The following is a 122,059-nucleotide window of genomic DNA, read 5'->3' on the forward strand; positions in this document are numbered from 1 at the left end:
CAGAATAATGTAGTTATACACAGATGTGTTTATTAATGCATTTTTCCTCAACTATACCTCCTCTGGTGGGCAGCCCTGAGAGGATGCTGTACATAACTTAACACTTTAAAGGTGCTATATGCAAGTTTTTGCAATTGCTACATAGCTAACATTAGCATTAGCAGCTGTTTACTTACCAAGAGCTTCTGCTGTTGTCGTGTTCACAAGATGAGAGGTTAGAATACGTCAATACAAAGTGGTATTACAAGACGGGATTAGCAGGATAGCGGGTTAGCATGCTAACTTCAGTAGCAGAAGAAAAAAGTTAAGAAGGAGTTAACATGATGTTTCTTTCCACCCCTGGAGACAGATTTTACTAAGTAAAGGAATAAAGTTTGATGCTGAGCTGCAATGTTTCTTCTCGAATGATAAGTAAACAGCTGTTTATGCTAACGTTGGCTATGCAGTGATAGCAAAAACACCTGTAAAAATACCTGTATATCTGCATACAACTACATTAAAGTGTGCTGTAAACCATCTATTAAATACAGAACAACTGATTTACTGTTTACAGTGCAACTAAAGAAACTTGAAACTTAAGTATGCATGGATGGGCAATAAAAATGCACAGTGGGAATGGCGGACTCTGCCACTAGCAATGATAATTACTGTGTTTAAGTGGTAATTGCAGAATGTAAATACCTTGAATGGTTGATGCAGAAAAATGTCAACCATAAACAACATCAAAAATGGTACTTTCCCAAAGAATGGGGAAATCTTGAGGATTATAACTTTAAGTATTTCATACTTTGCTTCATTTCACCACTGGTTTAGTCATGGTCTCGTTGCCATGAACTCCACATCTCATATTTCTTCTCCCCCCCACTAGTTTATTTTCGCAGAGTTCCCAGTTGTGTTGGAGTTGTTGCCATATCATGGGATTTAGAAATGTAGCTGCACGCCAGACGAGGGAAGTCAAGGAATTTTACAAATGGGTCACTTTCCAGGAATAAAGCGGAGTGTGGTTTCCAACTTGTTTCACAGATTTATCACATTAGATGTTATAGTTTTGCCAAAACCCGTAGTGCAGCGCAGACTGTTGGAGAACATGAACCAACCAGGAGGGAAAAAATTGTTGAGCTCATGGAGGAGCTATGATATAGCAGTGGAAACTCATGGAAAAGTTATTGGATACATTACATACCATTGTTTCTATGTTGCTTGATCGTCAGGGGCGCCGGCTTTTTGTTCTCCTGAGAGCAAAGACAAACAGTCACAGAGACGACAGACACTCAAGAGTATGACGTTAAATATTATTTATTGCAGATGATCCACACTCTTCACTCACACCATCAGCTCGGCAACGTTCAGAGCTGAATGTGTTTACAGTTTCATGTCAGGACGCGTCTGTCCTGTCAGTCTTGATTTCTCTCGCTCGCTCTCATTCACACACACACACACACACACACACACACACACACACAGGCTGAAACATGAGCTCATTCATTTATTAAATCACTCGTACAGTCAGTCAATCATCCAGCGGACTGAAAATGTGATAATCCCAGCCACAAGCAGTCAGTCAAACAAAGTGGCGGGCTTGTGGAGGAAATAAAAAAGATCCAGAAATGTACATTACAGCAAAGTACAGCTTCCTACGAGCACAAACTAAAACCTGAAAAGCTACAAAAGTGTTGAAAATATATTGTTGATAAAAAATACCTCACAGCTGTTGCATGAAAATAAAATCAATCTGACCTGACACGAGCTCAGTAAGTCACTTTGGGTCATGGTGGATTTGCATAAAGATATCAGTTTGGAGATTTTTAGGGTAGGGTAGGGTGCTGGGTTGTAGATCGACATCCACAGAGAACAATCAAACGCTTTTTACAGGAGGCCTGAAAGGCAGCAAAGTAGAGAAGTGAGAGATGTTAATTTTGTGCAGGGCATTGTTTAGAAAACAAAAATCACATTCAGTTATTTCTTTTGCATAGATTAAGTTAGGTGATGGGCAGATGAAGCGCTCTCAAGGCTTGAATGGAAGAAAAAATGCAGCTGGTTGGATTAAAAAACGCAATCTAAGACTTCAAGAAAGAGTCAAAGATGCAAGAGAAAAGAAAACTACAACTCGCATGGAGCACTGCGTCAAAGAAATGTCCAATCACAGAGATTACGGTTCTGTTTAATTCTGATTTCAGTTTAAGATTCTGGTCTGTTTTGGGTAAAAGCAACTAATTCTGATTAAAGACTTGAGCACTGAGACTTATTAGTCAGTTGTTGATTGGTTTTACTACAATTCTGACTTGATTTCATTTTATTTTAACCTTCAAATGAATTACACTGACATGCTTGAGTCACAATTATTACTAAAAGACAATTTGTGGAACAGGATCTTGTTCCCACGCGTTAAGAAAGTCATGGCCACGCTGTTTTTTTGCCCTTCAAATGTCACCAGAGAAACACTGCAGGTTTTTCCAAAATAATATTAAAATATTTACATTTGATTGTACTGACTTAACAGTGTAATATGATTAAATTAACCAGGAAACTCCCCGTGAGAACTTTCCGTTTCTGCTCAGTTTTTTTTCCTTTGTTTTTAAATGTCATGTTTTCACACCACAAACAAAATGCTTTTCATCTCCACTGTATCACAGCGGAGGCAGAAATATTAAGACACATACATCGTTAACCTCTGACGAATAAACCCCAAAATTATCTGGATGGTTTGGTACCACCAGAGCAGCTGTTCCTAATCTCACGCTTTAAAAATGAAGTGTTTGTGATTCTAAATCACAGCCTTCACTGGAACTGAGTATTGTGGCATCTCCTTGATCTGCTGTGGTTTGGATTGTGCCTCGTTGGCTTTTGTTTAAAACGCCATACAAAGAAATAAACTCATTAAAATGTAATTGATTGTATTGATTAGATTGTTTTTCTGTCTCTCTGTTTCTTTCCTTACTCTACTCATTAAGGCATTTTCCTTAAGGAATTGTTTTGGCATCAGAGTTAAGATTGTTTATTTCTGAGCTGCTCTCGTTGTTAGAAAATAATTTTATGTTTATAATGTTCACATACTTTCTTGAGATGCATGTTCTTCTGTCAAAGTGTAATAAATAATGACTTGTGAGCTTTCCAACTAAATATTACATTTAAAACATTTTTTTTAAATCCTGAAGATGTGAACTTATCCAATATTTTAGAAGAAAATGAAAAAAAAATCAACATAATTTCCTTTTTTTTTTCTTAATTACTTCAATTATCTCATGAGTTATTGTGCTGCACCAGAGGTAAAGTGTCATTTTGTGTGAACTGACCCTTTAAATTGAATTTATGAAGGCCATTTCTCCACTCACTTCCCTACTCTTCTTGCCACATTGACCCTGTTGAAGCGCACACACACACACACACACACACACACACACACACACAGAGTAATCAGATATCTCCTCTACTGTAGTCCCCTCTGCAGTACTGGGAATCCACAGAGGAGAGGCCTGGACAACCTGAGCTGCTATCATACCAGCACCCATGGCACTAATCTCATCCAGGTTTTCAGACACCTGGACCAGGACCAAGACTTCAACTCGCCACTCTGCATCACCTCGGCCAGATAAGGAGGGCGGAGGGTGGTGGGGGCCTGGCCGGACTCGATGCAGGAGGAAACGTCCCATTAAAGCTTATCGTCTCAGCAGGGCCTGACTAACACTCGCGTGCACAGAAACACTCAAAACCGATTGAATAAATGGCAAAAAAAAAATCTAAATCAAAGCAATAAATACTAAGCACACAGTGCCCGAAACTTTAAACTCACTCCTCGTCTTTTTTTTACTTTCTTTGTATTTTCCTCACATATGGTTACATCCTGAAACTTTCCTACTTCTCTTTTCTTTTTCTAAATCCTTCACAAATTTCCTAAACACAAAAACCTTCCCGTCTCTTCCTCGCGGCGTCTCTCACACTTACTCGACCCTCTGGCAAACTCTAAAAACAGCAGAGCGCGCACACACATGCTACAGTACAGATCAGTAGGTTTCAGATTCCTCGTTGATTAGCTACGCACGATCAAATCAAAAACGAAAGTAAAACCACAGTGACAAGACACACACACACACACACACACACACACACACATGTAGAATCACAGCTATACATCAGTAGGGACCCCCGTGAAGAAGGGTAAGGGGTGGGGGGTGGGGGTGGGGGGTCATTTGGTGTCCAGCATCGTGATTGGTTGATTGACGGTGGAGCTCTAATCCCCCATTGGCTAACGATGAATATAAGAAGATACACTTGAATCCCTGCGGGGTCGGTCTTCTTTGGCCGTGATGAAACCTCACTCTGCCTGAGGAGAGAGTCACAGATCAATAATCAGGTGATTAATCAATTAAAATGTTACATTTACTTTTATATTCTGTCACATGGGATTAAAGGAGTAGTTCAACATTTCAAGGAACATGTTTATTCACTTTCCTGTCGAGAGTTAGATGAGAAGACTGATATGAATATGTCTGTGCTCTAAATATGATGCTGGGATATGATGTTTTAATTAGTGAGAGTTAGAGGTGCTGATAGCTAGCTGTTTCCCCCTGTTTCCAGTCTTTATGCTAAGCTAAGCTAACTGGCTGTTGGTTATAGCTTGATATTAACTGCACAGACTCGAAGAGTGGCATCGATCTTCTTATCCAACTCTCAACAAGACAATGAAAAAGACTATGAAGTTTGTTGCAAAATAACTGATTATGACACAAAAATAAGATCAAGCTTTTATTTCAAATATTACTTTCATCAAGTAATTTCATGATTTCTGGAAACTCATCTAACTCCTGGCACAACTGTGTCTGATTTATGCTGCAACATTTAGTTTCTCCCTGAACATGAACTCAAATTAAACACCACAAAGTGTTTTTAACGTTGACCAGGAGGAACCAGAAACAGGCCGTTTGGAGGCCTGTGCAAACACGCTCGTACACATAAACAAGTCGCTGCTTTGAGTCATCAAATCGTTCACATAAAACATGATCACAGCCTTTTTCTTCTTGAGCACAAATGTCTCTAAGAGTCTGTATTTTCTAACATTTGTGTACATTTACTGAGACATTTATGATTAAATAATGAAAAGTTGAGCAGCAAAAAGTAACTAAAATAAACATCTTTTTAGTTCTACTGCACAATAAACTGTTTATTATCATTATAATGAAATTAAAAAAAGGGAAATAAATGAGATAACTTACTGCTCTTGTTTCTCCTCCAAACATTTTAACCTGCTAAAGAGAGAAATAAAGTTTTGTTAGCAGCTAGCAGAAGACAGTCTGAAGCTGAAACAAGTGCTGCAGGTCTCTGCCAGAAACTGTAATAAGAACCAGACCAGTTTCTTTGCATAGAAACATAAAACAAGACTGTACTTGGCAGGTGCTGCACAAATTGACTAACTCCAGAGAAACTCTATAGCAGACAGTGTAACACAGTATTATTTCTTCAGATTTTTAAGACTTAACTGCGTTGGACATGCAGGCTGAACCTTGGACTCCTGTCTGTCTGTCTGTCTGGCTGGCTGTTCGGTGGGTTAGTACTGCAGGTGAGTATTCTAATCAGTATTTAGTCTGAGCCCAGCAGGAGGGGCAGACCAGGAAGTAGTTTCACCACCTCGTCCCTGCAGGCGGTCCTCTCGTAAAAGAGGAGGGGCTCCATAAAACACGGCTAATGAGACGGCATGTTAACGAAGCTTGCTGCGGTAACGAACGACGGGAGCACCTGGAGAACGAGCGGAGTCGTACAAGGAGGGAGCACGAGGTCGAGGAGAGAGACACGCAGGACAAGGCAGAGCGTTTACAGTGTCAGGATGTTAGCCAGGAAGAAAAGAAAAAGAAGATCCACTTCTATTATCTCCAAAAACAAAAAAAAGAAGAAGAAGGGGTGATAAACTAAAGTATGTTAATATATAAAGATGAAATATGAGCTAGCTGATGTGGTATTAACTTTTTTATTAACAAAATCACAGTGCGAAAACAAGATGGCGGCAATCTTTGTCAACATGTTCTACAGCCGAGATCAAGATAAACGTATAAAACGAACAAAACCTGATCAGATTTTATGGCTGAAACGTGTTTTTTATGCTCAGTAACATTTGTTGCTTGATATGGAAACAGGACATCACCATTCAGATTTGATTTTTCAGCTTTCTGGAAGCCAATTCATCATTTCAGTGAGAGACAAAAAGAGTGAGAGCTGCTGTTTGGAGAAGTGTTGCATTGTTTGCAATGTTGTTTACAGTAAAATAAATATAGAAAATAAATATTTTCTCTTAAATCTTCAATGAAACCTGCTTCACTCTGCGTTAAGCAGGAATTTCACGTCTTTTAACACCAACATTCACTCAAGTGCTGTACTTTACAGTACTACTGTAGTACTTGTACTCTAACTTATGGTGCTTTATACCTCTTCTATATTCCAAAAGGAAATACTGTGACAACTACAGAAAACACACGATCATCTTATAAAACATGATACATCATTATAGATTAACCTCAGCCATGCAGCTGATTGGACCTGAAAGATTTAGATTTTTGTTTAAATCTAGTTGATAAGATGATAAGCTGTGTGCATAAAATATTATCTTATGTCCCCAAGATTTTAAAAATGCAAAAAAAAAAAAGAACCTTCAGGACCTAAGAAGCCCTGTAATTTAACATTCTGCAAAATTGAGCACTTTACTTGATACTTCAAGTGCATTTTACAAAACGTATATACTTTTAAACAGGTAGAATTTAAATGCAGGGCTTTTACTCATAACAGAGTATTTTTATGTTCTAAATATAAAAAAGAATCAGAGAGTGAGAGAAGTTCAATCATGTCCTCGAGAGCTGAGAGACAGGATCAACTCAGCTGATGCGAGCATGGCCGGGGTGAGCTTCTTTGGGAACCCTGGGGGCAAAAACGTACTCTTGGGCCCCGACTCACGAAAGTTGGCAGATTCAGTTTCAAACTAATTTGCGCTTAATTGAATTATGTAGATCCGAATGGTATGGAGTAAGAGCAGAGGCCTCTGGGCAGTTGGTGATCCAGCCTCAGATGAGCCGACGCTTGTTAAGTGAAAACATTTGGCAGACTCTTTGCTGTCATGAGATCCATGAGATGAGATGAGATGTCAGATTTTCCATGAATAACAGTTGCGCGTGAACCACGCAAAACGGATCAAAAATTTAACTTAGTCATGAAGTAGAATCACCGCCTCAGCCAACCAGTCAAGATGCAGGAAACAGTCACAATCTCCCCTTTTGTTCCTGAGTTACCATGTTTTCTGAGTACTGATCTTGACCTCTGACCTTTAACCTTTCACAAGAGTGGAAAAACAGATATGAAGAACAATCCTCTAAAAGGAAGCACTGAGCAAACAGTGAACTCTGAGGTTTTTTCTATTAATTTTTCACCTTTTCTTCGCATGTTTTTTTAATGCTATTCATTAAGTTTGGTGTTGGTTTCGCATGATGAAGGTCAAATTTGAAGAGACTAACTATTAGCATCTGGCTATAGACGTGTTAATTCAGCCGTTTGGAAATCAATCTCAGTTCAACAGTTAAACTTTATAATGTTCATTAGTGTCTCTGCTTTATTTTAGGGAGCGAGTTGGAGTTAGTAAAGAAAGGATATTAACTCAGTGAGAAAAGGTAATGAGACCCTGCTGGAGGAGATTAATGTACCTCTGTCCTTCCCGTTCAGCAATCTTTCCTCTTCCTCCCGACCATCATCTAGTCAGAAAGGAGGGTAAAGGTCAACCCAAATGTCATTATACACGGAAAAGTGTTATTTGGTTTTAAAAATAAAACCTGAAAAATAAACTTTTTTTTTTCCTTTTTGACCATTTTCACACCCAAAACTGAGCAACAGGAAGCAAGACACTTCTCTCATCATCTGTAAATATTAGATTGTTTGGAAGCTACAAAGATGCTCAAGGATCATCTGTAGGACGCTAAAGGAGTGTGTGTGAGTGTGTGTTTTCTGTACCAGAGTGGAGCTCTTTGACCAGCGAGGATACGGTGTTGGTGATGGAGTCAGCCGCCACCAGAAGGTCGTTCCTCAGGTTCCTTCTCGGGCCTGAAGTGAAGAGATGTGACAAAATGAAAACACTGATTATTATCCAGTACAAAGTTTACATTTACACTAATTAGACTTTGTCAAAGTGTTAAAGTGTGTCTTACTGTGTGGCATCAGTTACAACAGAATCATAACAAACCTCAATAACCAAAGAAATTCAAACGAACACACACGTTGTACAGCTTAAAACTGCGTCCATGCTTTTATTTTGAAATCTGATTTGACTTAATATTTCACACCAGTGCTGTGATAACAAGGAGAGTGTCTCATTAAAGAAAATATTTTATTGTGACGGAGTGTTTTCTTGACAAATGGTCCTCTCCTTGAACTGTTCTCTCTCGTCGAGTGGTTTGGATTAAAGTCTGAAGGTTAATAAGTGGAACTAATCTGAAACACTGCCCTGGCTGGAAACTACTGTGTGTTTGTGTTTGTAGCCGAGCAGAGATTCAATAAATATGTGTGGTAAACACAGCTGGGATTACGAAACAACGAGATGATCACACAGATGAGCATTAAAATTACCAATACTTGTTTAGTGCGAGTTACAGATACAGTCTAATACAACAGTCCTGCAATAAATCCAGCTTCACGTAGGTTATAATTAGGGATGTAACCCTGGTAGCAAACGATAGGTCTTCTGGGTAAAACTGTAGTTTTGTTGTCTGTTTGGTACAGAACTACAGAGACCATGATCCTTTGCACTCCACTCGCTCCCTCTTCAAATCTACAGCGATGCCGGTGTTGGAGGCGAAGGAGAGAGACACAGCCTTTGAAACTGTGGATGCTCCAGTGTCTTTTAGATCTGACGTGAGGAAACATTTCAGTTTACTGACTGTTTTTTGATCTTTAAAATTAATGGCTTGCTCGTTTTTCAATAAACAGAAATGTTTTCAGTCTTCAGTTGCTTTTTTTCCTAAAAATATTGCAATAAATATCGTATAATGGACTTGTTACTGAGGTATTATCGTATCATGAGGTTTTGAGATTTTACATCCCTAGTTATAATGTTAAGTTTTTGTTGAAATTGTTTTAAAGAGATGGAGATTTGACTCCATGCACTTTGGAGGATGTAGCTTGTGATGCATTTTTTTCTAATTCACATTACGTCCAAAACAACATCCCAAACTTGTGTGTAAACCCTCTTTGGTCAGGGCTAAACCCTCGCAGAAATACATCTCCTGTGTCGCAAAGTGGTGAGAAATTATAATTGTGCCTGAGAATCAGTTGCACAAAATGTTTTACTCATTGTATTTTGTCTCCTTGAGCTCTAACCAAACCACAGAGTCAACATGGCTGAACACCACCCAGTTTCCACTGAAGGACACGCACCACTACACATCCAGTTTTTCAGCTTGTAAAACTAAAATGAAGACTTTCCTGAAAACACAACATCAGCTTGTTTGAGGCGGTGAAAACAGGAATATATGTACACATACATACAACTGTGGAAGTTTGCTTTAAATCCCATCGTTACCTTGAGCGAAGGCCTCTTGTACGTCACCGCCCACCCCTGCCAGGGAGTCCTGAGGAGGGTACATGTGAGCCTGTGGAGACACGGCACCGACTGAGCGGGCGGTTGACGGACTCGGTCGAGAAGGAGAGGCGTGAGAAGAGCCAGCTGCCTGCGCCTAAAGAGACGGATTTAAGAGGGTGGTTACACATCGTCGGCGTTGTTTATGACCGACAGAAACGACGGCTGACATCTTCAAAATATCAGTTCGTATAAATCAGTGTTCTCGTTGCTTGAAAAGTTTAGGGAGTTCAAGGGTTAAATCCCATATTTCCACCACTGTGAGTCCAACATAAGGGGGGTAAACTTACTGCCTGTCGTTGCTCCTCATCCTACAGGGCCACAACATGGGCAGTTGGAAACAAACAGGGAGGAAAAGGATGAAGAAGAAAAGGTCAGACACAGTCAGAGCAAGAAGCAGAGGTCAAATTATTAAAGGAGGAAGTGGCAGAGAAGGGAAAGCGAGGTTTGTTTTGCTACAGCTAGAACAGGAAAAAAAAGAAAGAGAGGCAGGGGAAAAAAAGGGAAACTTTGCCCTCTAGTGTGTGAGGATACACCATGCTAGAAACAACAGTGTGTGTTTGTGTGTCACCTTGAGCAGCTTCATCAGTCCCTCCAGCTGCACCATCAGCTCCCTCCTGCTCTCCTGCAGGGACGACATCCTCTGCTCCAGCTCATCTTTCCTCTGTCTGCAACACAGACACACACAGACACCGGCTTCACCCTCCATTGCTGTCACATTTCAGAGCGTCAGGAGGCAGGAATAAAATAAACCCAAGTGCAAAGACTCGCTGAGGGTGGAAGCTGCAGTCAGACGAATATAACGCTCAGTCAAAATGTATAAAAAGACAAGAACTTCCACCTCTCACACCATGAATCTTCAGAGCCAGTTTGATACAGAATAATTAACACTTGGCCGCTTGTACAGTGCACATTTCCACCTTTATATTTCAGCTGCTACCATGTCTGACTGAAAACTGGGAACCCGCCAAAACTCCCTTCTCTCTCCTACACTTACACAGACACTTGTCGAGTCACCTGCTTTGTGAAATAAGAGACTGATGTTGAACTGAAGTAGGATCATCCTCGAACAAAGAAATTGAACAGGCAGACAGAAACCTCTAGAGCGAGAGGGGGGAAAAAATGAAATCGCAAAGCGCTGGAGATTAAACGACAAGTGAACGTTAGGTTAGAAATCCTTGATACTTTCTGGAGTGAGCGTTTGTTTCTGGGCCGGATGGTTGGAGAAAGGTGGAGATGAGAATTAAAACTCTGCAGCCACAGATTGCAAAACCTTGAAAACCTTGTGATCTTGAGAATGCAATCAGGACTTGTTGCTTTTAAAGTATTTAAAGAATAAAGACTAGATCCAAACAGCATCCAAATGATAAAGTCTTATTTACAACAAGCTGGCAGCAGAAACAAGATTTAAGAGTCAGAGTATGTGACTAACATCATACCAGAGTAACAAACATACAGAGGTGTTTACAATCTTTTTCCGCCTCAAACAGTATGTGGTCTGGATGGGACTTAAAAGCAGGAGCAACAACTCCTCTGTTTCCTGCCTGGCTCTCCTTCAGATGGGAGGATAAATTAGTGCATAAACAACTACAACAAGAGGCTGAGTCATACGGTAAATCCAGATTTGAGCCATTATGAGCCCAAAGTAAAGAAAAGCTTCGACAGAGAGTTCATTTTTATCTGCGTTATCTGCTTTTTACAGGTTTTCTTCAGTCAAGATGTGTTCTGCACCTGTACTGAAAAAAACCTCCATAAAGAAGATTTAACATGAGGATGGGATGGAAGGAAGTGATGAGCTTTACACCATCGGACCAACTCCAGAGATCCAGACGACTGATACCGACTTTATGGTCGTTTCACGGTAAAAAAAAATTAGCATGCACCTAAAAAATTACCATTAAAAGCCAAATCCAAATGTCCAGACTTCACTGTAGTTTACAGGCATTTTCTCAGGAAGTCCATGAGTGCTGAGGGCTGTTCAAATCCACAATTCATAAAGTCCACAACGGGGACTCAAGTAGACTTCAAAAGAGTCTGCTTGGTGTACAAATTTAACCATAATCCATACTGATAATGATGTTTATTTTTGCAGACGCTTGCTTTTTCATTTTTGTAAGTCTTAACATAATAAGGATTTATATGAAGTGGCTGAATAATTTCAATATTTTAAAAAAGGGCAACAGCTGTTTTTTGTCCATCCATGATAAGAGTTAAGGGTTTAATGTTGAAGGGAACATTTGACTTCTCATTCTCATTCAATAGCATCAAGAACCATTCAGAAAAATACTCTGAATCAAGCTACAGTTTCAGGAATTTCAATTTTATCTCAAAGCAAACACACAAGATCTTTGCGTCCTGTCTGCAGGATGAACATCTGGACTCAAACAGAGAGTAGTTATCTTGAATTACAGAAATTAGTTAATGTGTTTTGTGTGGATTTAATTTAGCCCCAAGTCAAATAATATCAGAGCTTCCAGAGAGACTGAAGACAGTGAGGCCAAAACTTTACATCACAGTGTAATTTAAACACAATAAAATAATTTTACTGAAGAAACTACAAAGTGCATGTTGTGATTTGCACAAATTAAAGCCACTGTGTGTAGAATTTAAAAGTTTGCAAGTCTGGCGCCCCCAAGTGGAAGTTTCCAAAAAGACACTGAGACACCAAATAACAGAGTCCCATAAAAAAAGATATAGTGGCTTTAAAAGTGTTCTGTGCAGACCTGTACAGAGGTTTTCACATCAGGAACCTGGGCCTGGATCTGAGTGCACGTCGTCTTCTTGTTTATCAGCGGACTGAATACCGCCACCTACTGTATCGGAGTGTCATGTGCAATATGAGGCATTTGTACTTAATAAAAAAATGCCCTAAAACACCAGTATCCCTACATCACTGTTATAATAATGGCTTAAACATGCTATAAACAAATGAGAGCACAGTGGATTAGCTGCTCTATATTAAGACCATATAAACATCGTCATGTCCAGCTCCTCCTCCCCCTTCATGGAGTTCTGATTTTACCACAAAGCATAAACATGTTGGAGGTGATTTTTACATTAGCTTTTCACAAAAATGCACCATCTGTCACTGCCATCTGCCATAAAGCACTCTCCCTCTGTGCTGCAAAGCAACGCAGCAGATTTCCCGCCAAACCCGACGCTGTGCTGCACGATGCAGTAAAAAAAAACAAAAAAAAACTACAGCGCATGGGGCTGAAAAAGCTCTGAGCCTTTTGAAGGTGGAGTTTGGGCGTTGTTTCTGTCGGCGTGACTCACGAGGTTCAAGTTAAAACAAATAATCGTTAAAAGTTAAAAGTCAGCGTGCGGCAAGTTTCGTCTGTGACTCCCGGTCCTCGGTGGAGTCTGTGTTTACCTGAGCAGGCGAAGCTCAGCCAGCAGAGTCGGGTTGGTGCTGGCTTTCTCCGGGCTGGGCTGGCAGGCTGCGTCATGCTCGGTGCGGAGACGTTTGATCTCTGCCAAGATCTCTCTGGGAAATGAAAAACATACCGGTCAGCTAAGGCTGGGAGAGCATTACACGACTGAACAGACTGTGGAGAGGACGGGGCAGAAACACAGACAGTTCTTCAGGCTTTGGCAAGTTGGATTTAGACAATATAAATCTGACAAACTGAAGACATTCAGCACATAGAAAAGCACAGAAATACACGAGGCTTTTATTGTGAAAGGACAGATTTAAGCACAGAGAAGGAAAACTTAATGTGCTTAAAAGTATGAATAATAATCTGTATGAACTGGGCTTTCACTTCACACTTTCAAAATGTTTTCTTCAAGAATAGTTTGGAAATGTTGAATAATTTCAACTTCTGTCTAAATAAAAAAAACCTGGAATAAATCACATGTTGGAACCGATGTCACGGCCCGACAGGGACACCGGTGCAGTTAACACCTCGGTCACAAACACGACAGCAAAGTGACGAGCCGAACTAAAAAAAAAAAGAGGGGGGAATCTAATTAAAACTAGCAAGTCATCGTCTGCTCACACATCCCTACCTGTTCTTGCACTCCAGCTGAGCAATGAGCTCCCTCTTCTGTTTGTTCACATCAAAGTTGATGCTCCGGTTTGGTATCACCTGAAACACAAACACAACACCAAGTTAGCTGACGCTCTGTGGTTCATCATTTATCATTTAATGAGCTGAAGAAGTTAAGAAAAGCTGATTTATGTGTCAGAGTTCTGTGCACATAAAACACACGAGGACCTGGAGCTGCACGATTCTGGAAAAACTGAGATTACGAGTCTCTCTCTCACAACTTTTTCAATATGTTCATTGCACTCATTTGTCAGATACACTGGAAAACAGAGAAGAAAATATAATAATGCCTGATAGAGGACAAATATCAGATGATATATCAACAACAAAAACACAACGCTCCTGTTTTTAACTTGACTGTAACGGCCTCATGAGCCTGGCACTGAACACGGAAACAATCAACTTCAGTCTCTTATCTTTGAACAAATATTTTTCTGTGTTTTTGTGCATAAGATGATGACGATGGTTGGTATACTCATTCAGTTGTTAACTAATTTTACTTCACGTCATCTTGTCTGAAACCAAAAAACTTCCACACCACAGACTGTGAATCTTTTTTCGGTACGAGCTCAGTAGAGGTCGTTAGATTCTGGATTTATCTTGCAGTTTTTATTTGTCCTAACACGTCTTTTCACTCAGTCTCTCTGGGCTTATTTCTGTTTCTGCTGCTGTATCACATGGTGTAACGACACACTGTCATTTGCTGAAGACGAAGGTGGGAACGTTTGTTTTGATGCAGCAGAATCGCACAGAGCTCCGAATCAAGATTTTATCATACTGCAAATTTTTATTAATTAATTAATTGTGTTGGGAAAAAAACAGATGTGTTATTGACTCACTCCTGCACCGTCAGTCTCTGCCAGTCGGGAGGTGTAGCGGGCGATCAGTTTATGCTCCTCGTCTTGTCTGCTGGGACTGTCCACGCTGCAGAGACACAAACAGAGAAAATGTTTATTTAAAAATATGCAAATTTATCATATTACTGAGTAAAACATTATTCTCCGAGGCTTCTCCCTGATCTACTGTGGCTTAGATTGTACCTCATTTTGGACAAAAACCAAATGTAAATGTAATCAAAAAGATTCTTTAAACAAGATTAAGTTAAGTTAGTTACGCTTTGTTTATTCAGAAAACCTCATTGAGATCAAGATGCTCTTTTGAGAAAAAGACAGTTAACTAACCAAAAACAACCATCACACACAGACACACTAATTAAAGCAGACAAATATCATTAGAAATATAAGCTGATAAAGCTTCAGAGGGATGAATGGCTCTAACTTCAAGCTGGTTCATTCCAGTAGTGAGAGTTACTGGAAACTGGTCTTTCTCTCGTCTGATCTGGTGTCATGGTTTTCAGCTTTGAACTCGGCTACAGATGTTAAATCTCTCAGCAGCTCAGACAGTGATGTCTCACAGATGAAGACAAAGACCTGCTGATGCCTTTTAGACACAAGCGACGACCTTCAAGTCTTTTCATATAACTCACAGTGTCACTGTGTTATGGTTTTCAAAAGGAGAAACAAGCTCTGTTTCGGTATAAGAATCCAATCCAGTGCATTCTTTTCAATCTGCTCTCAACTTGTCAAATGTCCCTTGTGAGCCACCGTAGCTGCCCAGTGGAAGCTGGATGCTGTTACTGGGGAAACTGTTTTCCAGCACCTTCTGGTTTCAGATCAAAAAAAACAATCATCACATCACATGTTCACAGCCTGCGGCAGCAAAACATGTCACGACTCAGAGAGGGCCGACCTCACACCAACACAGAGCAAAAAAAAGGTAAAATATATCTTCCACCTTCAAAAACTACCCTGAAATCAGATCACTCGGATTAAAACATCCCCTCTAGAAGGAGGTGAGATGTTATTTATTACAATGATTATAAAAGAATATATGTCAGTCATCAGTCACTACTGTAGCTCAGTGATTATCCACCACTTGTACAACATAGAAACCTCAACTAATTCACTAAACTCAACTAAAAACAGCAGCTGTGATTTGATTTAAAAGTAAACTCACATATTTTAATGAGAAAAATAAACAACCAAATAGTAAAACAGCTACAAGTACTGAATGTTAGCTTAAATTAATGGATAAATGCAGGAACAATACCCTGTTATACATTAATTAATAGTTAATATGTTAAATAACATTTAGTTTATAATGGAACATGATGGGTGCGGGTGCTTGAGTTCAAAGGAGCTAATTGTCAGTTTTTAGATGAATTAAACCTAGACCTAAGGGAACAGAAATGTTTCTTAGTTTAGGGATGAGTGAACTGACAAATAGAAACAGTGCTGGAAAACTTCTGTGAAGACAAGTGAAAGCTGGGAACAGCATCGATGTTAAAGTGGACTAACTGCATCTGTCACACATGACTGGTTATTGAGGGTAAACGTTGCCTAAAACAGCAGCTTTTTAAACCTCTGGATAAACTGGGATAAAGGAGACGACACAACCTCCAAACAAACATCTGTGAGAGCTCCGTTTATCACTTTTGCTTTTCTAGATTTCGGCGTTTATTCAATCACCACTCGTCGTTATAATTAAGATTTCTGTTGAGGTCTAACTGGGCACCTTGCTCTCCTCTTCACACCCTCTCTGATTCCCTTATGTAACCACCACCCCTCCACCTGTCCACCCCCCGCGGTGTCCCCGCTCCCCTCTCCTCACCGCGGGCTGCTCTGGAGGCGATTCACATACGCGGCGATCAGAGCGTGTTCCTCGTTCATGCGCTGAGCCGCTGCCAAACTGGATAACAGAAAAACAGACGGGAAACAAACCGTCAGGCACAAAACACAGCGATTATGATCCCATTTCACCAATTTGCAGGAATCACAACAGCTTCATTTCACACTGACGGCCATGCTTCCTTCATGGATATGTGTGATTGTCAAGACAACATCTGCTCTGAATAAATATACTGCAAATTCACATTTTTCTGACTTTAATATACCACATATCTACTACATCTTGACATATTTAATTTATTTTAATACAATAAAATGTCATTTCATACAAACAGTACATACTGTATTCCTGTTTTATGTCTCAGCACATTGTATTCCTGCTATTTTGCTCGTTCTGCATAAAAATAGAAGAATAAGTTTGGTGTTTTTTAGGTTTGGTTTGGTTTACTGACATGGATGGATGAATTAATTTAAGATCCGCATACAAATTTTGCATAAAGCCAGAGCTCTGAATCAATATTTCAAGCCCATTTTTTACTAAAGTCACCGGCAAAAACATTTTAAAATGAACCTTACCACCTAGAAAAACTATCTCTGGCTTTTATAAATGAAATTTGAGGCTTTTAAATACATTTAAAGGTTTTTTTTGACTGAAGTCAGTGCTTATTAAGACTTCGAAACACCTGCAGATACCGCGTACTTGGAGCTGCATGAGACACTCAAATTTTGTTTTCATCAAATCTAATCAAGAAGATGAAACTGACAGTTTGTGTAGAGTTATTGTAGAGGAAACAGTTAAGTTACAAGGAGCAAAGGAATGAAGGATGCTATTAAAAAACCCCATTTATGTTGACTCAAGCAAGACATTACCCACAGCCTTGAACAGAAAACAGCTCTTTATGTCGGTCTTTACCTCTTGGAGGACTCGGGTGCCGGCGAGGAAAGCAACATGGCCTCGCTGGTGTTCCCGAGAGGTCGAGAGGGGCTGCACAAACACAAACACAAAAACAAAAACAAACACAAACACAATGTATCAGACACCATATTATCAGCAGTGCAAACAGAGAGCGAGCACGACAGTGGTAAATCATTGAAACACAAAGGCCTTCCTATCAAAAAAAAAAAACCACACATTCTTAACACACACACTCAATAACTCACACACTCTCATGTGCTTCTGAGTGCATTCATGCAACAGTGAATTGTACTGGTCTGAGCAAACACAGACGGGCCAAAGATCAGCAGAGGGAGAGAAAGAGAGAAAGAGAAAGAGAGCAGAAAGAACAAACTCAGAGGAGTTAAAGTCCGACAGAGGAATAAATCAGACGCAGCGTTGTTGTTGTTAAACATACTCACATCTGTGGAAGTGCAGTCTCTGTGTTGCTGGCTTCAGTGTAAGTCTAGTCAGTGCTTGCAGGTCTGTAATGACCCAGCCTGCCAGTGTTTGGAAAATCAAACAGTGTGGATCCACCACAAGGGCGGAGCGATCCACAGTGGCTGGCTGAAGGGGTGGGACTTCTACTTTCATTCATGTTATCTGAACTTTCTGTGTACAGCCTGAAAACTTTCACTGTGTTTGGTTGTGACGTTAAAGCTGCAACCCCTGCGCCTGACTGAGCGCTAACCGTGCAGCGAGTGTGTTCGCGCTCTGAGGTCTTACACTATGTTGGCGAGGTTCAGCGTCCTCTCAGGCTCCTCCGGGTAGATTGGGTGCGGGGGCTCTCTGGACGACACGCAGCCCAGAGTCCTGCTCAGGGCTCGGCCGAGCTTCGTCGCCGGCGACTTCTACACAAACAGACACACACAGACAGAAATGTCAGGTCGACGTTCACAGGCTGCGTGACATTTACTGCAGCAGTGTTTAAAACAGCTGATAAAAATCTGTAAACTCTGATTCAAGTGAGCCGTTTATCTCAGCTGCTCCGGACAAATCGCAGCATCTGTTTAACGGTGGTGGAGAATTCTTCTTTAACTCGGCCAACTCCTGGATTCTCCCTGTTTTTAAACTAAAAATGGAGCTTATTCTGCAGCTGCATTTCTATATATTTTCTGAGTGATTATAGATGAGTAGGTGCAGCTTCTTTTCTTCATTGTTTCTTTAAAGACATGCTTGTGGTGACTTGCTGTCACTTTTTTAGAGACTTCTGTGAAATCTAATCCAACAACTCAGCCTTAAATTTTACCTTTACAACGACAATAATGCTCAGTTTTGAGCTGTTTCTAATGTTTCGTCCACCACATTTACAAACATGAAGGGGGGAAGAATATTAGAACACACTTTCAATATAATGCAGCTCATTAAAACACCACCTCTAATAAGGATTTAGCTTAAAGCTTAACACCAAAAATAAAGTTTAATTTCTGAAGCGACAACAACAGAACAAAACTAGTTGGCGACATCGCTGTGTTGAGTTTCTTTGTGCACGTCAAACAATCACAACTGAAACTGATCGTGTTGGAGCTGCAGCTGCTTTTACTGAAATTACTGCGACTCAGAAAAGAGAGAAGACGTCAGAGGAGATGTTGTGTACGACGACTGAAGTGACTGAGGCAGGAGGAAAAGACGATGCTACCAAGCGGACCAATTGAAAAACAATCAAATTTAACTTAGAACTGAATCCCTGCTGTGCGCTTTGTAGTGTGTTATATACGTTAAGTTACAAAGTCAAAAACTACTTAAAGCCAAGAGCTTAAAGATCAGAATGATATTTCGAGTTCTGGCCTCAGTTTCACCTTGTCTGAACAGACAAGTTTAAATTAAAGATGTAAATTACTGAAGGGAGGCAGGTAAACTGAGAATAAACAGTTGGAAATGAGATGCAAAGTCTGCAGAGGATTACTGGGATGAGTTGCCTGCGATGAAGAGATTCTGTCACACAGGCAGCAGCTGCACTAAGTGAAGAGATTTATTCCTGAAACTGAAACATTAATAGGACAAATTAAAGACTGAGTGATGAATAATTCAACAACTATTTTCAGTTTCCATCCATTAATATCTAATTTTTCTACACTGAAAACATTTTCCCCTTCAGGCTACAGCAGCTTTTTATGATACATCATGGTGATTTTATGAGACTGTGACGTTTCCATTCAGATTTTTGGATTTAATACGTCACAGATATCAGTGGTGGAATTTAATTTACTCAAGTACAAAACTGAGGTATCTGTACTTTGAGTATTTTCCTTTATACTTTTACTCCACTTCAGTTCAGAGGGAGTTTCTGTACCTCTTACTGCGCTGCATTTATCGGACAGTTTTAGTTACTCGTTGCTTTCCAGATTCAGACCTGAAGATCTTAAATAATAAAATCTTGTTCTTTATTGTAAATTAAACTACCCAACAGTTTATACAAGTTATTGTTATTTATAAAACTGACAGGAATTATTCTGATATTAATGTAAATCATATTTCATGATAAATGCCGTATTCTAATTTCAATTTTAATTTATTTTTAATCATTTTCAGGACTTAAAATAAACAAACTGGTACAAAAAATGTAAACATTAGCTCCACCTCAGCCAAATATAATAAACTGTATAATTGTCTATCAGCCATTTTTCTGTATCAAGTAATTTATACTTAAAGCACATTTTCCTGAAAAGATTTACACACTTTAATTAAATACACATTTAAATTGCAGAACCTTTACTTATAATGGAGTACTGTTACCCTGTGACATTAGTACTTTTACTTAAGTAAAGGCTCTGAATAGTTTTTCTACCACTGATAATAGTGATAATTAACAAAAAGTAAATATTTGGATGGAATATTAACTGTATTTAGGTACCGACTCCCTGTCCAGATTTACTGAGGAATATTTCCACTCTCTGTATAAACTGTGATGATCTGTCGCTGTTTTCATTGTAAAACCTGATTGTTATGATTTTAATCAGTTTAAAATAATCTGTCTTTAGCCCTAAACCAAGTCTTAAGACAGTTAACCTACAAACATCTGAAATAACAACAAAAACTGTCTCTAGTTTTAATCTTTGATTCTATTAAGTGTAGAGTTAATTGTTTGTTTTCTATGTTTTCTATAACATATCTACTTAAAGGCAGGCAGTTTTGTTTTTTTATATCATATATATTATTTCAAACACACACACACACCTGTACACACAGGTGGTGCCCCCTGGTGTGATAAATGAGTAATCACACACACACACACACACTCTGACTCACCCAGGACGAGTGCTCCTTCATCTGATGCTGGCTGCTGTGTGAGCCGCTGACGTTGCCGCGCCAGAAGCAGTTCTGGCAGAGCTGGTAACCACGGCAACGGAGGCAGCGGTAGCGGAAGCCCGTCATGCCGTTGCCGCGACAGTAGGAGCACGACACGGGATGATAGACTGGAGGAAAAAGAGAGAGAGAGACAGAACCTGTCAGCCATCGGCCTTAAAAGACAGAGACGAGTCTCACAGGTCAATAAAGAGACGACACGTCAGGACGTCAAGTCTCTGCAGGAAGACGGAGACAGGAAGGAGGCGGTTTGAAGTTCTGGATCCCTGATGGAGACGTCACTCAAGCCTAAAACTTTCTGAAACTTTGAGTGAAAATAATGAAAATTTGATCACATACCACCTTTTATTTCAGCTCTTCAGTGTCTCAAACTTGTTTTAGGATTGTGATAGAAATAAGTTGAACAGTAAACTTTATTAACACAGCTGACAGTAACAGTAACTGTAAAGATAAGGATACATTTTGAATATTAAACCTGCAATAACAGATTTTTTTCTGGCTTCTTGAAGTAGCAGGAATAAGCTGACATTTCATCAGCTTTAAAGTTGATATGTTGAACTTATTGGTAAACAGTCAGATCGATGAGAATTTTTTTTTATTTTGCTTTCTTTTAGTTGAAGTGTAAAGTCTTTGTTTAAGACGATTGTTGTTGGACTGTAATTTCTTCTTTCTTTCGAAGCCTGTTTTCTGCTGTAGGCATTTTCAGTATAAAAAATAATGACTGATCGATAACTTTTCTCGTTAATTTTCTCAATGATCGATCAGATGGAGGCAGTAAACAGCTGTGAGAGTGAACCAAAACAGTAAATTTATGGACCGGACAGCTGAACAATGAGCTAAAGACTTTAAAATTTAAACCTCTGTAAAGCCAAAGGGAGGCTGCAGATTCAAGAGATAATTCTCTATACGTACATTATAACACTGTCGTAAAATATCGGTTACAGTTGCTTTAAATTTATTGGAAATAAAACAAAATCTTAAAAATAACTACAAAAAAATACCAAAAAAAACAAAAATGTGTAAAAAACAAATCTTGAATTTCAAACTGAAGATCAAATAAATGTGAAAATGCAGCTGATAAAGACGTTTATTTCTACAGTACAACTACATTTCAGCTGATTTGTGATTTGTTTATACAGTGTGTGTCTGTACCATGCTCCACGTTGGCCATGCGGTGTATAAGAGGCAGCCAGACGAGACACTGAGGAGGGTCTGATACGATGTCCAGGAACATGTTGAGCATCACCCTCTTCTACACAACAACAACAAATAAAAACAAACAAAACACTTCAGAGACAAAGAACAAAACTGGATAGTTTCAAGTTATAAAACACAGCAGGCAAAGAAAATAATTCTTACTATGACCCATAAACTATGAAATGAATCACTGTAATTGAAGGCAGGTGTGTGTTCGTACCTGTTGTGGGAAGCATGAGCGCGCTAATGTGTGTGTGTAGCCAAAGGACGGTCCTTCATGTACAGCGGTGGGCAGCTTGAGAGCCTCCCTCAGGAAGCTGTCGAACTTGGACTGTACCAACACACCGCTGGAGTCAGATACCTGAGAAAACACATCTACACAAACACACACATAGAGTTAGAGAAGGTATTATATTAACTTATATACATAAACGCTACATCCTTAATCGTCTAAATACTAAAATTTAATGATGCAGGAGGCAGATTTCTGTCTCTAAATGGGAGGTGAGTCTCCATTATGTGACTGTGTGAACAACAAGAGCAGGTGAATATCAACATCTAAACAGCAGCATTGACGTACGTTTTCCACAAGGTGGCACATATGCAACATGTATATCTACTGTATTTACATGCTGAAACTCTTTGCATAAAAATTTATCAGACATAAATGTGGTAATAATGTGGGTAATATTTGCTGTAAAATGTCCGTGGATGTCATAGATTCATGTTTGCTGCTGGTCAAACGAGTTATAGTCACTTTCCTGGAACCAAATATCAGTAAATATATAACTGAACTAAATAAAACTTCATCTTTTGAGAAGATAACATATCTACTTAAAGGCAGGCAATCAGTATCTGAAAGAATCTGTGGGAATTAAAATTTGGAAGATAACTTACTTTATAACTTTATATGCAAGATTTTCTTACCAAAAATGGCAATGGGACATGGACTAGTAATTTGTGACTCATGAGGAGCCTGTTTTTTCTGCTTTTAATTTGTATTTCTATTTATTTTTATGCATATCTGTGTGTTTTCATTTTTATAATCACGTGGAGGAGAAAAAGAAAAGAAATCCCAGGATGTAATCATACATAGAAAAACACTTTAGAATATACATCAGAAGAGCTCACAGTATTAATATTATTAAAATATTACAGTATTCAGAACACACAGAGGTGTAAAAGCTAAGTTTTTATTTTGAAATCTAAGATTGATTTTGTATTTTTAATGGGACAGCAATATCAGGCAGCCATAACAATATAAAAAAGTTACTTAAATGGAATTAATCACTTATGTTCCACTTTAACATAATGCTGCATGTCTCTGTTGGTGGGAAGTCTGGATAAAACTCCTCATCTCCATCAACACGATCATAGTGATAAACATCTGGCTGCTGGAATCAGCAGCAGAAAACATGACAGGCTTTGGAGTGGGGCTAAAACGAGGCTAATTAAAAAATCAGAGCAGCTGAACGTGTGGTTTTGATGATAGAAACCAAAGAGATGTGTGATTTTTCAGCTTTTCAGTTGGTAACAATCAGCAGAACAATACGCAGCCTGGTCACTGAGATCTTTATTCATGCAGAATGAAGTTTTCAAGCTAAGTTATCAATGTTGTTTTTCTCCTAATTCATGTGGTTGTGAAACAATTCTTTAAGTTTCTGGCTTCTGGTTGTTTAACTGTCACTGGTCTAATTGTAATTCATCTGTCATGACCCCAGAAGTGAAGCCAAAACATGTTGATCGCCCCCTGGTGGTTGCCCCCTCTATGTTAGCATGAGGAACATGGGCCAAACAAAAAAAATAAAAATACACGCCAAAGAACTCTTTACCAAAGATGGTTTCTGTTGATTTAAGTTGTTCATTTTACTGATAAGTTTGGTTTTAATTAGGTATGTGATGCTATAAAAAGCACTGTCTCTGGCTCAGGTTTCTGGGACTGCTGAAGGTAATTCTGGTGAATGGGAGGAAGTTGATTTATGACAGTCGTGATGGTGCCGGTCGGTACTCACAGCGGAGTTTATCTACCAGCTTCCCTCCACACAGCATGGCCAGCATCGACTTCACAGACAGCACTGTCAGTCTGCTGTCTGGTTCACTAGAAAACACACAAACATTTGACATTAAACCCAGTGTGAGAAATACAAAGAGGTCTCAGGGAGTCTCAGACTTCCTAGCAGATTTTACGTTAGGCAGCATGTGCCAGCTTTTGGCCGCTATCACGTGTTGTTGTCTATTGTGTGTTGTATAAAATATGTCGACAACTGAAAGGATAATAACTGGTATTTTTGAACCTGGACCTCCTCTCTCACGTAAATGATTGATAGGGACAAAAATCTTTGGAATGGGTGCAGTTTTGATCAAGAAAAGTGTACCTGGCAATTGCTACCAGACTCCATTGACAAAAACAGTCATTTTACAGAGCAGAAAACAAGAGTTGCTGGAATACCACTGCCCCCATCTGTTAGTTTGTTTGTGTTAGTGTGTGACTTTCAGAGGTGGAAGAAGCATTCAGATCATTTACATAAGTAAAGAACTGCACAGTAACTAACAATCTAACAGGTAGTGGTATTCCAGCAGCTCCAGTGTTCTGCTCAGTAAAATTACTGCTTTTGTCAATGGAGTCTGGCTGGGATAAAAAGCGATGTTTCTGGTTAACAGAGAGGTCTCTGTAGGAATCACACCTGATCAGGTACTTGTGTACGCATGTTTATATAGAAAACAACAGCAGTGACTTCTCTGTACCTGTCGACGGCAGCCAGTATGAATTCAACTAACAGGACGGTGCTCTCTTGCGGGTTGATGGTGTGCGTGGTGGGCAGGCGCTTGCTGAGCTGGTTGAACAGGGAGGACACCAGGTTTTCCAGCCTGATCACGGAGATGCCGGCGTTCAGCTCGACGGCGTTCAGCCCGGCGTCCCGCACCGCCTCGATCACGTTGTATATGTCGATCAGATGCACTGGAAACGAGAGGAGACAGAGTCGGTTCGTATTTCTGTATGGTTATGTTTCTTTATTTTTACATTTTGAGGTGTTAAAACTTTACAAAATGTTTACTCACAGTTGCATCTCTTCTGTATGAATCTGAGCTTACAGGCTGTTCGATATGTAGAAAGACAAATGGCATGGAAGTTCTGCTCCGCTGTGAAGAAACGAAAACGACATTTAGAAGCTAATTTAATCACAGGCAAGAATCGCTGCACTGTTGAAAAAGCTAAAACCCATCCTGGGTTTACATCAAGGTTCAAAGGTCACTCACCAAGCTCCACGAAGATCTGCCTCCCCTCTGCTCCTGCCATCGTCGGAGCCCCCCTCCCTCTGTCTCTTTGGCCCCCCTCCTCCATCACCATCCTGCACGAAAAACACAACTCAGCATTAAAAAAACTCTCAGTATCTGGGTTGAGAAAATCTAAACAGCACAACACAGTTTTAATGTTTCACGAAGGTGGAAAATATTTTTTTTTCCTGCCTTGAAAAGAACTGATGCAATAACAAGTGTAGACCTGTAATCATTAGACTTTCGACCAGTTCGGTTTGTTGCAGCTGAAACTGAATATATATCTGTTCACTGTGACCTCCAGAAAGAACAAACCTGCCGGCTGCTGATGCTCCCATGCACTGACAGACTATTAACAGGCTTTCATAGGAGTTATCATTTATTATTTTATTTTATTTTTAGCAAGAGGTAAAACACCGGGCTCAACCACAGACCAAAAAACCAAACTAGAGGAAGTTAGGGTGCATATATGAAAGTAAAAGCACAAAAAAAAGTTTGTAGATAAATTCAGATAAATTAGATATTTCCTTTTATACAGGAACACACTGGTAGAGAGATATAGTGATGTTTCTGTTGCTGGAATTAGTTTGGTTTATTTTAGGTGAAACGATAAATGGCAGAAAAACTATCAAGAGCAACTATTAATATAATTAATTCCCTGTTTAAGTGATTTTCAAGCAAAAACGACAAAATTTCCATTTTTCGAGTTTTAATTGTTGTAATTTGCTAGAATTATTGCTTATCTTAGTTCTATATGACAGTAATTTAAACATCTGAGGAGTGTTGACTGGACAAAACAAATCAAAAATTGCGAACAGATAATAAATAAATAATATTAAGTATAAGAAACAACAAAAGCAATAATATAAAGGCATTAAATCACACGATATAGAACATATTCAGTCTTTAAAAGCAATATATGCACATAAAAATAATCAATTAATCCAGATAATAATGAGCAGATTGTTAGCTGCATCCCTGTTTGACTTCTTTGACAAAAGACCATGCTAAGTACTAAATAAATGTTGCAGAGTGGTGTGTGTTTTATCTGCTGTTCTTATCACAGGCGTGGTTTCTCCCATGTGCAATACATTGTATGTATGTATGTACATTGTTTGGCGCTGACTCAGCACACGTCCGTTTCAGTGTAAAGGAGGAAACACGGTCAACAAAGACGACGAGGAGACGTCGATTCTTCAAATGCGACTAAAAATTCAGATAAACCTTCGTTAAGGGGAAAATACAGCTTTATTTTTACACACAGGTCTGACTGTACGCATGGCAACACACACCCCACGCTCGTATATATACACACACAAACTAGAGGCAGGGTCAGGGAGAGAGTCGATTCAGGGCCACCAGAGGATGAACTGAGTGCTCAGTAAATAAACACATTAATGAGAGCAGCTGATGAAATCTGACCTGTGGGCTGCCATTTAGACAACTTAACAAGAAAAAAGAGAGAGGGAAGGAGGGACTGCGGAAGAAAAGAGAGACAGAACAAGAAAGAAAGAGAGAGAGTTAGCTGTCAACCCGCCGCTGTCAGGTGACACAGAAAACACCAGAGGATACTGGTCACCACGGCAACGGTTACACTACACCACAAGACTGAAACACACACAAATATTTGCATTCCTTGTATAAATGTGGTGACAAGCCAAACCCCAACACACACACACACAGTACACACACACACACACACACACACACACACACACACACATTCCAGAGAGGATTTGAAAGCTTCCCAGGAGACTTCATGCTTCATCCAGACAAAAGGACTCCTCTTTTCAGTCACTTTCACACACTCACAGCAACACACACTCTGCATCTTTATACAGCTGTTTCATTACCACTCTCTCACTCTCAGACACACTCCACAGGGCTGCTGATGCCGGCTAAGTCAAGTGCAAGTGTGTGACAGACCACCACTTCTTCGCCGTGTCCTTGACTCATAAATGCAACACAAGCACGGAGGACGTATCGTGTTACTCGGCCTGTAATCTCCATTTTGAGACCACTCACACTGCAAACACATAGATGAAAACTTGGTTCATAAAAACTGGCATCTTGCTCATACAGTTAGCATCATCCTGATTCCTGGTTTGGATTATTGCAGAAAATAAACACTGTGATAAACAAAAGTTTGTGATATTTACATGTTGTCTTCACAGATGAACACCACTGTTCTGATGTTTGAAGCCTAAATACAGTCACCAGAAGTAAAAAGCTAATGTTAGGCTATAAACCAACGACACCACTAAACTTCCAACTTGTCATTTCATCTCTTCTACAAAACCCTTTCTTCTTAGAAAGTTAGTGATAGTTTGAAAGAGCGACAGTAGAAACACGAGGCTGTAAAGGTGGACTGGTGAGTAGATGGGTTTTCACGTTAACGTCCCCGACAACCTCTGTAGTCTCATTTAGCCTCCTGTTAGCAACCGCCTTTTTTTAAGACACGTAAAAGCTTAAAAAAACAACAGGTGGGGTATTTTCTGATGTATTTTATGTCGTAAAATAAAACGCGAAAATGTCTTGAGCTTGTGTTAAAACCACAGACCTTATTTCAGGCATCTAAACAGACACCAACTGACTTTGGGACGAGGGAACAGGAAGTGCTAACATGCTAACTCACTTCCTGGTTTTAAGGGCTCATTCCTGCACCACTCTATACAGCTGTGTTCCATAAACTATCGTGCAGTCATGTCCGTTAGTCAGCTAGTTGTAGTTAACTGTGAACCTGTGAAGCTAACATTAGCAGAGGACAGCACGTCCGTCTAGCTAGCACTTCTATGCTACGCTAGCTACTGAAGGTAAACTATACACACGCTGATTTTGCGTCCGCTAAAGTGTTTGTTTTCGCCACTGACAGCCTCAGATTGTTACTGTAAGAGTCTGACAGCATTATAGGATAGAACTCCTGCGGAGACAGACCTTTTTATTAAGAGTATGATCCCTTTGTTTACACTGAAAACACTGCTGTATATCACTACCAGACTCCATTGACAAAAACAGTAATTTTACCGAGCAGAACACAGGAGCTGCTGGAGCACTGCTGCCTTGACCTGTTAGTCTGTTTGTGTTAGCGGTAGAAGAAGAAGCATTCAGATGTTTTACATAAGCAAAAGTACCACACAATAACACAAACAAGCTAACAGATTAAGGTGGTGGTATCCCTCCAACAGAAACATCACTATATCTCACTACCAGACTCCATTGACAAAAACAGTCATTTTACTGAACAGAGCACGGAAGCTGCTGGAATTTCCTAAGCTAAGTTATCCGTCTGCTGGCGTCATATTTACCTAACAAACACGAGTCGGGTACTGATCTTTACATCCAGTTCTCTGCCAGAAAACAAATAAAGAAAGGCAGCTGAGCATGTGGACGTATGAGAGTCGCTGAAGTTTTATTAATAAGACTCGTTATGAAGAGCTGTTTAGAGTGGATGTGACACGAACCAAAAAAAGACATATGACTGTTTCCAAAAGTCTCTCTTGCTCATCAGTTATAACCCTGGACTACCATGGTGAGTAAACTGTTATTTCCAGCCTGGCCTTGGTGATAACTACTCTGTCTGTCTGTCTGTCTGTCTACATATAGCTGACATGGAGGAACATTTGGTGTGTGAGGTTTGCTTCTTATTTTAACTCTGAAAGCTTTAAACCATCGTAGATATAATTACCCCCTCCCGAAATTACCCCCAACTGTGTCGGAGGGCCAGGAACAGCTTAGCTGCAGTTTTCCCAGTTACTGGGTTGAAGTACAAAGGTTGGTCACTGGAAATTCTTTGGGTTTTTTTTTTTTAAAAAGTGACGTCCAAATCAAACAGACTTTCACCAATGTCCCTGCATCAGCAGCACAACTGCAGCTATGTGACACCAAAAAACACAGGTTGAATAAATCATTTTATCAATAAGGCATCAAAAAACAGCAAAAAATTAGCTTTATTAATGATTTACCACATCCCAAGGTGACATCAATTAAATTTAATTTAATTTACTCTCATATGTGACAAAGAAAAGCATAAAAGCTTCACATTTAAGAAGCTGGAAACAGGAAGTTTGTCATTTTTTCTTTAAAAAATTATTAAAACAATTACTGGATCATCAAAATATTGTTTTCCATCAGTTAATTAATCAATTGATGAAAGCAGCTCTAAATGCCACTTTGATGCAGTTTGAGGTTTTCATGAACTTTAATTAAAATACACTTTTAAAAGGATAATTCTCTGTTACACTCAGTATAAACTACAAATCATTTATTACTTATTCCAAAGGTATTAAAATATTATGAAAGTGCTTATTAGCGGCTGAGAGCAGAAAAGTGTTGGACTAAGTTTCTTCTTCTCTTAGCTAGAAAGTTAGCTTTGTGCTCTGTCATCAAATTTTTTTTTAATGACCAAATACAACAGAAAAAAAATGTCATTTTGTCTGATTTGGTTTGTGTGCAGCTTCAATTTGATTCTAGAGTCTAGCATCATGCTAGCTGCTCTGTTAGCCATATGCTAACATCAGAGTGCTAACACGCTCACAATGATAATGCTAATATGCTAAGGGTCAACAGGTATAGCATTTAGTTTAGCATGTTAGCATGTTAACATCTGCTAATTAGCATAGTATAGTAATATAGTAAAGTACAAAGTAAAGCTAATGCTAACAGGGATGTCATTAGCTTATCTGGTCATCCTTGAGTACAAGTAAACAATTATCCAACTAGCAGGTTGTTTTACTTTTACAGCAAACAGTTATACAAAGAACAATACAACAAAATAATATATAAGGTCTTAAAAATGCTAAAAGAGAATTACTTAAGAGGAAATTTAGTAATTAATAAGTATTGTTAACAGTTAAATGATTCTATTTATCTGTTATATCGTGACAGATTCAGTCAGCGCCTGCATATTTTCTTTGCGTTTGTGTAATGTGTAATTCTGTCAAACTGTTATTTGCTGTTGTTTTATTTACAGTAAACATGCATTGTGATGTGATACATCAGTGTCTTGTGATGAGAAGTGTGCATGTGAAAAAAAAACAATTTAATAAACAAAGAAACCAAAGTTACTACAGATATTCACGAGGGAGACGTGAACATCTGCACTAAATTTAACAGTAGTCCCTCCAATAGTTGTCGAGATGTTTAAGTCCGACATCAAACTGTTGCTGCTATTAAAACACAAAGTCGTTACATTAATTGGGCGGGTAATAAAATCTTTGTTTTACTACCACACTGCTCACAGAGTGACTGCCATCGTAGAAATAAAACACACAGTGGATTCAATGCTGAGGTGATAATTACATAAAGAGCTTTGTTCACTGAATAAAAACTATTACTGAATCATGACGTGGAAATAAAAGCCTGTAAAATTAACGTGACTGACGACGTGAGGAGGAGCTCTGTCTTTTCTACAAACTACAGCTGACTGCACGTGTGCTGCTTCCCTGCGTTTCGTGTGGGTGGCGACGCATGCTGCCGTTGCACCATGGTGTTTTATTGTGGTCGACATTTGCTGAGCTTTACGGAAAACAAACACACAAACAACACACGCCGCTCTGAAAACACACACCGAAGCAAAGCGACACACTCCCTGTCTTCTACTGACTTCAAGGTACAGTAGAGAAAACACAGCTGAGTGCACTGCGTTGGCGTTGTGTTACTGCTGCATCTAAACTGGATGTGTGTTTGTGGGTTTTGTGTGTGTGTGTGTGTATGTGTGTGTGTGTGTGTGTGTGTGGTCATACCTCTCTGTGTCAGGGGGGTCACACAGGACAGAGGAGCTTCAATAAAGGATGTCTAGCAGAGAGACACAGAGAAGAGAAAGGCAGTTTGAAAAGTCTTTTCAGTAACGTCAGAGGCTCTTTGGAGGCGACACTTTAATACAGACACACACTGAACACAACCAGAGGGACACACACTCCTACATCTCTACACACTAGTCAGACTAATGCACAGGTTTGATGATTTATCAGGCAGAAAGGTCTTTTTTTATTGTGTTATAATCAAATTGGTCGGTTATGTACTTTATAGTCGCTGCTGATGTGAAGAAGGATCCTTCTGGTTGTAGCTCAACTTAAAACAACTGAATTTACTCTAATTTTCTATCTTTTTTATCTGTTATACTTTATCAATTCCTCATTCATGACTTATCCACAGTTTCACTTTCAGAGGAGAGCTGAGTCTGTTTTTGTGGAAGCAGGGTTTTCCATAAGTGCCAGCTGTCCAACATTAAAACATTTTCAGCCAACTACTTTCTCACAGTTACAAGTTAAGTCACTGTCACTTTTTCTAACATTAGAACTATAATCTTTAACTAGATGATTTTGTCATTGGATGTGTGGATCTCATATAATCAGAGAAACCAGTTGAGCCCTCTCAACGTCATGTGTCCACCTGAGAGCATCACAGAGAAACACTGATTTTTAACATGAAACTCTTTAATTCAGTGTTTTTACTTTAATTATCAGGTCTGTTTGTTTTGGAGAGGAGGAGACCTCTGTGGATAATTCAGCTCCTGGTAGAAACCTCCTGAGCTCTGAACACTGAAGGAATCTTTACCTACAAATGAAACAATCATTTCTACGAGTTGTTTAACAATGCAATCAAGCGGACTGCTTCTGTCACCCAGCTGGACGCTGTATGCATCTGTAGAAAACCCTGTGGAAGTGGTTTGGCTTTAAGAGGTCAGACCTCCAGCAAAGCCACGGTTTTCTGCAACGTTTGCAAGAAAATGGTCACAGCTGAAGGCGGCAATGTACTGAGTTTCTCTCTCAGTGGTGGCAGTTTGCTCTGATTTAAAGACCTTTATACTGGTGATATATTTCATCTTCTGATGCTGCATTAGCTCTGTAGCCAGTCTGCACAGAATCAGTGGATCATTTAAGGTCATTTTCAAACCTCCCAGTAAACCAGTACCATGTTTTTATTATTCTTGACAACTGGAAAGAAGCTGTGTAAATACTTCTAAATAACGGCATCCATTCCTTTATTCACTGTTTTGCTGACAAATATTAGAAAAGACAACAGGCTGAACAGCTGCCAGCTGCCAACTCGAATCTCCTCAGACAAAACAAAGAACAAAATAAAATGATTTTACACGCTGACACGCTGTCATCGGGCTCTGTTCAACAAGCTCTCATGACAACAGAGTCAGCAAATCCTCCCACAGCAAACGATATAACTTCTGCCGCACAAACACAGGCTTAACTCAAGCCACATGGACGCTACAACCACAGAACATGGGATATTTCTGTGGATGAACTGCACATTTAAGGAGCTGAATACATAAAGATACTTGGACATGAATGTAGAGAAAACCTACAGATTGTTTAGAGACACTTACATCCTGTCAGCAGGTGTCATACAGACAGCGATGGAGAGAGTACTCTGAGCTTTTACTTAACTATAAGTAGCGCTAGTCCTGGGTAGTAATACTCTACTACAAGTAAAAGTCATGCATCCAAAACTGATTATTTGTTTATTTATTTAATTACCAGGGACAGTGCACATTAATCAACATCACAGTTTAACTTTTCATAAATGAGCTGGAGTTAGGTAAGAAGCTAATTTTCATCTGTAGTCCTTGGGCAGGTTACGATGGCGCTTCAAGAAGTGATGGTGCGTTCAGACTGTCGGAATTTCTGAGTTCCTAGTCAGAAGTTTCAACTGGAAGTTGGATTTACAACTTGGAAACCCAACCAAACCCGATAAACATATTAAAGATGGCTGCTACTCACATCTATAGTAGTGAACACTCTGCTAATTTAACTGTTGTGTCGTATTAGTTTCACATGAAGTCAGTCGTACACATAATACTGCTCAGTTTTATCTGTGGACATGTTGCTACGCTGTTTGTATGAACAAAATACCGTGTAGAGCGTTGTTATCAAATGGTATTGCTAACAGTTAGCAGCAATAAAAAAAGGAAAGGCAGTACCAAGAGTGTTCGGTTTGCTTTAAGTTCTCAGTTTATGTTTAAAGATTATAAACAGCACTAAAAGTTAAAGGACTCATTACACAGAACGGCCCACTGCAGAGTAATACTTATATTACTGATTCATTGATATGTTGATCACTTTAATGTTGCAGGTGGAAAAGGTGGAGCTCATTTTAATTGCTCTAAGTACTGCTTGGTGTTTCTCCTGGGATCAATAAAGTCTTATCATCATTTATTTGTTGATTATATTTTGTATTAATGTGAATCTGTAACTAAGCAACTAAAGTTCTCAGATCAATGTGTATAAATGTGTAACAAAGTGTAATATTTACTGCTCAGTAGAAGTATAAAGAAAAACTGTACTAGAGTAAATGTACTTAGTTACTTCCCAGCCATGTGCACAGACAAACAGATGAAGTATTTCATTACATTACAAAGGAAAGTTAAAATTTAAAATGTTGCTGCATCGACAAACTTCAAACACACAAAGCAAATATTTAAATATTAAGAAGTCAGCAGACGTGTTGACAGAGTTATAAGAATGTGATGTTCCTGTTTAGCATCCTGTCACCGACCTCAGATACCACATGTGATCTCAATCATGACGCTGAAAACTGTTTAATCTGTTCATATAATTTAATCTGCGTCATTGAAAACATCTGCCAGGATCTGTTGTTGAAGATGAGGGACTTTATTTAACACTGCCTCATTTCTACATCTCCATTTCTGAAATGTATCTCAGCATTATTTATCATAGAAGTATGGGATGTTTTTGATTATTTTCAGTTTGTGAGAAATCTTGTCTTGGTGAGGCAGATGGCTCTAAATACTACAACAGCATAAATCTGATTATTCAACAACCCAGATGAGTCCAAACCACAGAACTGCTCCAGCTGTGAGTCATGTAACATTGTCTGTGGGAAAAATTTAATGGGACTCTACTTCCAGAGCCGGAGCGCTCAAAATATCTCCCTCCACTCTGCAAATCTATTTTGGTACGTGGAAAAAAAGTGGTTAGAAAGCTCATAAACACATAAGGCTGCAACTAACTTTAGTTTTATTATCAGTTAATTTGATGATTATTACTTTTATTAAGCGTTTTGTCTAAAAAATGATAGTAAATAGTAAGAAATGCCTGTTACAGTTTCCCACAGACCAAACTCACATTTAAGGAGCCAGAAACAGCAAATATTTTACATTACTGCTTTAAAAAATGATTATTTGATCACCAAGAAGGTTGGCAACATGATTAATCTGACTAACTGCTGCAGCTCTATTTACATTCTCCAAACTACAGCATCAAAAAAGCTAATTATTTAGCACCTGCTGCAAAAATTAGATATAATACTGGCACAGATCTTTAAATTAAATCATGAAAAGAGTCATTAATGCTTGCATTATGTAAATATAACCATGTCCAGTCTCATCAACATTTACTTTTCCTCTTTCCTTTTATACTTCAGGATGTTTTGTGAGTGTGTCACATCAATGCAGACCACCCAGCCAACGCACCTGTGACACACACACACACACACACACACACACACTTCTGCAGCCCCAACACCTGCAAGGCAAATGGTCCTGAGAGAAAACACACACAATCTTCTCTCCCACAAGCATCACTCTCTCTCTCTCTCTCTCTCTCTCACACACACACACACAAACACCTGTTCATAATAATCAATTCCTATTGGAAACATGCACTACAGGCGCCAATTTGTTGCCAAAAATCGAACAAAAAAATGACCGATACCGACCTCTCCGCTGAGTTCTATGGTCGAATCCACAAACTAGGTGTTCACGAGAGGGACAGCAGAAGAAGAAGAAGAAGACACTGATACAGAGACGGGCGTCAGGCAGGCGATGGGGGCACTAAAGAGGGGGTAAAAGGGTGTTTACCACCCTCTGCACACCACACACGCTCCATGCATGCCACATGACCGCATTACCACTTGCAGCTGCTGTGTATTCTCACAGTCTGCCCTGACAGGAACTGACCAGCGTGTGTGTTGTAGATGAGATATATACAGTAGACAACTTTAGACTCTGACTTTACTGACTCTTTACTGTAACACACGAACCAGATGAGGCCGCGCCCACAAATCCCCTCTGCAGCAGATTTCTAAATGAATCTTTTAAAAGTTAATGTTTCAGGAAATTAAAGAAATTCAGGCATTTCTGCATTTTTTAGAGCTGACTCCATCACCGGTGGTTTGGCTGGGTCTCAAAGGTCCTGAATCATTTTAGACATAGTGGAGAGCAGATAAACTGTCATTTGGTGTTTGATAAAAAGCTGGAAAACTTCAGGATGAATGTTGTTTCTTTCCTGAAATCAGATCTGATCCATTAGAGATGTTTAACCTGGACCTGGATTTTCAAAACGTGCAGGTTATTTTTTCAATAAATTGATCAATTGTTAATCATGAAAAATGTCTGTAACTATTTATCTGAGCTGAAAAATGTTACATTTGTCTTTATATAAAGCAGAGAAAAGAAGAAAATCCTACTCATTTGCTTGAAAACAAATGAAACTTTTTTTTTTCTCTGAATGATAAATTAACTCATTGTTTCAGCACAAATGATGATCTAATAGAGATATTTTGCACATTGACAAAATAAAGTTGGTGGAAAAGCAAAATAACTAAATGTTTTTGTATGTGTTAGCATTAAAGAAGTCAGATATAAAGACAGCAGACCTATGTTGGCTGAGCCCTATGAAAAAAACTGATATTAAAAAACAAAAAATCCAGTTCAACACAAACCTCTTCACCACAGAGAAACACTTTCAACTGTACTGATTAAAAAGCAGGTTGAACTGAAAGCAAACCTCCCTCCCTGACTTTCCAGTCTCCTCACTCCTGACCTTTGACCCCTGAGCTGCCATAGAGACAACCTGGCTGACCCGGCGCGGCCCCCGGGGTTGTCACAGAGCAGGTAAAAACAGAAGCAACTCGTATCCTCTTACGCAGTTAAGATGGACAGCTAGCATGCCATTGCAGGTGGTGAAACCTAATTTTAGATTTTTATACTGCAAGTTGTTGTTGCTTGGCAACTTATTAGTTTATTACAATAGATCTGCAATAAACTATCAGGCTCTAGAAAGAATATCCACCTCGCGATGTTTTAACGAAGGGATGGTTATGGTCTGAACGCTCGGTAAGGCCGTGCTCAACTACTGGTGCAGCACAACACAAAGTCATCCAGCAAGGCACTGTTAGCCAATCAAATACATGCAGGCCCACATTCCTGGTCCATTATTTACAACATGGAGGCTGCACTTCTACTGCAATTCCTTCCTTGGTCGTGAAAAAAGCCAAACAATTTCTGCATTGATGGCTTCACAGAGTTGTAAAATCCTGTCTTGTAGAAGTGATTCTGCACCTGATAAGTCTTCAAACTCATGGACCTGGGTCATATTTCATAGTCTCACCAATACCTGAAGCAACATGCCCCCACCAGCTCAGTCCCTTGCTTTGTTTTACGGTAACACAACGCTTCACAGATTTCCCTCTGAACAGATTCATTAAGATTCCTCTTCTCCTCTCACATTTACATTTACACAAACCCTCGACCTGCGACTGCAACCAGAGTAAAGTGTACAGCTGAAACCTGGACTGGTAACGTGGCCTTTAAAGTGACGAGGGTGCTGCGACAAGAGACAGAGAGAGCAGGAAATGAAAAGAGAGAGAGCGATTCAGACACAGAAAGAGAGAAAATGAAGCAGGAACAGGAGACAAAGATATTATGATGTGAAGAAGAGATGCAAAGAGAAAATCAAGATGTACCGAGAAGCCGGAAGGAAGAAAGGAAGAGTCAGAGATGGTGAAAGAGACAGGAAGAGAGCAAAAGAGAAAAACAAAGAAAGAAAAAAATAGAAAGTGAAAGTTTTGTCTTGAGTCTTGAAGGAACAAAAGTGTAGAAATGTTTGAACATTCAACATCGAAGCTGCAGCCTGAACCCTCTAAATCAAGGTCTCATCCATGAATTAAAAACTATTAGCTTTTGTCTGCGTCTTTGCCCTCGAGCTAGTGATTTTAAAACACTCATATTCTCGTGAAGAAGGGACTCGGCTGCAATAATCAGAGTATTTGAACTGGATTCCTGTAGATTTAATGACCTAGGTCGACGGCTGATCGATGAACAGGACCAGCAGAGTATCAGTGAGTTTAGTAAATCATTGCAAAAGCTGCTCTACACTCTAAGCAATGATAAAAACCGGTCATTACACTGTGTTTTACTGCGAGTAAAGCTATGTGAGAATTAACTCAGTGAAGGAGTGGAGAGGTTTGAGGTCGACTGAAGTGTTGGAGGGACCATCAAACTGCTCCCACATGCAAAATGAGGAATACTTAAATTTCACTGTAATTTAATTCTGGAGGAATTATACGAACTAGAGGCTGGGTAGGAATGACTGCCTGCTTCCTAATCATAGGTTTGCACCCTCTCCGCTATTATCTCCCCACCCACGGCGGAGACAGCAACACAATTCAGCGGGCACAAACGTAAATCAACAACCGCTAAAATCTTTCCAGATGGAGACATCGAGATGAAATGTTATGAAGTAAAGAGGGCTGGTGGAGAAGCCGCCCACAGGTATGATATTCAGGTGAAACCGCTGAGCTTTGTTTCATACCTGCTCATCACGTGCAGGAGGGTGCAAATGCCAGGAAAATGGTTTAATTCCAGCCCCCCCTCCCCCCATTCCTCTCATTCTGCCCTGTTGAAGATGTAAACAAATCGCCCACTGCTCGATTAAAGTACAAAATATGCAGCTGCTGGGAAAAAAGTAATGGCCTTTAGGGACAGTTCATCAGTTACTGTGATCTCTATCTCGTTCTCTATCATCCTTCTGTTTCTAACTTCCTCCACAGGGAGCAACAGCTCGGAAAAGTCTGCAACCTGCAGATACATGATGCACAGATACACGATTAAAATGCGTCTTTGCTGCAGGATTTTGATTTTTTTTACACTCGCCTGCAAATATCTTTTCTTAAATTATACTGGTAGTTCTGCAACTTGTTACAATCATGAATAAACACAGAAAATAAACTTGTACTCTGTCTTCTTCTATTCACAGTTTGTAGAATCAGGAATTTAATTTTCCAACAGAAATCATCTTTAGAAACAGTTTAGTCTTATGTGAACAACAAGCAGAGCTTACCCTGGTTTTTACACTGTGTTAGTATCTACACTTTCTACATGCTTTAACACATTTTAGGGTGTAGGCTGGGGCAGGTGGACTGTCATGTGCTGACAGCCCAAAAATGCTTTGACCGTCTCCGATAACACTTTGACAGGCTGTGGTGTGATAAATCACTTCATCTGACCTCACAGGTCAAATGAGGTGATTAATTAGACTGCAAGAATATTATGATTTATCAAACCACTTCATTTCACCAAACTGGTCAGATTAAAGGATTTACTGGCCCTAACTCTGGCATCCTTATTCTGGCATTCCTGCTACATCTGTTTCCATTCAGCTTGTTGCACTGTAACTGTACATACATGCACATGCCGCTAAAAGCTTAATGAAATCCATAACATATAGTATGCCGAATTTCACAATGCACACTAGTGATCTTAAAAAGTGTTAAGTTACGTTGCACAACATCAGCATATTTGGCGATACGCCAGGAAACGTAAAATTGCCAGATTTTTGAATGGACTAACGTTCCTCCCCTGGAAGAGAACACCAATAGTAGTTTTGGTTTGAAAAGTGGGCTTGACTCGTGGCTCAAAACAGGGAGGGACAACACGTTAGACATTTTTAAAGTGTAATATTTCGACGGTCTCCTCTGGACACTTTTGGTTTCCGTATATTTCACAAAACACTGAGTCAAAGCTGCTTTTTCGCTCTGCCTACTTCTGGGAAGCTGTGTGACATCTGAGCGGCCATATTGCAGAAAAGTTTAACTCCCTGTTCACCTTGTCCCCCCCCCCCCAACCCGAATGAATGTGCACTTGAAATCTCTCATTTTAAAACTTATTTAAACAGTAAAATCCACGCTTACTTTTCATAAAACTTAAACTTCCACTTATATTTTTAATGTTCAATTTCCTGGTGTGAGACGGGGTTTACTCACCGGGACTATTTTCGGCAGGTATTCGTGGCCAAACACCAACATCAACACTGAAACGTGTGTCACTGACTTTCTTCGTCTCTTGAAATATGCGCTTCCTCTTCCTCTTCTTTGGTTTTAATTAATATCCTCTCCTCCCTCCCCCTCGGTCCCGTTATTTATCTCCGTAGTGAGCCATGTTTCACGCCCTCCACAGCCTCCTCCACCGCCGCCGCCGCCGCTGCTGCCGCTCCTGTTGTACCGGTTACTGCTGCTGCGATGAAGTGAACTATTTTTGAAAGAAGTCACTCCTCTCCTCGGTCCGTCCTTCTGCCCCCGCCCACCTCTGACAGTCAGTGGTGTACGCTGCTGACACAAAACCAACTCATTGCCCACTTCATTTTTTATTTAGTGCAGCTGCAGCCTGGTTGGACAATAACTAACAGCTTTTATATTAAAACACAGGACGGATCATGACACAACGAGGCCCTGGACAAAATAGCTGCTGATTTTTCTCCCAGTGTTGTCATTTTATGTCTCTTTGTACTGTATTTTTTTCTCTTTGTTATCATTTTGCGTCTTTCTGTGATTGTTTTTTGTTTTGTTTTTTGTCTCCTTGTTGTTGTTTGTGTGTCTCTACCGTTGTTTTGTGTTCCTTTTTGATCGTTTCATATCTTGTTATGTGTCACTGTGGTTGTTTTGTGTTTCTTTGTGCTTGTTTTCAGTCTCTTGTGTATCTCTTTGGTTGTTTTGTGTCCTGTTTTGGTCATTTTGCATCTTTTTGTGGTTGTTATGTTTCTCTTTGTGTGCTTCTGTGGTTGTTTTGTGTCTCTTTTTGTGTATCTGTGGTTGTTTTTTGTCTCCTTATGTGTGTGCTTGTTTTGTGTCTAGTTTTTGTGGTTGTTTTCAGTCTCTGTGTATCTCTTTGGTTGTTTTGTGTCATTTTTTGGTCATTTTGCATCTTTTTGTGGTTATTTTGTGTCTCTTTGTGGTTGTTTTGTGTCTCATTTGCATCTTTTTGCGGTTGTTGTGTGTCTGTCTGTATCTATTTGTCATTACTTAACCGACTTTCTCACAAGAAATGTTAATTTTGTTGTGTTAACTGATCTGTTGTATCTGATCCACGTCGGTTAATCTTAGTGATTTTACATACTGTTGGGTAGTACAGATTGTTTAATAAAAAAGTACAATATTAGTAGAATAACATGGAAATATTCAAGCATTACAAAACACTATATTACTGTAGGTCAAGTAAAAACATTCAGTTACATGAACCATACTGTTGTTTATAATAATAATAATATATTTTTGTTGCTAAAACGTTATTTCTGTAAAAGTAAAAGCAGAGATAAACTGGCACAGTCAGTCAGCCTCTGCCTCTGTCTCTCTGTGTTGTATTAGACAAACATTCATTCTCCAGAGGTCGTGAAATTCACCACCTCTGTGTGATTAAACTCAAAATTGAGTTCATGTACTTAGTTACATTCTCATCATTGACTCACTCATTGAGCAACAGAACAGTGCAAGTTGTGATGAAAGAACCTGGAAAGTCTAAAATCTGAAAGAGGAGATTGCGAAAAAAAAATGCAACTCATTAAAAAATATTCTCAATGGGTGCAGCAGAGGAAATATTGAGAAAAACCAGACCAGATGTTTTCTAGTGTATCCTGTGACTAAAACAGCTTCCCCTCAAATACACATGTGTGCAAATACTGTACAGTCAGGTCTAAAGTTCACATGTAATTTTCTTCAGTGCTATATATCATATATGTAACAATTACTGACACTAAAAGGACAAAATTCAAGTCTAGTGATCTAGTGATTAATAAATAATCAAATAATTGGAAATAAAACCCTATAATATGTAAATTACCCTCCTGATAATATCATGCATGATAAATAAAATCTGGAAGATGTTATTTATCATTTCACATCAAAACAGATCACCTGAATAACAGCTGTGCATACTTTTCTTTAATACTGACACATGAGCGACCAGTAGGATTTAAGAAAATGTGAGATTCTGCCTGTTTATAGCCGATGTTGAATATCTTTAATCTTTAATGCCATATAATTGTACATAATCAGACTTTCTCGCAAAACTAGACTCTTATTTTGTTAGAAAAGTCTCTAAAACACTCCGCAAACTCTGCACTGAAATCCATATTATTGACATTTATTAACAGTTTGAGGCATCTATTCAGCCTCTGATACAAAGTTAGATACTAACCAATGTCTAAATTACACAACACAAACCTGACAACATCATCCAACTGTGCAAACCAGTGTAATCTACCTAAAGCCAGTTCACAGCAACAGAACATACAGAACGTGGCAACTCCAAACATAAAGAGGTACTTCCCTTCCTCATGTAAATTTGGACTCTGCAGAAGAAAAAAAAAGGGAAATCCCACTCAGTGTCGTGTTTGCGCTGCAGGGTGAACAGTAACGCCCAACACAAGTGACGCAAATACTCACAAATAAAAACGCTGTTATCAGGAATCTCTGCAGACCACAACCCTGCAGAGGCTGGGTCATTATTCAATCCAAGACAAGAGGATTTCTTCAAGCAGTGTTGAGGATGAGGACGCTGGGTCTTCAGGTGGTTTTCACCTGTGTTCTCCTACAGGTAGGTAAACATACTGTGTGATATAAATGTAAATTAACATGGTACTGTCTGTGTTTGTACTGCAACTCTTTAAACAGAAATTCAACTAAAACTTTAAGACAAGGTAAGGTTTATTTGTTGGCACCTTATTAAACACAAAATGAAGTTAAGCTGCTCTACAGTGTTTAGCAATAAAGAAAAGTAAAGATATTTTAGTGTGAAATACGGTGCAGAAGATTATTTCTTTAAGTGTTCCAGTGTATCCAGTTTTCATTAGAGTTGTAAAAGGAAAATAGTAATGATAAATCTGAATAGTTTCAGGGAAAACATTCAAGAAAAATTAACTCCATTACCTAAGAAAATGAATGTATATAGTAAAAAGAAATGTTTGGAAAAGACTATTTATTAATTTTGTGAATTATACAGACTTAATATATCATCGAGAATCAATGGCTGAAATATCATTTGATCATTTATTTTCAATTTAAAATATTCTATCAGGAATTAACAAAGACCACAGTATCTGAGAGGCAACTTGTTCTTTGCTGTTTCTTTGTTTATTTTTTAATTACTACAATTTGATTTGTTTTATTTTTTTATTTTTTTATCTTTCTGGATGCTTGATGCAAAAAAATAATATATTGTTTGAAAAAATACTTCACAACTGGTAAAGAAAGTTAGAAAATATGTATGATATCCACAGCAAGAATTAAATGAATTTAAGTAGAATGAAAGGCAAGAAATAAAAGTGCAGTCAACAAAATGCATCAAATAAAAGTAGAATAAATGAGCAATAAATTAGAATATAAGTTGCTGATTTTTCTTTTTATAGAAAACAAAGAAACAGCAGCATTAACAGATCAACTTACATGTTATATTTCCACTTACAGGTTCCAGGATGTTTCCCATCATGCATCATCAGGGGCTCTGTGGCCAACTGTGCCTTCCGGAGACTGGTTTCAGTTCCCGCTCTCCCTCCGAACATCACTCACCTGTACCTGGAGATGAACCACATCCGTGAGATCAACTCCACCTCCCTGTCAGGCCTGGAACAGCTGCAGGTGCTGGACCTTGGGGGACAGCGGTCGCCGCTCGTGATCAGAGGCGACGCCTTCAGCAGACAGAGTCGCCTGAGGAAGTTGATACTCGGCATGAACTTCGGCCTTCAACTGGAGGCGCAAGCCTTCGTGGGGCTATCTGGTTTGCAGGAGCTCCACCTGGATTCTTGTTCACTTGAAGAGTCGATACTGAAGGAAGACTTCCTGCAGCCGCTGTCGTCTTTAGAGACTCTTAGCCTCTTTGGGAACCGCATAAAGAGACTGCAGCCTTCGATGTTCTTCACAAACATGACTAATTGGAAAAATCTGAACCTGAAGCTGAACAAAATCGATAAAATATGTGAATCAGATCTGGTTGGTTTCCAGGGGAAGCACTTTGAGGTCCTGAACTTGGACTCGGTTCACCTTGAGGCCATGTCTGATAAAAACTTTGACTGGAAGAAATGTGGGAATCCTTTCAGGGGAATGTCCTTTCAGATGCTCGACCTGTCCTACAATGGGCTTGGCATGGGTAAATTGAAGCAGTTTCTCAGAGCCATCGAGGGGACGAAGATCTCCCACCTCAAACTGTCAGGACCAATGGGTAGAGGGTTTTCCTTCAATAACCTCCCCGATCCAGACCAAAGCACGTTTGATGGCTTAAAGAACAGCTCAGTCCTCACTTTGGATCTGTCCAAAAACATGATATTTGCGCTGCAACAGGGGGTTTTCAGTCCGCTGAAAGAGGCTGTGATGATTGACGTTTCCCAAAACAAGGTGAATCACATACACAGAAACGCCTTCAAAGGTCTTCAGGGTCATTTACAATTGCTCAACCTGTCGCACAACCTGCTCGGGGAAATCTACTCTTACACTTTTGCTCCTCTGACAAACCTGCAAGTGTTGGACTTGTCTCACAATCACATTGGTGCCTTGGGTTATGACTCGTTCAGCGGACTTCCCAACCTGAGAGGCTTGTTTCTGACAGGAAACGCTCTGCGAGACCTAGGTTTCCCTGCACCGTTACCAAGATTAGATTATCTTCTGTTGAACGACAATAAGTTGACGCCCTCGTCGGTGAACAGCATCATTCGGTTCGCTAGTAACATCAGGCATCTGGGCATTGAGGACAACAGGTTGACGAACCTGGCGGATGTTTACACCTTTCTGACTCAGGCTGAAACGCCTCCAGCATCTCTTCTACAGAAGAAACACAATCAAGTGGTGCACTCTCAGTCAACAAGAGTCCAGAATTGGCCCGAATAACCTCACAGTCCTGGATCTTGGCAGCAGCTCCCTACAGTCTGTCTGGTCTCAGGGCAAATGTCTGAATCTGTTCGACAACCTCGGACATGTGGTCAGCCTCAGCTTGAGCTCTAATGGTCTGCAGTCCCTTCCTCAAGGCATCTTCAAGGGTCTCACCTCAGTGGTCGAGATGGACCTATCGTCGAACGCCTTGACGCATCTCGAACCTGAGGTGTTACCCAAAACTTTGAAAACACTCAACCTATCCAACAACTTCATATCCTCTCCGGACGTGACTGCTTTCCAGTCTCTCAGGTACCTCAACCTCAAAATGAACCGATTCCACTGCAACGCCAACCTGAAGAGTTTTCTGACCTGGCTGAACAAGACCAACGTCACTTTCCTGAGTCCAGTTCAGGAGCTCAGATGTGAATTTCCATCTGATCTCTACAAAGTTACTCTGTTAGATTACTCTGCTCAGGTCAAGCAGCAGTAAAAGCTTTTAAAAGCTGAGCAAATTATACAAAACTAATCAGAGTATGAACCAGAGTGAGGATTTGTTGTCCTCTGTATGATCCAAATTTGAAGTACGTGTCAAGAATCTAAGAAAAAAATCCCTGAAATGAGCTGAAACTGTAATATGTGCGAGTAAATGTAATAAAATCATATTAAAAATGTTGATTTGTTTGTTATTAATGCGTGTCAGATACTGCTTCAGAAGGGTTTCCCATAAACCACCTTTGACATTGACTAGTGACATAATTAAGGTCCTTTTTTTGGCTCATAAACTTAAAGTAAACTAAAAGAAGAAAAGAACCATCAAGGTGTTTTCTGCTCCCTACTTACTTAAAAGGCTTTACTTAAAAGGATTCAGTTAGACTCAGTTACATGATGTGTTAGATCTAACTGTGATGCATTGTATTGTATTGCACATTTAGTGCACAAAATTGTTCCCTTTCCACCCAATCAGTTTGTGGACTGAAAGATACAAATAAGCAAACAGTCAAGTAGCGTTGGAGTGTAACTAAGTACATTTATTCAAGTATACTTTTGAGGTATTTCTACTTTACTTGAGCATTTCCATTTGATGCTACTTGAGGGAAATGTTGTATTTTATCTGACACCTGGCGATTCATTCTGGGTTTTACATTTAAAAGAAAAAAAAAACATTCAAAAAGCTTCTAAAATACTTTACACTTTTAATCATTAAACCTTTTTGGCTCCTGATGCTTTACAAAAATGTCCACCAATCGTTAGCACTGAGTCAAACTTCTTAACCTCTATTTTTTAATGCGAAAATGTGGCTGACAGAGGATGTGTCACACATTTCCAGTGCGATTGTACATTCATTGTATCACCAGCAGGGGGAGCTGCAGAACAATCTATTGGCTTCTGGCTGGATAAAAATTCTCAACCAGTCCAGGATCCCAATGCATGCTGGGAGAGGATGCAGTGACCTTAAACAAGAAGCAGGTACATATAGGAAATAAATAAATGCACAGGACAAATAATCTTAAGAAGATATGCTACTATGATGGCTGCACTGTGAATGTGTGAGGAGATATTTTGTAGATAAATACCGATCAGTGGTTCCCAGCATGAGGGCCAGGAGAATCCAAGAAGTCCCAGGAAAAATCTGATGTAGTTAAAGGAATAAGAATAAAAAAATACAACATTATGTTATTTCTTTTGACTTTTCCCTGTTTTTTTTTAGTGTTTTCTTTCAACAAAGTGGATACTTCAGCTTCTACAGGTTACCAAAAAACTTCAAATTAAACAATCCAAGAAGAAAATTCGAAGGTATGGCAGCTCTTGTCATCATTCATTATTTCATTTAAAGCAGCCACAAGCCACAAAGCTCATCTCCAACACACTGAGCTTCGTCGCTGAGTGTTCATCCATAATTCAGCATGTAAAATCTGCATTAAGTCTACAGAAAAACTAGCTAATCTGACGCCACAGCTGTGCCTGAAGTTGTATTTTAGACAATGATGTTTTCAGTCTCTGTGGCCCAAAACAAAATTTTCTGCTCCAATTAACGACGGCCTGAGTTAATATTTAACTTGTGTAGCAGAAAAGAAAAAGTGGATGAATTTAGACAAGAAAACGAACAATAAAAAGTGTGTTTTCTCCCAGCAGGTTGTGTATTTCCCCCTCAGATTAGCTGTTACAGAAACAGGTGTTTTCTCCTCCTTCTCCAGCAGAGGGCAGCTTCAGCCCAGTCAGGTACAGCTGATTTTCGGCCTTCATTCTGCTTTTCAACACTGTGCTGTAGCTAGCTCCTTAACACAACACCAGCTGAGATCAGTGTGCAGCAATGCAGCATTCAGTTACATATCCTCTGATCAATTAGAGGGAGGAACAGTGAACCTGTGGGTAGGAGTTCAGAACAGTTATGGGACAGGATTCAGACAGATGGGGCGCTCAGATGAACTGGGTAAATAGGTCTGATAAGTGCTGAGGGGAGATAAGTAGGGAAAGAGGTCAACAATAACAAACGCTCAGTTCAGAGTCACTGAGGTGTTTCTGGCCAATAAAATGTTGCAGTTACATGTTTTTTTTTTTTATTCAGTTGGTAAATACTCTCTGGGCTCAGGCTGTGTTTTAATCTGTTATCATCCAAAGGTAATTAAGATAATTTTGTGCTCCCTGTCTCCTATTAAAGCAGCTCCCTGCTCATAAAATATTAAATGTCACCTGTTATCTCTGAAAGTCAACCACTGATAAAACTCAGGCTACATGGGGCTATGTGTGTGTGTGTGTGTGTGTGTGTCTTATGAGTCATCACCAGACCTGATGATATGATGATGCTCATAAATCACAGACTTCAGCGTCCACATCAAAAACCTGGAGGGTTACCAAGCTGTATATCAGTACCAGACTCCATTGACAAAATCAGTCATTTTACCGAGCAAAACACAGGAGCTGCTGGAGTACAACTGCTGTCTGTTTTGTGTTACTGTGTGATACTTTAACTTATGTAAAGGTTATGAATACTTCTTCCACAGCTGAAAGTCACACAATAACACAAACTAACTAACAAGTCAAGGCAGTGGTGTTCCAGCGACTCTTGTGTTCTGCTCAGTAAAATTACTGTTTTATCAATGGAGTCTGGTAATGATATTTCTAGTTAAACAAAAAGGATCTTACTTTTAAATAAAAAAGGTCTATCTCTGTAGGAATCCTATCCACAATGTTGTCAGACACAATTTGAGCCTGTCAGTGGCAAAACAAGCACTTTAGATGACATACTTTGACGTGGATGAATACACTGCAGCAGTGCTTCATGGTGGCTGGGTACACCGTTCCTGCCCAAAGATGTTTGTCTTTATCAATCATTTACACCCAAAAAAAATAATTGGAAATAAGGCCCAGATTCAAAAATACCAGAGTTCTCCTTTAAAAATAAAGTGATAAATACTGGTGATAAAGTTAAAATACTGTATTTTGGAGCTGGATCATTATTTTCTGCAGCATTTACTGATTGTATCATGAATTAATTGCATGTTATGTGGAGCCCATAGCCTCTGCGTTTTTAATGATCCTCATAAAATGAAATAAAATCATTGCTCATACATGTGTAGAGTCATCACACACAGACTTCATCTATTGATTAGAGAGAATTAAACATGATTGATCCACCAGCAGGCGCCTGTGACAGTGTCTTTATTGGATTTTTCTTTCTTTTTTTTTTTTGCAGCCGGACCGGCCCACAATGTTACATACATACATATACATAACCCCCCCCACACACACACACACCCCACCCCCACACCCCTTTTACTGGCAGGTTACCATGGAAACAGGCTCCTCCACAGTCACTTCCTGATTGTCTTTGGATTCCTGTATCCGTCCATCCCCCTCCCCACCTCGTTCTATCAGCATCCTCCGTCCTCCCCTCCCCCATCACAGCCCCTCACACACACGTTTATACAATATTTTACAGCCCTGACACGGATGGGAAACGTACATGGACATTTTTTCTTACTGAATAATATGACAAAAATGTTTATACACGTCCGGAAAACTCACATATATTCTGAGGCAGCAGAGGCGACACGGTGCAAATAAACCACACACTACTCTAAACATTTAGAGGAGCTGTTTTCAGACATCATTTGCTCTATATTTTCCTGTTTTAATGTCTTTTCCTGAAATATGACCTGATGGATCTTTAAAATATTTAAAATATTTCCAAATAAATGTACAATGTCTTCCTGTGTACGTTCACCAAATTAAAGGTATAGTTGCATGTTTTTTATAACCTCTATTACACAGCACAAACATGGAAATCTGGATGAATCCTCTGAGTATTTCAAGTCTTATTTTTTCCATAACAAACTGGGTCAATTATGTACCCAGATACTGATGACTAAACACAAAAAAATCCTCAGTGTGCGTCTGTAAAATGGCCGAGACGAAGGAGGAAGTAGGTTAACGCAGATTTGAATTCATTCAAAACCTCTTCCCACGTATTTAGTTTGAATTACTCAGAGATGAGTTTGGTATTTCCTGACAGAAACAATATTTAAAGTCAAAATGTGAAATGTTATCTGGTCTCCAGCTTCTCAAGTGAGCAAAAGAAGAAGAAGAAGCACATTTCTGTCATATTATCAGATAATATCAATGATAGGATTTGATGTTTGGGTCATGAAACCTTTTTTTCACACAGGAGGACGATGTCATGTAACAGTAACAGTTAAAAACATCTGCAAACCTGCAGGTTATTGGAAATATATGCTAGACCTTTACTAGTAAAGGTCTGCTCTGTGCTCTTTGCAGGGGGGGTTCAGCTGCAACAGGATCTGTGGCATCAATAATACAGTGATAATTAGTCAGCATGACCCCCCCATGGTCTGCTCCGCTCAACCTCTGGGAGGTAAAGGACACACCTGACTGTACACCTGCTTTCTAAACACTTCAGCCATTATAAACTATCTTAATTTCTTTTTTCCAGTCACGTTTTAATCGACCGTGTCATTTCACAGAAGCCAGAAAACAGTTCCCCATAGTCTGAAGCCACACTGACTTCACATGGTTATGTACTGGAAGCAAATCCTCACTGACAGTGGTGAGAAAAAGTAAGAATTACCTGCATTTACAGCAGCAGCTCTGCCACATATTCTACTTTTATGAAGCTTGTAATGGTCATGTTAAATACTGAGGTTGTAGTCAGTGGTGGTGTTGTTGGACTGAATTATACTGAAATGTTTCTACTATATTCTAACAGACAATAATCACAATAAAATCTTGTAAATGTAGAAGTTATAGCTGAGCTGCTGCATTAGATTTCAGGTGTACCTAATAAAGTGGCCACTGAGGACACTGGTTTAACTAAACTACATTTAATCCTTCAGTGTGTGACCATGTTTTCTAAGTTTTGTCATCTTGTCTGTTTAGGTGGAATCTCAGTTTGTGTTCGATCTTGAACTTCAGCGACGTTGAATTACAAAACAGGACAGAGGATAAAGCACGACAAGGTGTCCTGATGTGCAAAACTAATGTTTAAATGTGTTTAAAACCCATTTAAAGCCCATGGTTAACTGTGAGTTAGGTGCACATATCAGCTTTCTCAGAGCTTTCAGCCATATCTTATGGTCTTCTTCAAATGATGGAGTGATCTAATCTCATCTAATCTTCACCCAGCTCCAGATAAAGCTACTGAGCAGACCTTAGAGTTATGATTATTTTAGTGTCAAAGCACTGATTTTAACGCACATTAGTGATGCTGCTATTGTCGTTATTATTATTTAATCCACTTTGGATACTTGACTTGATTTTAACGTGCCCCTGCGTCAAGTAGAAATTCCAGCAGATTGATTTTTGAAGTGTGACATGCCTCAATATTTTAATTTTCTTGACTTTACTTTAAGGCATTTCTCATAAATTCGACACCGTGGAGAGACGGGGGGAATAACGTGAGACGACAGGTATGATAAAAAGGTCATCATTCAGGCTTCAGACTACCTAATCTGACCAACAACAGCGCACATTAAAACAGTAAATCATCATTTTCTACTGTGCTGAATGGACTGTGAGCTCTGACGTCGACACAGAAAACAGATCAAACCTTCCCCCAAAAACACATGAAATATTTACACTGATATCTTACAAACAGTCTGTGAGCTTTCAGTTCTGGATTGGTCACAATTAGAAACACAAACAGGCCCTGTACACACACACACACACACACACACACACACACACACACAACAGTCACACAACAGTCTGGGCAGTACAGCACTGCAGCCAGTGGTTTACAGAGGATAATCCGAGGCTCTTGGTCTCAAACATGCAGGGAAGAAAGGGGATCTGTTGGATCTGCAGAACAGAAGCAGGAGGAACTGGTGTTTTACAGAGTTTCTGAGGTCATTTAGTTTCCTGTCATGAAATAATTTCCTTATTAGCTCTCCGTTAAAGGTAGTCTACGACCTGTCAGGGTTTGGTGTTTGTGTCCCAGCTGTCGGCCTCACTGAGAAATCTTTCAGAGGATCACTGGCCAAAAGGAGGGAGAGGAAAAGAAGACGAGGAAGCAGAGGAGGAATAAAAATAAATAATAATAATAATAATATTAATCAATAAAAAACCTTTGTCGCTAAAGCTTTACTGTGCCGCCGCTGTGGGTGTGGCAGCGTGACACGCCGCCAGAGAAACATTAGACGAAGAGGAAGCGATGGATTTTGGAGTCTGACACCTGCAGAAGAAATAAAAAAACAGAAGAAGTAAAATCTCTGTCTTTACATGCAACTTAGACGCAGGTTAATAAGATTATCCAGCATCTTTGAGATTACAGGCCGCAGAGCAAATGAGAGTTAAACCATCAGATTAGGACCGCCTAGAGAGGGTGTGGCTAATCCTGAATAATCCCATTTAGAGATGCATTGACTCTAAACCTTTTACACTCGTCAGATACAAGATGAACAGTAAAAACAGTTTCCCACAGACAGAATAACTTCTTATTTACAGATCTAAACTCTGAGTAATATTTTATACTCTTCACTAATGTGGACAATGTAAATCATAATGGAGGAATAGCATCAATAACTTCACTAATACCAATAAGAATATCTAAATTTGAGAGTAAAATAAATCTAATAACATTTTACTGGCTGATAGAATTTACTAGTACCAATACAATTTATCATATTATATTCATTTTTTAAGCATAAATTAGATTTTTAAACAACTGTGATCAAAAGATAAACTCAGTCAGACATTTTACAGACAGATAATGAATTTAAATCAAATATTTGGTATTTCTGCTCTGCAGTTTCTTGTTATTTATCATCTGACATGTTCTTCAGCAGGATAAATTAGGGAATATCAGACGATAGGCTGTTGAACAAATATTTCACAGCTGACATAAACTACACTGCTGTATGAGAAATTACAGTAGATTTTTACAGAAGAGTCTTGTAAACTTCACAGGCAGATTAAAAGATTAAAAGACATAAATACAACACAATGTTTTAATCCTGAATTAAGAAAAGTAGGAACAAAAAATGTAACTACTATAAATGTCACAATATAAAACAAAACTACTATTTCTATCAAGCTTAAAGGTTCATATTTACTCCTGAGTGAGATGTGAAGATATGATGAGGGACTGTAAAGTCTTGCACTGTGCAGACATTAAATAGCCAAAATATCTCCACAACACCGAATCTATCTGACCCTTCTTTTCAACGGTCGCCTCGTCTTTTGAGCCTCAGGTTTTTGTTGCTCAAGTTTTCGTTCTGTTGCTGTCTTTTATCTCGTTCTGCTGCAGTAACCCAAACATTAGCATGTGTGCTGCTGCCAGCTGCTACTCCCTCACTCTGTGCTGATGTGGCTGTAGCTCTGCTCCAGTATTCACTCCAGTGTTGATGTACAAAGCCGATATCATAAGATAATATTCAGCCTTCTGGTGAAGGGGTTTGAACTCACCAGGAGCGAGACTTGCGGACGCCCCTGTCCTTGGTGGGCGAGTTGTCCACTGAGCGACTTTGGTTCTGCTCTGCCTCCGTGGAACGATCCAGCGAGGAGGTGTTCGGAGGAGTCATGTCCAGCTCCAGAAACATGATGTTCTCGGCCTGCAACACAGAAAGAAAACACAATGACTCCAAACTGTTTTTTTAACATTCAGCAGCCGGAGCAGAACAAACTGAACTTCTAACCTCTCATCGTCAACCTACCCTGTATCTGGAGTGGGCTCCCATCGCTATGGCAACCCTGGCGTACTGGCTGATGGGTCGCTTGTATCCGACCGCAGATGTCGGCCTTTTCTTCATCTGAGAGGATTTACTGAGGAGAGGAAGAGGATCAATGAGAGACCAAAAAATCAATTAGAAATCAATGAGGAAAATGTCATTTCATATCAAAATCTCAGTTTCTCAGTCAAAAGGTCATGACCTTTGACCCAGATCCACCACATTTTGAGCTCATTGAGTCCACTGATCGAACACAGAGACCCCAAACATCCAACCGACCTCTCAGCAGGAACAAGAGGCTGAAACTTCCACTGGTCCTCCTCAGGGTCAAAGGTCAGCCGGTTCATGATCTTATTCTTCTCCTCTGGAGGAATGAAGTTCTCTATGATCAGATACCTGCACGCACACAACACACATCAACACACAGGTTCAGTCTGAGGTGGTCATATCATAATCAGGGAGTTTATACCTGGTTAAGCTTGTGTGATGAGTTTTTTCCCCATTTTTTTTTTACACTTTCTCTTCACTTTTTTAGTTTTATTTTTTGCATCATCACCAGAGTTTAGATAAGAGAAGAAAAATGTGAGGAACTTAGACTGGAAACCATTATTTTCATTATTATAATGACTATTCCATCTGTTATTTTATGTGTTAGTAAGTAATTTCAAATGTTTTATGTATCATTTTATTTGTTGCCCACTTGCCTTCAACTATGACCTGGATGACTGAGAATCTGCTTTGTTTTATTTGTCCTTTCTTGTGAAGCACTTTGTAACAGTTGTTTTCATTATCATTATTATTATTTCGCCCTCAGTTTTCACTGTGCATGCTCTCACAGCAACGCTGACCTTCATGAGTGAGAGTGAGAGCTTTGCAGGACTTTGCTGCCCTGGGTTTTGCCTCTCAGGCCTCCATGCAGGGTGACACTGATCAGTGAAGCTTATTCAGGCTAAAATCAGGACTCAAAATACTGTAAAAAATGTCTGATGTTGAAGTTTTCAGTTTGTGCTTGTTCGCAGATTCATTCAGCATATAAAAAGTGAAATACCAACGAATCAGTGTGTATCTAATCTGAGTGTGTGCTGTGTTTGCTGAACCATCAGAGCATATTTGCTGATTCTGCTGACTCCTCTGGATGCTAGTTCGACTCACTTGAACTTGAGCTCTCTGGTGAGCTCGTTCTGAGTTTGTTCCAGCTCCTGTCGGCTCCTCACGTGCTCGTCGTTCACGTCCTGGATCTCCGCTTTGATGCACTGGAGCTTGGCGTAAAGCTAGGGAGGAAAGAGAGAGAGACAAACAGAGAGAAGAGGGTGAGGAGGGAGGGAGAGAGAGCAGAGCAGTCGCTAATGAACTGGTCTCCCAACTTCGCTGCAGCTTGGTTGCCCATAGCAACAGCACTGGAGGCACTGGTGTCTGGAGAAAATGTGCAGCCAACAGAAGCACGGGGCAACATGGCCGCCATTCCCTCCCCTCCTTCCAGCTCATTCCTCCTCCTCCTCTTCTCCTCCTCCTCCAGCGCTCCTGAGCTTTCACACTGTTCATTCTTTGACTTCACCCTAACTGTACGGGCTTCACACAAGTAGGTTAATCCTGACTTTAGATCCGGTCTGGCCTTAAAAACATGACGCTGCCGTTCAAATAAATTTTCACACAGGTTGAATTTGAACAAGCTTTAGATGAAAATGTCAGTAAGAAGCTGCCTGACCTGTTTTTAGAATACAAAAAACTGTCACTCAGAATTGGATTTATTATCTAAAAACGCTTACAATCAGCATTTCAAAATAAAGGTCTTTTCACATACAGAACGACAGGAATAAAGCATGTTGAAAATGTAAAATACTCAGGCTGCACATATACAGGAGCTGAAGCCCGACCACAGCTGGTTGCAGCCATATTTTTAGTGGCGTGAAAGCTTTGATGTTTGCCTCAGATATCTGTGCAATAGCGTTTACGTTCTTTTATTCACTGCGAACGAGGCGGTGAGTGTGGCAAGCAGTGTTTTTGCAGTGTAACGGCTTTTCTTCAACCTGTTCAGTGTTGTCTTCAGTATCAGAAACCAACAGGAGCGAACACCAACAGTGTCCTGGTGGATTTGATGTAGGTGTCTCGTGCCAAAAACCAAAGAGTTGGCAACCCTGCTTGTAGCTGTGCTGCGACTCTTTAATGCACCACTATAAATCCAGCTTAAACAGCACTCAATAGCTCTTATCAACCTCTCAGGCTCATGAAATTCAATTAATTTTAAAGGGAGACAAGGACGTGCAGAGATCTGATTGGCTTTTCATTACCACAAATCACAAGATTTTCCTCAGCCAAGAGGCTCGTTGACCACCTAAAACTAAAAGGTTGTCTGGTCTCTGAGCGTCACAGCCTGAGCTTTAAATGCACAGTGTGAAAACCTCGACGTTTCATTTCCTCAGAGTGACGACACCATGCAGTGGGAGAGGGGGTGAAAGCCACACGTGTTGTGTTAGAGCGTCAGGGGAGCAACAAAATAATCAACACAGGATCATTAGTCACATTGTCATCCACATTCAAACACAGCGGGTTGTCTGAGGTTAGTCCTGCAACGGATTGGGAGGTGAGAAGAGAAAAGCAAGGAGTGTTGATTTAGGCGTGAGATACTGGGAGATCCCGGGCAATTTGACCAGCGAGGGAGAACAGATTGACGAGGTTAGCGTGGAAAGCGTGGACAGAGAGTGAGGGAAGGAGGGAGGAAGGGAGGGACAGGTCCAGGAGGAGAGGAGGGGACGGCAGGACAAACCTTGAGGTACTGAGATTTAAGTGTGTGTCCAGACGGAGGCAGGGGGGTCATTAGGATCCAGGTCAAAGGGTTCAGGGGGTAAAGAGGGATATACTCACATTAGGAACAAAAAAAGAAAGGTGTATGTGTGTGTGCATGTAAAAAATGTTCTTATGCATGTGATCTTTTCTGCATGTATCCCTCAGTACTTTACCTTCTTGAGTTTCTTGGTCTTGGCCTCCACCTCCTGCTGCAGAGAGGTGAAAGTCTCTCTCAGCTCCAGCGTCTCCTCGTCCTGGACCAACATCTGCTGCTGCATCTCCCTCTCACTCCGACTCTGAGAGCATCAATATTAAAATGTCACCTCTCTGTTCATCAGCATCACGTTGCAGTTCATTGCAGTCATATTGCATTTCTTCTGCTGAATTTTTCAAAGCCTCCTGCTGCAGGAGATCCACACAAATATTAAATAAAATATTGCAGAAAAGCATTTACTCAGCTGCCAAACATGTTTAAATTGATGGTACTAATTTAAATTCAGGCTTATTGTAGCCCCAGTGTGCAGCTGTATCATGCTTTTTGTGTGTGATTTCTTTTTCAGGTATTTAAACCTATAAACTCCATCACCTCCATCAAACTTTATCAGATTAAAGAACAGATAAAGCAATTTAAATTGGTGCATTTTGCCTTTGCATTTATATCGCTTTACATGGGACTGGAAAACACAAAACTTTACCTGCTCAGCGATCTCCTGCCGTTTCATCTCCAGCATCTTCTGCTGCTCGTTGGTGTGATCTATGATGTTCTTCCCACCGACCAGCAGCTTGCTCTCCATCGCCTGAAAAAACATCAACAATAAAATAAAAGCTGAAGCGTTAATGACCAACACAGTCACCTTCTACCTGCTCACTCATCATCAAAGATGGCTGACACATACATTACTGTGGCTGGAATTAGTAACAGACAGAAATAAAACCAGGAGTGTGTGTGAAGGGTGAGGACTGAGTGTCTTTCTTGAGGTCAAAGAAAGTTCATCTAACAGTTGAGTCTTTGTGTGTTTATCTGTGTGTGTTTGTGTGTGTCAGAGTGTGTGTTGGAGCTGCTGCAGTCAGTCTACACTTTGTGCTGATGAGGCAGATGGAGCTGGAAGTGGGCAGCTTAACAGCGACATGATGACACCATGCCACAACCAGCTGAGCTCTGCTGAAACTCTGGACTGTGTCAGACCTTGGACATGAATCAGTCTGAAAACCAGGCTGGTTACATCACTGCAATCTGCATTTTCAGAGGAATAAAACAACATCAGTCATTCTTTTGAATGTAAAACACAACTCTACTCCTCCTACGAAATATACTCCTGGAGAAGAGACACTACATCCCGTTATTTTACTTTAATTTGTCTGTGATTGTACAACATAAACTCCTCCAGACGTCCTTGAATTTACTGTTGATTTAAAGAAACATTATCTAACTTTAAATGCTGGTTGCATCAAGTCAAACATGGCTGAACGGTGTGTGTTACCCATGGATCCCCAGCTTCTGCAGCAGGAAGTACTGTCATTGCAACAAACACACCAAACTCTGCTTATAATTCTTCATATTTTCAAAGTTTCCTGCCGCTGACTTAGTAGTAAGTTACACAACACAGACAAATGCTGCTGCCTGTGAACTTAAGTGAGCAGTCGTGTCTGTGAGGCTGTTTGAAGAACATTTACTGTCACCGGTTGTCATTTCTCAGGTTGATTTTTTCAAAGTTTTTCTTTGTGTTTGTCTGACAAACTCACAGTGCGAGGATCACAGATGAAATACGAGCTGTCAGATATTCCCACCTGCTACTCCAGCTCTGCCGTCTGTAAACAACAACAGCATGACCACCCACACTGTCTCCTCCTAAAGAAAACATCTCCTCTCTCTTTATGGAGGTTTATTACCAACAATGTTTTCAAACCACCTTTCTGCAGCTGGTGTGACTGATTCTGAAGCTTTTACTGGTTTTGACAGACACAATCACATCCTGCTGTGGTGGGTCATTGTTTCCTTGTTGCCTGTGTTTCAGAGGAATGATGAAGCTGACAGACTGCACCAATCCTTCCTATTCCTATGTGACATTTTGCAGATGACACATGACTTTCTTTTCATTTCATACAGTGACTGTTTTGCTTATTAGGAGGAGGAGGGTGTTTGACAAGAAGCAGGAGAGCACTGTTTGAGACCAGTAACAGGACATTTTGATGTCACATTTTTGTGCCGTTAATGACATTTTAGTGTTTTAACCCAAACCATGATCTTGAGCAGCTGTGGCTCAGGAAGGTAGAGATGGTCGCCCACTAATCGGAGGGTCAGTGGTTCGATCCTTGGCTCATCCAGTCAAGTATCGTCATTGTGTGAATTAATTAATTCTCAATTTGTCTTGAAGCCAAAAGAATCACTTTGGCTAAGGTTAGAGAAAGATCATGATTTTGGTAAAATGTAAAATAAACAAACTGCGTCTGAAGTCACTATGAACTTTCCCTGACTGTCCAAAATCGTCAAACATCATCTTTATACGTTACTTGACGTGAGGAACAATTTACAGCATGCACACGCCAAGGTTTTAAGAAAGGCAGGTACATTTCGTTCTATGTTGCACAGCTTTCATTGTATTTACTGAGGGTTTCACTTGCAAACCACGTCATTTGAGATCTGGATCCGAGAGCACGGCTTATAAACTGTGCACACAGATTTCTAAACCCTGAGCCTGCACATTTACACATGGGTCCAGGGTTTATACACAAAAACTGAACGGGGCTTTGACTCAGGACCCAAGAAGGTTTTAACGTCAAGTAAATTTCTACCTAAGAGAAAAATCAAAGGTGCAGATTTCATTGCATATGTGTGTTAACTCTGATGAAGGACTCATTATAATTACACGCCCCTGGTTACAGCGTCTCTGGTTACTGTGGAGATTAAATGCCTGGAGGCTGAAGTCTTGATTCACACTCATGTTGCTCTGCCTTTATCTGACAACGAACAAATGATCTCTGTCCTGAGGGCGGAAATCTAAAATGAATGTAGGAACACAAGAGAAGGAAAACAGAGGAAGAAATGTAAAGAGGAGGAGAGAGAAAAGAGAAAAGATAGGGAGGCCCGAGGAGGGCAAACAGGGGCCATGGCCATTGTATACTGGACACATTCCAGTCTCAGGACTTTATACAAAAAGACAGTGTGTGTGTGCATGTGTGTATGAAGCCTATACATTCACTGTTACATGCACATAACACACTGTCCACTTGATTGTATGAGCGAACACAAAAACACACACACACACACACTCAAACTGATGCAGAGAGTACAGTGGAGTCCTTCAGAGAGGATGCGTCTGCAGCAGGTCTTTACAGAAAGCCTCTTTGTTTTCAGGCTGTCTTTGTGTACGGAGTGTGTGTGTGTGTGTGTGTGTGTGTGTGCGACTGCCTGGTTTGCTGCTCTTTGTGTTTTTTATTCTTTCAGCTTCATTAAAGGGCTGATTCATGTCAGGGATTTTCTCTCTCATGCATCCATCTCATGCCCCCCACCCCACCCGATGTACTGTTTAGATACAGTGACAATTAAAAGTATGTGAACACTGTGGAACAACCTGATCTTCATTTAAGCTACAAGTACAGATAAATACAAGAAGCTTAAGCTAATAAGCACCAGCTGAGCTTTGATGTAATCCTGTTAGTTTAAACTAGCTTGAAGTATTTAAATTTTGTAATGTATAGTCTACAAATTTGATCCTTTGATTGACTTAATGTGACATTTAAGTTGATTATTTGGAAAGAAATGAACATCCGCTTGTTAAGTCTAACGTCAAGACCGACGGAAATACTGTTCCGGTCCAACTTAGGCTTTCTTGTTTTTAACAACCTACAGTGCTGAGAACAGATCTGAGTCCAGAAAAACCTAATTAGTTGTCAAAATAATGCTTTCCTTGAGATGAGAAAGAGAAGAGGAAATGGTTGCAGTTTGATTAGTTTTAAATGAATAAAGAAAAGTGTAGTTTGATGTCAGCGGGTGCTAACGTTAGCTAGGTTAGCTGGCTAACGTTAACCCGCTGGTAAAAAGCCCTGATATAAGATGTGGGTTTTATAGGATGTTTCTTGCTATGAGCCAACATCATCATATTTTGGTTGCCCTTTTCTGTGCTGCCCAGCTAATGTGAATAAAGTTAGCTATCTTTGCCCTAGCTAAGGTGAAAATAGACGCCCTTAGCTAGCTATGTTCCTTATTTTTGGGCAGCACAGAAAAAGGCCTGACAACAGAAACACAAAGATGTAGCAGCAAACAGCCTATAAAACCCACAGCATATCAGTGGTCATGAGTTCCCATGGTTGATTTCTAATTGGAGTTTTGAATCTTGGGCAAATTAAGAGGTAAAAAAGATAAACAGGAAATCCAGACACCAGATTTTTACATTTTATGTTCAAAACAGAAAAAATTCCAACTGGCAGAGCAAACTGGGGTTAATGTTTTTAATGCTCAGATCAACATCTTTCACATCCGAGCTGGTGTAACAGAGGTGAAGATAAAAAGAAGATGAGAGTCGGAGGACGAGGAGGAGGAAGAGGAGGGGGGAGCGATGACTCAGTGAAGAGACCAAATGACCTTCAATCACATGAGAGACGACTCGGTTGTCATCCGAGTCATTACACACACACACACACACACACACACACACACAGAAGCAGACAGGATGTCTGATGTCTCTAAAGGCCACAGCAAAATTAAATTTGTCCACCATGTCATTATAACTCTATAACCTCCTCTATCTGCAGCTCATTCATTTTCAGGCCTGGATGTCCCACAGCTTTCAGATGCTTATAATTTTGATTCTGAACTACTTTTCACATTAAAGATTAAAGACGAGGAAATTTCAGTTTAAAGTTTCATTTTAATGAGCTTGATGGGCCAAAACATTTCTTTATCCCACTGCAGAAGAACAGAATAATCTCACTTGGTATCGTGGCCTTAAAAAGATGGTTTCTTAATCATTTTAAATGTTATTTTTATTACGCAGAGAGACTGGACAAAGTAAGCTTTGCCACTTGGGTTTGTTGCTGTGCACAAGAGAGGACAGAAGTCAGGGGTTCTTCAACCAAAAAACAACAAACAAGCAAAACTTTTAACTCCTATTTTTATAACCAGTGACATGTGAGAGCATTTATCAGTGCTGACTGATATATTTTTGTCTTGTCTTTTCTTGTGAACGCAATATCTCAGGAATGCTTTGAGGGAATTTCTTCAAATTTAGCACAAACGTCCACTTTGGACTCAAGAATGAACAGACCAGATTTTGGTGGTTTAAGGCCAAAGGTCAAAGGTCACTGTGACCTCACAAAACACGTTTTTGGCCATAACTCAAGAATTCATACGCTGATTACGACAAAATTGTTCAATAGAAATGTTTAATAGTATAAAATAATGAAGTGAGGACATTTTTTAAAGCAAAAAGTCAAAGGTCAGCTTCACTGTGACATCATAATGTAATGCAAAAACACTTTTCTAGCCATTAACTCAGGAAGTGAAGGGGAGACTGACCAGCTTTCCTACAAGTGACTGGTTGGAAAAAGATGTAAAATAATTATAGTGAAGTAAAATAAGATTTCCCTATAAATTAAAGAGGAATGGAAGCATAAAGTGACATGAAAAGAAAATAGTCAAGTGCCTCAAATTTGTACTTAAGTAAATCTACTTAGTTACATTCCACCAGTGCCGACCGTGTGTGGGTGAGTTACAGTGAATAAACATTATAATCTAATAAATGTTATATAATCGCATCTAGTCCGGTGACACAGATTTTAGTAGTAACTTCTTCTGAGCTGTGGACTTGACTACTAGAAGGAGAAACAGAAAACACTGAAGCATTTATAAATACATTAGAGTTTTTCCTGGAGCTTGTGAGTGCATGTGTGCGAGTGCCAGCCTGCATATGTGTGCGTGGATGTATAATCTGCCCATAAGTGCGTGCTCAAATTCTTTTGGCTGTGACTGATTCATTCCCTGATGGGAAAATGAGGAGAATGGTGAAGAGCTGCATATTGAGCTGGCTCGTCCGTGATCGGCCTAGCCAATCACAGCGAGGCCTGGGGCCTGCTGGGAGCGAGCGGGGGGCTATAAATACGATGTGACGACAACGGGTCTCGTGCATGCGGCGGGGAGAGACAGAGAGCTTGCCAGGAAGAGACAGAAACACAAGAGGAAGAGAGGGAGAAGTGAAAAGGAAAAGACAGGAGACGCAGAGCATGAGAGAGGAGAGTGAACAAAGGTCAGGACGTCTCAGAGAATCTGTTTCACATCAGTCCTGGTTGGTGCAAGAGGCACTTAAGGAGCCGCAACTGAAAGCTTAAAATCTCATTACCATTCACTCAGTGTCATTCATCTAACGAAAACACATGAGGGAGATCCAGTGAGTGACGAGCAATCAGCTGATCAACCTGGAAAACATCCTTTTATCCTGTAAAATGAAATAAGACTATTGTATCATGACTTATTTTCCTGTTTATGCATCCAAATGATTTATCATATCCTGGCAAAATGCACAGACATGCTTGTCAGAGTACTATTTTCCTCAAAGCATAAAGTCAAAGAGTGCATCTATCAGGTGTGTAAATTTTTTTTGAGTAGCATAATCTAGAAAATAGATATAGAATTAAAAGCTGTTTTTGTAAAGCATATTTTGTTTAGCAGCAGAATTTGATTAACATTGCCTCACGTTTGATGCACTAGCTCAATATTTTGAGAAATATTCTCAACCTGTTTGGATTCTTGCAGAGCTAGTTACCATTAAATCTGGTAAATATGAAGCATAGAGACTGTAAACAGCTGTAAGATGACAACATGTAGGTTTTACACCTCTGTTTTTGTACAAATTAGACGAACAAGATATAACCTGTTAATCAGTGAGCTTTAGAGACGCTGGTAGATGGATATTTTTTACCTCTGGACAGAGCCAGGCTACCTGTTTCCCAATGTTTCCAGTCTTTATGCTAAGCTAAGCTAACTGAGAGAGCATTTTGCAAATTATCAAACTATTCTTTGAAGATGAAAACAAGAAGCCTTTGAAGGTTTGTTTTAGCCAAATTCATCTTTACACAGCTTGTATAATAGTAGTTAAATTAATTATTCATATGTGTTGATAAATGTTTTGTATATTTAATGAGGGTAGGGCGGTTACATTAGCAAAATATTACATCTCACATCCATCTAAAAAAAAAAAACATTTTCACTTTTGGTGTCTTGTAAGATAAACATATATTTAATATTTTATGTTCACATGCAGAACCTTTTCTGACCTTCTGTGTTTGTACGAGTTGTTGTTTCTCCACTGATCCTATAACTTAAAAACACACACACACACATGCACACACATACGAAGAAAACACAGACACACACAGAGTTAATTCATCAATATTTCAGCGATGCAGCCCTTCATGCTGAAAGATGGAGAGCAGCGATGGACTCTTTTCTGTTTATCAGTGAGTCTCTTACGCACACACACGCACACACACACACACACACACACATACCTCTCCCTCCATCTCTCTGTTCTGTCCAGGCTTTTTTCTCCTCTAATTAGACAGGAAGGCAGCTATATAAACAGGAAACAGATATTCTACCCATAAAGCCATGCATGTATGTGCACATCTATGCCTGTGTGTGTGTGTGTGTTTGGCTGAATTTTCCCTATGAGGCAGTGGACATTGTTGTTGACCATGGGCTCTGATTGGCTGAACTTCAGCTGGCAGGATGTAGGAAAAACCTTAATGCACAGTCAGTGTTGTTTTCCTCTGATAACAAAAGACAGTGAAGACTGGAGGATGTATTAGTGGTAAAAATCAGCCATACTTCAGATTATATGTGAAACTGTAAGCACACAGCACATATTTGTTTTTCATCTGAAAGATTCAATTACCATCCTGCCTCAGTGTTAACAAGGCAACATCTATTTTATGCTCCTTACAAAAGAAAAAGATCAGAAGCATTGGAGAGAAACAGCCCAGTGTTTCCCAACACAGACTTTATCTGGGCAGCTTGCCATGGAAGAGTTATTTTATTCTTAGTCGCAGTTTATCAGAGTCACACTCTCGAGAGTGGTCTGTCTTAATATAATTTTCCTGCTCCCACAGATTAAGCGTCCAAGTATTTGCAGTAACATTTCTACACTAAATTCAGTTTTAATTGAAGATGCATGAAGTTGACCTATTTAACATGGTGCTTCTCTGGGGAGGTCATGAGAAGGTATTCTTGGAAAAGCAGAAAACATACTAAATGAAGTGGTACACAAGGCAAATTGAGGGAAAGTAGAATCACAGAAAACATCCAAGGACAATTGCCTTGCTTAATAACCCCTGTAATAAATCGATTAACAGCAGATGCTTTAAAGGAGAAAGGAATGAGGGACTGAGACACATAAAGCAGCGATTCTTTAAGTTTGATTGTTATGTTTAATGAGGTTTAAGTTCACACTCGGCTTCAGAAACAGCAGTTCAATGAGGTCCATTGAGCAGCTGTTCTGGAGATTTCAGCCCAGTTATCTGATTTCAAGGTTGAAAATTATCCCCAGCTTTTAAACCAACACAGATGAGAAACCCTTAAAGTGCTCAAAGACTGGAAATCTGAAGATCATGTGAAACAACTGAAAGCTCCAGAGGAGCCACATGGACCTTATGGTGAGATTGTTTGTCAAAAGATGTTTAATAGCATCCAGAATAAAAACAGAACACAACCTTGATGTGAGTTCATTCTTATACAAAAATAAAGGCGTTTTAGAGTCTTCAGTTCAGCCAGCTTTAACACATTTTAAGTCATCTTTCAGGACATACATAAACATTAAATAAGACAAGCAGAAAGAGAAAGACATCTCTAACATAAGAAGAAGAAGGAAGGCAGTACAATTTTGACCCAGAAAAGTGGATCTAAGAATAGTCCACAGGGTCGGACACAGCAGCCTCCTTATGAGAAGCTGCTGCTCGGCATGAAACTCTCAACAACCACTGCACTGGTACCTGTTTCATAACAACACAAACACTATCAAAAGATACACTAACTCCATTTAAGTGTTTATGCCAAAGTTAAAAGAACAAAAACTGGAGTGTAAAGATTGATATGTACAGAAAAAGGAAAATTACTGGTGGAGGGCATGTACAATAAGAGATCAAAACATGGCTTCATCTGCCACGATGAAACACATCATCATCTGGAGAAGCAGCAACATCAACCTCTAAGTTAAGATCAAGTCGATGGTGATCTCCATTCTCTTGTACAAATGTGAGAGCTGGACGCTGAACGCAGAGACCGATGGATTCAGAGGATTGAGTATGTTAAGCAGAAAATCGACGCTGTTGCAAGCCAGCAACAACCACTTCTTGCTGTCGTGATGCAATGCAAAGCTCGAGTGGTTCGGCCATGTTAACTGGCAAGACTCTCTGGCCAAGATCATCCTCCAGGGCAACAAAGAGGGGAAGAGCCAATGTTATAAAGAGAACCGCTGCATTGTAGGATAGAGAAGAGTGGAGATCTCTGACTGCCCTCTCCAACTGACAAACCAACCAACCAACCAACTGACAAACCAACCAACCAACTGACCAACCAACCAACCAACTGACCAACCAACCAACCAACCAACCAACCGACAAACCAACCAACCAACCGACAAACCAACCAACCAACTAACCAACTGACAAACCAACCAACCAACTGACAAACCAACCAACCAACTGACCAACCAACCGACAAACCAACCAACCAACCAACCGACAAACCAACCAACCAACTAACCAACTGACAAACCAACCAACCAACCAACAAACCATCCAACCATCCAAATAACCAATCAACCAACTAACTAACCAACCAACCAATTACCCAACTAACCAACCAACCAGCTGACAAACCAACCATCCAACCAACCACATAACCAATCAACCAACTAACCACCTAACATATACAATTGAAGGTTACTGGAACATTTAAAAATGTGTGAGTTCTTCTATGGAAACTAGAGAGGCTGACAGGACATGCTTTTAAATTGCTTAAAGTCCACAAAGTAAATCAGGAAACGACAGCACTTTATGTTGTGATAGGATGGCGATTACAAAGTCGTTGGTTATTAAATATAAATGAAAAATGTCCATCCTCATTTTCAATAACGCCTGCTATGCCATTATCTTCCAGTGAGCTAACAAGGCCTCAGAATCATACACTGAATATACAGCAGCTGGATGGAATATTTGATAAATCACAGTAGTAGGAAACACATTATGCCTTTGACCTTTTGGATATTTAATATCATCACTTCATTATTTTACCCTATTAGACATGTGTGTAAAATTTTGTCATAATTAGTGTCTTGAATTATGGCCAAAAAACGTGTTTTATGAGGTCACAGTTGCCTTGACCTTTGACCTTTAACCATCAAATTCCAATCAGTTCATGCTTGAGTCCAAGTGAATGTTTGTGCCAAAGTTGAAGAAATTCTTTCCAGCTGTTCCTGAGTTCCAGAGAATGAATAACTGTTTTCATGACATAAAGTTGCATTTTTTCAGCGATTAACTTCTCAGAATTAGAGATATCCCAGTGTCTGTACTCAGCCAAAGATTGTTTGTGAGTGAAGAACCTCTACTCTGTCACACCACTGTGCAACCTCAAAGTGTTTTTGTAGTTCCTAAAACTCCGACAGAGCGAGACGTCTTATCAGCAGCAGATCATGTCACATCAAATTCAAGAGGACTCATATCAATAATTTATCCTTGTCAGGTTTTGAATCAGGATCTTCAAATGTGGTGAAAAGTGAGGTGTGTCAGATTTAGTAGCTACAGCTGTTATTTCAATGTGTCAATTAAATATTTAATCCAAGTTTAAGTGAATTATCAGATTCAATCTGGTATCAGCAGATACCCAGTATTAAAGGACTCAGAATATGTGTTATCATATCTTTATGTCAGTCTAATTCTGTCACGTTATAGATTGATTTTTGAAATAAAATGACACTGAGTCCCCTAAAAACACACATTTACATTTAGCTCCTGTGTAGCAGGATGTTTTTGACGCCAAGCTCACATCCCACCAGCCTGTTTTCCCTGCTTAGTACAGCCTCACTGTCTAAATCTATCTCAGCTTTTTCACACATTACAACAAAGGAGAAATGACAAAAACAAGGACCTGACACGCACTTTCGATCTGAACCTGTGACGCTGTGAACAAATGACCCGCAAAGGCCAACAGGACGCCAGACGTGATATTTTTCCAGTGTAAATTAAAGCTGGTGGCACCTCCAGCCGAGCAGGCAACAGCTATGGAACAGTTGCACCATGCATTACAGCACAATACACAGATGGAGCGCTGTACCTTGGAGGCCAGTTAGCTAACAGCACCCTGCAGAAACACCACCTGATCCAACGCAGCTTCACAAGGCTGGTTTCTGACCTACTTACATTTGTTGTGTGTCTGTGTGTGTTTGTGTGTGTCAGGATTGATTTTCACTCTGATATTATCTATAATTTGTTATTTTTGAGCTTATTTCCACTCATGTTTCCAGCCAGAACCTCCTTCACTCTCTCTCTCTCTCTCTCTCTCTCTAATTCTGACTCTCTTGCCTAGCAACCTCTCTCTCATTGGTCAGGAGAGCAAAGAGGAAAAATGGAACCTTCGGGCAACATTCCGTGATTGGTGGGTTAATATCAGTGCCAGCCAATCAGAGGACAGCTAGGCTGGGGTCTTCTAAACTGGAGAGAGTGAGATCATAATAGTGATTCTGTTTGTCTTTAAAAACTGAATTTGTTTGTTATATAATCAACAAGCCCTCTGGGTGTTTATTGTTTTTGTCCACATTTAAATAACTGTCATGGACTATTCAACTCTATTCGATTTATATTATAATCATTTTTGCAATTTATTTTCAATATTTTTATCATTTTCATATCTTATCTTCTGCTCTTCTATGCAGTTTGGTATTCACTGACATGGTGAGAAAACCAGTGGTTTTGTAGAAACAAACAAGGTAGTTACATGATAAACTCCTTTTTTTAATAGCTGAAAGAAAATCAATTAACTGGCAAATTATTACCCTCAGAAAATCAACTGATTAAAACAGGAAATTTTGATGTACAAAGATTTTTATGGCCCTAAAACATAGGTTAAAAAAATCAAAATTATTAATTACACAGTGTTTTATGTTGAGGAGATTAATGACAGTATAAACTGATTTGACGTCAATCCAAATTATACAAGAGTACAAGAAATAGATCCATAACTTCTGTGATTATATTTTCACTGTGGTTTAATCTGTCAATTATTTTCCTGAGGAAGTGATTAGCAGTTTTGTCCATTAAACCTCAGAAAATAACAAAAACTGCAGAGCAAAATTTCTTGTTTTGAATAACCAACAGTCAAACACCTCAAATACTGTGAGAATAAAACGAAGACGAGCAGGAAATTCACCCAGTGTTAAAGCTGAAATCAGCAGATGTTTACTTAAACACATGACTGGTTATCAAATAGTTGCAGACAAAAGTTCTGCTGACAGACTTTCAGCTAAAGCTGTTTTTAGAGGAAGATCTTTGCATTAATCCTCCAACATCCTGATCAATGCCTTCAGTCTGTAGTGGTTGATTTGGAGTCTTTCCATCAGTCGCTTCATCCGCTTTACCACCCTCACCATAATGTGCTCGGTTCATTTGTTAAGGCCTCTGCACTCAGCACTGGTTCCTAATGAAGACGTAAATCTTTAATTAGTATCACCGCCTCTCGGTTGTTTGCCTCTGCCAACCCATCAAGTTGTAGGTAAAATGGTCGCAATCTCCTGTTCTGTCCGATTAAGGTGTAGAATAATGGCCATCTGAAGCTGACCTTTGACTTTTTGGATATAAAATGTAGACATTTTATCCAACTGCACATTTGTGTTAAAGTTTGTCATAATTAGTGGATGAAATGTTGAGTTATGGTCAAAAATGTCCAGTCACATCTTGACTCTTGGACATTTGTGCCAGATGTGATGACATTCGCAAGAATGGGACAGACATGAGGACACAGTAACCTTGACCTTTGACCACCAAAATCAGATCAGTTCATCACAGAGATATCATTTTCAGGAGAATGTTATGGACGGACACTACATGATCTAAACAGGAGTAAACAGTGAACTTGTAGGGGCATATTTTCAGCAGTGAATAGATGCACATTTAGTGCTCTAGTGTGTATTTACAACAGCAGGACGTATGTGGGAATTACATGTTTACTGTGGCTCACTGATGTGCTTAACAAAGGAGCTCTATGGCACAGAGGAATTAGATACATCAGGCTTTGGTTGCGTAGACTTCCCCCCCCAAAGTACAAAATATCACCAGAATTTTATCTTGGACAAAATTAATCTGTTATCTTGCATGACAAACAGCGCTTTGAGGTTACCCAGGTTTCCTTTAAACCAACAGCAACAAGCTGATGCATCACAGGCAGGAAATGCTTCTTGTCCTTAATCATCTTCCTCCTCAGGGGGAGAGAGCATTTTTTTCTGATTCTCATCACTCAGCAGCCACCCAGTCAGCATCAAACAACGAGACCCTCTGAGCCACGACGTGCGATCACAGAAGATTTTAGACGTCTAGCACAAAACAGCGTCAGCGCCCACAGTGCTGCGGAGGACAAACGTGATGGGAGGAAATATGAGGAGCCTCGCACAGAAATGTATGTGAAAGCACTCAGACTGAAGGGCATCGAGATACACTGTACATTAGCTCTGTCTCCGGGGACTTTCCCCAGACCTCATACCTTCACTGACAAAGAGAAAACACCACAACCGAGAGATGAAGCAAAAAAATTAACATGTGCTTACTTTGCTCGTAACAAGAGGAGGTGGGCACAAGTGCAGCATAAGCACTCTGTCATTTTTTTTGCCAATTTTTGTGATTTAGCTCTTTTGTTTTGAGCGTGTGCTGATGAGTACATTTACTAAATAAAATAAATAAGCAACTCTGGATCCTAGCTTTTGCTGTCATCAATTTCAGACCTTATAACCTGGATTTCTGAGCACAAATAGCTATTTTGTACTGTTTAATGTAATTGTTCTTCTTGAAAATTGAGGAGAAATAGATTGTTCTCAACTAAATACAAAAATAGACATGGGGAGCAGGTATCTAATGTCAAAGTCCTGCATGTACAGAAAAGATTTAGCCCTGAAAAAGTACTAGAATTCTCTTTTAATTGATTTTTTAGCTGGTTAAGCGCAAGTACAGATGTTCATTTAGCTTCAAGACTGATTCTTTTTAACCTGTTTAACCAAGTGTTACTCAGTTTAACACGACGATTTGGTTTGATTTCATTCTGTTATAAATGTTGCTCATTTGTCTAAATATTCACAAAACATAAAAGAAACAATAAACATGTTAAATAAGACAATAAATATATTTTTTGTCTTCTTTCCCTATTGATAACTGCTCAAATTATGACATCGATGTGAAGGTGAGATCACGAAAAAGCAGCTATGAACTTCATAGATGAACTATGCTTTGAACATCAGTTTAATTCTTTTATATTCTAAATTTTTCACATATTTGTCATTTTGTCAGTATCAGAAAATACCCCTATCAATACCATGATACTGATCTCAACCATGTTGCCGTTGTAGAAGAGGCAAACAGATCAATTTGTTCTCTGAAAACAGCTGCAATAGACCATGATTCAGCCATAATACATATTGTGTTTTGAGACATGAGGATAACTGTAACCTTTTCTGTAATAACTCTAAGTTATTACACCACTCTCAACACTGTTGATATTGCTTTCTCCACCTACGCAGACTTTATCCTCACCCACAGCTGAATGCAGCAAATTCACACCTCTACTATGGGAGCTGTTAACGACACACAAAAAAATTTACAGTACATTTTATCGCTCTTAAAATACCCAGAACATCACAAACTGATAACAGGAGCCCTCAACTGGCCTTGCTGTTGTTCCTACAGAAGTGACACTGTAAATATATTCTCCCTCCTCACATTAACGCCTCAGGCTGTTTGCTGCAGCTCAGTAAACTGATCCCAGCACTGTCTCGTGTTGGGACGGTCCAGGCTGCAGCTCCAGTATTATAGACTGCAGTCATTCTGCACGGGTGACTTATTGACTGGATATGCCCATGAATCAGAGCGAGTAATTAATGCAGGTCAGACTGTGTTTGATTGGGTGAAGAGAGAGCTGACATTTTAAGCTACAGTGACTTTGTCTGGATGTATGAGACACCAGAAAAGCTCTCTGACGTTTAAGAAAGCCCCTCATGAGTCATCGCGGTCATCTGTGTTATCAAGTGGCGACAGTGGGGAGCTGACAGGAATGAGGGGAAGGAGATGGGGAATGAAATGCAGCAAATGTCCCCAGCCTGACTCCCAACTGTGGCAGCTCATGTTTGGCACTTTAAACCCCTGCAGGCTTCAAATTTTTTAATGGAAAGTGTGTGTGACGAGCTCAGGGGTGTGGAGCTTGTCAGACTTGAATGGAAACTGAAGGACTGTCAACTGACTAATCGATTAACCTGCTGGGTTAGGGTTATTTTGGTAATAGCTGGATTTTCTGTGCATTCATTTTTGGCTTTAGCCCCTTTTAAACTGTCCTTCCCCACATGCGTGCTATCCTGACTTCTTATTTTTGTCAATTTAACAAAGCATAAACTGCCAGGAACCTAAAATCCAAGTTAAATAACATAGGTGCTTGCAAATCTCTGGTGGTAATCGCTGAAAATATTATTATAGACCAGTTCAAGGTTGTAAAAAATATTGTTTCAGTATTTATACAGCAGGAAAATGTAAGAAAAATATTTACAGGTAAAATGACTTTATGTCTGTAAATCACTCAAAATATTAATTAGCAGTTTTCAAATGGTGTCGACAGAAATGAGATACTGTGTGAAAGCCCTGCATCAACACTTTCTACTGGTTTTCTCAGCTTGTCTCTACATGAGTATTAATAAAACAGGCTTGTTATGTTTACTGATGAACAGAGAGACTCCAGAGGGTTAACTGACTCATCATTTCACCTCTAGAGAGTACGGTGTTATTCTAACTGATAAAAACGATGGCCACAACTACAAAAAAACTTCCAAATATTCCAGATATTAAAGGTCATTATCCATTGGGATATAACACACACTCTCTCTCTCACACAAGCGCACACACACATTGAGGTGTAATTAGATATGAAGCTCCCAGGGTTACTGTTCATAATGTCACTTAATAGCAGCTCATCAGATTATCACACGTGATAATCCCACGGACCACGTCCTTAATCTGACTCCTTTTAACTGAGTACAATGTGTGTGTCTGTGTGTGAGAGAGAGATGAAACAGTGAAGATCTGGTTAATTAGGGACATGGAGGTGAAGTTAGTCTTTTTACTCCAGTGTCATATGGATTATTAGATTTTATGTTCGTAGATTATTAATGGTGCTTTTTCAGTGATTGGTGGCTTTGATAGGTGTCATAAAATCAATATCAATATTTGAAACGATCTCACCTCAGTGTCCATTAATCATCCAAGTTAAGATTAAATGAGAACTGAGCCACAGTTGCTGAAATCATACAAAATTGACCCAGAAATCCCAAGTAGAGCTGCAGTTATCAATCAATAAATCAATTAATTGATTCCTAACTGATATATTTTTGGGTTCCAGCTTGTCTTTTTGTTGTCTTCTATGATAGTGAACTGAATATCTTTGGGTTTTGGTGACCAAACAAAACAAAACGTCTGGAGATGTTACCTTCGGCTCTGGGACCATGTTATGGGTGTTTATCAATCAAAATGATTGGCGGATTAATCAGCAGATGTGCACCTTGGGAGATGAAGTTAACCACTACTTCAAAGTTTTTAAGTACACAAGCTTGTACCTTTGACTTTTCAATAAAGAATCTGTGGCAGCTGTTCGGCTTTTCTATTGAAGCTATAGACGAATTCCAACTGTGAGTCACCTGACAATGTCAATGGAGAAATGAATGGGAGTTTCACTTTTCCTCCCACTTTCCAACTTGTTTATCCATCTTTGTTATGTCTGTTTGAAGTCCTACTCTTTGAATATATTTTGTCCTTTGTGTATTTTTGTCTAGAATGACTTGAGGAAGAAAGGACGGAAGAAATAAATAAATAAAGAATAAAAACCCAACCCAATAATGGACCCAGGTTTAAGCTCTCACCTTGTACTTGGCGGTCAGCTGCTCGGTGGCTTCCTGCTCCTTCCTCAGATCTCCCATCATCCTCTCCTTCTCGCCCAGCAGCCTCTGCTTTTCCTCGGCCAGCAGGAATTGATCCTCTCGGATGGCCTCCTTCTCCCTCTCCAGACGCTGCTCCTCCAGCTTCACGTACTCCTGTGCCTCCTTCTCCACCTCCACCTCCACCTCATCCTCGCCCTCCGTCTCTTCATCCCCATCCCTCTCCCAGCCCTCGCCCTCCACTTGCTCCTTCTTCTGTTTGCTTCTCCACTTCCTGTGGTTGAGCTGGGCCCGGAGGCGAGCGATCTCCCTCTGGAACTCGCGCAGCAGGGCGTCCTTGGGGTCCTCGTTGACCCTCGGCTGGTTCTGGATGTTCTTGGCTCGGTTGGCGTAGCGGAGGGTGGTGAGGGTTTCCTCGTAGTGCTGCGGGGCTGGGCCTAAGGTGGCGACCATGACTGTCTTTGCATTCCCGCCCAAAGAGTCCTGCAACAGCCGGGTAAGCTTGGAGTCCCGGTACGGTACATGCCCGCTGCGCCCATCTGCCAGTGCTGAGATCACGTTCCCCAGCGCTGACAGGGAAAGATTGATCTTGGCGGCTTCCTTCAGGCGGTCTCCCTGGACACCGGTCTTGGCTTGGCGCTCACTGCCGGCAAGGTCCACCAGGTTGAGGCGTCCAACTCGAATGTGTTTCCTCCCATCTGGTCCCGGCTGGCTGCACTCCACCGTGATCAAGAACAAAGCATGGGACCTGGACGAGTGTTCGTTCATGTCTGTTGCCCCAACAGCCCTCGCCTGGTTGCCCACATTCATCACCTCCTCGATCTCCTTGATGCTCTTGCAAACACATGACGTGAGATCTCGGACATACACCCCGGTGTCTGGACTCTCTCTAAGCTCCAGGGCTCTGGCGGTGCCGTGGTTGGGATCGAGGAGGTCCCGAACCTCCTCCCGGTAGATCTCGAGGTAGGATGCCCGCACCAGGTACTGCTTATCGGACTGAGAGCGGGAGATGTGCGTGAAGATGTGGTCAAAAGCGTTGGGAATCACGCCCCGTTTCTCCGGGTCCAACCACACACCCTGCATGGTGTATGTCTTCCCAGTTCCGGTTTGTCCATACGCAAATATGGTACCATTGAACCCTGCCAGTGCCGAGTCTATCAGGGGTCGAACGCTCTCGTCATACAGGTCTCGTTGTTTGGAGCTTGCATCGTAAACTGCATCGAATGTGAATGTTTTCTGGGGCTCGCTGGCCGACGCACGAGGGTTTCGGAGGATCACCTGTCCAAGCCGCAGGTCCATCTGCACGATGCCCCCTGCAGGCCCATTGGACTCCTCTTTCCGGTTCAAAGGCCGGCATCGAACTACCACCTTCACAGACTCACTACCCTTATTTTTTGACATGACTACCCTCTGAATCTTCAAACAAAAAGAATTTATATTACGTTCATGAAAACAGGCTGAATGAATGGAGCCTTTAATAAGCCAGAATAACCTCCTGTCTGCCTGTGACTTGTGTAACCATTGATTTTTAAATCATTAATAACACATTCAGTATAGCCTCTTAGTTGTATCATAAAGGAAAATACCTACAGTGCCTCGTAACACAGACTCCTATAATTACCAATAGAAATAACGGGATGCCACTGTTTCTAATGGCTAATTTCCTTTGCTTATTGTCTGTAATATTAGCCTGCGAACACACAGACGGTCAGCAGCTCTCACGCGTTGGATCGACGCTCCATTGCAGTCACCGCTACACGTCCAGATTCACTCGGTGAAAGAAAAATCCCCCAAAGAACCGGTAACAAAAACATTCGAGTTGGATGTCGCGCTCATGTCGCCTTGGTTTTAAACACCGGGTTAGATCCGCCACAGACCGCTGTCTGCATCTTCCCGTTCCTCCGCTTCACAGATGCTCCAAAGTGGATTTGCGTCTCTCTCTCTCTCTCTCTCTCTGTCAGGGTCTGTGCGGAGAGACTGAGCTCTCTCTCCTCCTGTACGCAAGACACACACACACACACACACACACACACACACACACACAGTCATTCATCCACCACACCCCACATCACTGCGGAGTGGAACAAGGGACCATGGGAAATGAAGTTTTTCCTCAACAAAGAGTTTATTTGTGTGCAAGGCTGCCACCAACTCGTCAAATAGACACAGTAAATAAAGTAAATAAAAGTAGCTTTACGTTTGCAATAACCCGTATTTTACCTTGCTCAAGCTCATTTTTATGGTTACACTATTCAGTCTAAATAAAATACACTTGATGTCTTGTGTATTATTTTAAGAATATTTCCCTAAAATACTTGACACATAATCTGTTCTGGACACTTTTGAGGCTTGCCAAAAGAATTCATAGTTTTCTGGAATAAATGTGATTGATATGGCACACTTTCAAGCTGAATTTTGAAGGAGAAATCCACCCAAGAACAGATTTAATTTTTGCATTTTGGTCAATAATCTCCTTACATTGAACAGAAGACCTGGCAGCAATTCAATTAAATACATTTCATTTAGATTCAGTATCTAATCTTCTTAAAGTCTTAAAATCTTAATGTCCACAAAACCAAAAAAAGGTCACTTGATGATATGTAAGTATGGAGGCTCTGATTTATATTTTTTGGCAACAGTTTGTGTTCATATTTTTGCGTTTATATTTTCAAAATCAGTGTTATTTCTGTCTACAGAATTATTCCTGGGGGAATTGAAGACAAACTATGACCTTGTCAGTCAGAAATAATTATAAACTACCTTGATATAAACAACAATTTGTCATATTTTTAGAATGCTGAAAAATGTTTAAAACTCCACGCCAAAAAGGTGAATCAGTGCAGTTACAGTGGGTTTATGGTTTCGCTAGATTCCTATGTGCCTACTGTTAATTCACATTAACACTTTGTCGGTCATAAAGCTGCCATGGCTTTCTATATGGTGCACTTAGAGGAAGAGAATTATTTACTCCTCAGTCCCGATTAGACCCAGGCAGCACATTAAAGACACATAAATGGCAGTCCCCTTAATCATCAGTGAGATATTCTCATCATTTCTTGTATAACTGTGCTCCCAAAGCAGCACAAATTGAGGACTAGGGGCCAGATGCAAAATTAATAGTCACCAGAAGACTTACTTAACCATTACACTCGCTCAAACATGACACAACAGCACCATCTAGTGGAATAACTGCAGAATACACTCTGACCTGCAGCTGGTCAATGTCACCACAGGAGGTCAGGAGATTCATGTGAGCAGAGACAACTGTTTCCAGGTGTAAAGTGGGAGGTGACACTGTGGGAGGGAGGTGATTCTGGGTGATTCCGTGTTAAGCTACCAAAATTTCCATATCACCTCTTCCTATTTTAAATACGTGATGTTCTCAGTGTTGTTAAACTGCTGATGTAGGCTGGAGTGACCACAAAGGGGAATGGCTCAGCCACATGGGCATTTCAACACATTACATTATTCCGTTTTACATGGAGGAGCAAGATATAAACTACTTTATAACCTTTAATATGTAACCTCACCGTGGTGTGTTTATTCTTGCTGCAGAATCAACAGTGTTTGTCGAAGCTTCATAGAGCAGAACTGGAAAACGTACCCATATGTGTGGTGAAAATCCCCTTGGCTCGGATGCTTGTGGCGTCACCTTCTATGACTAATTCCCAGGAAAGTGCACGTCACCAGGACGCTAGTTTACGGTAGACTTTCCAAATGTGTGGGGGTCATGTGATATGAAGAGAGGATGCCAGGAATATTTGCCTATCAAACCAAAATTAATGTCACTGTGAATGACTAGTCTAAAAATAAAAAGCTTAACATCTAATGAAAAAATGTGCAATAAGTAATCTGATCCACAAGGTCAACTTAACTTTCTTTCCTGTGTTTTCCACAGAAAGGAAATGAAGACTAAATGGAAATCTCCCTACCTCTTCCACATATGGTCAGCAAATCAATTCATCAAAGTTAATCTATTTTATATTATTACTGGGTTATTTTCTCAAATGATATGGTTATTTTTACCCACTGTTTTACACAACAAGCTGTAGTTTCACCTTTAAACTATCACAAATTTATTGTTAGCTGTTAAAAAGCTTGAGTATAAAATAAAAACATTTTGTAGCCACTCTAGTTTGGGTAAATATCCCAAGAGTAATATATAAAATATCATTAACACATGGTCAAAGTGATGGCTTAATTGGTGGTTTTTCTACCATGGGTCTTAGGTTAAGTTAAGCCAGTATTGTATAGCGACAGTGTCCCATTCCTTGGGCAGCTAACTAATCGTTAATCTGCAGATTTCGTTTTCTTGATTAATCAATTAATTGTTCAGATTATAAAATACCAGAGAAAAACAATGTCCCTTAATATGTTTAAAGTCCAAAGATAATGTCATCAAATTTCTTATTTTTTGTAGCAACCACCAGTTCAAAACCTAAATATATTTTCTGAGTAAAAGTTCATGTTGACCCTATAAACAGTACAAAACAGTCACCGTCCTCCTCAACCAGATAGAGAGGCCTTATTGTCATGGGATTACAGATGTTTAAATTTACATTTTTCTGAACACTTTAAGGACTTGTCATCCATGTTGTCTTGACTGAAAAAAAGAAGTTTTATTTATTGGTTATCCCATACTAGCGGAAGCTAATTACCAGCCTCTGGCCATAGCTTATACTTTTGAATCATGTTTTAAAATAGAAGAAGAATAGATCAAACAGAATTAGGATTAAAAACAACAGGACAAATGAAACAATTTACCATCACAAAGAGGAAAAAATCAGGAAATACTCCCATTTGAGAAGCTGGAATGTTTGGCATTTCTGCTTGAAAAATTACCGTAAAAAGTCACTGATTAATTGACTTCTTGTTTTAGCTCTAGAATAGAATAAAACTGTTTTAACTGTTGGGGGGAGCCGGAGCTTATCCAGCCTGAACATAAGGTTGGGGCGCCCTGGTGATCAACATGCATACCATATACTGTTGCTCAGTTATTCCCCCTCCCTCTCTCCCCTTGTTTCCTGTCACCTCTCAACCATTTGTTGTTGTTTAAAACAAAAACGCCCCTCAAATTACCTAAAAAACCTCCCTTTAGGTCATCTGGTTTACTTGTCAAACAGGTACATGTGGAGGCAGACTTCCTGTCTTAAATGTGCATGAGTACCACTGTAGAAATGTGAGTGGTAGCTGGCTGGCTGGCTGTTTGAGAGAGTGTGAGACGAACCCTGGGGCCCCATGCAGCAAAATTCAGGAATGCACACGGATCTGGGAAGATGTCTGTGTTAAGACAGGATTTATTAGCGTAACAAAGATTGCTTCACTTAGCAGGACGAGGAGGAGAAGATACTGTAAGATTGTGGGCTGGAAATAAAAATTAACCTGCACTTCATTTAACCAATAGCACCTTAAAATACTGCCTAAAGAAAATCTGTGAGCTCCATAAAACTATCAACCTTTTAACCTCTGTACCATCTGGTTTAAGCTATGCGTGTCTGCATCTTTTTCCTCTTTTTGGTCATGCTATCAGTGTGTCTCTACAAATGTTGGTCTGTTGTTTGGTGACTTGGCCCACAAGACTGAAATATCTTAAAAACTATTAGTTGGGTTAACATTACATTTTGTATTCATGGTCCCAAGAGGATGAATAAGTTCTTTCTGCTTTCCCCTAGCATCTATATGTACGCATGTCATGAAAAACAATCTTTATATATGTGGGATATTCTATTCAGTGTATTTATTTTAACCGTTTTTGATATAAATGAGTATTTGATACACTATATATACTTTTAAATGCGCCCCCCGTGTCTTGGAGGACTACATAGGGCTCTGTTAGCTATGTTTACTATCGCTATAGCTAACGTTAGCATTAACTGCTGTTTGCTTACCAGTGTTGAAGAAGTGCTGCGAGTTCAGCTTGAAACTTCATCCCTCTGTTCGCCAAGAGCTGTCTCCAGTGGTGGTAAAGCGAGGGTAGTGATTTGCCTCTAGTTCTGCCGCTTCTTTTCCTCTACTGAAATTAGCATACGAACCAGCTAGCCTCGGCCCGTCTCGTCACTTTCCGATAACGACTCGCTGTGGCGTCCAGACTGCCCGGAAGAAGTAGTGCTGACAGCTGGTTGGACAAAACAAGACATTTAAATATGTAATTTTTTCACTACTTTCTGGCATCTTATACACTGACTAATCAACTGATTATTAAACAAAATAATTGCCATAGCTACTGATTATGAAAATAATCGTTGCTTACAACCTTAAAGTAGTACTATTAGTGAATACTACAACTTTGCCTAAGGTTTTCTGTGAGTTTCCCTCTGTTGATAATCCAAACTGCACCATAAGGACAAAATGTCAGTTTTTCCAACACTTCAGTTTATTCACGTAACAGTAAGTTTTCTTTATAATGAGCATTACAGCACAAAGCTGCAACGGTGGCTGCAAACTATCCCTCCCTTTTCCCTTACTTCTTTCTCCCTCGTTCTTTATATCTCTCTGTCTTACTTTGTGTCAAGTCTGTACTTGGCAGTAGAAACCAGGGCATACTCAGCATTCCTAAGGAGTGTCTGAGAGTCAAACTACTCTGACAGGCGGAAAAAGGAAAGAGTAACACATGCACGCACACACTTTCAGGCGCACACACTCAAAGCCAAGTACACAGGGATGGTGTGTACATCATTTACCCTAGTCATTAAAAAACTTTGGATGGATAAATGTACAAACAGTTCACAAAGAAGAGGATGTGGGAAACGCCCGTAACAAGTACAGAAGTACTTATATATGACATCACTTTGCCTGACTCACAGCTGGGATAGTCACCGCATCAAATGCCAGCTTCCCATGAAAAGCGAAACACACCCCGGCTGAAAAGAGATCCGCATGAAATTGTCCGCCATATCGGATCATTAGATACATTTCATGCATTGAAGTAAATAAAGATTTGAGCCCGAATGGCGGAACCGCGCACACAGTAGCATTTGCCCCCTTCTGTCAATCTAAGACACGCCCTTTTACCTCTCGATGTTGGCGAGCATAACCAATCGCATTAGGGTGCTAAGTGGAATGGCAGCAACATTAGCCAATCAGACGAGTGGAAGTTGGCAGAAGGGGCGGGGAAAGAGGCGTGATCGTTGGTTCAGGGTGTCGCCGTGGAGGCTCCCATTCGAAGGCGACGGCGGTCGTCTACATTTCAGTTCTAATCTCTCCAGAAAGAAAGGGCGAAATAACTCCGCACGGACAGCGATCGTGACACACTTTGACATCGAGATTTCTCTTCCAAATTTCTCTCGGTCGAGCTTCTGGCGAGGCTCTGGAATGACGGGGTGTGCCGAGAATTTGAATTAGCTCGCCGTTAGTTTGAAGAAAGAGTGACTCGGGGTAGAGAAAGAGAGAGAGAGAGGGAGAGAGAGAGAGAGAGAGAAGCCATTTTGTCCCGACTGTGTGGGAGAAAAGAAAGAGTGGAAAAGAGGAATCACACGGGAGGAGATCCTATTTTTGCTTTCTGTTCTCATGCTGTAGCGGGGAAAACGATCGGGCTCGGGAAATATAATTTCTCGGACACGTCTACGGACACGGTATTTGGGTGGTATTTAGCCAACTAGCTCGCCAAGCTAATCAACAAATCCCAGATTGTTAACTGTTAACAGTCAAAGAGGAGCGGGGCGGTTGGTCAGTTTGGCTAAGGAGCTGGCTTTAGACTTCACACAGGCGTGCTAGGTTTATTCGTTTCTTTTTTTGTACCTATCTGGGTAAACACAAGCTGTTTTTCAATGGCGAAGAAGACGTACGACTTGCTGTTCAAGCTGCTTCTGATCGGAGACTCGGGCGTGGGGAAGACCTGTGTGCTGTTCCGCTTCTCTGACGACGCCTTCAACACAACCTTCATCTCCACCATAGGTAAGGAGTAGATCGGGGCCGCTGGGCTTTCTCATTTTCACTTGTTTGACAGCTGCGGACGCTTCGCTTGACACTGACCCGCACCTGGAAATGGTAGGCAGGGACATATTTGGTTAGCCAGTGTGCTATCAGCATGCAGCGGCTCTCCAGGCCTGCACAGGTTAGCCGGGAAGCTAGCTGTGCAGCTCTTGGCTGGAACCCAGTTACCCATTTTTTCAAATGACTGCGACTTTAATAACAAAACACAAGTATTATTTTGGTTTAGTTTGCCAGTAATGGCAAGTCTAACCGGTTTAGGTGCTGGAGGATTTGCTGTCATGTCAGTTGACCCAGTGGATGGTAAGCTAACAAGGCTAGCAGCTGTACAGGGCCGTGCTGGGGTTACAGCAGCACTAAAAAGCTGTCATTTACATCTCATTATCAATCTTTATATCTATATGGATCTGTCATGAATTACACAGTAAAGATAAGAATTCCCTGGATCTTGTATATAAAACGACCTTCTTCAAAACAATACGTAGTTAAAAGTACTGATTTAAGTAACAAAATGTACTTGAAGTATATATTTTAGTACATTACTTCGTCGTAATTGCTGCTAAAGTATGTGCAGAACACTAGTTTAAACACTGTTGCTGAGTATTCTCTAGGACAATAGATTTAATCTTTTATGGACATAGTTGTTGAATCAGTTAGTTGTTTGAGAGAAAATTAATTGACAAAAACAGTATTTTGACAATTGTTTTATCGTCTTAGCCACAACATTTGCTTGTTTTAGCTTTTCAGATGTGATCATTCGCTGCTTTTCCACGTCATTTATGGTAAATCATTAAATGTCTGAAATTTGTAGATGTCACCTTGAGCTGTTGGAAGTTTGAATGGACGTTTTTCACCACTTCATATGTGTATTTCATAGAGCAAATGCGTATACGATTAATAAAGAATATAATCATTACTTACAGCTCCAGTGTTCTCTATCTTCCTTGTAAATATAGTTCTTGCTTTTCGCTCTTTTCTTTTACTATAACTGTCCTTTAGCACCAATATACCAAGACAAATTCCTTGTATGTGCAGACTTACTTGGCAATAAAGTCTGATTCTGATCTAAATTCTGACTCTGTAATGTAACTATATCTGTCAGATAACTGCTGTGGAGTAAACAGTACAGGATTTCCCTCTGAAATGTAATCAAGTAGAGGTATAAAGTATCAGAAACTCATACTTAAAAACACTCCAGTACAAGCACCTCTGATTCATATTTAAGAACACAAGTAAATATACTTAGTAACTTTCCATGTCTGCTCAGTGGAGAACCATAAACAATTCATCATAGTGGCATCATCAGCTTTTTCCTCCCCCCGCCCTCCACGCATGCGTCCAGCATCACGCTCACATGAGTCAAGTGTCAAGCTATGTCAAATCCCTGCACAGCCCAAGTGAAGGCTCCATTTACCCCTGTTGCTTAAGATCAGTGCTGAGTAATAACGTAACATTAGATGTGTTTTGCTGAACCACATGAAGCCGGCTGTTTGGCGTTATGATCTCTTCATTGAGCTTTACTCTCAAGCCCAGTTTTTTCGTAACCAAAGTGTTGACGGCTCCTCCTGATTGTATGCCTAAGAACACACGACCATAATGGGCAACAGTGTTCCCAGTGGCATCCAGGCTAGATTAGATTTGTCGAGGTACAGCCACGAACTGTCGCGCTCTTGTAAAGCTTGCCGTCACATGTAGGTATTTATGTGTTTGTTTATGGTTTAGTCTGGGTCTTGACTTTGCTTTGTCTTGCAGTCAGCCTAGTATTTGTGTAATATTACACTCAGTTATGTGTCTCAAATGCAGTCATAGTCTGTGCTATCAAAGTTACCATGATTATGTTTTTTGGTTGGGTTAAAGTTGCCAAGATGTGTGATATTGGTGAGATGCAGCAGAGCAGACTGACAAGTTCTTCAACAAAAACCAGTAGTGACCTTTGCTCTCTGCAGCGGTGTTTTCCCTGCCAAATTGGGTAGTAAGTCAAGTACGTCAGTGCCTGTATGTGTTTGAAGCAACTGAAAGTGGTACTTTACCTCACTTTAGGGGAAAACATATTCAGCAGCACATTGTAAAGCCTGCATTTTAAATGAAGCTCAGTAAGTGCCTGTTCTACTTGGGTTAATGTTGTGGTTTACAGGCTGTTAAATGATTAACTTTGTCCCGCTGGATGTCACTACTGTAAACATGCGCCATTCTTTTCTAATTTATCCAAAAACTCAGGTAATTACCGGGCAAAATCTCATGTTAGTCAGTGAGGTATTCAAGGTCTCCAGAAACGAGGATGATCATAGTTCTTGAACTGAAACTGTCCACAACAGGCACCGCTGTCATTTAGTTTAGGAAGTGTTCCCTTGCAGTGGTTACACCTTAGTTCATCTAAAAGGTGGCAAAAGGTAAAGAGATACCGAGGTTAGGAAATGCCAACCGGCATAATTTTACTTCTGTCAGTGTGTTCTGTAAAAAGCTTTCACCGGTTCCCTTTAAAAACTGCAACTCAGTCACAAGCTCCTGTCTCGTCTCGTCTCGTCTTGTGTCTGCTCTGCATCTGCGCTCAAAACAAAGCAGCGTGCAGCAAAAGTTAAGAATATCCACCCCAGATCATACTATCCAGACGTTGCAGTTGCCTTTTATCGTTATTGAGGCGAGTATGTAGAATTATTCAGAGATCAATTTTTTTGGGCATTGCTAAGCTCTAGCTGCCAAGAAACCTGCTGGTTTTACTTCCGAACGAGCCAGAGCCTTTTCAGAAGTATGCGCTGCCTTGTGGTATCTTATTCCTCAGTCAGTGATATTATATGATTGGTGGTTTCACCTCCGTTTTCTGTTATATTTTGCTGAAGACTGCAGTATCACTGTATGATTACTAGACGTCACAAACTAGTACAGACAAATGATGAACATGCAGAAGTGTAGCTGGATACTGGTTATAGTTTCACATATTTAGTTTATTTTAGAACATAAAAAGCAGCATAAAAAATGCAGACAAAACACTCAAATAGTTTTTTACCATAAACTTACAAGTCAAAGTCAAGTCAAATTCAGCCGGAGATATTAAAGTCCTTGAATTATATTACTTTTGCAGATTATTCCAAGTGGCTGTAACTGAAAACATCAAAAGTTTCTTCCCCATCTCTGTCTCTACATTATGGACAGATGATTGGAGAATGATAACAAGAAAGACTCTACATACAAAGCAGGTTCCGACCTATGATCACAAAGTCTGAAAGGAACTGGACTGTGGGAGGAAACGGCAGCAGAACCAGGCGGACATGTGAACCCAGAGTGTGTTCCTCCTCTTGACACAGCACTCATACCTTTGGAGACACAGATGCACAGCTGCTTCTCAAAATACCCCACTGGAAAACCCCCCTTCTCTCTCTCATCAGAAGCCTCATCCTCATTTCCAGTCCTCTGAGTATCCCTCTCTTCTATCCCTTCCCCTCCTCCTCGTATATTAGAGGTTATGCATATCAAGAGTGCTGAATATGCATAATGTTGCAAATCTGAAATCTCTTTCCACAACACATCATGAATTTTGCATGGAAAACTGGCGAATAGCTACAGTGGAATTCATACTTGTGTGGAAGGGAGCGGGTTCCTCTGGGATTAAAAAGAAAGCCGGGTCATAAACCATGTACTTTCTGTTTAAGACTTCCAGCGTCGGGCCGGCAGCAGAAAGCGTCGTCGCTCTCCTCTCTCTGCTGAACTGCGCCTGCTTTTCCAGTGATTGGGTAAATGCTGTGTTGATTGCACAATGCCCATATTTTCTTGACAGCTCTCCAGTGCACCTCACCAGGAAAAAAACCCTGATTCATTCAAGTGTTTTTGCTGTTGTATGCAGACAAACTTAAAGCTGCAAAACTTCTCTTCCTGTTGTCTCTTTTTCTTTCTATCCAACTGTATCTTTTCTTCTCCCCCTCCTCCCTCTCTCTGGGGTGTGAATAATATTTAGTGAGTCATACTTTGGCGGCCAGTTCCTTCATTATTCTATGGCCCTGCCCCACCTAGAGAGCACAGCTGTTTCTTGGTCTTTTTTAACTATCCACAATTTTCTGACCGGAGCAGAACTGACAGCTCAGAGTTTAACAGGAAGACCCTGCTCGTTGGCCAAAAGTGAAAACAGAGAGGAGTCATGCCTACTTTCTAACAGGACTCCTCTGTGATACTTTACCTGGTAACTTTACTAAATATTGTCATTTGGATAAGTCGCAGTTGAAACAATCAGATGCTTTTTGTTTTCTCTTGTGATTATAAATTAAATACCTTTGGGTTAACCATGAAACCTAAGTAACCTATTATGGGCATTTTCACTTTTTGCATCAGTTTATTGACTGAAGTTTTAATCTCTTGGTCCATAAAGGCAGATAAAATAAGGTGTTCTGTTTTCCATCCTTATCCTCTGAAGACCTGTGCATTGGTTTTGTCTGTGTTTTTAAGTTCTCCTAGCTTTTTGGGATTAGCAGGACCTGATAAGCATAAAAACTAAAGCATGTCTTTGAACACGAAGTAGTTGTTTGGGGGGAAAAAAAAATGAAGTTGGCATATGGGGACAATGTGGTTTATTTTATGCTATACCAAAATAAAATAAAGTCCTCAGTGTATTAAACTACAAACTCCAAACTAGGAATGTCCATTTAGTCTGCAGGGACAGTGTCACACCTGTGTGAATTTCTGCTGACATTTATTAACAGGCTACAAACTGAAATGATGAATAAGCATCCAGAAAGCTGAAAATCAAATATGAATGGTGATGTCCTCTTGATATCTGTCAAGCAACAAATGTTACTGACAAGTTTCAACCATAAAGTCTGATCAGGTTTTGTTCCTTTTATACTTTTATCTCGATCCTGGCTGCAGAATGTGTTCGGCAGAGATTGCTGCCATCTTGTATTTGCACCGTTGAGAGCAACACTAAATTGCACAAAAAAGTGTCAGCTAACAGGGACAGCAGGTGTAAGTTTCAGGGGGTTATGTCTGTCAGTGAATCGATTAACTGACCAGATTCAGTCCCTAAAATGCTTGTTTGGTGAGTTGTAGCTTTGCTGTGACAGAAATGCTAAATTCCCTTGTGCTCGAGTCAAGATCATGGATTACTTGCCTGTTGTAGCACTTAAAAAACGCAGATTTGAGGTGGTAGCACGGATTTAAAAAGGACAAAACGAGTAGGATAAAGTAAAAGAGACAGGGAGGCCCAAGAACAACCTGAAGGCTGTAAACCTTCATACACGTAGCGCTGCATCTTTGTGTCCAAAATAATTAAATTCAGAGTCAAGTGAATATGGAAACAGAGAAATAAGACTCCATAAGTTTCCACTGCTGCACAGTCGGTTATTTGTAAAACTCAATAACAAGCACACGTAGGAAAAACTGTGTGCTCTCCCACCGCAGAGTGCACAGACTTCCACATCAGATATCACTTAAAACTTCTATAATATCATGTTTCTAACCAGCTGTGTTTAAACACGGGTTATTGTGACGCATGCAAATGCGTTCTCAGCTTTCCTGCTTTAACCTGATTCTGCTCGGTAACCTGGTTTGTGTATGTGTGTGAGCTCATTGTTATCCAGCTGCGGAACCCACAGCTGTCTGCTGATAGGCTCAAGGTCTGGGCATGACACTGCAGAATCAGGAAGAGATGATGTTATTGTCTCTGATGGAAACACTTGTCACTCACTTTCCACTTCCCTCTCTCTCTCTCTATCTTCCTAAATGTGTATTGTTGATGTCCCTGTGTTTCTTTCTCCCTCCATCAGTGCTGAAGCCTCCATTTATCCATTCATGTCTTTCTTATTGTCTGTGCCTCCTTTTTTTTGTGTGTATGCTGATATGTTTTTGTTTTTTTTTTCTCCCACAGGAATAGACTTCAAGATCAAAACTGTTGAATTACAAGGAAAAAAGATCAAACTACAGATCTGGTGAGTCAGTGGATTGTTATGTTGTTTGTATGTAGTCTTTGCCAGAGTAAGAAACACCCTAAGTTAAAAACCATCTCTTAGTGTAGCCTCTTCTGTCTCTGTGCCTCGTTACATCATAGTGAAACATCTGTTTGACAAACCTCCCTCAAGCCCAGAAATATGTTAGAACAGGAAATGGTCATCGGTCCGTCAGGAGGTCTGCTGCAGGGTTATCACTTTACTCGACAGCTGAAATCACTTGATTTGTAACATTTTCTTTTGCAAAACACAAAGCACTAACATTTTATCACATTGATATTGAACTTAGGTTAACAGGGTTTGATTAGATTCTATTTAGGGCTGCAGCTAAGTGTTATTTTAATTATCTGTTAGAGCTGCAACAAAGCTGCAAATTACTGATTGAACAATCATTCTAGTCCTTTTTAAAGAAAAAAATGCAAGGATTTGATGCTTTTCTCTGTTGTACATGATATTAAACAGAATATTTGCGGGTTTCACACTGGGCTGCTAAAAATGCTAACAGGCATATTTCACTATTTTATGGACAAAACAATTAATTGATTTATTGAGACTGAATAGCAGAAACTCCTGTTAAAGGTTTTTACTGTCGTGAGCTTTGGGGCAGAACCTTCCTAGATTACTTGATAATGAAAATAAGCAGTAGTTGCAGCCATATTCATTATTTTTGTTTGTTCTGTGTCAGAAAATAGTGACGCATTTCAATCACAAGTTTCCATGATGTCTCAAAATGTCTTGTTTTGTCTGACAACAGTCCAAAATATGGGACAAGAATGAAGAATGAATGAACATAAGTCAGGACATTATAGTGGTAGTTTGAAAATAAAGAAAGACAAAATAATCTTAAGATCTATCAACTTTCATTTTCTTATCTTCATCCAGCAAAACTGAGATGATGTTACACTACTACAAAGTCAAATGACACTTTGTAATCAGTAGTGTGTGACACTGAAACACTTGCAGACATTCAGACATTTATACTGTTGAACAGTCATGTTGGTAAAGACAAAAATCTCCTCTATAACAACACACAATTGTTGGTCAAATGTTACAAGGTTGGTGCACAATAACTGTAACTGATATACTGGTCATTTCATGATAAGGTGAGCATCTCCTCCTCTGCAGCAGACAGGAGTCCATTCATTCAAGACTTAATCATTCAGTGTCATCTAGAAGATTGAGACACTTAAACATCCACACCCACTGTTACATGAGACACTGCTCACAATAGAGAAAAACACATGATAGTGAAAGGCATGCTGACTTTAATTCAAGACTTTGGAGGGTCTCTTAGGTATGGGTGTATAGCTGAAATTATTAGTTGATTGATTAATAGGTTTGTTAAGATTTTTAGAATTAAAGTGATAAAAATGAACCATTATAGCCTCTCCAATGTTAATATATGCCGATTTCTTAGTCTTCTATGATAGTAAACTGAATATCTCTGGGTTTTGGACTGTTATTCACACAAAATAAGTCATTTAAATACAGTTTGTTTTTGGACATAACTGAGAAGAAAATCGAAGGATTCTGACCGTATGATAACCTTGAACAAAAACATCAAGGTTTTGTGGTTATTGTGGTTTTGTGATTACAGCTCTGAGATGAATTATTCTGAAATGTCTATAACAAGTGTCCTTCCTTGTATCATTACCTTTCTTTAACACCAGTGTTTTCCACAAAGAAAACAGAGATATGTTGTTGTTGTTATTGTCACATATGTGCTGTTTACTGTCATACGCATCTTTTGGCAGTTATTAAAATCTGCACAGGGACTCAAGTGGCTGTATTTTGCAGATTTGTTAAGGTTTTATTGAAGGCTCTTCTCTGAACTTCTCTGGAGCCTCTATGACTTCTAAAGTAAAATATGTGTATAATAAAATCTAGATTACAGAATAAAATAATTTGCAAACACACATGAAACTCACAGTCTATGTTTTGTGTTCATTCATGGTTCTGGTCTGAGACTTGATAATATTTGGCCTGATACTGTCCATTAGTCTGCCTCTGTGGCTCTACGTCTCTCAGTCTCGGTCCACATCACATTTTGTCCTCTTCCTGTCCGAGCTCGTTAACGTCTGGATTTAATCTCTCATGTATTCCCTCACCACCCGAGGACGCGGTCACACTCGCTCACCAGGTCACAGTTTTTCAGTTAAAATCATACTTGTAGTATTTTCAAAGCTTCATAGTGAGACGATCTTGGTTTGAGTTGCTCATGTGAGGCCGGTGCTCCTCTTTTCCTCGGTATGAGCAGTGATAGATGGATGTTGGCAGGGTTTCCCCAGACAGGAAAATGTCATAGTTGAGGTGCATGCCAGTGCAGATGTGTGAGGGACATGGTTTGCCTGCGGTGGGTTTTTGATGTGTGTACACCAGGTTCAACTTGACTTAGCAGGCTTCTCAAATGGAGTACACGTTTTTAAAATAACACTGCCCCTCTGGGCCTCTCAGAGTCAGAATTGTGCTAGTGGGACATTAAATATTTTATCATTTAACTTTTATCAGTCTCTGTTATCAAGCAACAATAATAAACTGTGTTTCTATAGCACCTTTTAAAACCTGACTTACAGGATGCCTCACACAATACAATATGTACAATAATTTAAAAAGAGCAACATTTAAGAGAGAGATAAAAAGAGAAAAAGAACAATAAAACAATTGAAGAGACAATATTAAATATTGTTAAAAAAAACTCAGCTGTACTGAAATGATGCAGAATATTTGCAGGTTTCTGAAGTTTGCTGCTTGTCTTTGTCATATATCACTGTAGGGTTGGACATAAATAATCAGTGATTGATTATTAATCGCTAAGATTTTGTCGATCGTGTGGAATTTAACCGATGAGGTTGTGTCTTGAAGCTGTCGTAGAAATCGAAGGAAACATGAAGAGCAGGAGAAGTTTAGGGAAATCGTTTGTAGTAAATAACCTAATGTTCTTATATTAACATATTTTTGTAACAGTTGATGTGATTGATGACTTTGTTGTTTTGCTTTCTGTTAGCTCAACTTTAAAGGCTTTGTTTAAGAGGACTATAATTTCTTCTTGGAATAAAGATTTCACTCACTTTTCACACTTTCTTTAGTCGCCTATGTTCTGCCGCAGGCATTTTCAGTATAAAGGATAATAATTCATCAATAATTGATCGTTAATTTTTCCTATTATATATCAAGAAAATTTCTTCAAATGCCCATCCCTATATCACTGTGACTGGATATTTGAGAGTCTTGAGCTCTGGAAAGTTTTTTTCTTTTACATTTCAAAGACTAAACAGGTATTTGATAAATCCAAAAAACAGTCGATGGAGTTACATTTTCTCAGCTAAGAGGAATGAGCCTAAGTAGAGATCTAAAAAAAAAAAAAATGAAGAGCTAATGTATCCTTTTTACTAAGTAACTGAGTAATAATAATAATATTTTCTCAGATGTTCTGAATAAAGAATCTCTGAAGTAATCCTTGGCACTGATCAAACCCTGAATATATTTTATGGTCTGTTTCAGCTGTGGTGCAGTGAAGATCTTACTGAACCATTTATTGTTTGGGTTAAGAGCTGGAGTTAAAACAAGAAAACAATGAATACAAACAAACAAATGAAACGTCTCTTTCTTGTGTGTGTGTGTGTGTGTGTGTGTTCAGGGACACAGCGGGCCAGGAACGGTTCCACACCATCACCACCTCCTACTACAGAGGAGCCATGGGCATCATGCTGGTCTACGACATCACCAACGCCAAGAGCTTCGAAAACATCAGCAAATGGCTGCGCAACATTGATGAGGTAAGAAAAACACACACACACACACACACACACACACACAGTCATCCCAGGCTCAGTGGCCATCTCATCATGTGGGTGTATGATGCTGGTAAACAATCTGAAGGATTTTATGAGGCTTTCAGAGAGCTGTTTTATCTTTGGCATAATGTTCAAGTGACAAATACATGAAGGGAATGCAGCTAACGTGGCTAACTAGCTAGCTGATCTGTGACTAAATCCCATCAGATGAGCCAGATGTCCACATGCACCTGACTCATTGTACTGTTTCTACTGTTTCTACTGTTTAACTTCTTGAATATCAGTAGAACAAGAAGTTGAATTACAGACTCCAGATTAAGGTTTTATTTTAAAGAGGTTGATGTGATTGGAACAACAGCTGATTTGCTCCAGGTGAGAGAACTAATTGCCCTGTTAACAGCCATTATGCTAATGGCCTTACAGGCCTAGATATGGGTGCTTAGTCATATTGAACATCAACACTAAACACTCACAGCGTTATGTAAACAATCCTAGTGCTTTAGAAGCTTCATACTGTTTAGCAGGCAGATTAATGCCAAAAATAATTCTTTACAGAGCAGGAAGTACCAGTTATATCTCTAATATCCCTGTGTTGTTGCACACTGTCCATAAATGATCCTTTTTTCCATCATGCTTGTTCAACTGAGTTGCTGTGTTAAAGATTTATGACATGACAGCTCCCTTAAAGTGAAGCTAAAATATCTGGATTGATGGGGCTGTCATTTTTTCAAAAATCAAGATTGAACAAATCTGAAATAACCAGCAATTCACTGCTGCCTTCTATGAAGTCGACAAACAGCCTTATCTTTATTCGTAACTTTGCGATCTGGGATGTAGAACCTAAAACACTTTCTCTCGCTGCCTCTCAGATGTTTTGGTGTCGTGATTATCCGTGCTAACAGTGCTGTACGAGAGCCTTAAAGGTCTGTGTGCATTATGGGTAGCTGAGAGCAGGATTTAACAGGAAGTATGAGGACCGATGTTTGCGTCTGCATTTTGCCATAATGGATTTAAGGCCATAAGGGCGAGGAAGCACAGACTAATGTACGTATCATTCGGTGACATCAGTCTCCAACTGGCCTGATATTGCAGAATGGTTGGGTGATTATCAGACAAGACAAGCTGTCTGTAACATATGGTCAGATTGTCCTGCTGCTGAGCTCACCCCTGTGAGAGGTAGAAGCATCTCTGTGGGTAATTACTGCCTCTGGTTGAGCCTCCATTTCTCTTTTGCTTTTCCACGCTGGTGTTTCTTTTCCTTTCCACCTCCCTTTGTGTTTTATACTGTTTTCCTTTTCCCTTATCTCAGTGTAAAATCTTCTGGGATCCATTCCAGATCAAACACCAGAGAAACTACAATCACAGCTATAATCAATAGCCTCTATTATCTTATTCCTGGGTGCAACAGAACACTGTAATGTTACAGCACATGATCAGTCTGAAGGTGTTACGCATTGAGACTTCATTTGCCTGGAACGCTTTCTTGTAATTTTTCTCGCCCTCGCTGTTAAAGAGCGTTTGAGTCCTGGTCGAGGAAAAAGGAAACACATTGCATTTCCTGCAAAACTAAGAACTCGGCCTTGCTCGTATTGTTACCTCTGTGTGTGAAAGCTTGTCGTCGACTCTGGAGAATAGGATGCAGGGATTTCTGTTACTTGGAAAGTCCTGTGAATACAGACTAAATCAGTGGTTCCCAACCCTCCTTTTGGATTTTAACCCTTTAATATACAATATCTACTTATGATCTGTATTCTACATTTCATATTTGACCTTCAACCAAAAAGTGATTTAACTGCTTGTTTAAGAGCGGCAACAGTAGTGGATTAACCTTTTTAACCTCTTTTCTAATTATATCCTTATCAGTTGGGCATTTTAGCAGTTTTCTTACATTTTTTAGACCAGTCATCCTGAAAATACTTGTTAGATTGATCAGTAATCGATCCTTTGAGGAGGTCCAGATGAACATGTGGGAAGCAGAGTTGTTGAAAAAGAAAATCTAGAAAGTAACTCACCTGCAGACTCTCATTTAGTCTGTCTGCCCCCTAGTGGCCATTAGATGCTTTGCAGTGTGAACAGATGACCTTGTTATTACCGGTCTGTGTTTCACTGGTGTTGACTGATGGGAACTAATCTGAATGCGAATGAGTCAAAACAAACATACAGTCATCGTAGTTGTGGGTAAAACCAGTGATGACGGTTACGTCTGATGTTGCTGAAGTAATCTAATAATCCCCTCTGTCTTCTTTATCTTTTTCCAGCATGCAAACGAGGACGTCGAGAGGATGCTGCTAGGCAACAAGTGTGACATGGAGGACAAGAGGGTCGTACCAAAAGCCAAGGGGGAGCAGGTGAGATGGTGCAGTCCCCTGCAGCTATAAGCAGCCCCTTCGTCAGCTAAGGTCCCGCGTGCTGATTGGCTCGTTTGTTGCTGCCGCTTTTTTTTTTTTTTTTGTTTCAGTTCCTGGATATAGGAAGACGTCTGTTCTTTAATCACATCTCAGTCTCACTCTTCTCACACTGACAGCATGACACATCGAGAGCAGGGTTTGCATTTACATGAAAACACTGATGCGCTGGGCTAAAGTCAGAAAACACAGAGTGAAGTAGCAGGGAAACAGCAGGATGCAGGAAAGAATAGATTTAAAAGCACATACTGGAGCAGGTGAAATTAGTATTGACTGTAATTACAGCTTAAAAACTGCATTGTAGAGAATGTGCTGTTTGTCTTTACATGCCATAAAGGCTTATGTTCTGTACGAGTTTATTGGGACATAAGCCATTTGAAGCGAATAAAGAGAGGGAAACAAACATCCTTAAATTCACACTCAATGACGCTGCTGTACTGTAAAGGTTGGACGATTAATGATTGTCTCAACCGGTGCAGTTTTCATATACAATAATTATTTAGACATCTTTTTTTACAGTGGCAATATTTAGAACTGTTTTTCATTATTCTCAGTCTAAATGACTGTTTTAAAATGAATTAACCCCACAGTAAATGTTCATTTATTGCTCCATCGCTCTCTCTGTACCTCGTCATAACTGTGTGATTATTCCTCTATTATAAAAGAACTGACAACAAGGACATTAAGGGTCAAATATTCTCATTCAACTTGCTGCTTTTATGCTCAAAACAAAACTGCATTGTTCATGAATATCGATAAATTGACACTGAAATATTGCTGCAGCTTGTGCTGTGTAGTCATGGCTTAAAGGAGGGCTTTGTTTTCAGGACACAACCTTTATAGACAAAGGTATGATTCAGACATACTGTGTGTAGGCATTGTATTCATTAAAATAATAATAGATGTGTATTATGAGCAGTAACAGCTGTAAAAGGGAAGTTTATTTATATAGCACTATTTAGCCACAAGGCAATTAAAAGTGCTTTACAGATGCATAGAAATATAAAAACATTTAAAATAAGACATTAAAATTGTATTTAAATGACAAACAATAAATAATAAAATCCTGCGCCGCCTACACACCATCTTGGACCTCACAAAACCACAACACGTCTACATCACTGATAGAGAGATGATTTCCTTTTATGTAAACAGGCTCGTCAGCACCGCTCGCTGCTGTCTTCAAAGTCAACTCTGACATCTGCACTGTTCAGAATACCAAGACCACACTCTGTTGTTTCGATGGGTGTAGGCTGTGACCCCCTGAGTTCAGTGTATGTGATGTACTGGGAGTTCAGTTTCTCTGCAGTCTTTTGCACCATATTTTGACCAGAAAGGTTTTTAAAACAAAGTCTCAGTGCACCACTATATTCACCAGGCCTTCATGGCACAATGTGACACTCCTCAAATCAATAATGAGAGTCTGATACAGACTGTGAAGCAGGACCCATCCCACACAGTGTGACATACAGTAAACTGGCATGATTCTTGTCTGAATGCAGCTAAGATTTAAGGTGGACACAGAGAAACGGAGACACCCCAAAGTGCAGCATATATGACTGAAAAAGAGCTGTTGTGACTCCTGCCTTTGTTGACGTCACTTACTGTACATGCCCTGTATTAGTTTGGTCACTTGATGTAATCTCAGACTCCGCACCGCCCAGTTTCAGAGATCTGCTCGGCCAGAACAAGTGAAAACACGTGTGGGTGTGCAGGGCCTCTTTTACAGCTCTGGCTCATAGCACCAAAGTAAACTAGCAGTGACTAGTCAGTCTGCAGATTTAGCAACATCAGATACAGATCTGCTTACTCATACACACACCCCTCCACCAGACTAGAACAGTGTGTGTGTGTTTGAGTTGGTAGCACCAGCGACACCTGATCACAGGAGATCAGCCACTTTATTTTTGGACTGGACCTCGTTCTTTAACTGTTTCCACACTAACTTCCCCTCCTCTCTGCTCCACAGATTGCGAGGGAGCATGGCATTAGGTTTTTTGAGACGAGTGCTAAGGCCAACATCAACATCGAGAAGGCTTTCCTCACGTTAGCAGAAGACATCCTCAGAAAGGTGTGTGATTTAACTACAATGTCTTTTTTTCAGAGCCAACATCAGTACTTTTATTTGAGTCATACTTTGACCCTGTTCTTCAAAATTAACTAACATGCTGACTAACATCCGGCTAAAATAATCTGTTCGTTCTGATCCAGTTAATTTGGATATTTTTGTTAGTTGAACTTGCTCTCACACTTTAAACAAAGGTTTGCTTTTAGATATATTATTTGGCATCTAGTTGTTTTATCTATAGACAGGTTATAAATTGAACCTCCAGGAAATTTACTGTATCAGTACCAGAGCTGAAATAATGTATTGATCAGTCGGTTGACAAAAAAATTGATCAGTAACGGTTTTAATAGTCAATCATTTCCCAGCAAAACTACCAAACATTGTTTCCAGCTTCTCTAATGTGACAGTTTGCTGTCGTTATAACTGTGGGTTGAATATCTTAAGGTTTTAGACTCTGACTGTTTTGTTCTGAGTACTTTCACACACAATGCGAACAATATGTGACGAAAAAGTATTGTAATTTATTTCGGAAGGAGGAGGATTTTTCTGAGCTTTCAAACTGCAAATAAAGGCATCACAATCACACAAACTGCCAGAGGCTGCTCTGGGTCGAGATCCAGGGTCCTCTGTCTCCTTAGATGCAGCACTAGCATCCTCAGCAGGACCCACAGTCCCACAGACATCCTAAATATGTGTCCACAGTGGGCTGTGGTGGCTTCAGTCCTGTAAATTTGTGAGCGAGTATTGTGCATTTTCACATTGTTTATTTGCATCGTGCCGTGTGTGAAAAAACCTTTAGTCAGACAAAAGCAAACTGAACGACAATTAGGAATGTCAGTTTTTCCACTCAGCTTTGTGGCGAAGCATTTCACAGCAAATACAAGAAAGTTTTTAAAAAGTTTATTTGGCTCAAGAAGTAGGAGGATTTTCTTAACCCATGAAGGAAAATATTTAAATTAACCTGTTTATTTTTGTTTTCTCGTCAGACGCCTGTAAAAGAGCCCAACAGTGAAAACGTTGACATCAGCAGCGGAGGTGGAGTCACAGGCTGGAAGAGCAAGTGCTGCAGTTGAACAACTCCTCTGTTTCACTCACACTAACGCACACAAACTCACACACACACACACACAAACACACACAGACACACACCTGTTCTCTCTCTCTCTCTCTAACTGCTAACTCTAACTCTCTCGCCCTCTAACCTGTCTCATGAGTTTTTCTTGCACACTGACACTCTGTCTGTCTCTTTATCAGAATAAAAACAATAAACCACTTCACTCGTTTAATCCCCCTTCCTCCCTTCCTTCCTTCCTTCCTTCTTTCCTTCCTTCCTTCCTTCCACCACCCCTTCATATTCTTCCATCTGATGATCATTTTTATTTCTGATAAAAAGAGAAATCCAGTCACGTTTCTTGTCATTTGTTTTAAAGGTTGTTAAAAAAAAGAAAAAAAAAGAAAAAGAAAAAAGTGTGAAAGACAAGCTCATATTTTTAATATTTCCTTTGCCTGAGCTCACCTGGTTGGACACCCTCACCCCCTTAATCCCCCTCACCACCCCCTCCACCCCGAACCCGCAGCACTCACCTTCAGTCAGAGGAAATAAAAAATAAAATCAATCAAAAAAAGACGAACGTAGGATTAACATTTTGTACATTTAGTGAGGTTTCTGTTGTCTAACCGTATTCGGTCATTTACAATTTGTTACCAAGTGACAGAGGCGTGGCCAGCTCCTTTTGTATGTGGGGGTTTATTTTGTCCTGTGCCTTATATGGAAGACGGGGGCGGGGCTGTGTGGTGGGCGGAGCCACATCCACCCAATGAAATTACAGTTTAATATTCTGTCGGTTGCCGGCCGTCGTCATGGAGACGCCGAACCGAAGCAGAAACGTTTGAATTTCTCCTCCAGCCAAGAGAACGGCATTATACAGTATGTCCTGTTTATTGATGTTTTATTTTTGTCTGTATGATTTATTTTACTTTATTTTTTTCCCTTTTTTGGGTTGAATTTTTTTTTTCCTGCATGCAGATTTCTTTGGGTTGGAAGCGTTTCTGTAACGTTGTGTAACGTTTGCCACTGGGTAACTGTGGGCGGGAGGTACAGAAGTTCTCTTTGGAAATTCAAACAATTTTGCAGATCCATTAAAAATAAGCTTGTTTAAGTTAACTTGTTTGTCCTCAATGATGTGCGGTGTGTAGTTTCATGACTCCACTTTTTTTTTTTTAAGTTGACGTTTGATAGCTTTCTGATTCTGATTCTGACGAGATTTGGGAGCTGAAGAAGGGACATGCAGTAGAAAAACTGATTGTGGTCAAGTATAGGGAAAAACTCCCCCAAAACCCCTTTTAACTGGGAAAACAATGGAAGAATGGACAAATAAGACAAATTATATTTGTCCAGTGTTCAGTTGAACTTTCCTTCACATTTGTCTTATATTTTGCTCCACTGCAGTTAACCCCTCGTGTTTAAAAGTGTCTGACAGCATTATGGATAGGATTCCTACAGAGATAAACCTTTCTATTCAAGAGTACAATTATTTTTGTTTAATTAGAAACACGTGTTAATATCGCTCTGTTCCCTCTCACCAGACTCCATTGACAAAAACAGCGATTTTACCTCACAGAACATGGGGGTTGCTAATCCACGGCTGCTTCAGTCGATTAGTTTGTTTCTGTTTTGTGGTACTTGTGTGTACCAACAATGAAGGTCTCATAATAACAAAAACCCTGGACTTATCCTTTAACTCTTTTCTTGGATTTTTGTAAAACTTGAAGATCCGGTGACGACAATCCCGGTGAGTGAACATTATTTCCTGATTTGTGCCTCACAACGTGAGTAAATTTCTCCTCACATATTCTGGTGTGACCTGAAGTGATAAACCATGTAAACAAACTAACAGAAACTACAAATTTAGCGGACAAAGTTGCACCCGGTGCAGCACACTGCAGTGAAGTTAGGTTGGATATTCGACAAATATTCACTCCGAATCTCTGGTGAAAAATACAATTTTTCCATGAAAACACTCCTATAAAATAATAGACGTGCTAATGTGCAATACAAGGAGGTGTGTCTTAGTTGCCCAGTGTAGAAGTACAATTCGGCATGGGTTTGGATGCATTAAACTACTATTAAACAAGTTGGTGGCAATATAATTTAGTACTGGTGTGGAGTCAACCGTCGTTAGCCAGCATTAGCCAGCGTTAGCTAGCGTTACCGTGTATCATTGCTCAGTTACAAGGGAACAAAATCAACAAAGCAAAGAAAAAACAATAACTTTAACGTTACAAAGTAACCTAAGATAACAGTTAGCATATAGGAGGTGGGTAGAGCACACACGAGCATTAGGCCTATCTAACTCGGTATAACTGCAGGTGGTGACGGTTGGAAGCCATTTTGACGGCGTTTTAGGGTCAGTTACTTTATTTTTCCTCCTTAATTAACAAATTTTGGTATTCGATAAAAACTTACACCTTTAAAAATCTGTCACCCTGCTTTCTTTCTTTTTGGTACCAAACTATCTGTAGTATTAGTTCTGGTACGTACTGAACAGCGGTACGTATTGAACTGGGTCACTGGTTCCCATCATTGTTTTTTGTTAACGGACCAGAATTAAACCACTGCCTGTCTGTGTGTGTGGCGCCCTCTGGTGGCGACAGGCTTTAACATCATCACAGTGAAAGTGAACACAAACTACATGTAAGGTAGGGTTAGGGTTATTATATCATTGTGAGACAAAATGTAAGTGTTTTATTATTTGAGCAAACTGGAGAGGAAGTATTTGAGCATTAAATTTAAATTCAGTTTAAACATGGATATGATTTTATGTGCAGGTCTCAGCTTTAATTGAGAAAATGTTTGTTAATTTAGAAGAATATCAGAATTTCTGAAAGTCATTGGGCATGTTCTAAATTATTCCATAGCTCCAAAATATGGAAATTCTGCTCATATTTAGTGTTTCTTAAAATGTTATTAGGAACAAAACTTACAGCTCTTGTAAGAAATGGTCAAGTAATCAATCGGAAAAGAAAATACTTTACTATACTAAATTATTTGATTAGTAAAATAATCAATAAGAGCAAAAAATGCCCCCCCCCCCCCAAAAAAAAAAAAAAAAAAAAAAAAAAAAAACATACTCAGTTACTTTCCACAGCTGGTCATATGTGATTGTAAAATGAACGTCTGTGGATTTTAGATTGTTGTTTGAACAAAACATTTTTAGCAAACTCTGATTTACACTAATTTACCTTGCGCTATGAATAAATTACTAAAAATGTGATGATGGAAATAACTGCAGCCCTAATCACTAGTCTAGTAGTATGTTGCTACTTAATAAAACTAATAACAATACGACACAGTTGGTGTGGATGTAAAACATGTTTTGTTCTTTACATTCTTTATTTATCACCCTCTTCCCCCGTACCCAAACCTCCCAGAGCAACAACGTACACAAAAATAAAATTCTCTCACTTAACAATGAAAACACAAAACCAGTGCAGAATGCCAGTGGTCACCATTAAGTCCATAATAACTACATTCAGAGATCTTTTCCTAAAACACAAAGAAAAGTACAGCGGGTTACAAAATCATGATCATATGTTACAGAGAGCTGTCGTCTCCGCTGTCGGCCCATCGATCCAGTTTTTGTTTTTTTTGTTTTCAGTACAGAGGCACGAAAAACTCGGCTGTAGTGTTTCAAGCCCCCCCCCCCAAAGGTCCTTGTACACAATATAGAGAACTACAAAATGAAGGCATTTCTGGTTGATAGTGTGTCACCATAAAAATTAACTTCATGGTCTTGTGATCGTTATTTTCTAAATGTGGGTTGGGGAAATAAAAATGTCAAACCCACCTTTTTAGTGCTTTGGTTGAGAGATGAGAATGAAGTGTGAACGGCGATGAAAGAAAATAAGTTTTATATAAGGCATTAAGTCTATTTAAGTCCTGTGAATTAGTGATTTTGGGTGTATAAGAGACAGAAAGTAACACAACATAAAGACAGAAGGCAGCAGCAGTGGACACCGACGAGGGCCTGCCCTAAGAAAAAAAAAAGATCAGCTGACAGGGAAGAGAAAAATATTTACATCAACTGTGTACAACTTAATTTATAAATACATTTTAGGTATAAATTAGAAAAATAAAACAACAAAAACCTACTCTAAATCAATCACGCTACTGCTACTCTCATTTTAAAATGCCAGTCTGATTATTAACCCTCTTTATATTTGGTGAAAGATTAAAAAAAAAAATACAAAATCAAAAAGGCACAGCAATGAATAATTAGAGCAATTTATCCCTGCAAATTTCTATGAGTCACAAAACTAAATCCCCCATTGCAGACATTAAAATATAAATTAAGACGATTTCTTTCTTTTTTTGCTTCTTTTTTTTAAACCAATAAATGTAATTCCCACACTCAAACAGCATCTACACTAGCATCAACAGGTACAGTTTTCTTAAATAAATTAAGGCTTTAAGGGGGTTTGTGATAAGTCGTCAAAGAAGAGCAGAAGAGCACCCTGATTTCTTTTTTTTATTCTGCGTTTGCTTCCTCAGGAGCAGCGCACGTCGTACTGTACAGTGTACCGCTCACATGTTAAAGGAACAGTTCAACAACTTAGGAAAACACAGTGTGTTGCTAAAACTGCCAGAACAAATCTGGTTTTTGGTGAATCCAGACTGATTTTAGAGTCTGTTCATCAATAAAACCGCATGAAAAGCTACTCTCAGAGCACCTTATTCAATGAGAAGATTGATACCACTCACTATACTCGCAGGAAAGACCTTTAAATCTATTAATTAACATGTTTCATCTTCTTTATTTTCAAACTAAAGTGTAGAAAATAACAAGCTGTGGTTGCAACTCTCAGGAAGACACTGCACTGTTTAACCGTTCAATAAGTTCACTTTTCTGTGCACAAGCCTGACGACACACCCCAAACAAAATGGCTATTGTTCTATATTAAAAATAATCGCCTATGTTAGTATTTCACTGTCCTGTTCTGTATGCAGGTCTGTAGCAGTGATTATAAGAACCAAAACTTTATCAAGTGAAGAATGGTGTCCAAGAGGTTTTAGGTTTTAGGGCAGCTAATAACCCCGAAACAAATGAGCTTAATGATTAGTTGATTGACAGAAAATTAATTACCAATGATTTTCATAATCAAGGGATTATTTCTGTTATTTTAAAAGCAAAAAACTCCTGGTTCCACCTTCTAAAACTGAGGACTTTCTGTCATATATACGACCAAACTTAATGAGACACCTAAACGCATCATCTTGCCGTGGCAAAAAAAACAAAAAGTTATAACCTGCGTTTCTTCTTTTACTAATTTGAGACTTAATGTGTGTGTTTTCAAGAGATTTTAACCAGAGTGAATGCTAAAGATACCATCACATCTCAAGAGAAGTTGCAGGAAGTTTGTGTCAGGACGAAAATTAAGCGACATGAAGGTTTTAAAAAGGGAAAGCTGTGAGTTTCTGTGATAAAACATTTAGCAGATAATGAAAATAATCCTTAGTTGCAGGCTGTTTCCAGTCTTGATGCTAAGCTCCGCTAACTAGCTGCTGCTGTAGCTTCATATTTACAGCACAAACATGAGTGAGGTATCGATCTTCTCGTCTAACTCTCAGCAAACTGTCGTGTTTTCCTGTGATGTCAAACTGCTCCTTTAACTTGTAGTGTGAAGTTAGCATTAAAGTCTGTGAGTGTTCTGACTGATCCTACAAACGTACTCTCCTGTGTTTCAGGTTTTAAACGCTGTACCGTTGCACCCCCCCCCCCTCTTCACACACACACAAACACCCTCCACAAACTCGTTATGTACAAGCAGCTCAGCTCGGGACCCAGGTGCTACACGTAGACCAGGTCTCGGCCCTGCATCGCCGAGCTCCTGGACGCCTCCTGCGCCTGGCCCTCCGAGTCCGCCTCATCCTCGTTGTAGCCCTCGTACTCGATGGGCTTGGGGCAGCTGTACGGGTGGCCATTGTCATCGAAGAAGCGGCGGAAGGTGAACTCGTAGAAGGCGTGCTCGGGGTGCTTGCCGTTGCGGAACCAGCCGTTGAGGGTGTCGTTGCGGTTGTCCTCGCCGTCGCTGTCGCTGCTCCACAGTTTGTCCGGGTCCACGGGGTCGAAGTTGGAGGTGTCCGTAGAGTGGGCGATGGTGGGGACGTAGGGCGCCGCCTGCTGCCTCAGGTCGCTGGAGAAGTCGATGGTCTTGAAGAAAGGATGGGCTTTGATTTCGTCTGCGCCGTTCTTGCCTAGGCGGTCCTCGGGGCCTCGGCACAGTTTAACGATGAGATCAGACGCCTCAGGGCTGAGTTTCGCCGGCGGGGGAATGTGCAGCGTGCTCTTCCAGTTTATCACCTGGTTTCAGAGAGAGATGACGACATTAAGAAACAATGAACGCAGCGGATGCATAACATTTCACTGCAGGTGCCTCGCATACCTTCAGCTGCGTCTCCAGGGGCGTGGTCGCTAAGAAGGGAGGCTGTCCAACAACCATCTCATATAAGATGACACCAACACTCCACCAATCACAGAGCTGGGTGTATCCTGGAAAAGATTAAAGACGTATTCACATCATCCTGCAGCATCAAGAAATATGTTCGCTTTTCCTGTTAAGTTTAGTTTTTCCATTTCTGTGCACAACAACACAACAAGGATGCTAATATCTATCTGTCAGATATAGCTTATATAAAACACCCTACAGCTGAAACGATGCAGGGAATTAATCTGCATCTACAAGATAATCGCCCTGAATCCCCCCTCGTGATCAAATTCACGTGAACGCCTCTCTGACGCTGAGACAACACTGAAAGTCTGTGAAAGTTACACGTGCCTTTCACCTCAAACAAAAGATGCAAATGTATAGAAGAGAAAACAGACAGATCCTATGAAGAGTAAACAACAACGTGAGTAAGACGTTACTAAAACATATGAGCCCTCTCCCTCTGGTCCACTGTACCTGTTCGGAGCAGCACTTCAGGTGCTATGTAGTTGGGCGTCCCCACCAGCGAATGAGGCCAGACAGCGCTGGTGCTGCCGGGCCTTCCTCCTCTCCAGAGGCTTCAGACGATCTGTGCAGCGGCAGTTCGTTGGGTCTTCCCATTCCTTACTGAAGTCCATGCTGTCCTGCCTCACGTGGTCCCCTGGAGACAGAACACAAAGTACAACAACAAACAAAAACAACTTGTTACACTGATCAGCTGTTGTTCCTGACAGACGGCTGAATGAAAGCAGCAGGTGTATTTTTAAACTCATTCACTCTCCTTGTTTTTCATGATCTCCAGAATATCAGCTGCACGTTATTTCTCAGGATTTACAAGACGTTAAATATCTGAGAGCCAGTTGTTATTTTTGGACTGAAGCTGCAGGGACCAGTCAAACGTGTAGTTGTTTTCATACAGAATGTCAAACAGCTGAGAAATGTATTCTTGGCAGATTAAAGGAGCTCAAAATGAGATTACACATATCTGTTCGTGCTCTGGCTGTAAACTTTATAAACAGTCAGAGAATTCACTGTATTAAATCATTTCAACATGCACTGGTGTCCCATATATGAACTGTGTTTGTATGACAGATGTCTTCATTATTTAAGCACACACCTTGACACAAACACTAATACTCTGTCACTTCTTCATAACATGAATACCTCACTCTACTCTGGCACTGTGCCCACCACAACAACAGCACAATAACATGATTAATGATTTAGTGATTCCAGCCACTCAGATGTGAATATTTGTTAGGTTTTTAGCTTTTTTAGTCTTAAAGGAGAGTAAATTTAATCTGTTTCTTAGATTGTTGAAGCTTGAGCTCTGAGAAACTGGTGGGCATTTTCACAAAATATTTTGTGATATTTTATAAACTTGATCCTGAAAATAAATGTTTATTGTTTTTATCATTTTCAAAGGAGGATTACTACAGATGAATAGTGTGAAAAAACAGATACTAACCACTCTGGTAATACTTGGAGTCGTGCGTCCAGCGGAAGCCGGTACAAAGGCCGAAGTCGGTCAGCTTTATGTGTCCGTCTCGGTCTATGAGGATGTTATCAGGCTTGATGTCCCGGTGGATGAAGCCCATCTTGTGGACGCTCTCCACGGCGCAGGTGAGCTCCGCGATGTAAAACTGGGCCAGTTCCTCTTTGAAGATGCCGAGCCGGATGAGGAGGCTCATCATGTCGCCTCCGGGGATGTACTCCATGACGAAGTACAGGTTGTCCTTGTCTTGGAAGGAGTAGTAGAGACGCACCACCCACTCGTTGTCGGCCTCGGCCAGGATGTCCCTCTCGGCCTTGACGTGGGCCACCTGGTTCCTCAGCAGCACGTCCTTCTTGCGGAGCGTTTTCATGGCGTACAGCGCTCCTGTGTCCTCCTTTCGGGCCAAGCACACCTCGCCGAAAGCACCGATGCCGAGGGTCTTGATTCGTTTGAACATGGACTTGTCCATTTTGGCTCGCTTTAGCCGGATATAGTTGGACTCTTTCTGACAGAGCATCATACGCATCTGCTCCTGAGCTTCTGAGGACAGACCCACCTGAGCACAGGACAAAGTTGTAAGTGATTTACAGCAGATAAAGACCTGTAGACCTGGTTAGACACGAACTGATGCAAATGCAAATAAAACGAGATGCAAATATATTTTTCCATTATCATTTTAGTCCAAAACAAAACTGCACAAGTAGTGACATTATCAGTGAGATGGAGTGGTCATGCAGTTCCAACATGCTTGTATCAGATGTTGTGCATTTAAAATACAAAAGAGCAGCCTCTTATTTCTCAACAACAGCTTGGATAACAGCAGAGACACCTTTACCTTTTTAGATCAGCTGTTATTGACAGCGAGGAGAGAAAGGAAGAGAAAGAGCAGCTGAGAAAAAATAGAATAATGCGACAAATCAGAGACAGATAACACAGCGATGACAAGGCAGGAAAAGGGGGAAAAAGGTCGGAAAATAGCAAAAAGTCCAGAGGATTCTTCTTTAACTGTGACTGATTTGTTAAGAAAATCATTTCTCACCCTTTGCATTTCGCTTTCCAGCTGCTTCCTCCTTCTGATCCGCTGCTGGTGGTTCTTCAGGATGTTCTCCACGTGCTGCTCCATGAAGAACTTGAAGGCCTGAGGGGAGTACAGCGCGACCCTGCCTGACTCCCCTCTCCGCTCCTCATCTTTCTTGTTGCGGCGGACAGGGACGGGCGATGTCGTGATCTGTTTCTTCTCCTTCTCCGTCGCTGCAGTGCTTTTGGGGTTTTCTGCCGTCTTGTCTCTGGAGCTGTCGCCGCCGCTACTCCCGCCTCCGCCTCCACCGCCGCCCTCCTCCTCAGCGGGCTCGTCCCTCCCAGAGCCGAGCTTATTGGGGCCTGAATCATACGCTGGCGGGCAGGGGGCGGCCGCCTGCTGGAGGAGGTGCTTGGGGTAGGGAGGAGGGGGACCCTGGTAGCTGGGTGCCTCTGCTACTACAGGGATCTGAGGGATAGGGGCTGGGGGTTCGGGGTAGGCAGGTGCAGCCGGAGGGGGCGGAGCCTGCTGCATCCACGGAGGGTGTGTGGGCGCAACAGCGGTGAGTAACTCAGGTTTGTGAACACGCATACTTTTGACCGGCTGCAGGATGGGAGCCTGGGTGATGGCGGTGACCGTGGTGGCTGAGGGCTGGGAGCTGGCCGGGTGAGCCGCTCTGCCGTTCAGCTGGTGGTTGTTGAAGGAGTTGGAGCGGTTCGGCATGTTGTGCTGCCACGACGGCGACAGATCCTGGTTGCTGCTGTTGCCGGAGGACGACTGTGATTGGCTAGGGGCCAGAGGGGGCTGGGACCAGGACTGGGGAGGACCTAAGTTGCACATGTCAAGGTTGTGACTGTTCCGGTTTGGAACCATCATGGATTGAGGGATGTTTCCACCGTTGACGTAAGAGGGAGAGGATGCAGGTCCTCCTGCCTGCATCTGCTGATCGGTGGGACTGTGCCGGCTGTTCTGGTTGACCGGGTATGGGGGAGGAGGCTGTCGGCTGCCTCCTGTCATGTAGTCTGGCTGAGAGGACCCGTTCTGGGACCAGCTGGAGGGGAAGGGGAACTTACTCCCTCCAGAGCTTGGCATTATGATGGGCTGGTGCGCTGAGCTGATCCCGCGCTGATTCTGAGGTACCGCAGCCGAGTACCCATCAGGCCAGCCCACCTGGGGCACCGGAGAGATGCGGTGCACAAGGTAATCCATGTTACCGGAGTAGCGCTTGGTCGAAGGGTTGTTGTCCCAGGACGATACAGGAGGCATGGCGCTGCGGTTCGGTGGAGGCGTCACGCTGCGCACCTGAGGCGGCAGCGGAGGGTTGACTCTCTGGCTGTTAGCGGGGTGACTCTGTGGGAAGGCAGGAGGCGGACCAGGGCTGTCAGAGCGGTACATCATCCCCTCTGCCATGATGGGACCGTGTCGAGTAGCCAGAGACTCTTTGGAGCCTTTCCAGCTCGGCCTCCTCAGCACAGACTGCTGCATATGAGAAGGACCTACAGAAAAAAACACACACACAGTCAAGGTAAAGTAAGAAGTTGAGTTTATTCTGTAGAAGAAAACAGAATCCAAAAATCCCCAACATTTGAACAAACTGTTTTTGATAATATCCTGTATAGTTTGGACTAAAAGCAAAGCACAGTTTTTGTAAGGCAAACTAAAACCATTTTAAATCCTTGTACTATAAGATAAGACTACATATAATTAAACTCAAAAGATAATGGAAGATAGTGTTTAAAGGAAACCTCATCCAGACCAGATTGTTCTGTGCTGATGGCTTTTACTGTGTTTCAGTACACAGAGATGAAATCTGTGTTCACAGAATGTATTCTTGTATCTGAAATAATAAAATCCAACTGAAACTAAAATAAAGATATGTACACATGAACTTCTCTCTCACTCTGAGCCACATCCCAGATGGTAATAAAAACTGTGAAGATAATACAGATTTACACTCATCCAGAATTATCTTCTAACTTCTTATGTGATGTGGTTTCTCATCATGTTCGTTCAACTCTGCGTTCTGTACCCTGTATTTACTTCTTGAGGTTTTAATAGAAGTCTGGAATGGCTGTCAAAACACCACTCACACACCACACACACACATACACACAAAACACTTGATCATAGAGCAGCGTGTTTTCAGCCACGGCAGTTACATACTTTAATAAATGCCCCTCCTTGGATATATTATAACCGACATTGTGTATGAAAACCATAAACCTAATTTCCAGCCGATGTCTCCCATTGAGCAACGCAGTGACTCATGCTCTTTTTCTCAGCGCGCATTGTCATTTCTTAAAGTAAATGTCCCAAATCCTGCAAACAATATCGAGGCTGAATGAACACGCCTGGATGGAAGATAAAAGAGGAGAGAAGCAGCAGTTAATCCCAGCGGACTGTTCACGTACCTGGGGCTTTCAGGCCTGTAGTGTTGGGGTTGGCAGCAGCCATCTGTTCCCTCATCGGGTCCTGGTAGGTCACCTTACCCATGTAGTCTATAGCCACCCCCATGTTGCGACCGTTGCTCAGCTTGATGGCAAAAAAAAGGATGTAGGGTTAATTATTTTGCAAGCTAATGAATTTCAGATATCTTTACTTACTTTTTACTTTAAAAGTCATTTTCTTGATTGATTATCACTTAGTCTATAACAAGTCAGAAAACAGTGAAAAATCTATCACCGTTTCCTGATCACAAAGTTTTCAAATGTCCAATATTTTGTCTAAAGCCCAAACAGATTCAGTTTCCAATTATATAAAAAAGAGAATAACAGTAGAGCCTCACATTAGAGAAGCTGGAACCAGACATTTTTCAGGTCTATTTTTAAAAATCTATTAATCTTTTAATAAAATTGTTGCCTACTCATTTTATGTTTATAAACTAATATCTGGAGCTATGATTCAGACAATTAGGGTATTTTTGGACTGTTCTAATCTGTTACTGATCACCACTGCACTGCATAGCATTTCATACCTAGATTGCACACACCAGATCAAAACAGGTAGCAACTGCCGAGTGAGCAACTACTTTTGTATTCTCAACTGTACAAGCTCGTCATTCCACTTTGCATACTTGCAATTTTCAAAATAATTCTCCCCTTAACAAAAGTGCAGAGTGATTATTCTCCATTACAGAGTTATGTACAGAATGGCAGTCGTCCACAATCCTTCCAAACAACCCGTCTCAGTGAGAAGCAAAAACACTCATCTCACCTCCTCGAATGCCGCACACGGGGGTTCCAGGAACATGTGTTTGTTCACCTCGGGGCCTGAGCAGTTGGGCTCGTTGGCGTAAGGCAACAGGGATTTCCGGATCTCCTGTAAGGTCTTATGGTGGGGGTTTTTGCTGCAGCGCCCTTGCTGCCTTGGATCCTCAGGAAGCATTTTTCCAGCTCCACCTATGTCCACTTTAGGCTGGTCAGAGAGTCTGGACAGGTTGCGCAGGCTATCCCTTATTTCCTGCAGCATTTGCTGGCTGTTGCCGCTGTAGTTGCTGGTGGGGAACGTTTTCGGTCTCATCTGTCTGTAACCTTCGGGTTTCTCCCCTCTCTTCATGTAAGAGCATGTATGATGACGACTAAGGGGGATGAAGAGGGTGTCACTCAGTCCAGGGTTGCAGCGGAGGGTAGCAGGTGTCCCACCTCACATCTGCATGCTGCTGAAGGGAAACGCACAAAACAAATTTGTGATCATCCAGAGTACATATCATGTTGCCGAACAGGTTGGGCAAATAAGATGAGGTAGAGAGTACTTATTAACAGATTCCAACAGATAAACATAGGATATGTGGAGATTATTGTCATTGTATTATCATTGTGAGATTGTCACGTCTGGGAGTGTACAGCGAGAAAAACATACTTTATAAATCCTAAATGAAAATTACACAACCAGCAGCTTATCCAGTGCAGTCAATACAAATTAATGCAAAATAAACAAATTAAATATTAACAGCTAAGGCAATTAGAAGGCGTTAGTAAATAATAACAATCAGACGAACACTGAATTAAGCAATTATGATAATGAAGCAATAACAGCCAATAATATTAACAGATTAACAATATGAAGGTAGATTAGGAGCGAAACAACATTAAAATTTTGCTAAAACAAGTTGATTTTTACAATTTTACTGTTTCATTTTAGTTTAAACTCAGTGTACAGACTTTACAGCAGAGAAACCTGTGACTAAAATTAAAATTACATCTTCACCGAACAAGACCCTGTCCACTTGCTAGCGTCGTTAGCACTGTCCGCTAGCAGAGCGCTATCTCAACGCTAATCCTCCTGCGTTGAGGATGCTAACATTAAGCGGTAAAAGATATTCGCTTAATCAAAAATATCTCCACAGCATGGCGACAAAATGAGCCGCAAAATAGTTATCTTGAATTTCACTTTGCACTAAAATCAAACGACGCAGCAGTGCCTCCGCGGCCCTGTGTTTTAAAGGCGTCCATTTGCTGCTGTTGCTGCTGCTAGGCTAATTCAACAACAGGTTGAGAGTTAGCCTGCTAGCTCGTTAGCCGTGTTTGACAACTGACCAGCGTATGTAGCTGCCGCCTCCCTCGACACTCGTCCTATTTTGACGACAAACGACGTTTCCTCGATCTTTCTCGGCGACAAGGACGTGATTTTCACTTAAAATGTCCTTGTTGTGCCGAGCTGGTTCGTTACTAGTCGGGTTGAATTCCTGGGATGTCTGAATGACAAGTCACAAGCTACACACGAAAACAACGCGACTGACTTCCAGTGGCTGTGGATTTCACAATAAAATGCCGCTGACCGTTACCCTTGTTAACGGACAAAAGCAACCGCTCGGATGCTTCACATCAGTAAAAGCAGCAGTGCGACAATGTAAAACACAACGTGCTTTCAAAATTCTCCACGATATCTACATAAGTATCACCAACAAAAATTACTTAAAGTATCCAAGGTAAAAATATTAATTCCCATGGCAGAACTTTAATTTTAAAGGAAAAAACGGAAGTACAGCACGGAAGTGAAGTTTTGAGAAAGTTCTTACAAGTTCCCCGGATGCAACTTTTTTCAATCTTCATACCTGAACCAGTTATTTACCACTGGTCTGAAAAGTATTTTATGTATAGGTAGTAATTTAAAGTGCGCGTGTATATAGAAGAATGATAATATTAATTTGCGGTAGAAATAAAACAAAACAAAACAAAAAAAAACAAGTATTAAGAGTAAATGACCTTGTTAGACATTTGTGTAAATTCTTTTTAATTATTTATTTCAAAACTGTTTTAAATGACATTCATACAAAAACTACTGTTGAATTGAAATACTGTTTGGAATGATTTATAAAAACCCTAAACCATGATGATCCATCAATGCAACTGGAAAAACATGGGTGAAACATTTATCATACAACAGAAAAATACACACAAGTTAAGCCAAAATGTCACATACGCACAATAAAACCTCTGTTGTGACTGAGATTGACTGCAAATAAACACCTTGTCTTGTTGTGCACTAACAACTCTTTTAAACTGGGACCTGTCTGTTGACAAAAATAGCCTCTCCGTCAGTCCCGCAGACGAGACATTGTCCTAGTACGTCCAAGCTGTTGACTGACAGCGTCTGGCTGGGCAGCATGTGAGTCGTCTCCAGACGGCCTTTACTGGAGTCTCCGCTCAGCCAGGCACTGATGAGGGACTGGTTCCCTCCAGCTGGAGCCATTGCACTACGAGACATCATGCTGTTGTTCCTGCCACCTGGGAATACGATGGTGAAACATATTACATTAAGATTTTAGATTATTATTATTGGACAATTATTATGTTGGTGTACAGCTTCCTTTGCATGCTAATATGCCAGCTTTTTAGCTCTAGGTTATTTGTATCTCGCTAACTGACAGTGTTTTTGTGGTTGCTCTGGAAACCAAAAGATAACAGCCACTGTTGAATGACTAAGACATAATATAAACAAATACCCTATGATTAAGACAGAAGCAAAAGTTTCATGACTGGACATGCATAATTGTCATGACGGCGCAATCATATGATGTGCTGATAAAATTTAATGATTGATTTAGGTTTTGGGAGGCTACAGGTCACGGTCGACGGCTAAAACAAAAAAGGAAATACTAAAAAGAACACTGAAATTAAGCTTAACTAGAGTAAATGTATTTAGTTACATTCCATCACTCAATTTTGAGTTTTAGACAGACAAAAACACATATATTCTTCCAGATAATCCAACTTTTTAATCCATTTTCAAAATAAATGAACATTTCACTGATTAAACAGCCTGAAAATAATCTTGTTACAATGACATTATTCAGCTAAGTGCACTGTAGTTTTGTTCATTTTTGTATTCACAGGCACAATTTGAGTTAACAGTGAAGTAATATGCCATTTCTTTGCAGCACCTAGTCATTTTTTTCTTTGGAAAATAGTGTTTGTCATCTCCCTCCTGGCTAAAATGAGTAGGAGACATGCAATATATTGACTTGCCTTGTAGGAAGGAGGGCACGTCTGATTGTGAGGACGTCTCCCAGTGCAGCAGTGAGCCATCCTCTGAGCATGTGAACAGATGGTCTGGGTTGGTTGGGTGGAAGTGGACCTCCCACACTGGGCAGAAAACCACAGAAAAACTTTTAGAAACCAAAGCAAAACTTATTGCAAAAAGAGAAACATAAACCTTTCCATAAATAACCTCTGGTAATTGGGTAAATTAAACTGTCAGCCTATGATAAAATCTTACTTTCAGCAGAGTGTGCCTCCATGAGTGAGAAGGGAGTGTTGCCTTGTCTCACATCCCACACACAGAGCATGCCGTCCTGGCCTCCTGTGGCCACAATGTGCTGTTGGTTTGGATGTCTGTCCACACAGTGCAGAGGAACTCTATCCCCTGACCTGAGAGGAGAACAACTCATCAGAACTGTTTATAATCTAAATCACCCAGATATAAAGAACAGAAAAATGAATTTTTTTTTTAATGTAATCTTTGCTTATAACTGAGGAGATCATACAGGGAGAGAATCTGGGACGGCGAGTTGCTCTGTTGTCTGAAATCCCACAGTTTAAGCTGGCCGATAGAGTTCACTGTCAAAATCTCTGTTGTCCTCAAATATGTCACGGCATGAATCGGTGCTGCTGTCTGCATTCTCTAGTAACGATTAAACAGTAAAACATGTTAAGTCACATTATTCAAGTCATTCCTGTGTGCATTTTAGTGCAACCTGCTGGTCTTCCTGCAGCAGCTTCATCTTAATCTCACCTATGACTCGAGTCACTCCTTCCTGGTCAGCTCTGAAGACAATGATCCTGCCATCTTCGCCAACTGTGACAATCTCAGGACTGCTGCACACAACACCAGTGCAGGGGGCGTTGTCACAAGGGTAACGATGCGCTCTGGCCCAGTGCTTAGAAACTGATACTGTCTGCAGTCGAGAGAGAGAAGGCAGAGGAAAATAAATGATTTATCAAACAAAAGCTATGTTGTATATCCAGTTTGTCCAAAATTCTTTTCCTTGAACGACAACATGTTTGTGTAAACATCTCTGGGTCTGCTGTTAAATAATGTTTTGTAAAGTCATAAATAAAATACCTTGTGGACATAATGCAATTTGCAGTTATTTGTAAATAATGGACAGCTTTAAAACTGGAGTAATGACTTAAAGAATGCAGACCAGTGGTTTTCCCTTGTCAAACAATGGGCTCAGATCCAGATCAAATGTTGCTCTAATCAGCGTTAAACTTGATTGCTTAATCCGTGTTGTGTTGCCACACCTTCTTGTGTTGCACAGACGTATGATATGAAATATGCAGAACAACAAACATAGTGTAATGCTAAAAGTTACAACGTGTTTTTATAAGTTCTCTTAATTTTGTTTGATGAAATCAACTGACAGTTTGATGAGTCTGCAGGGAATGGCTGCCGTGAGTATACTGTAATATACCTGACTGTTTTGGTGGTGGCGGAAGATGGTGACTGCTCCAGTTGAAGATGCTGTGACAATTCTGTCTTGGTCCAGAAACTGTAAAATATTAAAGAACCAAAGTGAAATAAAAGATTAATGATGCATAATTGGTTATATTTTCTGTGCTACAAATACATTGACAGTGAAAAATCCCGTTCATTGTTCTGGACTTCATGATAAAGTTTTATTTGTTTCTTTCTATAAGACCAGGTCTTATGAATTGCTATTATCAGATTACAATAAGCAGCAGAAATATTATTTATAACTTTGTCTTCATCATGTGTGGGTTCATTAGGATATTTATATTAAATCAAGAGACTTACCTGAAGGTCTAGAACATCTCCATCATGCTTGTGTTCACATAATAGCTGTGGATCTCCTTCAAATCCATCGTCCATGCCAGAACTTCCATGATTCCCAATGGACCAATAGGAAATCTTGTTGTTCTGCATTAGACACACATTGGGGCTGATTAAATCCAACTTAGATGTTGTTGCTGCATTGACTGAATATCAATAATCAGTCACCAGTGCTGGAATGTAACTACTTACTTTCAGTACAGTATAGTTAAGTAAAGTTTTTAGATACTCTAAACTTATACTTCACTGTACTTCTGAGGGAAAAACTGGACTTTTTACTCCGTGATGTTTATCTGACAACTAAATTTACTTCACGTGTCATAAGTGGTGATTCTTAAAACCAGCCAGGCCAAGTCTACTTTCTCTCATGATGTTTCCCAGGCATGACTAAACCAATCTTTAAGCCTTTCTGCGAGTAATTAACAGGTTTAGTATATTGTTACTGAGACCCCTACAACACATATAACAATTGTTCACGCACTTGATGAACGCCGAACGGACACTTGACCATTCATTACATGTCTGAAGTCGTTAACTGACAGTTACGACGTGAATACGCCCGTTAAGTTGCGAAAAGAAATAAAATGATGTTTTTTTCTATGAAGTTTGGTATGAAGCCTATTTTATCGTTAATATTAACTGTCAACTTGCCAACCTCGTTGTCCCACGAGCCAGTCGCAAACACATCTGGCTGTTGTAAAGTCGAATACGAAACCGGTTTCCATCTCGTTTTGCTGATTTTCTGCGACACGTATTTCGCATTTATACTCTCCATTGAAACAGAGGCGGTCTCTCGCAGGTTCAATATTTAAAAACGATAGCCTGTATTAGCTTAGCATTTACAGGCAAAACCGAACTGTACGCGCCTGCTACGCTACTGCGTACGTAACTACGGTGGCGCAGAGGGGTCAAAACACAAAATCAGGCGAAGGTCCTTCTTTTGGGCGTCTCTCTAGCGGTTGGTAAATAAAGAAATGGTGCAATTTCACCACCAGATGATACGAAGCTTGAACTAGGACTTTTTACCCTGCCATCTTTCCGCACCTGGTTTGAATCTTTTATAGAGATCATTAAGGGATTTTTAAAAAAAATGGTGCCTACTGCTTATGCATTTTATTAGTAAAATTAGCACATATATTTAAGTAAATCATAAACATATTAGTATTATGTACAGTCAAGTGGGTGAAAAAATAGATATGGTGAATGTATGTATTCTATATAAAAGAAATTACAGTGTATTAATGCATTTATGATTAATTGTTGTGCTGAGCTGTGTGTCTGTAAAGAGAAGTGAGTTTTAAAAAGTGTTGTTAATATACAGAGATGTGTGGCAGCGCGTCTAATAAACTATAACAGGTGTATCACGCCACCTAGCGGCCACCGCCTATGCCACTGCGGCAAATCTGATTATGCACTCAGTGAGGAATGTGGCACATTCCTGTGCAATTAACCCTGACTGAGGCAGAAATCTAAATTCTTTACTCTGAAAAATGCGCCTGTTGCGTGTCAGGGTGCGCGTTATAAAGGCCGCCCTGCAGTGAAACAGTCTCTGGATGTCCGGTGACGTGCCCGCCGCTCCGCCGTCTGCTCTGGAGGTTGTCAGCTTCGTCGGTAAAACAGTTGGCGCAGGCGCGGCACTGACAGCTGCTGTCTACTTACTCCGCAAAGTCTGCTTAATAATGGCCTGGAAATCTGGAGGAGCTAGCCACGCAGAGCTCGTCAACAACCTCCGCAGTGAGTCCGCATTGTTTGTTTTTAGCACCACGATGCATTGGCGGACTGCTCGCCCGAGAACGGTTTAGTTTGTGCGGGGCTGACGGAGGTTAGCGCACGGGGGGGAGCGGTAGCTAGCTTGCTAGCTAGCTGGTTGCTAAGCTATGTGGTATGTTGTTATTGACCTAGCGTTACCTCTCTCCACCCCTTTTCCCAAACCACGTTCACACCGTGGATCGGCTACATGCTTCCACCGTTGCAGAAACTAACCACCAACAAACACACACGTTACCTTTTATCTTGTGTATAATCGCGGGATATTTAATGCAAGTCCATTTCTGTTTTTTGGGTTAGCTTAACACGCTAGCTCTATGTGCGTCATTTGGGACGTTGTAGCTACCGTTAGCCGCGCTGCTAGGTGCCCTGCCCACATTCATTGATGTCTTATCTCTGCACCATTCACCTAATTTTTAACCTGAATGACACTGACACCTGGACACGTGAAACAGCTGTCCGCGGAGCTTTTTGTCTTTGCAGTGGATGAGTGACAGTGACAATTTGCTGTGTCACAGGGGCCGGTTGTTATTTATTCAGGCGGTAGTGAATGCTCGAAAAAAACCAAAAAGAAGTGCAGTGAGTCCGTGTGGCATCCCGCTAAATGGCTGATATCTGGTGGTAAGTCCACTGTGATCGATGCAATCAATGCCACATGGGTTAATCTGCAATCAGATGGTCGTAAATTATGTGGTAAACTACCACAACCCACAAGCAATGATCAGATGCAGAGACATGAGGTTTCTCATTTGCTTATAGCAAAATGATATTCAATGTGATGAGTATCTAAGTCCACTTTCAATATAAAGTATCTACCACGGCTATTTATATTCTGTGCAGTCCAGCACAGCATTGCAGCAGACAGTTCAGCTGTAAGCATTTTGGTTTGGGAGCAAGTGACCAGTTCTGCTCTATTTGCTTTTAACCGAAAGCAAAACTTGCACATTCATCTATATTTATCTTCCTTGGTAGCAGATATGATTATACATGTGTTGTATGGGGGGAAATGAAATAATAACCTACATAAGGAGGCCAGCTTCTCAGTATGCAAAGCTATTCAGGAGTTTAAAAAGTGAATTACTGTTTGTTTCTTATTCAAATTCAAGAGCATGCCTTCATGATGTAAATTTCTTTCTGTTACCAGTACAAAAACATGTTTTCAAGTTAAAATGTCTCTCACTTTAGGTGCTAATAAAATTCAAATATCTTTATTTTAATTGTTTTGTGTTGTGTGGTCATTACTCCTGACAGGACACTGACCCATTTAGACACACGAATGGCTTAAATTTAACCCTAAGCTGGTTTTAAGCAGGTCACACACCGGATGCATGCTAATTCACGACTTTGTCATTGTCCCCGCCCTCGTCCTGACCAGTCTTCAGGACTGATGAATTCACGCAGAAATAGTTCACCCAGTTGCACTTGTGTTAAAACCCTCAAATTCCTCATGAATTTTTAAAAGTTCTAACACCCAGTTTTGTGTTTGGAGGAAAATTAAATAAAAATTTAAATCGCACTCTAAGTGGGTTTATAGCCTAGATGCAGATTACAGTTGGTTTTTGTTTCCCAAGGCTCTGCAAAGGCAATTCTGAACTCTGAGAATAATTTTAGATGGAAGGAACCAGCTTGAAATGTGCCAGTATGGCTTCTTTTAATTTCAGAAATCACTAGTAGGTGTCCATCTGGCAGCTTGTGTGGTTTATTTGTAATGTATCCTAAAGCGGTACATAGCTGTGAGGGTGAGGGGAGTCGGTAATGAGAGCAGCGCCGGCTGTCGTTGGCTTTTCCTGCCGTTGGCACCAGCTGCTACAGGAACCTGTTAGGAGGGATTATTCTGAAGACACTGGGAAGCTTTTTTACTTTCTTCCATGACTTGTCATTTAAGCTGTGGCACTTTTCTGCAGCCTACATATGTGTGGTTTTCTGTGTGGACCGGGTTCATGCCAGTAACGCACATCTGTTTGTATCAGCTTCAGTCGACATTTCATCCTGCATTTTCTGTTTTTCACACAGGGCATATTGTGATTTGCAACTTGATTTTCATCCTGCATAAATTTTCATTTCATTACTCCCAGCATTCACTGTAATCAATATAGACTTTAAAATCCTCTCTTAGAGTAAATGTAATTTGGTATTGTGTTGTCAGTGTAGGTCGTTGTCTGGAAAACAATAATCGTAAAATAACTGGACAGGGATGTTACAGCTCAAAAATCATCATCACAGTGATGCAGAAATAAAGTTGCAAGGAGGCAGAACTTTCCAGAAACTTTCCATCGGAAGAATTTTAAAAACATTGAATTAGAATTAAGAATTGAGTTAAAAATTCTGAGTAGAACTTTAATCATTTCTTTCATTTAACAACAACAAAAACCATGAATGTTGAATAAAATAAACATATAAACATGCTGTTAGCTAGCTTACATTTAAGATATCTGATTTACCTAGTTAGCTACTGTATAAACACGTTTTGATTTATTTTTGCTTATTAAACTTTAATCCCATAGATGGAATATATTTACCTGTTTATTCCCATTAATTCGCATATATTCCCATTTCCAGCTTTGAAAATTCACATCATTTTGCAACCCTATGCAGAAATAAATAGAAGATAAACTAAATAAATATATTAAAATATTGCCATAAAAGCAGCCCTGCTCATTGATTTGGAAAATTACCCATAATGATCATATTCACTGAGTCTTATTGCAACATACCTGTAACTGTTATAACTGGTTGTCTAATGCAGAATCTACTCTGTTCTTACCTCTATCTTCTTTTACATAGCTTGTCTCTGTTTGCTTATGCTGCAAGATTATATAATACTTTTCTTCCTCATGTTTTGTACTTTTGCACTTTACCGTAACACACACACACACACACACTCTGACACGAGCTCTTTTGCATCCACAGAAAATGGCATTATTAAATCCGACAAGGTCTATGAAGTCATGCTGGCCACAGACCGAGCCCACTTCTCTAGGTGTAATCCTTACATGGACTCTCCGCAGTCAATAGGTAACGTCTGCTCTGGTCTGAAACACAGATACAGTCTGACATCCTGTGAGGGATGAACTAACCAAACCTCTCTTTTCTTTTTAAACTGAAGGATATCAAGCAACCATCAGCGCCCCACACATGGTATGACTAGACTCTCAACTATCGTCCTTATTTTTATTCCAGATATTACCTAATAATTTATTTTTAGTGAATTACAATGATAGTTTATCAAATATAAGCAATTATATGGATTTGTATTCATTGCTAGCATGTTAGCTTTGTCAGATCTTGTTGTCAGAGGTGTGAGCAAACAGAAAATGCTTAAAGTTTAACTTTCAGAGCTAACAGATACAGTGTGCTGCACTTGTCATAGACGCAGTATAAATCCAGACCAATGGGTTGTAATGCCAGTTTTCTTGTTGACCCCCCCCCCCCCAGCATGCGTACGCCCTGGAGCTCCTACACGACCAGCTGTACGATGGTGCCAAAGCCCTGGACGTTGGCTCCGGCAGTGGGATCCTGTCCGTCTGCTTTGCACGAATGGTGAGCCACACACACGACGGGTAATCACATACGACTTCTCATTTATTAAATCCTGATCGTTTAATTTGCCACGTGACCAGTCAACATGAAAACGAGATGAAAATGTGTCTGATGTTGTGAAATCCCTCCCTCCCTTCTAACGCTTTACAGGTAGGTCCTAAAGGGAAAGTTATAGGAATTGATCACATCAAAGAGCTGGTAGACGATTCTATAAACAATGTGAAGAAAGACGACCCCAGTTTGATAACATCGGGCCGAGTCAAGCTAATAGGTAAGATGTTATTCATAGAAGATAACAGGCGTTTAGTGAATTCTTTTGTTGTATTGTTGAAACGTTTTTTAGAGACAGTTTGAATGGGGCAGTTTAATCCTCAGCGGGGAACTGACTTACAACAGCTGTTCTGTAATTTTTAATTACGAGAATAAAACCCCACTGAATAAAAATCCTTTTCTGAATACTACCACATGTACTATAAATGTATTCTGCTAAGAAACGATTCCTAAATTACTTCTAACTTTAACAATAAAAGACCATACACGAGTAACAACATAAAAGATTGTGCTGCAGACAGAAAAGGTGTAGGCTGACACTTCAGCTTATTGTGCCTACCTCTGTACAGTACACAACACCTGTTTGATATCTACAAAGTAACATCAGAAGGAGAGTTGCTGTGATTTTTTTCGGCAGATGTCAGGCTTTGTGAGATATTTTAAGTCTGTGGAGTTGGGAGATGAGTTTCATGTATTTAATCTGTGATAAGACACTAGATACCAACCTCAAAATACTGTCACATTACAGATACAGTATCAAAGTAGTGAGTGAAGGTGTTGAGATGTAATTTTGTCATGATTATCCATCTACACTAATCAGCCACAACATTAAAAACACCTGACTAATATTGTTTAGCTCCACTTGTGCTGACCCGTCAGGGCATGTGAGGACCTCTGGGGGTCTGGATTCTTTGGGTCCTGAGGTTTCCCAGGTGAAAACTCTCTGGTAACGAGGTGATCAGTGTCATTCACTTCACCTGTCAGTGGTTGTAATATTGTGGCTGGTCAGTGCGTCCGGGCTCTGTTCAGTGGGGCTTTATAATCTTTTAGTGTGTACCCTGCTTGAGTGACGACTGTGTGTTTCAGTGGGAGACGGGCGGATGGGCTTTACGGAGGAGGCGCCTTACGATGCCATCCATGTTGGTGCAGCAGCACCCACTGTCCCCCAAGCTGTGAGTCTCTCTGGATGCTTGTAAAGCTTATGATGAAGGTCACATTGCTCCCATTCACTGCCAAACAAGGAACGAATATGACACTTTAAAAAAAAAACAACCCGAAATTCAATTTATTGCAGTTACACTGCAGCAGTTATTCTGGCTTGAATTATCAATGCTGGGACTGTTTCTCCTCATCTCTTTGACCCCCCCCCCTCAAGCTCCTGGACCAGTTGAAGCCTGGCGGCCGGCTGATTCTCCCTGTCGGCCCAGCGGGAGGAAACCAGATGCTGGAGCAGTACGACAAGATGGAGGATGGCAGCACCAAAATGAAGCCCTTGATGGGGGTGATTTATGTGCCTTTAACAGACAAAGACAAGCAGTGGTCCAGGTGGAAGTGACTTCCTTCTCCCCCCCTCCTCCCTCCCTATCTCCTTCTCACAGTGGCAAAGGTGAAATGGTGTGGCTTGAAGCAGGCAATGGATCACAAGGGGCTGCGTTTTTTTTTTGGTTTTTTTTTGGCTGCTTGTTGACATTTTTTGCTTCTTCCATACGATAAAAACTGGCTGCACGTTTACCTTCATCTTTTTTTAACACCATAGTCCTAAAATTGGTTCAATAAAACGACGAGTAATGAAATTTTAAGTTAAGTTGTGATCTTTTTCGGAAATCCAAACCCAAACTGAAATAGCAGCAGTGTGAAGGCATATGCTTGGTTTTCAGAGCATGACTTCTTAATTTGGACGTTCATTATATAAGACGTTTAACCCCAGTTGCCTGCCTTTTATCTTTCTACTCTGTGAGATGTAGAAAAAAAAAACACCTATATCTGTTTGGATTTTATTGTGGTGACGTCTCGTAATAGTTTGCATGTGATTCTAACTCTTTGTGTTTGCATGACGGGAGGACGGTTCGTGTTTCTTGCATGCTTCTCCTCGGTTTTTCCCCTTTCTTCTCTAACATTTGACTCGTGTTTCCTGCAGGGATGAACTCTGAAGAGGAAGACCGTCCATAATCCACCTTTAAGTTTAAGAAGCGGAGAAACTTTGGATTTGGGAGGGAGGTCGAAAACAGCGCTTGACATTTTGTTCAAAGCATAACAAAAACATCCTTTTTTTGTTTTAAAGTCTAATGATGGACTATAGAGTATCACATTGATGACAGCCCAGAAAGGCTGGGAAGAAAGACTGCTTGAAGCTCAGCGCAGAAATATTTGGAGATGGCGTTTTGATTTTCTTTTCAGGCCTGCATCTTTTTTTTTTTTCTTCTTTTTTTGAGTTATGTTTTCTTTTTAACTGCTGGATTTTAGTTTTTAGTTGTTTTTTTGTGGTTTCATCATTTGAATTGCAATCAGCCATTTTTTATCACATTACATTTCAGCAGCATTGTAAGCTGAATGTAAGAGGGACGCCGGACAAGGACGAGGAAAGCCTGAGACTTTTAGATAATTCACCCTAGCTACAATGTGTGTGTGTGTGTGTGGGTCATCTAACTGTAGACTAACACATGAGCTTTCTCCCCCGCCTAGCAGTATTAGGAAAACACACACACACACACACACACACACACACACACATATGCGCAGGCAACACAATGGCTGATGTAACCCACACATCCTGTTTGATGTGCAGCACTCTTTAGGTCATTCACATAGAAAAAGCAACGCATTCAGATCACACTGAGCATCGACTCCAAAGAGAGCGGAGCACTAACAACACCCGACACACGTGCACACAATTATTAGGGGCTGTGCTTTTCCACTTGGTGACGTGTTGCTTTTCTGCCGCTGGTTTTCCATTAACAATTTGTGCAGGCTCTTCTGGTGACTGATAACTAAATGGGATAGTCACTGCTTTGCCAAAATAAACTCCAACAATATAAAGCAAATGAATGTCTGTTTTCTTGGGGGAAAAAACCTACATGAAATCAAAAAAAGCACATTTTATTTTGGGTGTTTTATTTAAGTGATGGATGATATTTGGCTTTCACAGTTTATGGAATGGCATATGAAAATAAAGAGATGCTTATGTTTTTGTCTGCCTTGGTTATTGAATGTTTTTTGTGTACACCCCCATGCTCCCCAAGAAATGTCTGACCAATCATCAAAAATAGTTTGTTAAATCTAATTTTAAAAAAAAGTCCTATTTAGGCCTGTTGCACAGTAAAAGAAATAAATCTTAACCAATTTTGAAGACGAGAGAGACCGCAAGCATGACAAAAGATGACAGCTATTTCACTGTTTTGTTCTTCAGAGAAACCCCACCAACCCCGACATAAGAATTCAAGATGGCTGCTACTCGCACTTGTAGTAATGAACATTCTGCTAATTTTGCTGTTCATAGCAGTTATTTGTTTTATACTAAGTCAGTTATACACATTGTACCGTTCATGCCTGTGGACATGTTGCTACACTGTTTGCAGGTACAAAACACCGCGTAGAGCGTTATTATCTACTGGTATTGCTAACAACGGTTAGCAGTAGTCCGGGGGACCCGTTTAGTACGGTTGACGTTCATGACTTAACGTTTCCTTTTCTCAGTTACATTTGCGTTTTACCAAACGTACCAAAAGTGTTTCCATTAAAATCTAACGTTTACAACTGGGGTGTTCTTCGGTTGGAGTGTAGGTTTGATTTTAAATTGTCTATGCTCCGAAAGAGCAACGACAAAGGCTCGGTGACCGTCTATGTTTTCCAACTGGAACGCCGGTGTGAGTTGTTCAACGAGCAGCTCAACGCAGCACGTCACACACTAACAGATTCTGCCCGCCAACAATCAGCGTTTTAACTCTCACAACTCGAAATCTCGCGCGGTCAAACGCGACCTAAGAATGAACAAACGCCATGGTGGAATTCTTTCTGATTGGCTCTCGTTCCATTCCACGCGAGAATCCACAGACTGCGTGCTGGCTTAATTTATATACAGTCTGCGGGCTTTCCTCAGCACCCCCCTTACACAACGGACTTTCGTAGCTATTTACGCGTTTTTCACTTCTAAACATTTTTATATAACTTTAGTATAAATACATGTAAATATCGATTTATATGTTATTTTATATC

The 122,059-nt window shown here is 40.4% G+C and overlaps 7 protein-coding genes across 13 annotated transcripts; 3 read left to right on the forward strand and 4 right to left on the reverse strand.

Annotated features, from left to right (window-relative positions):
- Positions 1–3,183: 3,183 nt before the first annotated feature.
- Positions 3,184–39,331, reverse strand: dtnba (dystrobrevin, beta a). 4 transcript variants are annotated; one of them, XM_018685109.2, is made up of 22 exons: positions 39,070–39,331; positions 30,795–30,846; positions 25,036–25,127; positions 24,838–24,918; positions 24,523–24,736; positions 23,790–23,875; positions 21,998–22,152; positions 21,733–21,832; positions 20,524–20,690; positions 18,001–18,125; positions 17,254–17,325; positions 16,324–16,401; positions 14,493–14,577; positions 13,613–13,692; positions 12,975–13,088; positions 10,173–10,269; positions 9,892–9,912; positions 9,545–9,698; positions 7,981–8,070; positions 7,677–7,724; positions 5,211–5,240; positions 3,184–4,321 (listed from the first exon to the last, which is right to left on the reverse strand). In XM_018685109.2, the coding sequence occupies exons 3-21, from the start codon at positions 25,124–25,126 to the stop codon at positions 5,236–5,238; spliced, it is 1,863 nt and encodes a 620-aa protein (XP_018540625.1). In that variant the 5' UTR covers position 25,127; positions 30,795–30,846; positions 39,070–39,331; the 3' UTR covers positions 3,184–4,321; positions 5,211–5,235. The 4 variants fall into 4 exon arrangements, with proteins under 4 accessions (XP_018540625.1, XP_018540621.1, XP_018540622.1 ...); XM_018685105.2 differs by having other exon boundaries at positions 5,211–5,243; XM_018685106.2 differs by lacking the exon at positions 39,070–39,331 and adding an exon at positions 34,744–34,940 and having other exon boundaries at positions 5,211–5,243.
- A 2,184-nt stretch (positions 39,332–41,515) lies between these two features.
- Positions 41,516–44,614, forward strand: LOC108888912 (toll-like receptor 5). Its single transcript, XM_018685135.2, is given in 3 exon segments — positions 41,516–41,674; positions 42,544–43,866; positions 43,868–44,614. Coding segments are annotated over 3 exon segments (1,935 nt in total). The 5' UTR covers positions 41,516–41,626; the 3' UTR covers positions 44,432–44,614.
- Positions 44,615–44,894: 280 nt separating this feature from the next.
- On the reverse strand, positions 44,895–79,039 carry LOC108888901 (kinesin-like protein KIF3C). 3 transcript variants are annotated; one of them, XR_007813605.1, is made up of 12 exons: positions 78,872–79,039; positions 77,959–78,185; positions 72,056–74,064; positions 55,604–55,705; positions 55,082–55,204; positions 53,277–53,395; positions 52,404–52,520; positions 52,110–52,218; positions 51,862–52,007; positions 50,523–50,629; positions 45,516–45,571; positions 44,897–45,392 (listed from the first exon to the last, which is right to left on the reverse strand). XR_007813605.1 is itself a non-coding variant. In XM_051071768.1 (11 exons), exons 3-10 carry the CDS (start codon positions 73,469–73,471, stop codon positions 50,539–50,541), a joined length of 2,223 nt encoding a protein of 740 aa, XP_050927725.1. In that variant the 5' UTR covers positions 73,472–74,064; positions 77,959–78,185; positions 78,872–79,039; the 3' UTR covers positions 44,895–45,571; positions 50,523–50,538. The 3 variants fall into 3 exon arrangements, 2 of the variants coding, with proteins under 2 accessions (XP_050927725.1, XP_018540635.1); XM_051071768.1 differs by having other exon boundaries at positions 44,895–45,571; XM_018685119.2 differs by lacking the exons at positions 44,897–45,392; positions 45,516–45,571 and having other exon boundaries at positions 47,586–50,629.
- Positions 79,040–79,216: 177 nt separating this feature from the next.
- On the forward strand, positions 79,217–96,360 carry rab10 (RAB10, member RAS oncogene family). Its single transcript, XM_018685120.2, has 6 exons — positions 79,217–79,963; positions 85,851–85,911; positions 89,567–89,705; positions 91,982–92,071; positions 94,098–94,199; positions 95,183–96,360. The coding sequence occupies exons 1-6, from the start codon at positions 79,837–79,839 to the stop codon at positions 95,267–95,269; spliced, it is 606 nt and encodes a 201-aa protein (XP_018540636.1). The 5' UTR covers positions 79,217–79,836; the 3' UTR covers positions 95,270–96,360.
- Positions 96,361–98,553: 2,193 nt separating this feature from the next.
- On the reverse strand, positions 98,554–108,923 carry lats1 (large tumor suppressor kinase 1). Its single transcript, XM_018685126.2, is given in 9 exon segments — positions 98,554–101,557; positions 101,640–101,746; positions 102,159–102,213; positions 102,215–102,342; positions 103,150–103,732; positions 104,216–105,690; positions 106,606–106,726; positions 107,408–107,852; positions 108,730–108,923. Coding segments are annotated over 8 exon segments (3,324 nt in total). The 5' UTR covers positions 107,750–107,852; positions 108,730–108,923; the 3' UTR covers positions 98,554–101,044.
- Positions 108,924–109,419: 496 nt separating this feature from the next.
- On the reverse strand, positions 109,420–113,392 carry nup43 (nucleoporin 43). Its single transcript, XM_018685123.2, is given in 9 exon segments — positions 109,420–109,920; positions 110,662–110,778; positions 110,912–111,063; positions 111,180–111,295; positions 111,297–111,316; positions 111,428–111,590; positions 112,110–112,187; positions 112,454–112,576; positions 113,145–113,392. Coding segments are annotated over 9 exon segments (1,119 nt in total). The 5' UTR covers positions 113,265–113,392; the 3' UTR covers positions 109,420–109,690.
- Positions 113,393–113,961: 569 nt separating this feature from the next.
- Positions 113,962–121,034, forward strand: pcmt (protein-L-isoaspartate (D-aspartate) O-methyltransferase). Of its 2 annotated transcripts, none has more exons than XR_001961901.2 (8): positions 113,962–114,223; positions 117,167–117,271; positions 117,363–117,394; positions 117,692–117,796; positions 117,947–118,067; positions 118,934–119,019; positions 119,223–119,453; positions 119,985–121,034. XR_001961901.2 is itself a non-coding variant. In XM_018685124.2 (8 exons), exons 1-8 carry the CDS (start codon positions 114,043–114,045, stop codon positions 119,995–119,997), a joined length of 813 nt encoding a protein of 270 aa, XP_018540640.1. In that variant the 5' UTR covers positions 113,968–114,042; the 3' UTR covers positions 119,998–121,034. The 2 variants fall into 2 exon arrangements, 1 of the variants encoding a protein (XP_018540640.1); XM_018685124.2 differs by having other exon boundaries at positions 113,968–114,223; positions 119,223–119,392.
- The last annotated feature ends 1,025 nt before the right edge of the window (positions 121,035–122,059 follow it).

Source organism: Lates calcarifer, linkage group LG7_1 (assembly GCF_001640805.2).
Source record: "Lates calcarifer isolate ASB-BC8 linkage group LG7_1, TLL_Latcal_v3, whole genome shotgun sequence".
NCBI classification, from domain to species: Eukaryota; Metazoa; Chordata; class Actinopteri; family Centropomidae; genus Lates; species Lates calcarifer.

Excerpts from the sequence above, each read along its gene's own strand:
- LOC108888901 (XM_051071768.1), bottom strand. The coding sequence starts at position 73,471 with ATGTCAAAAAATAAGGGTAGTGAGTCTGTGAAGGTGGTAGTTCGATGC. Across the intron at positions 55,706-72,055 it reads AGCTGACCGCCAAGTACAAG|GCGATGGAGAGCAAGCTGCT; the intron begins GTGAGAGCTTAA and ends ATGTTTTTTCAG. Across the intron at positions 52,008-52,109 it reads GAGCCCACTCCAGATACAGG|GCCGAGAACATCATGTTTCT; the intron begins GTAGGTTGACGA and ends TCTGTGTTGCAG.
- pcmt (XM_018685124.2), top strand. The coding sequence starts at position 114,043 with ATGTCCGGTGACGTGCCCGCCGCTCCGCCGTCTGCTCTGGAGGTTGTC. Across the intron at positions 114,224-117,166 it reads GCTCGTCAACAACCTCCGCA|AAAATGGCATTATTAAATCC; the intron begins GTGAGTCCGCAT and ends TTGCATCCACAG. Across the intron at positions 117,272-117,362 it reads GGACTCTCCGCAGTCAATAG|GATATCAAGCAACCATCAGC; the intron begins GTAACGTCTGCT and ends TTTAAACTGAAG.
- rab10 (XM_018685120.2), top strand. The coding sequence starts at position 79,837 with ATGGCGAAGAAGACGTACGACTTGCTGTTCAAGCTGCTTCTGATCGGA. Across the intron at positions 92,072-94,097 it reads CAAAAGCCAAGGGGGAGCAG|ATTGCGAGGGAGCATGGCAT; the intron begins GTGAGATGGTGC and ends TCTGCTCCACAG. Across the intron at positions 94,200-95,182 it reads CAGAAGACATCCTCAGAAAG|ACGCCTGTAAAAGAGCCCAA; the intron begins GTGTGTGATTTA and ends TTTTCTCGTCAG.
- dtnba (XM_018685105.2), bottom strand. The coding sequence starts at position 25,126 with ATGGTGATGGAGGAGGGGGGCCAAAGAGACAGAGGGAGGGGGGCTCCG. Across the intron at positions 24,919-25,035 it reads GCAGATCTTCGTGGAGCTTG|CGGAGCAGAACTTCCATGCC; the intron begins GTGAGTGACCTT and ends GTTTCTTCACAG. Across the intron at positions 22,153-23,789 it reads GCTGGTAGATAAACTCCGCT|ATGTGTTTTCTCAGGTATCT; the intron begins GTGAGTACCGAC and ends GTGTTTGTGTAG.